Genomic DNA, 121896 nt, shown 5'->3' on the forward strand with positions numbered 1-121896 from the left:
CTGTATACCGTTGAGATCCGGGTCTGCGCCCAAGCAGGCGGGAAGGCATGGCCCGTCTTGGTCTGAGGACCATAGACAGGCCCAGAGAGCCAGTGTCGCCTCTTGTGCTCCCCCTCCTGTCCGGAGCAGGACGCAGAAGAGACGCGACTCCCGCAGGAAGCAGGATCTGAGGGAGGTTATTCAGGAAAAGAGCACTCAGTGGCTCTAGGGGTAATCTCCCCGGAGCCTTCTCCTAACTTCCCCCAGGTGTCTCTTACATTAGGCCTGGGGCTGGGCCCATGATGAGAACCATGTCTTGGCCCTCCTCGTCTTGGTTAGTAGGTGCTCTTTGAGAAAGGATTCCTGACGTGTCTGAGGTGATAGGCCTCACCAGGCCTTCCTGGTTACGAGCTTCCACATACTGTGGTTTTCAGGTAAAAGGCTTCACCAGGCCTTCCTGAATATGAGCTCCCACGTACAGTGGTTATTAGGTCAGAGGCCTCACTAGGCCTTCTTGAGTATGAGCTCCCACATACAGTGGTTATCGGGTTATAGGCCTCACCAGGCCTTCCTGAATATGAGCTCCCACATACTGTGGTTTATCAGGTCAGAGGGCTCACTAGGCCTTCCTGAGTATGAGCTCCCACATTCAGTAGTTATCAGGTTATAGGCCTCACTAGGCCTTCCTGAATATGAGCTCCCACATACTGTGGTTATCAAGTATCAGGTTATAGGCCTCACCAGGCCTTCCGGAATATGAGGTCCCACATACTGTGGTTATCAGGTCAGAGACCTTAGGCCTTCCTGAATATGAGGTCCCACATACTGTGGTTATCAGGTCAGAGGCCTCACCAGGCCTTTCTGGATACAAGCTTCCATATACTGTGGTTTTTCAGGTAATAGGCCTCACCAGGTTTTTCCTGAATATGAGCTCCCACATACTGTGGTTATCAGGTTATAGGCCTCACCAGGCCTCCCTGATAGGGCTTGCCTACCGGATTAAGGACTATGCAATGAGTCTTACTCTCCGGTATTTTTGCTGTCTCTGAGATCCGGGCCAAGTGGTTCACTGCCAGCTTCGCAGTCCCTCGGGTTGGATGCCTTGCCTAAGGCAAGAGGCTCTGTCTTCGGACAGACAGGAAGTGGCCAGACTGTGTGTCTTATGTTTTGACACCAGATCAGGCCTGCCTGGCGACATTTCAGGTGGCGATTTCCCCTGAATAGTGACTGGCTGGGGTTCCCTCGGGTTCCCTAGCCACATTCCCTAGTACAGACCCCTTCTATTATTGAAATTGTGGTCCTAGGCCCTTGAGCTGGCCCAGGTAGACCTTCCTTTAAACTAAGATGTTTATGGAGGTTTTTCTGTGGTATCTTATAGCTTGGGTTATGACCGGTAGGGAGTGCGGTCACTGACAGCCCAGTGTGACCTGAGGGAGTTGATATTTGATTTCAGACACCTGTCACGCCTGAGGCGTTTCCCCAAAGCGTCGATGACGTAGTGTCTCGTTCCCTGTTCTCAGGGAACATAGGTTACAGTCGTAACCTGAGACGTTTTTTTTTTTTTAAGGTTACACATTGTTTCACTTTTAAAGAATAGCAATGTACAAATGGTGTTAAATCACAATTTTATTTAAATCTCAGATATATACTTTTAGCACAGAGGGATAATTGTGGAGGAAGCATTAAAGTAACTGAGAAAATACACAGTCATTTTTAATAGCAAAGTGTAAAACAACATAACCTTAAGATGTTTCTCTTTGTTTAAAATGTCAATATTTTTGTTTGTCAAATTGCACTGTACAATTGTACATCAAAACATTCCTTTCTCACTTGTAATAAAATTATACATTTCACCATGGCTAAATCTAACTCATCTAATTCACCATAATTCAGCAGCTGCTTAAAGAATATAATTTTTAAATTGGGATAGGAAATTATACACGTGTCGTCATCACCAAAGGCTTAATATGGCTTTGTTTTGTTTTTGTGATGTTTCCACATTGTATTCATCATCATGTAACGTCGCTGTCTGTTTCAGATTGGATGTGTGAGCTGAATCACTGGTCACTCTGGCAGTGTGTGATCTGGCTGTTCTCGTTGGGTGCCAAAGCCCTGTTTTAATAATTATTTCAAACACCAGACATTCACTTAATCTTGCATTGCTTGTGAGTCCATAAGCATAAAACTGTAAAAATAAAAGCAATCAAAATAAAACACTTACTAAAAAAGATGACATATTTTATTTGTTTTACCTGCACGTTACCACTAACCAACATCTGAGAACTGTGTACATGTGTTGTTTAGGTTGTTTTGTTCAACATATGGTCAAAGAACAGAAACAATGTGTGTGTGTATATATATATATATATATATGTGTGTGTGTGTGTGTGTGTGTGTGTGTGTGTGTGTGTGACCCTGGACCACAAAACCAGTCACAAGTCGCACAGGTATATTTGTGGCAATAGCCAACAATACATTGTATGGGTCAAAATTATAGATTTTTCCTTTATGCCAAAAATCATTGGGATATTAAGTAACGAAGATATTTAGTAAATTTCCTACCGTAAATATATATAAAAAAATCTTTTTGTGAGTGAATGCAGCAAAATCATGAACATAAATGGACAACTTTAAAAGTGATTTTCTCAATGTTTCAATTCTTTTGCACCGTCAGATTCCAGATTTTCAAATATTTTGTATCTCGGACAAATATTGTCCTATCCTAACAAACCATACATCAATGGTTTTGTGGTCCAGGGTCATACATATAAATACATGTATATATATATATATAAAACTAACATTAATATTTGCAATAAAATATATTGCCAATTTTTATATTAGAAGCCTTCCTGGTAGATCCTTCATCAAAGATGTGAGGCCTCCTGTTGTGTTTTATGTGTTGATGTTGTTTCCAAACTTTCTTCAGATGCTGAAAACAAAATTAATTTTAATTTTAATTACAGAGCAGAAGTGAGCATTTTATGAGATAAATAAAATAAAATAAAATAAAATAAAATTTAACACCAAATACTCACTAGAAGGAGTAGAATAATCACTTTTAGATGAAGCTATAACATCAAAGAATTACAACAACAAAAAAACCCAGCAGAATTATTAATGGCAATAAAGTATTGTATCATAAATTAATAAATATTTTGTTTTCTAATGCATCACATCTATACTAGACTAAATGGATCATTTTTACCTACCTGTTCTACCTGCTTGTCTCCTGTATTTATGGCTCCAGTCCCAAACACCAACAGCAGAGGCAAAACTATCAGCACTGAGGAAATCACTGATTTAAATGGTTCACCAGGATCAAATTCTAAAAACAAACAAGTTAAAAATGTCACAAACACATTAGAAACACAGTTCTGTAGTATTTATTTATTTATTCACACCTCATTACCTAAAGTGACGTGGAGTTTGTTGTCCAGACTGAGGTGTGTGGCAGAGCAGCTGTATTTGTGTTTGTCTGCACTGATCTCCAGACTCTTCCTCATCTGGTACGTCCCGTCACCATTGGGCAGCAGATCTCCTCCAGTGATCTCATGATGCATGATCAGATACAGGCTGTCCATCTCTGAACAGGGTCAGGTTGATGTGACGAGGGTAAAATCCTGTTGCCAAACAACTCACACGAGACCCTCCAGAATCTGAGTTTGCTTTTTGAATTAATTTTACTCTGGGTTTTACTATACAAGAAAGGGGTAGAAAAAAGGAGAGAAATGCATATCAGTGAATTTTACACCATTCAAAGATGACTGTCCAGAAGAAATCCCGTTTAATTTTTGCTTTGTTAAACTATATCATATTATAAGCTAATTCTGCATGATTTTAATACGTACCTATCTTTTTAACTTGATTCCGTCTTTTTTTTAAGTACTTTCTCAGAGTTTTTATACAAGCTGGGTAGTACAAATGCTCATGGCGCCACATGGACAGTTCCAGACGTGGTTTGAGCTCTTGCTGTGTGATATAAGAAGTTACACTGTAAAATTGCTATCAAGATAACTCATCTCATCTGTGGTGAATCCCTTGGAAGAACTCCTGGTGATCATTTGTCCTGGCTTGTCATTGTCCAGAAGTTCACACAGAATCATCTTTTGCTGAACCTTAAGACCTGCAGGGTGAGGCAAATGAGAACAGTATGGGATATTCCCAAAAAATGTGAGGTTACCGAGCTGCACTATAGTACTGATATGACAGGAGTGTTCAACACAGTGTTTATGGTTTTGTATTTCAAACAATATTTGAGATCATCTTTACTTACTGTCTGTAAGGTTACCACCATCCAGTACAATCCATCTGTCCACAAAATCATCATACATATATTATGATGCGAATATGTTGTGGGTCAATCACATCATCTTCATTTGTAGTATTTCCTCTTGGAACATATGTCCATGTCTCTGAGTTAAGTTGTCCTACGACAATGTCATCCAACATCAATGTGGAACTAAATTCAGGAAATAGTGTTTTTCCTTTAATGTATGTTGAATGCAAACACAAAGAATGAGAACCTGTGGAAAAATAACAGTGTTTAATGGATTTTTCCAACTATTGAAATCAGTATGCTCCAATAATTCAAATACTGTGTAAATACCAGATTTAAAGCAAAAATAAGAAATATAGATAGAATGGAAAGAAATATTTAATGCCCTGTAATCCACTTAAGAAATTTGATTTAGAAACATGTTTACGTGTATTTCAAAAGTTGGGTACTGAGCCACAGGACAGGACATGCGCGGGGGACAGATTTTTTCACTGCTGACTTGCATATAAATGATAAACTATTTAAAGAAATAAAAACCGAATTTTCGCCTACATTCATGGCGAAATAGGCTACAAGTAGTGAGGGAAATCATCAGCATCGTTTAGTTCTTGTTTTTTTATGTAATTTTTTTACATAAGCCTACGTGTGAATTCAGGCACATTACAAGCTGACAAACTAACCTTTATGTAGCTCTTGATTGAAATCTTACCTTTGGAAGTAACTGCTGGAGCTGAATTATAGCCATGTCTTGGATATTTAATGCATATATTTTGATCCTCAAATCAGTAAGTGAAACTTCTGTATCTGTCTCGACTGGCTGTTTATTTGCAGGCAGACCTGCAATAGAGATCCTCCCTAATCGGGAACGCACAAGAGAAGGTGATAATTCAGTGAGACATCCTGATCGTCAGACCAGTAGTGGCAGCAAGTCTGGCAACAAGTGAACGTGTCTCTGTGTTTTATAGCCTGAATTAATCCATCATTACAGTTTTTCTCAATTGCTAAAACACAATTTCTGAAACCTTGCTCCATTTTCTGAAAACATTAAACACAAAACCTCATCTTCAAGCACTATTCACAAAACCTCTGACTCCTCTTGCAAAATTAAACTTTCGCCTCAAAACAGTTTTACCTGTGTTCAAAATCATAAACAAAGTGATCAAAATGATCAAGCAGTCAGTAAACAATACACCAAAAAATAGAAAACACATGGTTCAAAACATATAGTTCTCAGGGAGAAGTACATTTTTTATCTCAAAACAAAATTCATATTTTTCCGTCATTGTCTTTTGATGAACGAAAACATGTTCTACCATAGTAGCTCAAAATTGATCAGAAATTACTACTCTGCTTTGCTCTTTGCAATTTTATTTTTGTTCTTCCTCCTCCTTATTCCCATATTTCAACAGTACTGTACCCTGCATCTCACAAACTCTTTGTCTCTGTGATACAGTAATTCTTGTTCTTTGCTGATATGAACCTGCAACCAGTCAAAATCTATTGAGCACTCAGTACTGTTAACAAATAGAAAGCACAATGTTCAGGACCATACAATTTGTTCATTGTACAATATACAGCCTACAATCCACTGTACTACAGTATACAATACTAAAAGGGACAAAAATCAAAGGAGTAAACATGTGATCAGTGTGCTTCTTCTTGTCTTTGGGCATCTTTTGAAACAGGTTAAATCAGTTTTGAGTGGTTGTGTTCAACCAATTATGTGTTCTCTATTTGTATTTGATTGTTGCCTCTTGCGTTTACTAGTATGGATGACGTGTGCATTAGAGTGCAGAATGTGTTTTGAGAATGAGAATGTGTTTAGAGTTTTGCTGAAAAGTCTAAGTGAGATCTATCTATCTATCTATCTATCTATCTATCTATCTATCTATCTATCTATCTATCTATCTCTATCAAGATATAGGCCTATCAATCCAATATATTTTAATGATTATTGTAAAACATTAAGTAAACATTAAACATTTGTATTGACCTATAAAAAACTTTAATTGATGTTTTTTTGTGGTTTTTGAGGTCATTTTGTGTAGCTGAAACATTTCTTTCATTTGAGCTGAATAAAAATCACATAAACTTCAAGAGATGCATGGACCCATTTTGACTTAAAATGCTGATCAATTATTTTATGATGTGAAAATAAAACAATAGATATATAAATATTTTAAATAATTTATATGTGAAATGAGCAAACAACTTTAATGAAGATTTAATTCTTTAGTAACATGGTCAAACGTCATAAGCAAAAGTAAAAAAAAAAATTAAAAATAAATACAATTTTATAAAATAAAATTTATATTATTAATAAAATACTCACTAGAAGCATAAGATTAATCATGGTTTGAAGCTATAAAATAAAAAGTAAAATATGTAATATTGCATCATTAATTAAAATACCTTTTGTATTTATGTGAATCATCAGATCTATTCTATATAGACTCACTGAATGATTTAACATTCATTTCAGTTTTCGCCTCCAGTCCCATTACCCAGTGACGTCTAGTTTGTTGTCCATTGATTTATTAATACCATCTCTGTGGAACTTTTTATATTCCAATAATAAAATGTATGACATTAAAGGATAATATGCACAGATAATACACCATAAAAACACCAACAATTAAATTACTAAAACTATTGGTGCACTAATGGTTATTTATATACATTTGTCTGAAACTATTCCACAACTTTGCATTTTAGCAGACATAGTCTTGACATCATAGGCTTCATGCAATCAGTGATTTATAGTGAGGACTGTGCAGGAGCACAGTTTGTGGGGAAAAAGGAGAATATGATTTCTTGAAAAAAAGAAACCTTATGACACTTTGCCAGAATATAATTTGTCGGCTGTTTAAAAGACGTTTCTCCACTCATCAGTGTTGTTTTGTCTCATGACACTGACAAGGTTGACGTCACACTTTCTTCAGATGCTGAAAATGAAATTGAATGTTTAATGAGTGTACAATGAATAAAAAAAAGCAAACTTACTATAATTAATTTCATTTTATTCAGTGCTGTATATTTAATAATAATAAAAAAACGTATTAAACTACGTACCAGAAGCAGTAGAATAGCCACTTTTAATGGAATCTAAAACCCAAAAAGACGATTGGTTGACTGACTGTTCAGTACCAAGCATATACAGTTCACATACGTGTGTGTGTGTGTGTGTGTGTGTGTGTGTGTGTGTTGTATATAGGCTTAGTACTGAACACACACACACATATCTTAGGGTAGGGTTAAGGGACAGAATATATAGTTTGTGGTGCAGTATAAAAATCATTATTCTTATATTCAAATTCTTATTTTGCTTAAATATATATATCAGTTCTTATCATACCTGCACATTGTCTTTTCCGTGCAATTACAGCAGCCGCCACTCCAAACACCATCATCAGAGCCAAAACCGTCAGAACTGAAGGAAACACTGATATAAATGGTTCCCCGTGATCATACTCTGAAACATGAACCACAGACTCTGAGATTAACTTTATTTTGGTTTTGATTGTTAAATTACGATTTCTGAAAAATCCTATTACCCAAAGTGACGTGGAGTTTGTTGTCCAGACTGAGGTGTGTGGCAGAGCAGCTGTATTTGTGTTTGTCTGCACTGATCTCCAGACTCTTCCTCATCTGGTACGTCCCGTCACCATTGGGCAGCAGATCTCCTCCAGTGATCTCATGATCAGATACAGGCTGTCCATCTCTGAACAGGGTCAGGTTGATGTGACGAGGGTAAAATCCTGTTGCCAAACAACTCACACGAGACCCAGAAGACAGTTCTTTCTGGAGGAGCCTGACTTTGGGTTTCACTGTGGAAAAAAGGTAACAGAAAAATATTATTATTTATATTGGCCTGAAATATATGGCCTGTTATTCAGTAATTTAGCTGTCATCGTACCTTTTCTATTGACTTGATTTCTCCTTTTTTCAAGATACCTCTTGAGTGTTTTGATGCAGAATGGTTGGTATAAATGTTCATGATTCCACTTGCTGATTTTAAGATGAATATTGAGCTCTTGGGTCGAGACGTTTAAATGACCCTGGTATGTGAAGTTCTTGTCAACATAAAGCAACTCATCTGTGGTGGAGCCACTGACAGCATCTCGTGTGATCATTTGTCCCGGTTCACCATCATCTCTCAGTTCACACAAAACCAGCCTCTGAAGGGCAACAACACCTTTAATAAAGAGATGAAGCTTTAAGGTAGAGTTTATTTAAAATCATAAAACAACAACAATCATAGTGATTCATAACAATGATAATACTTTATTATTATTATTGCCTAAAAGACTGCCTTTGTATAATTTATAAAATGTTTCTATTAATATGTCACACATTTTTGATTGTACTTACTGTAAGTTTTATTTAAATTTTGTGTTGCTACTACCAGTTTTTCCATAAAAGATGATTGTATGTTGTCACTTATTCTGACGAGAGCATTTAAATCAAACATGTCGTCTTCAGTTGTTGTATTTCCTCTTGGAATGAGAGTCTTCGTCTCTCCGTTATAGTACAGAGCTGTGACATCATCCACAATCCCTACATAGCTAAATTCAGGAAATGGTGTTTGTCCTCTAATGTATGTTGCAAGCATCCACAAAGAGTGAGAGCCTGTGAAAATAACATAAAATGGATTGAATGGATGATAGCATTTTCCAATTTATATATGAAATGTTATAATTAGTGCTGGGAAAAGATTAATCGCGATTAATCACATCCAAAATAAAAGTTTGTGTTTGCATAATATATGTGTGTGTACTGTGTATAATTATTTTGTATATAAATACACACATATGCATGTAAGAATTTTTATTTATTTATATATAAATTATTTATATTTATATATAATATAAATTATGTATAAATATATATATACAGTATATACATGCAAATATTTCTTAAATAAATACATGCATATGTGTGTATTTATATAGCCTATACAAAATAATTATACACAGTATATATTATGCAAACACAAACTTTTATTTTGGATGTGATTAATCGCGATTAATCTTTGCCCAGCACTAGTTATAATGTTTTTTTAATCAATCTAGTTGTTAGTTAATTAAAATGTTTCCCATGTGTTTAATATGTTAATTTAATTAAGTACGTTTTGTAACTATATTTTTAATTTATTGTCAATATGTATACACAAGACTGTAAAAATACATATGCCTTGATCTACCGCAACTGAAAAGATAGAAGTTTTGCTTCCTCACAGTTCTTTATGGAATGAACAGTTGCTATGCAACCAGGAAATTTTGAAGCCATTATGTACATTTACTCACGAGTTTCGTTTACTCAGTCTTTGACTGACAAATCTGTACAAACAAATCTGTATATATTAAGCAGGCAGCACTAGAGAAAAAAAAGGTTTAAGTCTCTTAACTCAGTCAATCACTTGCTTAAAAATAACATAAAATATTAAAACCTCAAATCTCTAGCTCACGTAGACTATTCATATGGTTTTGTTTTCATCCAAATTTCTTTATAGGTGCTTTTCAGACTTGCAATAGGCCACTGGAAGCACATTGTTGTTCTGTTTAGCTCTTGATCAACTATATTTTTCCATATTCCAACTGAAGTAAAATATTAAATAAGTATTTTGAAGTCTTACCTTTTGGAGCAGCCATTGGAAGTGAAAGCAGAAAAAGAAGAATGTTGTGCATATTGCTGACACACATACTGTATGCTGTCAGCCAGCGCTCACCTGTTAATGATCAACACTGAAATAATCGACACTTGTGGGTAGTTAGAGAGTGTGTTCTCTGAACTTTTCAGCTGTTAATGTTTTGCTAGTCATGAAAAAAATGAATGCTTCTGGAATAGACACTTTACACCATAAACAGGCCGTGACTTCCCCTTTCACATTTGTCTGAAACCAGACCAGACCACTGGTAGATTTTACTGACAGTTTAACAGTATAGGCCTATTTCTCCACTCATCTACTATTATGTTGCTTTGTGCCGAGACATTCAAATTTTATTGTGTTGTTTAAACATTTTCTTCAGATTTTACTTTAATGAATGTACAGTAAGAAAACTTACCTTTCTTCTTTGTTGAGATGGGTTAAAAAAAAAAAAAAAAAAAAAAAAAAAAAAAAACAAGGGCAGGTAAAGGCACAAGTAAATCCAATTGATTGCGCAAGATGGCGGTAGTTGTGTTTATATATGAAATCATGAAACCAGAGCGGTGTGATATATGAGAGGCATGAAAGTAGAGCTGGTTTTAGTTACCCGGATGAGTGTTACCACGACGACAGTGAATCCCTGACCGCTCACGAGTGCAAGTAACGTTACAAAAAAAAAAAAAAAAAACACTGTCTGAATTAACTCTGTTTCTTATTTTAAATAACCATTTAGTTTGAGTGAACAGTAAGAGAAACGGTTACACCTTGCGGAGAGATAAAGTTAATTTAAAACACAATTTACAAATCTTTCTCCAAAATGTTACAATCAGAAAATAATTGTCAGTTTTGATTTCATAAAGTGACTATTGTACATTTCAGGCAAACACAGAGAGTGAGAGCCTATGATATAACATAAAATGGAAAACAACAACACAATTAACAAAACTGTATATAAAAGTCGACGGCATGAAACAGAAGTTGCTTTAGTATTTTTTTTTGAGAGAAAAGGCTACTGAATAAGAAAAAAAATTAGGGAGGGACTTGATTTCATCCTCAGGAGTTGATTGGATCATAGGAAGTTAGGTGTTGGAGGCAGTTTGCAGTCAGTTGTGTAGGGAGATTAAGATTTGTTCTTAAGATTTGTTTGGACTTCACGCCATATCGTAATTACCGTAATTATGACATTACAACATGTAAAAAGCTTTCATGTCCTCATAGAACTCGTAATTAGAACTTGTAGACTGGGAATTTTCTGAGAGCTCCGACTTGTACGTGACCTCTGTATCAACTGACCAATGCAGATTCATATTGCCGTTGATAGTGTTGCAATAGAAACGCATAATTTCGAGTCGGAGGTGTAACGCATTACAAGTAACGCAAGTAATGTAATCAGATTACTTTTTTCCAAGTAACTAGTAAAGTAACTCATTACTTTTAAATATACAGCAACATATCTTAAGCCCTATTCGCACGGGATTAGTATTACCTGGCGACCTCTAGTAATTTGTAATAATTGCGGAGGTTGTCTGTGATCTTAATCCCGTGCGAATCGGCCATGTCTGTAATTTGTAAAGTAAAAATTCCCCCGCAAATGACCTACCATATTTCGGCGAACACCGAGGTCCTGTGATAATATTAGTCCCGTGCGAATCAGCATCTCTGTGATTTAACAGGGTGTATATAATTTTTTCAAGGTTTTTGTTTCCTGTGCGCTTTTTTATCCATCTTTCGTGAAGAATGGAGGCTGTGTTGGAGTGTTCTGATAGTATTTTGGGTGCTGGGTCATATCGCTATACACCATGATACGATACAACTACAATTATCAGAAAGAGAAAGCTGAAAACCATGATTAGATGGAGATGAATGACATAGGCGTAATTTGCGGGTGGGACATGTCCCCACCATTTTTGAAACATCTCGCGGCACGAATGTACCAATACAAATAAATAAAACATATCCAGTTAACTAGCAGAGCATTCATTTAGTTCGTTTGTAAGAGGCGATCTAGCGCTGAAATGTGTTGTTTTTGAAATCAAGTGATCAAAGTGCTCGTTGCCGCTGCGATCAGTGGCGCGGATACTGTATTCTCTTGTGGCTCGCGCACAGTCTCGGACGTGCGCTTCAATCCGTTGTGGAGACTCTCTATTCGTTCTGGTGAAATTACAAAACAAAATGCATACAAACGTATGCTTGCCTGATATACAACCACTGATAAACATAATCGGTTTTGATGAAAAAAAAAAAAAAAAAACCTAGCCTATACGAGTGTGGATTAGAACCCAGAACCTCTGAAACGCTTGGCAAAAGTTCTACCACTAGACCATTTTAATATACATTTTATTTAGTGGATTTATGTATTTATTCACGTGAAAATTCTCATTAAATGACAAATTAAACCAATGCACTATTTAAATCAATTGCTGGACATCGTAATGTTATTGTACATAGGCCTACATCGATTTATGATTTAGCATTCATAAATCCCCCCGTCCCCCGTCCCCCGTCCCACCCACTTTTTAAAGTTACGCCACTGAGCATGCGGTGAGGAACATTCTTCTGTTTATGATATCATACAGCTAGACCTATAATAACGACAAGTCATTTCCAAGCAATAGCCTATTGACATCATATCCGGGAGATAAGTCAGTAAATTCGAGTAAAATCACAGGCTTCGGTTATCCCGTGCGAATGCGCCACACGAAATTCAGACGTGGGGGGGTCATTTCTAAATCACACGAGGTCCCCAGATAATACTAATCCCGTGCGAATAGGGCTTTAGTTACTTTGCATTACTCAAATAAGTTTGCTTTCCCATTTATTGACTGACAGCTCTCCTGTCCCCATGTTGAGAGACATCGGAAGTAAGGTCCAGAGGCGTTGTGCGTAAACATGATGGTTACTGTAGTTCTAGAGTCCTGCAATAATTAAATATCTTATATTACACAAATATACTTTATGTGTTTAATCTCAATTTATAACCAATGTCTTTGCTGCTGACCTTCGATTAGGCTATCCAATTCAATACTAACAAGCAAAAATTACTTTATAAATACAAGGAATGCAAGAAGTGCTGCCTTCAAGCTTGTCACCTGTTTTTAAAATCTAAGCCATGAAAGAATAAAGGCTTTTTATATTTTTCTAAAAACTAATTACTCGAGTACCTTGGATTGTTTTTTCTTATAAGCAAAAATTACTTTAGATAAACATAACATTTGTGTTTCTTTCTTTCATTCTTTTTTTAAGAGTGTTGAACGCCCTGTACAAGTGTGAATTTGCATTTCCTTCAGCTTGAGATGTGCTTGCATTGGAGGATGAGATTGGGAAGTAAATGCAACATGTTCACATGGGAAAGCGGTACAAAAATCCCCTGCACTGTGACTTTTAAGCCACGTGCGAGATACTAACACTTCCACACAAATAAATGAACGTTTTGGTCATATCATAGTGTTTTGGTTCCCTAGTTAGTTTCCCTGTTTTTTTACACTGATTACACTCCTCATGTATGTTTAAGCCCTGTGTTGCCAGACAACAGATGCCAACATAGTCTTTTGTGACATTCTGTCAGAAACCATGAACAAAACAAGAGCCTACATTACAGGTTCTCGTGCAACGAGATAAAAATAGTTTGTGTCGACCACAGTGTTGTATGAGGACAAAAGACAAATTGAAAAGCCAGTGAAAAGACAAGCAGAACTTTAACAAATAACAAATAACTTAGTAACTAAAAGTACTTGGAGTAGAATAACCATTTTTTAAAGGAGTCGGACTTGTCACTTATTGGGGTCCCCTGGAAACATTTCCGTTGTGGTCTGTGTTATTTGCAACGCTTTTGTGTATTTGGTTGTGTTGTGAACGTTTGCAGCGAGTTTCTGTATTTGGTTGTGTTGTGAACGTTTGCAGCGCGTTTCTGTATTTGGTTGTGTTGTGAGTATTTGGAGCACAGTGTTGTAAAACTGATGAAAATGTTTTCTTAATTTGCGTGTTTTTTTTATTTGCATGTGTTTTCTTCAGTTGCAGCGCGCTGGCCACCGTACAAGTGTAGGCTACTGTTTCAACACTGCTTGGGACTAACTGGCCCACTTTTAGTATATAAAAGTAGCCTATACGTTTAAGTGTAACAGTAGTAAACTTTAAGTGCACAACTAGTTCACATAATGTGAATCCGGAGATCCTGTATGACTAATAGCCCCCTCTACCGTATAACAGTGAAAACACGGATAGCTGGAAATTCAGTCAGTGGCAGGGAAGTAGATTTGAAGTAAATTCCTACAGTTTGAACACTACCAGTGAACTAGGCTACACAAAAATTAAAATACTCAGAATTAGGAACAAATCTGTTTTCCTTATAAATCTTTCAAACAATGTAGGTTTACAAGACGGTGTAAAACTGTGAAAAAAGTATTAATAGTAGGCTACTCAATCAAACAATTGAATGGCCTACAACTACAGTACATGTCAAGTTAGAATACTTAATTATACTTTTAAGTAGAGAATATCTCAATCAAAATATTGAGTACATGTATAGTTCAAATAAACTTGGACATTTCTGTCAGTATAAGTCCAGTATACTTGTGTGCAATTTTTGTATATTTCTGAGAAGTAGGATAGCCTACATAAAAAGTAGAAAGTATACTTTCTTATTTTTAGTTTAAAAGAAAGTATACTAATAGCACACTTGAATAAAATAATTTTTCGTACGGATCCCTTCATATCAGTAACCCTAATAAAAGGTGATTTATTTTTCCATGAAGCGGATTGATGTTAGTTGATGATAGCTGAACGTTGGGTGATGCTGCATCCACACCACCAGGTGTCAGCATAAGTTATGTATAGCAGGGAGTGAAGACCATAGACATAAATAATAAATATGGTGAAGACCCTTTCTTATACTGTCTATGGTGAAGACGATCCACGGGGATATCTGGTTGTTAGGGCAAATTGTACTTATTTTGTATTCTGGGAAACATTTAAATATGGTATGTAGCTTGTATTAAACATGGTGCAAAGGACCCTAGGTTGATTTTACTCCAAACCATACCTTTAAACTTCGTGACCTCCCCGTCACCATCATATAATGATTAAAATCCATCCAGTGGTCTTCTTTTAATCTCCTTATATGTTTTCCCCCATCTCAAATCGAGCCGTCTGACGTCACACGGTCGGACGCCCCTCCCACGATTTTTTAATTGACAGCAGCGTTTCAACACAGACCCGCCCTGAGCGAGCTGTCATCATAGTCCTCATTGTTGATACGCTGGAGCAGAATGGCGTCTAAGCGATTGTGGTGTTCTGTTCTTGGGCGTAATAACGAACACAGCAGTCATTTTGATGTTCCTAAATCCGAACCGCTGAAGACGCAGTGGCTGAGTTTGTTTTCGAAGGGAATATTCCCCACGATCAATGTCCATGCTTTCATGTTTGCGCGAATAATTTCTCACCAGACTGCTTTACAAACGAGGTCAGTATAAAGCTGGTTTTGCTAAGAAGCTGCTCCTAAAAAAAAGGATCGGTACCAACTATTCGTGTTCCTGCTGCACCTCCAGATGAAGTGAGTGTAACGTTTTATTAACCTTTATATTAATCTTTATATTAATCTTTGCAAATCGCTAGCACGCTTCACGATGAATGCGGCTGTTTACACTCAGGGTACATTACGGCATGTTTTCTATGTACGATGTTCTCAATATAATTCATAATCCCACGTTTATAATGAACAACGCGTTATGGTTATTGTGTTATTACAAACGGTGTACGCACAGAACAGAGGGGCGGGGTGAGCAAAGCTCATTATCATTTAAAGACACATGCACTTATACGGCGTGCTGAAAACAGAGCTGTTTTTGACCAGGTAAAATTAGTGTTTTCTTACAATACTAATGAGAATTTTTAATTAAAGTGTATTACAAACTTTTAATTTAGACCCTAAAGAATCATAATAACTTGTACAAAAAATGGCATTATATGACCCCTTTAAGCCACTAAGAAAAGTACTGAGCTGAATTTTTGTGTCATCTAGTGGTTTAAAAGAGAATAAAGTCAAATGCACCTTTTACCCCGGTACGCCTTTAGGCCCGTTGTACCCAACATTTTATGTGGCATGAGAAAGTCACATAAACCATGCAAAAGCCAATTAGAGCGGTCAGACTGAAATGGATTTTCAGAAATGCAATTTGAATACAAATTCAAACCACATTCGAATGTAACTTGAAACAGATTTGTAAAAATTGCATTTCATGTGATTTTTTTGCCATTCACACTTGACATTGACAGTCTGAACGAGGCTTAAATGTCACTATACTTACAAATCAGATAAATAAACAACCAACAAATCTTTTCTAAATTGGAAACATGGTTTAAACTGATTAACATCAAGCATTTAGACAAGTACTAAATTGTTGTAATTTATGTTTTTGTGTAATGTGTCTAGAAGTCACTATGCATAACAGACTTTGTTTGAGGACAGTAAATATTGAAAATAAAAGTACATAAAAAACAAAACACCAAAGTCAAAAGCAAAAATTCAAATAAAGGAACAAAATATTTTACAAAAAGAAAATGTTATGACAGTCAAACATGAATACAGATTCTCAAATGTAATTTCCAATCCAAAGAAAACAAGATCAATATGTAAAATTACATAAATATGATTTAATATATACACAACTCCTGTGCATAGCAATATCCTGTGGTTCGTTCAATCATATTAAATGATTTCAAAATATTGGTTAATAGCACTGAAATGTGTTATCTCCAGAAAACTAAAGTGCAGACATAGTATACTTATGATAAAATAGACAAAGAATAGACTGCACAAAAAGTATTAAGTGAATCAATGTAAATTGTGCTACTTGTGAACTAGTGCTACTTCTTAAAAAAAAAAAAAAAAAATGTGCTACTCGTGTGAAAATGTGGCTCAGCGTACCTGAATTAATTTCACCCCTCCAGACAACAATTTTTACAGTTGCACTACATTTACAGTTGTAATCTCTAATAGCCTATGTAAATAAGACATAGGTGGTATAAAAATTGATTGTATCTTATTGTTTGATACTGTCTTTTGACATCTTCAATATGGTAGACAAGTGTACAAGTTTAAAATTAAATCAAATGAAATAAAAAATAAAATAAGACGATTTGAGAGACAGAAGATAGGCCTAAGCCAGAACAAGAAAATCCTCCTGACACATATTAGACATTTTGGTTTTCATTAAACCAACAACAACAATAAATGGCAAGAACATTGAAGCATTGCAGTATTTTGAATTTGACTAACAATGCTATGTATTGCATCAAGAAATGTGTGTATCGTTACACCTCTACAACAGATGCATGTGACACAAATATATTCCATTTAAAGTTATTTTGTAAAAATTCAAATAGATCATATTTTCATATTTTAACATTAAGTTAGGAGTAGGACTACATCTAGTCTCTGTCTTCCCGTCTGCCTTCTAATCCAAACAACTGCCAAAATCACAGATATCGCACATACCAATAGCAGGACAGCAACAACAACTCCTATGTGACTTCTGGAAGGTTCATCTTCTAAAAGAGGAATCATTTAGAATGAGATCAAAATGTAAACATTTTATCTGATATTTTCTATTTCTGTAAAATCGCATTACCTAACTCAATGATCAGTTTGTTGTCCAGACTGAGGTGTGTGGCAGAGCAGCTGTATTTGTGTTTGTCTGCACTGATCTCTAGACTCTTCCTCATCTGGTACGTCCCGTCACCATTGGGCAGCAGATCTCCTCCAGTGATCTCATGATCAGATACAGGCTGTCCATCTCTGAACAGGGTCAGGTTGATGTGACGAGGGTAAAATCCTGTTGCCAAACAACTCACACGAGACCCTCCAGAGTTTGCTTTTTGTTTGAGAGTGATATTGGGCGTTACTGTAGGAGAAGGAGGGGGAAAAAAACGATAGATGATTCAGAGAACGTTTTACATGTAAAAATAAATGCATGTAAGAAATTTAGATGTGCCCTTGAGTACATACTTTTTCTGTTAATTTGATCTCTTCTCTTTTTGAGGTAATTCTTGAGAGTTGTTATACAAACTGGGTAAAAGGTCTTTGTAAATATTAAACAAGAACTGATCAAACCTCACATGGAAGAATTTAAGCAGGAATTTGCAGTCACAGTATAATTAAATGTGTTGTTAATGTAATGCAGTTCATCTGTGGTGGAGCCTCTGGCAGCATCTGCAACAATCATCTTTCCAGGCTTGTCAGAGTCCAGCAGCTCACACACAACCAGTGTCTGATAAACATCAAGACCTGTGAGGGAAATATGAGGGAGAATTGTTATGGGAGATTATCATTGGTTTGGCCTCCTTCATCTTACACTCATTGTTTAGCAAACCATTTTAAAGAAAAATTCTATTTGACAACTCTAAAATTGTCATTGTAAATAACCACATGCTATTTTACAACCTAAACTAACATTGCCTTGTAAAAAAGTTATCAAAATCAAATGATCTGATTGTCACTGTTTCCCCTAAGTGTGTTGACTCTTATTTTGTAGTATTTCCCATTTTAGTTCCTGTTCCCCTAAGTTTCCTGTGCTAGTTTTGTAGTCCCTTTGCAGTTCCTTGATCATTGGTACCTCTTGATTGTCTCCGCATCTTGTTATCTTGTCATTACATTTTATTTTTCAGATAATGTTTTAAAAATATTAGAAGCATATTAATATATTTTTTTTTTAAATAAAGAAACAATAATGGAAGATTTTGCAGAATTATTAAAAGTTATTCTTTTAATTCTGATACCACAAATGATTTCACCTAAAAAACAATACATTTAAAATCAAACATTAAAAATGTGCTCATCAAAAAAATGTATTTAAGCAATTGAATATGTACAGTATGAATAGTTTGTGCATTTTTAAATAGATTAATAAATGTTATTGAGCCAGATACTTACTGTCATTTTGGCTGTCTTGCCTTAACAGTTCTGATCTTCTCAAAAAGGAGTTATACATGTAGCCACTTATACCCTTTATGTAAATTGCATCAATCACATCATCCTCATTCGTCATATTCCCTCTTGGAATATATGTCTTTGAATCATAGTATCCAACTGTGATGTCATCCAAAGTTGTTGTGCAACTAAATTTAGGAAATTGTGTTTTTCCACAAATGTAAGTTGAAATCAACCACAAAGAGTGAGAACCTGAAAAATAAATTGATTATTGGTGATTACAATGGATTATTGTTCATTATTGATTATTTGATTCTTGATTGATTGATTTTTAGTAGGCTATGAGACTGTATACAATAAAACTTTTAAGCTTCATCCTTTTTATTTTTTATTTAAAATATAAGCCTTGGAATCTTGACATTGACTTATACTTTCATTCAGAATGAAAATGATATAGGGGAGTAGGGGAGAGCGGGGGAAAACCTAACAATTTTTGACTTTCTCAGTTGGTTCAGTGTTTTGTTTTGTTTTTTACACATTAATTTCACACATTTTTAGTACAAATATGTGGTCTTGTTTCATTAATACAGACTAGTGTATATTTTTTTCTTTATTTTATGAAGGTAGAATGATGCCATAAAGAATCGCATGTGCAGGGTAAGATCTGTGAAAATGTACATAAGATAATATAAATTAAATTTGCATGCGCAAGAGAAGATTTGTGAAGGTGTAAATCGCCTTTCAAGCGTAAGAAAAAATATTTGCATCATTTTACTGTTATTCGTAAGTGTTACAATCTTATGTACACTTTACACTAATTACCCTGCGAAAGCGATTCTTTATGGCAAAATTTTACCTTCATAAAAAAAGAAAAAAGTATACACTTCACTGTATTAATGAAACAAGCTAATGAGTGAACAGTGATAACATGCCCATAGGGTACACTGTAACATGAGGCGCACATTGTAAGGACCATATGACAGCTTAAGATGTTGTCTGATCCAATCAAAAAAAATACACTAGACAAACAAAATTACTTTGTAAATAAAATACAATTATTAACTTTTTCAAATAAAATAATCCCATTTTTAATAATTAAAATAAACAACTCTTGGAGTTTGACAATGAACACACTGCAAATACATCTATTCAACATAGTTCAAAACAGTGTGAGCAAAAGCAAATAGATGAAGAAAAGCATTCAGACATTCAGAAAAACACAAAGCTGAACACGACACACCCCATCCACACACTGCTCTCATGGAACAAGAGACAAATAGACGGGCCAGAATGCTTTGCATTTCATGAAATAATAATTTCTGAATATTGAACTCAACTCGCAGTCTTTACTCGCAGTCGCCTCTTTCTCATGGATCGCCAATAAAAGTTATATGTTAGTAACATCGCCAACGTCATAGAATAGCGTATAGTTCTAATAGCGTGGCACATTGTAACAGAATTACGTTCCCCACCGCCACGGCGCCACCTCAACTGAGATTTATATCTGGTCAGTGTCTCCTGCTTGTTAGCGAAGCATTAAAGAACTATCTAAACTGCTAAATCACAGATTAGAGATCTAAAGCTGATCTTTCTTGTTTTAGAAAAACTGAGATGAAAAAATAACTTAAGTAAGAAATTTACTTGCTATTATTAAATATTTGTTCTGCCATATCTTTTTTATGCATATTTGCATATGCATATAGTATTGAAATAGCAACAAGTAAATGGGTCACACAACGTTTTGTCATGCTATCATAGAAACCTTAAACCACCACATGTGTTAACAGACTGAAAAAAAAAAGTTTGTGCCCGTATAAAACAATGTGACTCGCTCTACCACAACACTCGAGGACATGAAACGCGATAATCTTCATTAATCTTGCATTTATTCCTTGAAAAAGATTAGGTTTTAAAATTCTAATAATATTTTAAATCGTAAACAACTTACCATATGAAGCAGATGGAAGTGAAAGTACGAGTAAAAAAACGAGGACATACGATTGTGTCCATTTGCACTGCATGTTTTTAGTCCTCAAATATTTAGCAAAAATGCACAGTTACTAAGTTAGAATATGTTTAGTTTTTTCATTCGATTTTTCGATTGAACGGGTGATGAACGCCATTCATGAACGGATCGTCCATTGCGTCTGTCACATGACAAAGGAAATAAAGACTCGGAAGTTAAAGTCATTATTTTTGTGCCCTGTAAATGATCTTTGGCTGCATTATAATGATTTCTTAATTCAGTATATGATGACGATTGCCTAGGTGGATGTTTTCGGGGAATTTGGCTGTTAAAAAAAGTATAACATTTAAAGGCACTTAAATGAACGAAATGACTCGAATAAAGATTCGTTTATTTTGATGAACGAAATCGAACGGTAAAATGATCCGAACTTCCTATGCGAATCAGGAGAGTCAGTAGTAAATTTGCAGATCATGTGGGATGTGTATTGGTTCATCACTGCTTTATACTCACAATGTTAATTTATTGTATTACAGAAAAAAAAGAAAGAAAAGAAAAATATTTAACAATAAAAATGAATTGATAAACATGAAATGTATGAGTATTTTAAATGTAAAGAATTTGTTTGTGTAATGTAGAAGATGCTCCATTAAACAATAAGAGCAGGTTGACTGTCAGATGTTTTACAGGAAATATGAGCCATTAACTACAGCAGTTCTCAACTAAGGGGGCCGGGGGCCTCTGCAAACTTCTAAGGGGGCCTCAATATGACTCAAAATAATTTAGAACAAGCATAAAAATTTGCCAAACATATTTTCACATTCATATAGTCTAGAAAGATGATGATGAAGCAATAAATCTAAAAATATGCCATTAAAAAGAAAGAAATGAACTTCTGCACAATCTTACTTGATTTGATCGTAAATCGAAGTATAGACTAGGAGACAACATTCTAGATGCCGTGGAAGGAACAGCAGTGAGTGCAGACATTTACAATGATATTTTAAAAACAATATGTATACAATATAATGTATCTAAATGATTGATTAACATGGTGTCTGAGGATATGGCTCTGTGTGAAACACACATTAGATTAATCTGTGATAAAAGATTACTTAAAACAAGACCAAAATCTTTAATGTAGCCTATATTTGCTAACAATCACATCAGTATTTATTACAACACTAACATCAAACATCAAATGGATGGATATCTTCAGATATCTATATAACATTATGTTCATCTGTAAATGGATATAAATGTGATTTAATATATAAGACAATAATCTAGCTGTTATTCCATTCTGAGGATTTTACAGTAATAATAATTTGTATCAAAGTCAAAATGAGGTTTGTAGTCATTTTATCACGCTCCAGAAAATGGTGGTATTTTAGTATTTGTCACAAATATTCCATTATACATAAAGTGATCTTGTAAATATTCAAATAGATCACGTTTTATCTTGAAGGTAAACATACCAGAAAATTAAGTTGGCCTACTTCTTGACCTTCTAATCCTTATGACTGCCACAATCACACATATCACCAACATCAGGACAGCAACAGCAACAGCAACAGCAACAACAACTTCTATGTGAAGTCTGGAAGGTTCATCTTCTATAAGAGGAAGCATTTAGAATCAGATCAAAATGTAAAGATTTTATCTGATACTTTCTATTTCTGTAAAAGCTCATTACCTAATTCAATGATCAGTTTGTTGTCCAGACTGAGGTGTGTGGCAGAGCAGCTGTATTTGTGTTTGTCTGCACTGATCTCCAGACTCTTCCTCATCTGGTACGTCCCGTCACCATTGGGCAGCAGATCTCCTCCAGTGATCTCATGATCAGATACAGGCTGTCCATCTCTGAACAGGGTCAGGTTGATGTGACGAGGGTAAAATCCTGTTGCCAAACAAATCACACGAGACCCTCCAGAATCTGAGTTTGCTTTTTGTGTGAGTGTGATATTGGGCTTTTCTGTAGAAGGAGGAAAAAAATAAACAAGAGATGATTCAGAGAACGTTTTACATGTATAAATACATGGGTTAATTTTTAATCCTGAAGATTTACTCTAAACAGTTACATTTGTTTTCATAAAACAAATTTAGGGAATTTAGATGTGCCCTTGAGTACGTACTTTTTCTGTTAATTTGATCTCTTCTCTTTTTGAGGTAATTCTTGAGAGTTGTTATACAAACTGGGTAAAAGGTATTTTCAATTTCCTGCTTAAATTCTTCCAGGTGAGGTTTAATCAGTTCTTGTTTAATATTTACAGTCACAGTATAAGTGAATGTGTTGTTAATGTAACGCAGTTCATCTGTGGTGGAGCCTCTGGCAGCATCTGCAATAATCATCTTTCCAGGCTTGTCGGAGTCCAGCAGCTCACACACAACCAGTGTCTGATAAACATCAAGACCTGTGAGGGAAATATGAGGGAGAATGGGAGATGGTCAAGTATTGGCCTCCTTCATCTTACACTCTTTGTTTAGCATTTTGTTGTTGTTTTTTTATATATGATAACTCTAAAATTGTCTTTGTAAATAAAACATAATTCCTTTTTAAAATTAAAACATTTTTATAAATATAATTAATTCATCATTCATTTCACTTTTTTGGGGATGGGTTTAAAAAAAAACTAAAAAACAATCAATTTAAAATCAAACATTAAAAATACACTCATCATAAAGATGTATTTAAGCAATTGAATATGTACAGTATGAATAGCATTTTTAAATAGATTAATAGATGTCATTGAGCCAGATACTTACTGTCATTTTGGCTGTCTTGCCCTAACAGTGCGGCTCTTCTCAAAAAGGAGTTATACATGTAGTCACTTATACCCTTTATGTAATCTGAATTCATCACATCATCCTCATTCGTCATATTCCCTCTTGGAAAATATGTCTTTGAATCATAGTATCCAACTGTGATGTCATCCAAAGTTATTGTGCTACTAAATTTAGGAAATTGTGTTTCTCCCTTAATGTAAGTTGAAAGCAACCACAAAGAGTGAGAACCTGAAAAACAAATTGATTATTGGTGATTACAATGGATTATTGTTTTTATTATTGATTATTTGATTCTTGATTTCTATAGTATAGGCTATATGAGACTGTATACAATAAAAATGTTAAGCTACATCCTATATTTACTTTTACTTTTAAACATAAGCCTGGGAATCATGGCATTGACTTCCACTTACAATCAGCATGAAAATGATATGGGAGCGGGGCACAGCTTAACACTTTTTGACTTAACTCAGATTGTGTAAATTCACCTTTAGTTTCAGGGTTTTTTTTTTATTTTTTACACGTCTAGTACAAATGGTCTAGCCTAACTACGTCAGACTTCGTACTTCCGCTCAATTTCAGTTCGTTCTGTACTCAGTCTGAGATAGCGACCTATCTCCCAGTTTTCCTCCGGCCTCAAAACAGCCGGCCAATCAACGAACAGAGGGCGGGCTGAGAGCTGTGACGTAGATGCTGATTGTACCGTGGATGCATAGATTTACTTCACATAATCTGCAAAAGTCGTTCACAGCCATGTTCACTCCGGTATTTCGCTCAATGGTTTTGTTTTCGCATCATACATGTGTTTACAGTGGAAGTTAGATGCGGCTGAGCCTGCACATAACACACGTCATAACCAAACGTTATGATTGGTCTACGAAGCAAAGCGAAGTAGCAGAGTTTGGTATTACCAGGCTACAAATGGTCTTGTTCATTAAAAAAAGATTATGAAGACACTATGGTTCTTTCAGTGAGTATATGGCTGTACTACAGTGGCCCAGTAGTGCACAACACAACGAAATTTAAAAAGCAAACATAAGTTCACAACACAACGAAATTAAGCCACAACACAACGGAAATGAGCGACAACACAACGAAATTAAGCCACAACACAACGGAAATGAGCGACAACACAACGGAAATAAGCCACAACACAACGGAAAATGTACAACACAACAAAATAAAGCCGCAACACAACGGAAATGCTCACGACCACTAGAGGGTTCTCGGAGCGCAGTAAAGTTAGTTTTCCTTGCCATTGTTCTATAGAGTCGGCAGTCTTAATTTATCAATATCACGATTCGTTTTTTACCAAGCGTCGGTTTAGTAAACGCTGCTATGGCCACTACGTAAACCTTGAGCGTGGATGGGGTTCTGCCCTTATCCAGTAGCTCTTGCAGGAAGGATAGAACCTCCGTCACCCCGCAATTTGGGGGTGATATGCCACGGGCTGTGCACCAGCTAGAGAACACAGACCATTTCGAGGAATAGAGCTGTCTCGTAGATGGGGCCCTAGCCTGCATGATCGTGTTTAACACTCCCTCCTGGAGGTTAGCAGTTGATGGCCCACGCATGTAGGGACCAAAGCTCCGGGCGAGGATGCCAGATCGAGCCCTTGGCCTGAGAGAGGAGGTCCCTCCTCACTGGTATCGGCCATGGGGCAATGCTTGTCAGCTGCATCAGAACCGGGAACCAAGCCTGGTTCTTCCAGAATGGAGCCACTAGTAGCACTGAGCATCCGTTTTCCCTGATCTGCTCTAATACCTGAGGTAGGAGCGTGACGGGGGGAAAAGCATAGAGCGGGCAGCGGGGCCAGACGCGGGCCTGCGCATCCCTGCTCTTGGAGAAAAATTACGGACAGTGAGCGTTTTCCTGAAACGCAAACAGGTCTACCTTCGCTTTGCCGAATATGTCCCACAGCAGCTGGACTGTCTGCGGGTGGAGAGACCATTCTCCTGCTGGAACATTGTTCCTGAACAGTCTGTCTGGTCCGACATTCAGGTGGCCAGGCACGTGCGCTGCTCTCAGCAAGCGCAGATTGTGCTGAGCCCAGACCAAGAGGCGCTCCGTCAGCCTGTAAAGGTTTCAGGACCTGATGATTTATATAGGCCACCACTGACATGGTGTCCTTTTACAGCGGGGGAAATAAGTATTGAACACGTCATCATTTTTCTCAGTAAATATATTTCCAAAGGTGCTATTGACATGAAATTTTCACCAGATGTTGGTAACAACCCAAGTAAGCCATACATACAAAGAAACAAACAAAAATAAGTTCAGAAATGAAGTTATGTGTAATAATGTGAAATGACACAGGGAAAAAGTATTGAACACATGAAGAAAGGGAGGTGCAAAAAGGCATGGAAAGCCAAGACAACTGCTGAAAACTTACAGTAATTAAAAAGCAATCCAGCCCCCTGTCAGTGGAAATTAATAACAGCTGGTTCAGTCCCAAATGATGGCCTACAAAAAGGTCTCATTGCCAAGGTGTCACACAAGACACATCTCATGATGGGTAAAAGCAAAGAGCTGTCTCAAGACCTTCGCAACCTAATTGTTGCAAAACATAATGATGGCATTGGTTATAGGCGCCATTCTAAGCTTCTGAATGGTCCAGTGAGCACTTTTGGGGCCATAATACGGAAGTGGAAAGACAATAATTTCACCATAAATTTGCCTCGACCAGTGCTCCTCGCAAGATTTCTGATAGAGGAGTAAAAAAAAAATAATCAGAAGAGTTTCGATTCGCACCGCGCAATCGTCGAGCGAACTGTAGCGAATAGCCTCTTTCTATAATGTTCAGCACCCATTCTGATACCCCGGGAAGCTTTGCCCACGCATCTGCATGAATAGCTAGGGTTGAATGAAATCTGGGCTCTGGACGTGACATAGCGGCGGCCGGAGAGCTTCTGTATGCTGTAACATAGATGCCGTGCTTGCAGCGTTCGAGGCGGGAGGCGCGCTGATCACAGCGGGCAGCCTGCCCGCGCTCGACTCTCTTATGGCGGTTTGCTGAGAGAGAGCGAGCGGGGGGGACCCCGTGGGGTTTGTCATGTCTGTGAGTGAATGTGGGCGCGGGACAGCGGGCACATTTACTACACTGAAAACACCGTCGGCTTGAGCTGACTGTATGTGTTGGTTTCGCTTTTACAGAAACCGTGAGACATGCAGTGTGTAGTGTTTGTGGGCACTGGGACGCGGAGTGCAAGATCCGTGGCTCTCCTTAAATCTGGCAAGCTGACAGCTCCCGGTCCTTCCTCATCCATTTTGCGGAGAAGGTCGGCCTGGAAGATCTGCAGGGTGGCCATTGTGTGCAACGCCGATGCAGCCTGTCCAGCGGCGGTGTAAGCGCGACTGTGCATGGCTGAAGTCGTGCGGCAAGCTTTAGATGGTAGCGCCGTCTTAGCGCGCCGTCCAGCAGAGTGCGGGCAAAGATGGGCCGCTACAGCTTCTTCCACCAGAGGAAGAGAATGGTATCCTCTAGCTTTAGCACCATCCACCACGGAGAATGCTGCCGAGGCAGAGGTACGCATCCTGGCTGAGAAGGGGGCGTTCCAAGACATTGCGAGTTCTTCATGAAGCTCAAGAAGAAACGGCGCGGGTCTTGAAGGCATTGAAACGCGGTCCCCTTGCAGGAAAAAAACATCCAGCCGGTTGTGCGCAGGCTCGGCAGGCGCCGACCACTCGAGGCCGAGGCTCTCTACAGCCTGTGAGAGCAGACGCGTCAGCTCTGCTTCGATGCTAGCCCTTTTCCCGGAAGACTCGCGAGCAGAGGGGGCGAGGTCCACAGAGCTCGACCAATCCTCACTGCCTGACGCCAGGATAGAGCAGCTGTCCTCCTCTACAGATGCCGCTTCCTCGTCATTATCTAAGACGGAAGCAGCGGCAGACTGCAGCCGCTGTCCGGGAGTGAGAGACTCAGGTGAAGCAGGCGGTGAAGCTGGCGGGCGAACCGGTGAGCTTCTATCGGTTGGAGGAGGTTCCGGGACCCGCTGAGCACGGCGCGGCACCGCAGTGGGTGCAAGTGCAGTCTTGGCAAAAGATGCCAGGCGAGTCCTCAGAGTCACCATGGGCAATAGCTCGCAGTGAGGGCATCCACCGTCAGCGAGCGCGAGAGCTGCATGATCCTCACCCAGGCAGGAAACGCAGATGACATGGCGGTCCCCGTCGCTGAGTGGGGCTCGGCACGAGCCACAAGGGTTACGAGACATCTTGAGAAAGACGCTCGGCTCTTTTAGAGAGAGAATGTGAGTCGCAGCGGCGAACACACACTAGCAGTGAAAAGGATATAGTGCGCCGGATAGCGCAGCAGGAACGCCGACTGAAGGTGCAAGGTGCAAGGTGCAAGGCTCGTCCCGCTGAAAGGCTTTCTCTGACGGCACGGCTTCTTTCTCTCAGTATCCAGCGATGCGTGAGCTCCGCTGAAGAGATGAAAATCAGTGGAATCAGCCTGTCAAGCTATATTTATAAGGCCCACGCCACGTGAGTTTCGGCGGGACGTGACGTAGTGGGCGCGAAGCGCCCCCATTGGATCTGACGTCACGGGGGCCTCTCTCGATAGGCTGCTGCAGTTGCCGCAGGGCAGCCAATAGGCGCGACCTGTCTCGCCTATGTCTGCATGCTGCCGCAACGCGTTTTACATTATTCCAAAATTAAAGGGGGGGTGAAATGCTATTTCATGCATACTGAGTTTTTTACACTGGTAAAGAGTTGGATTCCCATGCTAAACATGGACAAAGTTTCAAAAACTAAGTTGTACGTTTGAAGGAGTATTTTTGTTCCAAAAATACTCCTTCCGGTTTGTCACAAGTTTCGGAAAGTTTTTTTCGAGTATGGCTCTGTCTTACGTAAGATAGGGCGGAATTTCCTTATATGGGTCCTAAGGGCACTTCTCCGGTAAGATCGCGGCCGCGCGCGCACTCGTAGACCAGAGCAAGAGAGTGAAAGCAGTTCGCCATCAAAGCGCCCTGCCCGGCTTTTGGGAAGTCAATGTCACCAAAGAAGTGTGTTTTTGGTTGCCAGGGCAAGACAACCCTGCACAGATTCCCAAAGAACCCAGCGTTAAGGAACCCGTGGATGGAGTTTGTTTTCCTGAGCATAAACGGAGTTGTGTAAAGACTGTTGTTCCCTGCATTTCGACGATGATTGTTTTATAAACAAAGCCCAGATCTACGGATTTGCAGATCGTCTAATGCTTAAGGATCGAGCAGTCACAATGATAAAAATCCGCGGTCGTGCGTTGGAACCGGACGGTGAGTAAAACTGTTTGTTGAACAAATGTCTCTGTGTGTTGTCACTAGCTTGGCGCGTTAGCACAGCTAAGCTTCGCCCACACGGCCCGCCCCCAGCCGCTCGGTTTTTTCCGGAAAGACTCGGTACAGCCTATCTTTATGTTAAAAATTTAATAAAACAAAATACTTTTTGGAGATATGAAGGATGCAATATTACTCTATAGGTACTCAAGATTAACAGGAGATTGAGTGAAAATGAGCATTTCACCCCCCCTTTAAGGACAATTTTTTGGCTTCAGTATCTCGCGGAAAAGAGATTTCCCCATAGCGTAAGATATTATGCAGTACGAGAGAACCTCTCGTAAGAGAACTAACTTTATCGTGCTCCGAGAGCCCTCGGGAGCATTTCCGTTGTGTTGCGGCTTTATTTCGTTGTGTTGTGGCTCATTTCCGTTGTGTTGCGGCTTTATTTCGTTGTGTTGTACATTTTCCGTTGTGTTGTGGCTCAAGTCATTTCCGTTGTGTTGTGGATTCATTTCGTTGTGTTGTACATTTTCCGTTGTGTTGTGGCTCATTTCCATTGTGTTGTGGATTCATTTCGTTGTGTTGTGAACTTATGTTTGCTTTTTAAATTTCGTTGTGTTGTGCACTACTGGGCCAAATGGCAGGAAAAAAAATAAACCAAACTTTTTTTAATTTGGCCTAACCAAACTTTTTTTTCAAGGTAGTGTGTCTATTCAATTGAAAATATACATATTTTAAAATATTACATAATTCATTGATGCCTGTTTGTCATGTTTAACACAGACCAATCATCCTCTGGCACAACAAGTTCAATTTGCATTGGACAATGTGAAGTGGAGCGGTAATCTTTCCGGTCATTCATAAATCGTCTGGAAATTACATGGACAGACAAATTTACATTTATGAAGCGATCTGAATCTGCGTCGTTGAAGTAATGATGTTAATTGATTACAAAGCACTGCACAAAACCAGCACCAAAAGTAGCATTAATGGTAAGTAGTATTCAAGTCACTTGTACGCACCGTTTACCATTTGATCAAACTATCATAGTTGGTTAAATGAAGCCCAGGCGCCACCTACAGGCTTATTATGTGAAGTGTAGGCTGACAACAACACGCGAAATGGTGATGTGAAAGGACTTTATTATTTACTTTTTTTTATTATTATGCAGCAATAGTATATATATATATACAATATGTAACGGTCAAAAATTTGGACACATTAATATTTTTTTATGTTTTTTAAAGAAGTCTCTTATTGCACATCAAGCCTGCATTTATTTGATCAAAAATGCAGAAAAAAGTATTACAATTTAAAATAATGGTTTTCTATTTTAATATACTTTAAAATTGTATTTATTTCTGTGATGCAAATCTGAATATTCAGTATAATTACTCCAGTCTTCATCCTTCAGAAATCATTCTAATATGCTGATTTATTATCAATGTTTGAAAGAGTTGTGGTGCTTAATGTTTTTTTCGGAACCTGTGATGCTTTTTTCAGGATTCAGAAAGAAAGAAGATTACTGACCCCAAACTTTTGAACGGTATGTATATTGGTACAAAAGTATTGATTTCTATTTTAAATAAATGCTGTACTTTTTTTAACTTTTTAAACTCAGAATCCTGAAAAAGTGTATTAAAATAGAAAACCATTATTTTAAATTGTAGTAATATTTCATAATATGACTGTTTTTTCTGTTTTTTTGATCAAATAAATGCAACCTTTCTGAGCATATGCCCCATTTTTTACATTTGAGCCCCTGCCCCTGAGGAACTCTCTGCACGTCCCTGCTAATAGCGTGGCACATTGTAACAGAATTACGTGCCCCACCACCACCTCAACTTTAAATCTGGCTAGTGTCTCCTGCTTGTTAGCGAAGCATTAAATAACTATCTAAACTGCTAAATCACAGATTAGAGATTAAAAAAAAATGCTGATCTTTCTCGGTTTAGAAATGAAAAAAAAAAACTTTAGTAAGGAATGTAGGCTACTTGCTATTATTAAATATTTGTTCTGCCATACCTTTTTTAATGCATATTTGAATATGCATATAGTGTTGAAATGGCAACAAGTAAATGGGTCAAACTTTTTGTCATGCTAGCATAGAAACCTTAAACCATGTGTTATAACTAACCCCAGGTGTGTCCGTATAAAACAAGGTTGTGCCTCGCTCTACCACAACGCTCTATTCAGGTCAGGGAGATTATACGCGATAATCTTCATTAATCTTAAATTCATTCCTTGAAATAGATTAGGTTTTAAAATTCTAATAATATTTAAAAAGGCTAAACAACTTACCATCTGAAGATGGAAGTGAAAGTGCAAGTAAAAAAACAAGGACATAAGATTGTGCCCTGCACTGCATGCTTTTAGTCTTCAAATATTCTGCACAATGTGCCTGCACAATGTGCCTGCACATGTACCGAGTTAGAATATGGCTGCATCTCACTTTTTTTTTTTTTTTTTTTTTACAGTCTATGGTCTCAGCATGTTTTGTTTTGTCAGTCCATTTTTTATTTATTTTTTGCTCGACAGGGGGCACGTTCAACTTTTAGATTTCCTTGGCGATCCTGCAGAGGGAATGAGAAGGGGGAGTCCACAGACCTGGAGCCGGTAGATATACGCCCCAGGCAGTTTTACGCCCCTGTTATGCTTTCTAATTGTATCAACGTCTTTACATAGAATGCCAAGGAAATAAAGGATAAAAAGAAGATAAAAACAAGGAACTCTTTTTGTGTGTGTGTGTGTGTGTGTGTGTGTGTGTGTGTGTGTGTGTGTGTGTGTGTGTGTGTGTGTGTGTTTTGTGTTCAGAAAGAATTAAAAGGAGGAAAATATCAGCGAAAGTGGAGGAACATTTGCATCTACTTGAAAAAGAGTCTATGATTGATGATTTGTTGGCATATGATTCTGAAAAGGAATACCCACTGGATGTATGTTAAAGCTACACTGTGTGATTTTTACCCCCATCTAGCGGTGAAATTGTATATGACTACCCAATGAATTTTAGTTTCTGTTCCTCTCAATTCCGAGGGCGTTTTTACTCCTACGGTAGCCGTATTATTCCAAGATTAACATGGCTTCCAGTTATCACTTCGTCCATGACAATAATAAACAATACGTCTAAAATGAATAAAACTACAGGACAGATGTCAGGAGGTAAACGTCACCCTTGGAATCGGCTATCCCAGCATAATCAGATTAGGCTAACGTTACAATGTGTACAAAGTAAAAGCAATTAAAAATAACTAAAACGTTCAGTGTCCTTTTTTATATATAGCTTAAAAAATTGCGCCTTTAAAACTATTCATCACCTGTGATCTGTCGCAGCACAGATTTATGTTACAAGGTAAACAATACTTTTTCACCATTGACCCGAGGATGAAGTTATACTAGAGGTCGTTCTGGCGTTATGCACAACCATGCTATGGTTAGACAATCAACTATAAAACTTCGAATTTACACAAATGAATTACAACAGGCTGAATTACCTGTCGAGAAGAAAGCAGGCAACCTCGGCGTCCGTTTTAAAATCTTTTCTCCTCATGAGCTCTTTCCATCTGGGAAAAGTTACTCCAATATTGACTATGGTCTTGCTGATTTGTCTGTCGCGTTGACGTTTTAATTCTCTCTTTCAAATGTGAGTACGCACGCACACACACACACACACACACACACACACACACAGCTCGCGAGTAATCTCCCCCTCGCATTCGTCACGGTGTCACTGAGTGAAAAACGCAAAAGGCGAAGCTTGAATTTACAGGTATGTCCCTCTTTGGCTAATGTAGTTTCAAGATGGAGGGGCAACATGGCGACCGGCATTCGAACCCCTCACCCGTATGTATTTTCAATGGCAGATTATAAACTTAAGAGAATACTTTATTACTTGAAAGAAGTAAATATACATTAATGAGCACATATATTTTTGAAAGAACTAAGTGTTTTTTGCTAAGAATCAACTAAAAAAGTTACACAGTGTAGCTTTAAAGCATACTGAAAGCGAAGATTCCACGGACACTTTCTATGATGCTTGTGATCAGAACTGTTTTGAGAATTCATCAAATGATTTAGAAGATGAAAATTCCTCAGATTTTTTTAATGATTTTAATATTTCCTCATTTGATGATTTGGATTCTGAAAACTGGGTGCCAGGTGATATGCCTGGTTGTGATAGTGACTGTTATTTGCATGGAGATGTATGTTTTGACTTGGAAGATAATGACAATGATTTATGTGGGCTTGCAGAATTCAACATACCACAAACAGCGCTGTCTGCACTTCTTAAAATCCTAAGGAGGAAGGGCCTTGATATCCCAATGGATGGCAGAACTCTTATGTCCACTGACAGATCTTGCAATGTGGCGAATATGGCTGGGGGGTCCTACTACCACTTTGGAATCGAAAATGCTCTCATAGCTGAACTAACATCTTTAGGACATTTAGCAAATGTGACTGATACTCTCACACTTTAAATTAACATCAATGGATTGCCCTTATTCCGTAGCTCCAGTATGAGTCTGTGGCCTATTCTGGGTATGATTAAGGAAATTCCAGGGTGTAGTGTGTTTGTAATTGGAGTGTACTCAGCCATTTCTCAGAGTGGTATTGTGTACAATGGTGTACATTTCAGGGTACTATTACCCAATGCTTTTATTTGTGATGCACCTGCTCGTGCCTTTCTTAAATACTCCAAAGGCCATACAGGCTATTGGGTGTGAGAGGTGCACTCAAAAAGGCCAGTACATTAATGGGAAGGTATCCTGAAATATCAGCAGAGCTCAGGACAGATGAGCAATTTGGTAGGCAAGGCTATCAACAGCACCAACTGTCAGCCTCCTCCTAAATGATCTGGGTATAGGTTTAGTTACCAGTTTTGTGTTAGATTATATGCACCTTGTGTGCTTGGGGACAATGCGTAAGTTAATATTTCTTTGGTTGAAGGGGCCGCTGAAATGCAGGCAGTCTATGAAGTTTTTTGTTGTAATTTCAGCATATATGGTTTCTATCAGGCAATATTTACCTAGCAATTTTGCAAGGAAACCACGATCCTTGTTTGAACTCAGCACATGGAAAGCTACAGAGCTTCGGCTATTCTCCTCAATAATATACCCAGTAGAATGAACAGAAGCTTTTTACTTCTATCAGTATCTATGAGAATTCTTCTGAGTCCTGCCTTATGTTCTCCTGACAATTGTGACTATGCTGAGGAGATTTTGAAACTCTTTGTAACAGATTTTGCTGCAATTTATGGCACTGAATTTGTCAGCTATAACATTCATTGATCCACCTAGCTCTAGATGCACGAAAATTCAGCCCGTTGGATAGTGTTTCAGCTTTTCCTTTTGAGACATTTTTTGGTAAACTGAAAAAACTTCGGCCTCAAAACCGTCCAACAACTCGTCAGGAGGATCCATGAGAAGCAGAAAGTGGCAAGCCAAAAGACAACATCAGTTTTCAGCCCACTTAAACAGCTCCACTTTTCTGGACCAATGATTAATTCAATTGCTACATGGGAACAATACAGGCGTTACAATGATGGACAGACACTGATCTCCTCCTCTCGTGGCGATGACTGTTTTTCTGTAGGGGGAAGGATTCTTATTGTGGACAACAGATATATGATTAACCAATACATAATATTAAATGTAATCAATTAGCCTAATAAAAGTAACAATCACATGTTAAGGGGGGAAAAGAAATGTATACAAATGGATTTGTGCATGCCTGAAGGGGGCATGGGGTGTTGGAACAGATGTTAAGGATCCATGTGAGGGTCTCTCTGGTATCCAGAGTGTAGTCATACTGTATATAAATCAGTCATGGAAATTCTCTGGTGGAAATGTGTACGAACCCTGTGTATAGTGGTATCACCTCTTTTCCAAAATGTATACTTTTTTAACCAACTGTTTTTAAAATGCTTTAACTCATTGATTGTGCTTGTATATTATAAATTTCTAGGCGAGTGATTTTGTCCAGTGAGGATGAGGATGATGACAATTGGTCTGGCAGCCCCATCATGCCTACACTTCCATCCACCCTCAGGGCATCACCTCCACACTGTAAAAAAATGTAAGGCTGTATAACAAAAAAAAATCTTAGTACTAATTTCCCCAAGCTTTTTCCTGTTGACTCAACTTTTGTAAATAACAGTTATACAAACTGAAAATAAGTTGTCTGTGATACAAAAAAAAAAAACTTTAGTTTTCTTAGTGCTGCATTTGACACTATCGACCACAACATTCTTTTAAATAGACTCGAAAATTATGTTGTTGGCATTAGTGGAATTGCGTTAGCATGGTTTAAATCATACTTATTTGACCGTTATCAGTTTGTAGCAGTAAATGAAGAGATGTCTTATCGATCACAAGTTCAGTATGGCGTACCACAAGGCTCAGTACTAGGACCGCTGCTGTTCACTCTGTACATGCTACCCTTGGGAGAAATCATTAGGAAGCATGGCATTAGTTTTCATTGTTATGCTAATGATACGCAGCTCTATATTTCTTCACACCCTGATGAAACTTACCAATTCACAAAACTAACGGAATGCATAGCTGATATAAAAAATGGATGACTAGCAACTTCCTACTACTTAATTCTGAAAAAAAAACAGAGATTCTAATCTTTGGACCAAAAACTTCCTCACGTAATAACCTAGAATACTGTCTAACACTTGATGGCTGCTCTGTCCTGTCTTCGTCGTCGGTTAGGAACCAGTTTGTGCTCTTTGATACCAATCTTTCATTTGAAAGTCAAGTGTCTAGTATCTGTAAAACCGCATTTTTTCATCTTAAAAATAAATCTAAATTACGTCATATGCTCTCAATGAAAAATGCAGAACAATTAGTTCATGCGTTCATGACAGGGTGGTTGCCCTGCACGCTTAGTAAACAAACTACAGCTGGTCCAAAATGCAGCAGTGTGAGTTCTTACCAGAACCAGGAAGTATGACCATATTAGCCCCGTTCTGTCAACACGGCATTGGCTCCCTATTAAACATTGTATAAATTTTAAAATATTGCTGATCACTTACAAAGCACTAAATGGTTAAGCTCCCCAGTACTTGAGCGAACTCTTAACGCATTATCCTTCATGTCTATTGCGATCTCAAAATTCCAGCCAGTTGATAATACCTAGAATGTCAAAATCGACTGCTGGCGGTAGATCCTTTTCCTATTTAGCACCAAATTGTATACATTTTTTTATAAAAATTAATGTTATAAATTATATATTTCTTTAAAAAATTATATTATTTATAAAAATTATACATTTTTAAGGCCAGACAAATAGTTTATTGAGGGTTGATTTGTAAAGAAGGACTACATGCCTGCGCACATATATATTCAAACGCGCAGACCTTTGGACTGAACACGTACTGCGCATGTGCACAACGTCTGTGTTTTTGCGGGTTTGCGTTTTTGAGATTTGCGCAGAGATAATGGATAATCTTTTGCACCTTCGAACCTATTTCAGGGAGTGCATTCTCAAGACACCAAGCACTGTTTTGTGCGGATGGGCGGCCGGAGCACTTTAAGGGTTTTCCTGTTAGAACGGTGTTGTGTTAGCGGCCCCTAAGTTTATAACTAATGATCTTCGCAACGGAAGTGAATCAATCAAACAAAACTAACTTTAGCTAAACAATAACTTTATCCTAGAGCTGTTGTAAGGCCTAAACAATCTGTTACGGTAATTTCCTATGATCTCTGTAAAGCTGCTTTGAAACAATCCATATTGTTAAAAGCGCTATATAAATGATGGTGAATTGACCTGACTTGAAATGTTTTGAATTGAAATATTCACGTCTTAAATAATATATACTGAATATACAACCATGTTGAATTTCAGCCCATAAAAATGCAAGCCCTAAAGAGACAATGCATTAAATGCAAGCACGGTAATGCAATGCATATTTTTTTCAAGTAGGCCTAGTGCAATTCAACAAGCTTTTTTGTTTCAAAAACATTTGTCATTATTTTACTTCCATACTATAAACGTGCACATATACACACAATCACTTTATTTAGTTTTCATGTAAACACTATGTTCGGATTCATCATTCGGAATGAATTCAGTCCGACTGAAACAAAAGGTGTGCATGTAAACATAGGCAATGTGCCGGTGAGTGTAGCCTGTGAACATGAACAGCACACAGACGTGAATAGCACACGAGTTTTAATAAGTGACGATCCTGCTTTCTGCCCAAAAACACCTGTCAGATAAAAAAAAATTCTTTTATTGTGAATATTTTTTTCTTTTTTTTACATTGAGAAAATACAAAAGTTCCGGGTTGTTACGCATTAATTGAAAGAGTAATCGCAAATATGGTTAATTAACTGTAAACAGTTTGTTTGTGAATTTAGGTTTTTTTTATTTGTGAATTCAAATGTATTTAATTTCACATTGAGAAAATAAAAGTTCCAGGTTTCAAATAGTTTTAACATGCAGTTTATTTACAAATGTAGAAAAAAAAAACAGAATAGAAAAAAAGTAGGCTATATATAGAAAAAGAGTGTTTTGAGTTAAAAGTTTGACTGTTGGGGCCCCATACCTGGAATTGATAAGGGCCGCCAAACAACTAAGTCCGTCCCTGCTAGAAATAAATAAGATAAAAAGGCACAAACAGGCAATATTTGATGTAAATGTTTTATTTACAAACAATCTGAACAACTATACCATCATTTTTTTATATAATATCTGTTAGCTAAACAAGTGAACACAGCAAAGACAACTGTATTCAGACCAAAGTCAATAGGGACTTTAAGCAACATCTGCTGATGGACAGGCAACGGCATTCTATTGCGCATGGGCGACTTTAACTTCTACTTCGTGACGTCCCCCTGTCACAGTCTATAACGGGAGAACAGCTGTTTTGCTGTGTCGTTAATACGTGACAGATTGGATAAGTAAATTTTATATTTTAAAAGCCAATCAGAGCGGTCAGACTGCATGGATTTCCATTTCCATTCCATTTGTTTTTTTTTGCCGTTCACACTTGACACTGACAGTCTGAACGAGGCTTAAATGTCACTATACTTCTAAATCAGATAAATAAAAAACCAACAAATATTTTCTGAATTGGATACATGGTTTAAACTGAAACTGAACATCAAGTATGAAATGTAGACAGACAGATTCTCAAATGTAATTTCCAATCCAAAGAAAACCAGAAGAATATGTAAAATTACATAAATATAATTTAATATATACACAACTCCTATGCATATAATATCCAGTGGTTCGTTCAATCATATTAAAATATTTAAAAATATTGGTTAATAACACTTAAATTATTTAGATCAGTGGTTTATTGACATTGTATCAATGGAGAAAAATTTAAGTGTGTTATCTCCAGAAAACTAAAGTGCATAGTATACTTTTGATAAAATAGACAAAGAATTAGACTGCACAAAAAGTATAAAGTGAAACAAGGTAAATTGTGCTACTTGTGTGAAAATGTAGCTCAGCGTACCTGAATTCATTTCACCCCACTAGTATACTACAGTACAATGCAGTTGTACAACATTTTTAGTTGTAATCTGTAATAGCCTATGTAAATAAGACATAGGTGGTATAAAAAAAAAAGATTGTATCGTATTGTTTGATACTGCTGATAGTTTAATACTGTCTTTTGACATCTTCAATATGGTACACAAGTGTACGGTATACTTTAAAATGAAATAAAATGGAATGATAAAATAAATAATAAAATAAGACAAATATATTCCATTTAAATTTATTTTGTAAAAATTCAAATAGATCATATTTTCATATTTTAAGAAAAACATACTACATCATTAAGTTGGGACTACCTCTATAGTCTCTGTCTTCCCGTCTGCCTTTTCTCTAGCAAACAACTGCCAAAATCACAGACATCGCACATACCAATAGCAGGACAGCAACAACAACTCCTATGTGACCTCTGGAAGGTTCATCTTCTAAAAGAGGAAGCATTTAGAATAAGATCAACATGTAAATATTTTATCTGATACTTTCTATTTCTGTAAAAGCTCATTACCTAACTCAATGTCCAGTTTGTTGTCCAGACTGAGGTGTGTGGCAGAGCAGCTGTATTTGTGTTTGTCTGCACTGATCTCCAGACTCTTCCTCATCTGGTACGTCCCGTCACCATTGGGCAGCAGATCTCCTCCAGTGATCTCATGATCAGATACAGGCTGTCCATCTCTGAACAGGGTCAGGTTGATGTGACGAGGGTAAAATCCTGTTGCCAAACAACTCACACGAAACCCTCCAGAGTTTGCTTTTTGTGTGAGTGTGATATCGGGCTTTTCTGTAGAAGGAGGAAAAAAAGAAACAAGAGAACGCAAGAGAACGTTTTACATGTATAAATACATGGGTTAATTTTTAATCCTGAAGATTTACTCTAAACAGTTACATTTGTTTTCATAAGACAAATTTAGGGAATTTAGATGTGCCCTTGAGTACGTACTTTTTCTGTTAATTTGATCTCTTCTCTTTTTGAGGTAATTCTTGAGAGTTGTTATACAAAGTGGGTAAAAGGTATTTGCAAAATCATGCTTAAATTCTTCCAGGTCAGGTTTGATCAGTTCTTGTTTAATATTTACAGTCACAGTATAAGTAAATGTGTTGTTAATGTAATGCAGTTCATCTGTGGTGGAGCCTCTGGCAGCATCTGCAACAGTCATCTTTCCAGGCTTGTCGGAGTCCAGCAGCTCACACACAACCAGTGTCTGAAGACCTGTGAGGGAAATGAGGGAGAATTGTTATGGGAGATTGTCATACATTGGCCTCCTTCATCTTACACTCATTGTTTACCAAACCATTTATAATAAAAATTAAATCTGATAACTCTACTCCTAAACAGATTTTCAAGGTCTGCGGCTAAATCGGTGCTGGTTGTAGTCGCGATGCTTGTTAAGTTTGAGCAGGTCGCCGTCTCAAGCATTCACAGATGCTGCAAAATTTTCAGACCTGTTTGATATTAGTGACATGTGATATTGTAGCAGGGTTGCCAGGCCAACTTAACAAAATGGCCAACCAAAAATAACCCAAAAGGAGCCCAATGACCATATCCCAAATATCTAAATATTCCAATCACATTATAACTCACCCATTCATACTTTACGGTCACAGTCTAAATGCAAAATGAAACCCACTAAATCAAAGCGATCATAAACACAGCTCAAAGGCTATACTACATTACATTTTATTTTTCAGACAATGTTTTAAAAATATTAGAAGCATATTAATATTTTTTTTATATTTTTAATAAAGAAACAATAATAGAAGATTTTGCAGAAATTATTATAAAATGATTCTTTTAATTCTGATTCCACAAATGATTTCACCTAAAAAAATAAAAATTTAAAATCAAACATTAAAAATATGCTCATCGAAAAGATGTATTTAAGCAATTGAATATGTATTGTACAGTATGAATAGTTTGTGCATTTTTAAATAGATTAATAGATTTGAGCCAGATACTTACTGTCATTTTGGCTATCTTGCTTTAACAGTTTGGCTCTTCTAAAAAAGGAGTTATACATGTAGTCACTTATAACCTTTATGTTAACTGAATCAATCACATCATCCTCGTTTGTTGTATTCCCTCTTGGAATATATGCCTTTGAATCATAGTATCCAACTGTGATGTCATCCAAAGTTGTTGTGCTACTAAATTCAGGAAATTGTTTTCCACAAATGTAAGTTGAAAGGAACCAAAAAGAGTGAGAACCTGAAAAACAAATTGATTATTGGTGATTACAATGGATTATTGTTCATTATTGATTATTTGATTCTTGATTGATTGATTTCTACAATAGTAGGCTATGAGACTGTATACAATAAAACTTTTAAGCTTCATCCTTTTTATTTTTAATTTAAAACATAAACCTTGGAATCTTGGCAATGACTTATACTTTCATTCAGAATGAAAATGATATGAGTAGGGGAGAGCGGGGCAAAACCTAACAATTTTTGACTTTCTCAGTTTGTACTCACTGGGGTTCAGGTATTTTTTTATTTATTTTTTATTTTTACAGTACAAATGTGTGGTCTTGTTTCATTAATACAGACTAGTGTATACCTTTTTCTTTATTTTATGAAGGTAGAATGATGCCATAAAGAATTGCATGTGCAGGGTAAGATCTGTGAAAGTGTACATAAGACAATATAAATTAAATTTGAATGTGCAAGAAGATTTGTGAAGGTGTAAATCGCCTTTGAAGGGTAATAAAAAATATTTGCATCATTTTACTGTTATTCGTAAGTGTAATTCATGTATTGGGAAACTGCAGCTTCATGCTAATGCAATTTAATTTACGCTTACAATCTTATGTACACTTTCATAAATCTTACCCTGTGCATGCGATTCTTTATGGCAAAATGTTACCTTCATAAAATAAAGAAAAAAAAAGTATACACTGTAGGCTATTAATGAAACAACCTAATGAGTGAACAGTAACAACATGCCCATAGGGTACACTGTAACATGAGGGGCACATTGTAACGACTATATGACAGCTTAAGATGTTGTCTGATCTAATCAAAAATATATATATACTAGACAAACAAAATTATTTTGTAAGTAAAATCAATTATTAACGTTTTCAAATAAAATAATGCCGTTTTTAATAATTAAAATAAACAACTTTTGGAGTTTGACAATGAACACACTGCAAATACAGCTATACAACATAGTTCAAAACAATGTGAGCAAAAGCAAAATAGATGAAGAAAAGCATTCAGACATTCAGAAAAACACAAAGCTGAACACGACACACCCCATCCACACACTGCTCTCATGGAACAAGAGACAAATAGAGGGGCCAGAATGCTTTGCATTTCCTGAAATAATAATTTCTGAATATTGAACTCAACTCGCAGTCTTTACTCGCAGTCGCCTCTTTCTCATGGTTTGCCAATAGAATTCATAAAAGTTATATGTTAATAACATCACAAACATCAAAGAATTGCATAGTTCTAATAGCGTGGCACATTGTAACAGGATGCCCCTGCCCCACCACCTCAACTGGGATTTATATCTGGCTATAGTGATCTTTCTTGTATCCATTCTTGTAAATTAATTAACCCTGTTTACGTTGTGACTCGCTCTACCCCAACACTCTATAAAGGTAAGGGAGGACATGTACGCGATAACCTTCATTAATCTTGAATTAATTCGTTGAAAAAGATTAGGTTTTAAACTTCTAATAATATTTTAAAACGTAAACAACTTACCATATGAAGCAGATGGAAGTGAAAGTGTGAGTAAAAAAACGACATACGATTGTGTCCAGTTGCACTGCATGCTTTTAGTCTTAAAATATTTTGCAAAAATGTAGGCTACTACACATACCAAGTTAGAATATGGCTGGGGCGGTACGAAAATTGCGGGTTGGGCATTCGTGTTTTCTGAAGCTCGTTATAGTTGTCCCCAAAAGTTTGCTTGAAGTGAGTTACTCCAACTGACTTGTCACGCGATGACTTCACAAACATTGATTAAACCTGCCAAACTAAAACTAGACCCCAAAGGGAAAGATCTGTCGCCTAATATTGAAAAGAAAATTGAGGCCAGAGAAATGGAGCACGACTACGCAATGGAGGTCTCTGTAAACAGTAAAAGAGAACGCAGAGGGATCTCTTCCTGCAACTCCAAGTAAAAATCCTGCGGGAAAAGCCTGGGAGAAAGAAGGAGGAAACCTCCAAAAACGAAACCAATTTGGAGGGCAGGAAAGCTCGCTTTCTTTCGCGGTCCATGGCTTCATTGAAGGACGACGGATCGACGTTGACGGGTGAATTGATACATTTCTAAGTGTCAATCAAGCAGTTGGAAACTTTTCAATGGGACACTACAGCTCTATCTGAAAGTCGCGGTTCATATGTGACTGAGTGAGCTTACAACTTACAAGTGGTGGTTCGATTTGTGGTTTTATAGTTCTCTTTTTCTGTTTTTTTTTTTTTTTTTTTTTTTTTTTTTTTTTCTGTTTTAGCGGAATGATTAAGGACAAAATAATTTTTGGTTCTATGAAGGTTAGGGGCTTAAAGGACATTGTTAAAAGGAAAGCAGTTTTTCTATTTTGTAAAGGGCAGAAAGCTCATTGTATGTGTCTACAAGAGATTCGGATGCATCTTTCTGGACTAATCAATGGGAGGAGAAGATTTTTTTCAGCCGTGGTTCTAACCGTTCAGGAGGAGTGGTAATATGCTTCAACAAATGTCTGGGGATGTCGTCGTTCATAAAGCTGATGGAAGTGGTCACTGGTTGTAGCCTACTGAAAATTGATGGTAGTTTTTTTCATTCTAATTACTATTTATGGCTTTAACAATGCAGCTGAAAAACAGAAATTGTTAGAAGATATTTCTAATATGATCTCAGAAACTAAAGTGCGGTACCCATCTGATAATGTTTTAGAGGGGACTGGAATATGGTTCCTGACGAGTGGAAAGATAGATGGCCTCCTTCGGACTACATTTTTAAACCTAAACAAATGTGTAATGTTAACATTGCATAAGTTTCCTTTGCAGTCATTATATAATATACAAATTAAAAGGGAAGTTAAATATTTGGGGATTATTATTTCTAAAGATAAAGATGTTATGGAGAAAAAAAAATGTGTTGAATAGATAAATGTAAGTCCATACTAAATAGATGGCTGTAGTGGGATCTTACAATTTTTGGAAGGGTTCTTTTATCTAAAATGGATAGTTTGTCCAGACTCATCTATCCAGCTTTCTCCTTGCCCATATCGACACGAATGATTAGATTAATAAATAAGGTGAATTTGATGACTCTTGTGCATTTTTTATCACAGAAATCATAACCTTCTAAGGAGAGCTGTCTCAGTTCTGGGGAGATTTTGGAGTACAGTTAATCTTAAAGGTATGGCTCTGATCATTCTATTAAAAAAAATTAACGGTACACAGTAATTGGAATTTCTCTCTATCCAGTAACAAATTTCCATTATCATCCAAGAAATGGGCAACAGCCCAAATCCCTTTAGATTTCCATTCCTCTACAGATTTTCTGCCAAACTTTATATATCTACTAGCCTGGTTAAAACCAGACCCTTCTCAGGTGAAACTGAGTGTAGGGTCTGGCGAAGCTATGTAGACAAATCATTTCCAAAGGGGCGTCACCAACCGACGTAGCTCAAATTCCTCTGGGCGCAATTGGATAGTCCTAAATCCAATCAGATCGATGAAGGAGATGACGTATGCTTCGAGTGTTGTTCTTTGCTCCGGTTTTAACGAAAACGGTAAGTTTTTAATCGCTCAAAACAGACGCGATAACTGATTCGTTTATATACTGTCTATGATTCGAACGAGTGATGTTCCACGGCGGCATCCATCTTTGTAATGAAAACTCCTTCAGCGTCGCTGCGCTGTCGTCATCATGTAAATCCCTCCCCAAACGTTTCTGATTGGTGCCGCGATTTCGGCGGCACAGAAATGAGTTTGAATGGGCTCTTCTCCAGACTATCCTGGAGAGAGAATTAAAATTCGCCGGAAGAAGTCTGGGTTTTCCCAGGCTATATATCTACTATTCCAAAATCTTTAATGTAGCCTATATTTGCTAACAAGCACATCAGTATTTATTACATGCACACTAGTATTTTTAAAGCGTATAAGCTACACATTGTAATTATTAATACTGACTAATATTAATTCATAGACTATATGTCACATTTCAGATGGATGAAAGTGCAAACAGGTTTTGTTTTGGGACATTTGTCATGTTCTCAGTTTGCTCACTTTTAATTGATAAATTAATTGAATTGGTCTGTTGATTATCACCTCAAACCTTACAATAATTAATCAAAAGAGTAAACCAAATAATCTTTAATGTATTTGCTCTCTCAGTACCTCCCGTCATCCAATGGCCTTGTTTCTCATACAAGCAATCAATAAAAATACAAAAAAAAATATTAAATAGGCACATATACTGAATATATAGCCAGACAGATTCTCAAATGAAAACTCCTATGCAAAACAGCAAGCACAATCTAGTATGAATGCACACAAATAGGAATGTGCAGTATAGCTTAGGGCTGTCACTTTTTATTCGATATTCGAATATGCATTCGAACATGACGTGAAATATTCGAAATCGAACTATAAATAAACTATCCGGTTTTTAAAGTGCCATGTTTTGCTAATTTTTTACAGTCTATGATTAGACCGTTTGCTTTTTATTTTATTGTTTGCCATCTCATCCAGTAGCGGCCGCTCTAAACGTATTGTAGCGTATAGGCCCATGACCAAATCAAGCGAATAATAGCCAATAGCCAGCTTGTTTTGTAAATGGAAAATAACGACAAGACTAGACCGCGCTGTAATTCCTGCCTATTACGCACACACACACACGACCCACAGAAAAGACGCGTGTCAGTATCAAGTTCTCTTTCGGGCTTGAACAAACCACAACACACAAATTATGCCAAATGTCCGTTTTGTCGAGTGTCCTCATAAGAGCAGTCTTAAATTATTTAAATAAAGTCTTAAATGAACGTAGAGATTTGTGAGAAAATGCGACGCGTGTCAGATCGCGTCTCTCTGTCCGCACCGGCTGGTCTTAAAGTGTCATTAATGTTAATCAAAGAACAAAGGTAAGAGAGTAAATTACTCACTCAGACCCGGCGCCAGGAGGATTATTATACCGATAGCCTAATAATCATGAATGCACTCCGCTATCTTTTAACACATCTCCGGCGAACGGCTTCTTCACGCAAAAGAAAAACTCTTCATGAAGCGCAGTGAAATTCAGCGACCATGTGGCGTTTCCTGATGGATCGAGGTTGTTCGTTAACTTCATTTTTCATTTTACATTTTACTCGTAGATATTCGAATATATTCGAATACAATGCTTGATATTCGATATCCGTTCGAATTTGATTTTTCTCAAAAGTGACAGCCCTAGTATACACTGTAAATGATTTCTGTTGTTTTCACAGCATTATACTGTTTTTCTCAACAGTTTATTGCTGTATAACCTATGTACAGTATGTTACTGTAGATTTAGTTGCTTTCACAGTATTATTTTGTATTTTCAACAGTTATGTACTGTGCACTCAGTTGACAGTATGTTACTGTAGATTTTCAATGCATTCTGGGAAATTATTAGTTACTGTAAATCTAAATACAGCAGTGCAAATTGACCGCGAAAAACACCACACACAATTCCACAGGACTACTAACATTATCCTTACAAAAAACATTTCCAGGACTGGGTCCTACAGTCTAACAGTCTTAATTTCTGTCAGTGGGGGTGCAGGAGAGCGCGTTTACTTTGAAAGAGTTTTTCTGTTGTGACTCAGTGCATCGTCACGTCTTTTCTGCCGACCTGGAACTTCGTCATATGGTAAGTAATAAATCTTAATATGTGTATGTGTTCGAACTTCTAGCTAATAACTTTAAAGTTTTTTAGAGAATAGCTGACCACGATTTCGATGTTTAATTTATTCTCAACATTTTACTATAAGCTGTCTACAGTATGATAGGCTACTCTATGTTTCAATGTAGTTTGGGACATGTTAACCTACTGTAAATTTAAATAGAGTAGTACGAAATGACCGCGAAAAATAACCACAAGCTGCCATTTTATGAAGAAATCTTTAGTTCCCTGAGTAGCCTAACTTTGAGAGCGCAGGCCTTTGCATCGCGTCGCTGTGTCTGTCGGCGAAGTTTTCGCCATAAATATCTGGTTAGTGATGAATCTTTATTATTATTTTTTCATGCAAACTAAATAGTAGCAGGTTAACGTTTAGTTTAGAAGAAGAACTGCCCGCGGCTTATGTTCTACGCCTCGTTTAAGTCAGAAGCGTATTTCCTTCTTGTTGATAGCTAGCCTACTTGATTAATAAATGTGATTTTATTAACATAAATTGCATATGTAGCCTCTTATAAGGTCAGAATGATCTAATAATTTTGTTATTTACCATTTTAAGTCGGTGGAAGTGCCCGCGCGTTCATTATTTTATATCATACGGTTTATATCAAATCGATCAATATATCCTGAAATCGGATACCCAAGGTTAGGATTCGGATTCTTGTTATAAAATTAAATTTTCGATTCCTCTTATTGATTTATTCGCGCTTATTTTCGTCTAAATCAGAATTTTCTTTTACACGCCTGTGAGGACCTGACCTGGCGATCTGCCAGGACCTTGTGCAGTTGACTCAGTCAGTGTTCATTCATACACTTTTGTTACAAATTGATTTCTATTAGTAACACTAACACCAATGGGTTTTTATTTTGCACAAGTGATGGTTTTAGAGCTTATCCCCTATTGTGATGTGACTTATTACAGATTATGCTATATTGTGATCACTCTTGATTCAGTAAAATATTTTTTATTTTTTTGTAGGTTTCTTGTCAGGATAAATCCTGAAAATTCGAAATGCACATCACAGTTCCAGGTGAGCAGAAAGAGTGGGAAGGTTGTTCGGAGGAAGACCATGGCCTTGAATCCACACGTTGCATCTTACATCAGGGACTTTGCAGAATATGATTGGCACAATCATTAAGGTAAGAGTAATATTAGGGATGTGCAGTGGAGTCCATATCTGTAGAAATTATTTGTGTCTGAATCTGTATTTAGAAAAAATCCAAAAAGGGTGGAAATGACTTAAACCATACATTTTTCAATTGATAGTCTGTTTTAAAATGTAATTATGTTCCCTTTACAGTTTCCATTTAACAAATATGCCTTGTATAAGTCAAAGAATTCATATTTTTATATTATAATTGTAACATCTCTTTAAATAAGTTTTAATTAAAATATGAAATGGTAAAAATAGGGTTGAGTGATATGGTAAAAAATCATCTTGATAAAATGTTTCATATCAGTCAGTGTTGATAATTATCACAATCAATGTCAAATATTTATTTCTTTTAAGTTTTAAATGTTCTCAAACATACATTAAATAATGAAGACAACAGGTAAAGTTGTCCTGAAATGTATATGTATATTCATATAATGAAATGTAATAGGGGTGGGAATCTTTTTGATTCTACGATTCGATTCAAATCTATTCTTGGGGTCACGATTTGATTCAAAAGAGGCAGTACTTTTGAAATTGGGAATTCTCTTTTGAATCAAATTTCAATTTGATATACTGTATGCATAGAATAGAATTAAAATATATGATCAAATCTAAAATCAAATCTATGCATATCTTAATGAAATTTGATTCAAAATCGAGAATCGAACAGCAGAGAAATGAACAGCAGCTACTGTTAGTCCTAATCAAGTGGGAGTTATTTAGTTTAAACACACCTGAGACACACCTCATATCTGCGTTAATTTAATCTAACCCGCTGCCGCTCAGCGTTCACATTAGCCTCTCACGGCGTGAGCTCACGCACGTCTTTTTCATCATTAAAATGAGTAAGAATCAAATCGACAGACATGACTATGAAAGGAACTGACTATAGTAAGCATCGTAAGCCTAAATTGATCGTAGAGACCATTGGTGGTAATTGTTCTATAATCAATTTAAGGTTACAATACTTTGGGGAAACGCAGCCCTGATCAGTGACCGATTGTTTGGAGTCAGAGATATAGAATATGGGCCATTGCCTTCTCAATATTTATTACTTTAGCTTCTGATACAGGACATGTTCATTCTCTTTTACAGAGTATTTGTTCGTTACCACAGAAAACCGCTTGCGTATCCATGTTGAACGTGTTTCTTGTATGTAAAAACTAAAGTAGCCTACCTAAGCTATTTTCTGTGAATGTGCGAGACTTCCGGTTCATTACCCACTATATGGAAATAACGAGATGAATAACAAAGTGCTGTAAATGATAAAAATATTTGTGCTATAAACTGTTGACAATTATGACAAATTCAATACATCAAAATATCAAGAAGCATAACAAGCTTTTTTGTACTGCTAGAAATAACTGTAAGCAGATGACACCGGTAGCCAGACACATTTCATTTACAAATGGCCATGCCCACTGTAAAAATAAGGTGGATACCATAGGCAAAAAAAAAATCTCCTAAAAAGGTGTTGATAATGTGAGTTAGGTTTTTTTGATTATTAATTGTATGTTTTGCCTCTGATTGATTTGTGCTTATCATTCCTTGCAGGATTATCAGAAGTGTTGTCGCTCTTCTTCCACTTGACACCATCACTACCCTCCTCACCTGGCCTTCATCCTCACCTGTCTTGCTTTCTTTCTAAGTTTCTTTTTTACCTGTTCAGGATCATTTTTGCATGAATTGAAATACATGAATTGTTCACTGATTTTAATTATTAATTATATATTGTTCATTAGTCTTATTTTAAAGCAGATTTTTATTGTTGTGTTATATTACATTATTATTACTAATGTATTGTTTAAAAATACACAATAAACCTTGTTGTGCAGTTAAAGCTTCAATTGTTCTTTTTTCTATTTCCCATTAACAGTTAAAATAATATTCCTATATTAAAATAATATTCCTATAATAAAATATTAAAATAATAATAGCACTATAAAAGTCATAAAATAACATTTCATAACTGTATAATACTATACAGTATTATTACAAATCAACGGTGTAATACTGTGTTTTAACATGGTAAAAAAATACAGTAAAATAATGTATTTAATTTTACAGAATGCTTAACAGTACTGTATTTAGTGTTACAGTAATATTACTGTTGAATGAAATACAGCAACTACTGGATAATTGTTGCCAGTAAGTTACTGTTGATTTGACAATAAATTTTTTACAGTGTAGCTTATATGATAATCTCTTTGTGGTTCTGCAATAAAGTTTTACTCACAGTATTTATTTTATTACAGAGCAAATTTTTATTTAACAAACCATTCAAATTAACTGGATAAACATTGAAGTACTTTAAAAGTTTTTTTTTTTCTCAGTATACACAGTCCACCTGGTTATGCTTTTTGGTTGACCAAAAATGTTTTATGTTATTTATATATCATCACACATAGAGATACACAGGAGACTGACATCATTTGTACAGTGTCATATATTGTTAAGCAGATTCAGCCACCAGCCAGTCTGTGATTTCTCGTTGGTTTTCAGACACCCATTTTATATTTGCTTTAGTCTTCTCAATGGCCTGTTCCAGAGCCGCTGTCCCTGATCCAAAGCCGATCGCTGAATTGTCACTCTTAAACTACAGAAGCTTTTCACATGTAGAGATATAAAAAAAAAAAAAAAAAACAGAAATGTATAAATAGAGTTTAATAGTTTAGTCAGTTGTTTGAATTAAATTCTAACAATGTTACTGATTTGTGTAGCAATACAAAAAACACACCTGCTCAAGTTCTGATTCAGTTGAAAATGATTTGGTTGTACCACTTATAAGGCTGGCAAAGTTAAAGGACCCAACACCATACCTAGGGACACAAACTCATTTTGGTCATCAGATTAAAACTGCATTTCAGATTAATTAAAATTACCATGGACATTTCTGTATCAGTATTGTGTGTTGTTCATAAAGCTCACTCTGTGAACATATACGCCCAGTTCTTCCTCACAAAGTCCCAAGCCAATGTCTGACCATCTGGGTTGCCAGCAATATTCACACTGATAGAGGTAGCGTCCTGTTTACGGGTCATTGATGCATCAAGCGTGTACTCAAGGTACCTATATTTATGACAATAAAATAAGTTATTCCTTTTAAAATTTTCTGTATGTTCCCAAAAATACTATCTTGCAAACCTTTCTAAAAGCACGTGATCTTTTGCACAAGCCAGGGATGACATTAGTTTGTCAGCTTCTATCGCGATGGTGGCGTTCTTAAACATCTGCCAGCCAAAGTCCCACTCTTCAGCGCCCCCTGTGGCAATAGCGCTGCAGTACACTGTAGACCTCAAATTGGGGTGAATCCTTTCAAATAGAGAACTGAATTAGATCTATGAAATAAATGTGGATGGCCAAACTGAGAAGACTTCTGCTTGTCTTACATATCTCCTGCAGTTTAATATTGGATTGCTTGACTGCAAGATCAAAATACTTAGTGCCCTCCCTGTAGAGCGGGTAAACTTGCGGGTTGTGGTTTGGTTGGTCCATCCACTGTCTGTACCAGCCTTTAGTGAGATTTTGACATTCCTTTACACCAGTGCCGCAGGCAAATCTAATGGCATTAACTTGATTGTACCTACACAGTGGGAAAAGAATAACAAATGTGCCAGTAGTTTATGATTTCTCTTAATAAAGATAATTTCAGCAAAAAAAAAAAAAATTGACATGAAATGAAAATGTCATCATTGATTACATTAAAAAAAGTTTTGGATTCTTACTGGTCTGTGTGGCTAGGGGGCACACGTGACCAATCTTCAGTAATTCAGTAATTTAATACATACATTAAAAATAAATAATTTATCAAATACAATTTCTATTATTAATAAAATACTCACTAGATGTCAGAATACAGGCACGGAGACGGAGGTAAGTGAATCCAAACAGTTTTATTCAAAGTGACAAAAGTGCAAGGTGAGTATTATGTGAATTCAGGTACAGATTCTGTGAAGATCACTCGGTGCGGGGCAGACAGCAGGTAAGCACGTTAACTTCAGGTTTGTTGATACAAAGCAGTCACAGTTCATTAATACTTGTCCTTTCTCTTCAGATGCAGTCGATAGCACGCAAGCTCAGAGGAAACACTGGAAGCTCGGGAGAACACAGGATCACAGGTAACATGGAATCAAACAGGATTTCTGGAGACAGCAGAACAATGACAGCGGTTAGTGTTTCACAGGTGAGGACTCTTGGACTCTTGGTAAGGATGGCTGACGCGAAACAGTCGTTCCGAAGCTTTGCGAGATCCCGAAGCGCAGATGTGTCGAAACACTGATCCGAAGCGTGATTCGAAACACCCATGTCACGTGACTATGACCAAACGAAGCCTCGAAGTGTTTCACTTAGTGTTTCATCAGGTGTGGTCCGCCGAATCAGCGTTTGATTGACACGGTCGGGAACAGACCACACAATCGCACATCTGTATAAAAGTGAAATCAACGAATCTTGACCTCGTGGGTTTTTGTTTGGGAGTTTGATTTCGAGATGGCGGATTTTAGATTATATAGTGACATAGTGAGATTTGATTAGTTAGGCTATTTAGGCTTACATTTAAATTTACACTACACATTGACTGATAGGCTAGAGACTGACAGAGTATATAGTGACACATTAATACATAGCCTAAATATAAATATAGACAGCTAGATTAATAGATAGATACAGATAGATTATAGATAGGCTACATATATAAATATCTAGATAGATTATAGGTAGATACATATAGATACATAGATTATATCTAGGTACATATCTAGATACATAGATAGATTATAGATACATATCTAGATACATAGATAGATTCATATAGATAGATACAGATAGATAGATTTGGATAGATAGATCAAATGGAGGCTCCCCAGAAGAGATGCCGTATCTGTGGTGTGGGAGCATTTCCGTTTAGAAACCCCAAATAAAGTGAGATGTGTGTATTGTGATCGGCAGCTAGCCTACTGCAACAATACATCATCCATGATGCGCCATTTGAGGAGCACTCATCCTGCCATTGTGCAGGGTGCAGAGGATGGTATCATTACCCAAGGCCTGCAACTGACACTGCTGGGCCATCTAAGCAATGCACTGTTTGAAATATAATTATAATTGAAATATAATTACAAATTTTTGGGACACTGTTTAAAAAGTCCATAGCCCTATGCCCTACTAATGTCCCAATCACAACTGCCAATCATGTTAAAAATAGCTTCAATGTGAATATAATATAATATAATATAATATAATATAATATAATATAATATAATATAATATTGTGTGAATATACATTTTATAGGTCTACATATGAGACACACAATGCTACAGCTAATGCCACAGTGGAAGTGAAAAAATACATCAACGATGCGTATTTGCCCAGAACTCATGATCCACTAACTTACTGGAAAGAGAGAGCAGTAATCTTTCCTCATTTGTATGTCCTAGCTAAAAAATATCTTTGTATGCCAGCAACAAGTGTCCCTTGTGAGAGGATTTTTTCAAAGGCTGGAGAAATTATCTGTAAAAAAAGAAGTAGGCTAAGTCCTTCCACAGCAGAGAAATTAATATTTTTGAATTAATATCTCTAAAAAAGTGAGACATTGTGGCTTGATTTCTTTTATTAATATTCATTTTGAAGGACCAAAATAACATTATGCACAGTGAGGAGCCTATAGGTTACAAGCTTCACATATTAGAAAAATAAAATAATAAAAAAACAACACATTTTTTTAATGGCTTGTCAAGGTTGTTTCAGATCAACACCTGCAAGTGACCACTAGGTGTCACCGTTGAGACGGGTGTCGGATTGATTCGAAGCCTCGAAACAATATGGCACATTTGGTTCAACTGTTTCATTGCTTCACGAGGCCTCGATCTGGCCATCACTAACTCTTGGAGCATCAGAAGCTCAGGAGACAACGGATCATAGTCTGTTTCTGTTGGAGGCTTGACCATGAACTGGGGCTATGGTGAGTGTTTTATAGTGTTTGATGAGGTTACTGATGATGAACAGGTGCAGGTGATTATACTCAGAGGAGAGTAATTGCAGGTGCGCCAAAGAGGATCCTGGGTAATGTAGTGCAAAGACACAGAGAACGTGACACTAGAAGCATAAGATTAATCATGGTTTGAAGCTATAAAATAAAAGTAAAATATGTAATATTGCATCATGAATTAAAATACCTTTTGTATTTATGTGAATCATCAGATCTATTCTATATAGACTCACTGAATGATTTAACATTCATTTCAGTTTTCGCCTCCAGTCCCATTACCCAGTGACGTCTAGTTTGTTGTCCATGGATTTATTAATACCATCTCTGTGGAACTTGTATGACATTAAAGGATAATATGCACAGATAATACACCATAAAAACACCAACAATTAAATTACTAAAACTATTGGTGCACTAATGGTTATTTATATACATTAGTCAGAAACTTTTACACAACTTTGCATTTTAGCAGACATAGTCTTGACATCATAGGCTTCATGCAATCAGTGATTTATAGTGAGGACTGTGCAGGAGCACAGTTTGTGGGGAAAAAGGAGAATATGATTTCTTGAAAAAAAGAAACCTTATGACACTTTGCCAGAATATATTTTGTCGGCTGTTTAAAAGACGTTTCTCCACTCAGTGTTGTTTTGTCTCATGACACTGACAAGGTTGACGTCACACTTTCTTCAGATGCTGAAAATGAAATTGAATGTTTAATGAGTGTACAATGAATGAAAAAAAAGCAATCTTACTATAATTAATTTCATTTTATTCAGTGCTGTATATTTAATAATAAAAAAAACGTATTAAACTACGTACCAGAAGCAGTAGAATAGCCACTTTTAATGGAATCTAAAACCCAAAAAGACGATTGGTTGATTGACTGTTCAGTACCAAGCATATACAGTACATATATATACACATACATACACATACACATACACACATATATACATATCAGTTCTTGTCATACCTGTACATTGTCTTTTCCATGCAATTACAGCAGCCACTCCAAACACCATCATCAGAGCCAAAACCGTCAGAACTGAAGGAAACACTGATTTAAATGGTTCCCCGTGATCCTACTCTGAAACATGAACCACAGACTCTGAGATTAACTTTAATTATTTTGGTTTTGATTGTTAAATTACGATTTCTGAAAAATCCTATTACCCAAAGTGACGTGGAGTTTGTTGTCCAGACTGAGGTGTGTGGCAGAGCAGCTGTATTTGTGTTTGTCTGCACTGATCTCCAGACTCTTCCTCATCTGGTACGTCCCGTCACCATTGGGCAGCAGATCTCCTCCAGTGATCTCATGATCAGATACAGGCTGTCCATCTCTGAACAGGGTCAGGTTGATGTGACGAGGGTAAAATCCTGTTGCCAAACAACTCACACGAGACCCAGAAGACAGTTCTTTCTGGAGGAGCCTGACTTTGGGTTTCACTGTGGGGAAAAAAGGTAACAGAAAAATATTATTATTTATATTGGCCTGAAAATACTAAATGTAAAAGAGAACACTTGTTATTCAGTAATTTAGCTGGTCATCGTACCTTTTCTATTGACTTGATTTCTCCTTTTTTCAAGATACCTCTTGAGTGTTTTGATGCAGAATGGTTGGTATAAATGTTCATGATTCCACTTGCTGATTTTAAGATGAATATTGAGCTCTTGGGTCGAGACGTTTAAATGACCCTGGTATGTGAAGTTATTGTCAACATAAAGCAACTTATCTGTGGTGGAGCCACTGACAGCATCTCGTGTGATCATTTGTCCCGGTTCACCATCATCTCTCAGTTCACACCAGCCTCTGAAGGGCAACAACACCTTTAATGAAGAGATAAAGCTTTAAGGTAGTGTTTATTTAAAATCATAAAACAACAACAACAATCATAGTGATTCATAACAATGATAATACTTTATTATTATTATTATTATTGCCTAAAAGACTGCTTTTGTATAATTTATCAAATGTTTCTATTAATATGTCACACATTTTTGATTGTACTTACTGTAAGTTTTATTCAAATTTTGTGTTGCTACTACCAGTTTTTCCATAAAAGATGATTGTATGTTGTCACTTATTCTGACGAGAGCATTTAAATCAAACATGTCGTCTTCAGTTGTTGTATTTCCTCTTGGAATGAGAGTCTTCGTCTCTCCGTTATAGTACAGAGCTGTGACATCATCCACAATCCCTACATAGCTAAATTCAGGAAATGGTGTTTGTCCTCTAATGTATGTTGCAAGCATCCACAAAGAGTGAGAGCCTGTGGAAAATAACATAAAATGGATTGAATGGATGGAAACATTTTCCAATTTATATATGAAATGTTATAATTAGTGCTGGGGAAAGATTAATAGCGATTAATCACATCCAAAATAAAAGTTTGTGTTTGCATAATATATGTGTGTGTACTGTGTATAATTATTTTGTATATATAAATACACACATATGCATGTAAGAATTTTTATTTATTTATATATAAATTATTTATATTTATATATAATATAAATTATGTATAAATATATATACAGTATATACATGCAAATATTTCTTAAATAAATACATGCATATGTGTGTATTTATATATACAAAATAATTATACACAGTAGGGGTGTGACGATAACCGCATCACCGCAATATCGCGTTGATGAGATGCCTACCGCGGTGTGAGGTCATCACCGCACGTTTTTTTTTTTTTTTTTTTGCTGAAAGTTACAGGAGTGCATTTCCCCTACCATTATATAAGGGGGGTGCCCCCCCCCAACGGCTCGCACCCCCCCCCCCCCCCCCCCCCAGTAAATTTGATTTGATTTTCTTTATAGCGCCAGATAACCATTTGTTATTTTATTAAACAAACTAAATAGCCCTTAAGTAATATGTTATTTATCTTATTTCCATGATGGCATGTCTTTTCTGTCTGTGTTTGCGCGTTTACAATTATCCCAATGAGTGCGCTGAAACACTGAAAGAAGAAAGGTACGTTTTCTTACTGTACATTCATTAAAGTAAAATCTGAAGAAAATGTTTAAACAACACAATAAAATGTTAATGTCTCGACACAAAGCAACATATTAGTAGATGAGTGGAGAAATAGGCCTATACTGTTAAACTGTCAGTAAAATCTACCAGTGGTCTGGTCTGGTTTCAGACAAATGTGAAAGGGGAAGTCACGGCCTGTTTATGGTGTAAAGTGTCTATTCCAGAAGCATTCATTTTTTTATGATTAGCAAAACATTAACAACTGAAGAGTTCAGAGAACACACTCTCTAACTACACACAAGTGTCGATTATTTCAGTGTTGATCATTTCCAGGTGAGCGCTGACTGAAAGCATTATGTGTGTCAGCAATATGGACAACATTCTTCTTTTTCTGCTTTCACTTCCAATGGCTGCTCCAAAAGGTAAGACTTCAAAATACTTATTTAATATTTTACACTCTCAGAAAAAAAGGTACAAAAGCTGTCACTGTGGCGGTACCTTTTCAAAAGGTACACCTTTGTACCTAAAGAGTGCATATTAGTCCCTCAAAGGTACATATTAGTTCCAAAAGTGTACATATTAGAACCCCTTTGAAAGGTACTGTCCCAGTGACAGCTTTTGTACCTTTTTTTCTGAGAGTGTACTTAGGAATATGGAAAAGTATAGTTGATAAAGAGCTAAACAGAACAACAATGTGCTTCCAGTGGCCTATTGCAAGTCTGAAAAGCGCATATAAAGAAATTTGGATGAAAACAAAACCATATGAATAGTCTACGTGAGCTAGACATTTGAGGTTTTAATATTTGATGTTTTTTTTAAGCAAGTGATTGACTGAGTTAAGAGACTTAAAACTTTTTTCTAGTGCTGCCTGCTTCATATATACAGATTTGTTTGTACAGATTTGTCATTCAAAGACTGAGTAAACGAAACTCGTGAGTAAATGTACATAATGGCCTTTAAAATTTCCTGGTTGCATAGCAACTGTTCATTCCATAAAGAACTGTGTGAGGAAGCAGAACTTCTATCTTTTCAGTTGCGGTAGATCAAGGCATATGTATTTTTACAGTCTTGTGTATACATATTGACAATAAATAAAAAATATAGTTACAAAACGTACTTAATTAAATTAACATATTAAACACATGGGAAACATTTTAATTAACTAACAACTGGATTGATAAAAAAAACATTATAACTAGTGCTGGGCAAAGATTAATCACGATTAATCACATCCAAAATAAAAGTTTGTGTTTGCATAATATATGTGTGTGTACTGTGTATTAGGGCTGTGACGGTATGGGATTTTTTCTTACCGCGGTGAAGAAGCAACAAATATCGCGGTTTGGCGGTTAACCGACCCCCCCCCCCCCCCCCCCCAAAAAAAAATCACCCGCGGCCGCATCACACACTGCAGACGCGATCAAGACCGCATGTAGCTTGTAAATGACAATGGAAATGAATGATCATAAAGCAGTATTCTTTATTAAAAAATAAACAAATTAACATTTATATTAAATTGTAAATATTAATAATTAACTATTAATTAGGTAGTCTTAAGGCCGGCGACACACTGGCTGCGTGGTGTGAGTGTGGCGTTTCTGTTGCGTGTCAGCTGCGTGTCTTTTTCTATGTCTTTACACAACAGCGCTGCTGCTGCTAGGTGACATATAAGCCTCATTGGTGATATATTCGACATATGAAGAGAGAGTTGTGGAAGGCCTATAGGCTATGTTAAACATAAATATATAGCAGCAAAGACAGCGTCGGCAGTATTGACGGCAAAATAGGCTACAGAACATTTCGTTCTACTGACAGGTGCAATATTTGAAAATCGATAATGAAAATCGAGATTTTTTAAATTACATTTATGTCAAAACCTTAACTTTCAAACATCAAAATGTCATTTATTAATATGTATTCATGTCAAAATGACATACAAACATCTTTTCCTATTCTATTTTGCCAGGAAACGCTTCCAACAGTCTTGTGTCGCGTGAAAAATAGGTGTTGGTTCTATCTAGCATGCACGCGTTTTCCGCGCGGCTCGTGCCACAACTGAGAAGCGCGTCTCACGCAAGCTCTCACCTGTTAACATGGGAGCCGAAATAAAAACGGACACGCCACGCAGCCAGTGTGTCGCCGACCTAAGATAGGTGTGCTGCACTTTAGTCCGGCAAACGCCACAGGATGGTTAATTTTTCTAAGATGTGGTCTAGTTATTGGTTAGTGGTATTTCCTCACGAGACGGATACTTCTGTGTGCCTTGTCCAAATTCACCGGCTTCCCCTTAATTGTCGCCTGCCTCAAAGGCGACACAGTATTTGGCTTAGACACTAGATTCGTGGCTATTTTTTTAATCATTCGGCTAGCGCCGTCAACTGTTATTGCCTATAGTATACCATATAATAAGAGAGATCGCTACTTGCAATTAAAATCTAACTCCAACTGTTTACGTTATGCTTGTCTTTTATTCCTGTGTTTGTTTGTATTTAATTGAACATTATCTGTAAACATCACAAAACCTAGCAGTTAATTAATAATAATCGGACACACACAAAAAAATAAATCCCCCATAACGGACTGTCCCTCGACTCCCTCCCTTGCGCAGGAAGCATTTTTTTCTCCAGAAGCCCTTGAACATGGGACTCGCAGAATACAGTAAATTATAAGCAAAATGTTAATGTTTATAGTTCATATCACACACCATATTGTTGAGATGGGTCAAGAAAAAAAAAACAAGGGCAGTTAAAGGCACAAGTAAATCCAATTGATTGCGCAAGATGGCGGTAGTTGTGTTTATATATGAAATCATGAAACCGGAGCAGTGTGATATATGAGAGGCATGAAAGTAGAGCTGGTTTTAGTTACCCGGATGAGTGTTACCACGACGACAGTGAATCCCTGACTGGAGAGGGGGTTCAGCGAAAAATCGGCAGCTGGCAGCAGGAAGTAGCTGCCACTGGCAGCAGGAACCCAGACAGCAGGTGACTGCGAGCCGGATCCGTCTTCAAACCGGCAAATCCGCGTCACAGTCACCTCCGTTTCACTGCTCTAAAACGGATCCAGCCCGTGCCCGGTTTCAGTGGGCGGGAACAACAGTCGCAAAACAGATTCGGGCCGTATCCGTGGAAACGAGCGCGCGAAACATTTTTTTCTGGAGTTTAGAAGAGGAGGCTGCCACAGTCGGTACTCGGTATCCTACCTCAAACACTTCACCAAGGTAAGTCACACATGGTCAAACTGTTTTATTAATTCATTAATTTCTTATTGATTATATTGTGTACTCGTTAGCTTAAATTTTAAACGTAAGTTTTGGAGTTTTCATTGCTCCTTAGATCGCCATTGAATCGTAATGTTAGCTAGCCTAACTCTTATTTATGTTTTCAGAGGGCATATGCTAACACGAAGACGACCCAGAGGATTGTAATTATATGTAATTGACGAATTTTAACTGCTTTAATTTATTTTCACTGTTGTTAAAGTTTTAACTGCGGAAATGTTAGTGATAGCTAGCGTTAACGTTAGCTTAAACTAGCTATAAGGCCTCCCGCAGACCATCACTTTATAATAATGTTTCATTTGTTAACATTAGTTAATATTAATTACAATTAACTAACCATGAACAATACATTTGTTACTGTATTTGTTAATGTTAGTTAATATAAATACAGTTGTTCGTTGTTTGGTCATTACTTCACAGTGCATTAACTAAGGTTAACAAACAGCCTACAACATTTTATTTAAATAATACATTAGTATATGTAGAAATTAACATTAAAAAATATTAATAAATGATGTAGAAGTGCAGTTAATTTTTAGTTTGTCAACTAATGATGCTATTCTCTTCTGCTTACCAAGACTGTGGTTATTTAATCAAAAATACAGTAATATTGTGAAATATTATTACGTTCTATAGTAAAATATAGGCTAATTTATTCCTGTGATCAAAGCTGAATTTTCAGCATCATTACTCCTGGCTTCGGTGTCGCATGATCCTTCAGAAATCACTCTATTATGATGATTTGATGTTCAAGAAACATTTATGATTATTATCAATGTTGAAAACAGTTGTACTGCTTCATACTTTTGTGGAAACAACTATACCATTCAAACATCTGTTGTAAGATTAATACTTTTATTAACCAAGGATGTCTTAAATCGATCGAAATTAACAGTCAATGACATTTAAAATGTTACAAAAGAATTTATATTTAGTAAATGCTTTAATAATCTTAATTTAATAAATGCAAATACATGCTGTTCAACTTGATTTACACAAAAATGTTAAGCTGCACAACCGTTTTCAACATTGCTAATAATAATAAGAAATGTTACCTGAGTTCCAAATCAGCATATTAGAATGATTTCTGAAGGATCATGTGATATCTGATTCTGATCAATTTAAATTAATATTTAAGTAATTGATATAGGCCTACCAGTTTATCCCTTAACTGATCTACATTATAGAAAAACTATAAATCAGGACTCAGAAGCTTATTAGTTGGAGGTTGATGTTTTTTGCACATATTTTTTTTTTCTCAACAGGAGCTGTAAGGAAAAACTTCTACCAGTGGTCTTCTACCAGTGCAGCAGATAGTGGAATAGGTTCTTGCGGCATCCGTTGATTTAACCTTTGACCCGTGATGGTGGCTGGAAGGAACGTTCAAGGGCCAAAGAGGCCTTAACTGAGGTAAATTTCAGATATAAGAAGCACAGCACAGTACAGAACAGCCGTCAGATTCTTTATTTAGTGTGACAATTACATGAATATCTAAAATCTTTCTTCTTGGTCTTTTTTTTTCTTTTTCAGATGCCTCATGGGAATTAAACGGCACACATGAAGTGGTTTGTAATACCATGGCTTTCCGACCTGTCCTGATTGTTTTTTGATGTGTTTACATTCTATAAAATTATTTTGCTAACACTTTACAATAAGGTTCATTGGTTAACATTAGTTAACTACCTTAGTTAACATGAACTAAGAATGAACTGCTCTTCTTCAGCATGTATTAATCTTAGTTAATATTAATTTCAACATTTACAAATGCATTCAAATCAAAGGTGATTTGTTATCATTAGTTAATGTGCTGTGAACTAACATGAACAAACAATGAACAGCTGGATTTTAATTAACTAACATTAACAAACATGAATAAATACTGTAACAAATGTTTGGCTCATTGTTAGTTCATGTTAGTTAATACATTAACTAATGAAACTTATTGCAAAGTGTTACCATTATTTTTTGTATGTTTTTTCTTTGCAACTTTTCACTGCCTCTTTGATCAATGCCACATTTTTGGGATAAATAATACATTCATGAGGCTTATGTCACTACACAACATGAATACCCATTCAAAACATTCTTTCAAATATACATTGAGAAAAGTTCTGAGATTGTGTCACTGTTTTAAAGGGAAAGTTCACTGAAAAATGAAAATTTGCTCTTAATTTATTCACCCTCAAGCCATCCAAGATATAGGTGACTGTTTTTCAGTTAAACAGTAAAGAAGATTTTTAGCTGAAACTGTGGTCTTTGGTGATTCATATAATGCAATTCAATACTGTCACTTTGAGAGTAAAAAAAGAAACACATTACATGCAAAACAAGACTGCCGTGACACAGGACTGTTTGCAGAGGCTGTGGATTACAGGTAATAATGTTGTAAATAATGTTCAGTTTCTTTGACAGACCAAATGTTTTGCTTCATACGACCTCAATGAATCGTCAGGAGCCACAGGTATTAATTTTGTTTTGCCTGTAATGTTTTTTTGACTCTCAAACTGACTGTAGCTATTGACTTGCATTGTACGAATCATCAAGGACCACATTTTCAGCTAAAAATCTTCTTTACTGTTCAACTTGTAGTTGCGTAGCTGTCAATGGAGGGAAAGAAATCTCAGATTTCATTAAAAAGATCTCAATTTGTGTTCAGAAGATGAATGAAAGTCTTACGGGTTTGGAACGACATGAAAGTGAGTAATTAATGACAGAATTTACATTTTTGTGTGAACTATCCCGTTAACGGCAAGTAGAGACTTAAGTGTTTTATGTAAACTTTGAGTACTTGTGCAAAAATTATATATAAAAAAAAAAAAGATACACAGTGGCACTGTTTTGCATTGTTTTGTGAATTTGTTTTAATATGCTTAATAAATAAAAAATGTATCAAAAGATAAAGCCCTTGAATATGTCAAATTTACTGTCCAAATAATTTTTCTTTGAATGCATGTTTACTGTGAAGTAGTGGCTGTGAGTTAGTGCTGACACTAGATTATCAGGTGGTATTTTAGTGTAAAAAAGTACAGTAATTCAACTTTTTATTGCCTAAGCATTTTGTATTAAAAACAGAAAAAAAATAGAAAAAAATATCAGTGGCATAAGACCATAAGATATTAGATCATGTAAATGAGAAGATTCATGAAATTCTAGATATGTATACTAATTAGATAGAGCGAGCGAGTGTGTTTGTGTACTGTCAACAAAATGAGCTGGCCCTGATCCGGCATGATTCTGGAACAGATCCAGAACAGATCTGGCCCACACGTGGGCCAAATCGCCATAAAGGAATCCGGAGCTGGCCCAGTTCTGGTCCAGATGAGGAAAAAGCGAATCCGTGCCGGTATTGGCCCGTTGTGCCAAAAGACACCGGCCCGAGTCCGTTGTGCGGATCTGGCCCAGAACTTACGAAGTGTCTGGGCCAGATCTGGGCCAGATGATTTTTGCTATCTGGGAAGTAGCTGCCGTTGACAGCCGGAAGCCCTGCCATATTAGGAGGGACCTGCCATTTCGTGGCAGCCAATCAGTATCGTCCAACGTAGTAGCAACCAATCACATTTACCTGGAAGTCAAGCGACAGCAGCCAATGGTGGCGCCGGTGAATCTTCAGTAATGGCTGTGGTATTTGGCTCGGTAAGTTCGTATATTATCAGATTAATAAATTAATTGTTGCTCTGTACGTTGGAGTTTAACTTTTATGTTAGAGACAGTGTATCTGTGACTACTTAAGTTGAATTGGTTAATTTAATCATTTGTAGAAACGCAGCTTGTGCACCGTGTGCTCCTGGTTTGTGAGGGGCTATCATTAATTTCAAATACTAACTTACGTTACCATTATCATTAAATATTAGCGTTTGTTAACATGTTAACTTAATCTATTGATTAGAATAAAGCTCATGCTGATTTATTGGAATTGACAAGCTCAGCCTTTATACACGTGCAACGCTAACAAAACATATCCCAAATGATCTAACTTATGTTTTAATACAAAACACCATTTTAATCAACATTACTTCACCATATTCTAAACTTCTGTTTTTTAGTTTCACCAAGTTCACCACAGCCTGTCACAGATTGCTGGGGATGGACAAACATATGTGCCATGAAGGAAACCCCAGATTTCCAGTTGCAAAACCAACCAAACTCACTGGTATGTTTTCACACATTTCACGTATTATATCCTGTCTTGATCAAAGCAGGCAAAAGGCATTCTGTTTTTTATCTTTTTATTTTTTTTTATACAAATTCTAGATTGTATCGAAAATTTGACATTTCAGTGTCTGTTTATTTTCTTAGTTTGATCATGTTTTGGATGGGACCCAATCACCAGATGAGACCAGAATATATATATATAAAAAATAATATATATAAAATAATATATATATATATATATATATATATATATATATATATATATATATATATATATATATATATATATATATATATATATATATATATAAAATAATATATATATATATATATATATATATATATAAAATATTATTTTATATATATCTATTCAAAATATACTGGAACTGTTCACTTTTTCCATATAACTTTCACCCCCAGTTTCACAGACGAGGCTCAAACTAGTCCCAGACTAAAATGCATGTTTAACTGAAAGCAAATTACACTTGTGTATCTTAAAATATCAGTGCCATTGTTTCTTTTAAGATTCACAACAGTAATGTTTTTTCTAAGGCATATTTATAAAAGTCCTAATTGCACTAAGGCCTAATCCTGGCATAATCTAAACCCTATCTGTGAAACCGGGCTTCAAAGTTTTACATATTAGTCCAGTGGTTCAGTTCAACACTTTGTTCTCTGGCTTTAGATAGGCATAGACAATGGCATTTAAAAAATAAATTACACCTGCTCCCTAGTTCAGGTATGGTACTGTCTACTGCTGCAACATGGCTAAGTGGTTCAACACGGAGTTCATCTCTCTCTTTCTCTCGTGTGTATAAAATAACTAACTTTCCCCCCCTTCTATTTAAGCTCAATTGCAATAAAGATGGATCCGGGATCTTGGAAGCTTGTTAAAAACAAGGTATTGATTTCATGTTACAACAATTTTGATTTCTTTGCTATCTTTAGTGTATAAATAAAATGTTAGTTTTTCCATTTAGATTTTTTTTTTCCAGGATGTTCCAGCTCAGTTGGGATCTGTGGACTGCAGTGTATTCATGCTAATGGTAAGTTATTACGGTGATTTTGTTTCCCCATAACATATCTATCTTATCTACTTATACCTAACTTGTCTATCTTTTTCTAACATCTGTCTTTCTTACTAATCTTAAGGTTACAGGGGTTAAACACTATGTGATCTGATTCACAGAATTGTACTTTTATGTGTATTTCTTTAAAGTGAACATTATCTGTACTACTTTTGGAGGAACTGCGATTCCATTGTGTGTGTGTGTGTGTTGAATGTTCTGTGCAGGTCTTGTGATATGCAGCAGCTGACCCCAAGTCGCCTTTCTACGACCTCCGAGGTCATCACCGGACCATCTTGGACTCGAATGACAATGTCGACTTACCCTCCTATCTATCCATAAGTGTAGAATTGTTTTAACTTTGTTCTTTTGCCAATGAGAAGTAGCCAACCTGTATTTACTGATGTCAATCATGCCCTTGGAAATGGTATAACTGGTGTGAGATTTTGTGTACAGAGTCTCTGGCTTGCGACCCCGTGAGATTTTGACGCCTGGCTCTACCGATGAAACTATTCTTCAGTAAATTTTTACTTATTTGATTGAACCTCACGACTCCTGGTCGTCTTTCATCATATCTGGTCCTGGGTCTTTAAGCTGTTATTCCCTAACACTCGAAACATTGTAAATCATGTTAAACCATGCTAGAACATTGTAAAACGTTTTCAAACTTTCTTTTTCAAGCCAACTTAGTTTTTTATGAACTTTAACATCTAGTTCAGAATTGTTGTTCATTCCGATTTCAGAACAACAAATATCAAGCCTGTTTTCAAAGTTACAGCTGTTTTATAAAACAAAGACAATATGTCCTATTGAAATACTACAAATGTAAAACTGAACTTAAATGATAGAAAAATGTTTTTTAAATAAAGGTCATTGAGAAAATGTTTTTTTTTCTTCTTTTAGACATGACTTTCATTATTTGTTTAATGAATGTTTATGTACGTTTAATAAATATACAATATTATTATATAGGCATTAATATATGTATATATTTCATTTTTTGACAAACATGTACACAAATTATATTTATACACGTACAAATTCATAATTTCAAGTGTAGTTTAATGTTTGTTTTTTGTACTATGTCTATGATCTTCGTTACTTAATTTATATTTGATAAACCTTTTTAAACCAATTACAAAATAATTACAAATTTAAGTAATTTATTTAAATAAGTACTAAAATTATATATATACATTGATATAATAATTTATTTGCCTTGCTAAAAGCGGCATCCACCTCCGACTTCCGGTTATTAGCGGCAGCTGACGTCACCTGCCAGTGGCAGCTACTTCCTGCTGCCAGCTGCCGATTTTTCGCTGAACCCCTACTGGGCTCACAAGTGCAAGTAACGTTACAAAAAAAAAACCACTGTCTGAATTAACTCTGTTTCTTGTTTTAAATAACCATTTAGTTTGAGTGAACAGTAAGAGAAACGGTTACACCTTGCGGAGAGATCAAGTTAATTTAAAAAACAATTACATTTACAAATCTTTCTCCAGTCAAGTCAAGTCAAGTTTATTTATACGCTTTTCACAACATAGGTTGTATCAAAGCAGCTTCACAGTAATAAATTAAAACAATACATCAATGTTTGTTTCTAGTGGAACGTCCACGTTTGGTAATGCTGATCAATAGTATCGTTGATTGATTAATTTAATTAAATATCCCCAAATATCCCCAACTGAGCAAGCCAAAGGCAACAGAATGTTACAATCAGAAAATAATTGTCAGTTTTGATTTCATAAAGTGACTATTGTACATTTCAGGCAAACACAGAGAGTGAGAGCCTATAACATCAAATGAAAAACAACACCACTATTAACAAAACTGTATATAAAAGTCGGCATGAAACAGAAGTTACTTTAGTATTTTTTTGAGTAAAAAGGCTACTTGAATAAGAAAAAGAAATGTAGGGAGGGACTTGATTTCATCCTCAGGAGTTGATTGGATCATAGGAAGTTAGGCGTTGGAGGCAGTTTGCAGTCAGTTGTGTAGGGAGTTTAAGATTTGTTCACGGCTTCACGCCATATCGCAATTACCGTAATTATGACATTACAACTTTAAATTACATTACAACAAAAGCATTCATGTCCTCATAGAACTCGTAATTAGAACTTGTAGACAGGGAATTTTCTGAGAGCTCCGACTTGTACGTGACCTCTGTATCAACTGACCAATGCAGATTCATATTGCCGTTGATAGTGTTGCAATAATAAAATAAACGCATAATTTCGAGTCGGAGGTGTAATGCATTACAAGTAACGCAAGTAATCAGATTACTTTTTTCAAGTAACTAGTAAAGTAACTCATTACTTTTAAATATACAACAAAATATATATACTTATACTTAAGTAACTTGCATTACTCAAATAAGTTTGCTTTCCCATTTATTGACTGACAGCTCTCCTGTCCCCATGTTGAGAGACATCGGAAGTAAGGTCCAGAGGCGTTGTGCGTAAACATGATGGTTACTGTAGTTCTAGAGTAAATGTGAGCATGCATCTCACTTGAACAAAAACAGATTCAGTATTCCTCAAAATAAAAACAGTGAAATGAAAACTCAGAATATTACCAAAACCTGCAATAATTAAATATCTTAAATTACACAAATATACTTTGTGTTTAATCAAACTTTATTAACCAATGTCTTTGCTGCTGACCTTCGATGATCCAATTCAATACTAACAAGCAAAAATTACTTTAGATAAACATAACATTTGTGTTTCTTTCTTTTTTTAAGAGTATTGAGCGCCCTCTACTGTACAGGTGTGAATTTGTATTTCCTTCAGCTTGAGGCTTTTTCATTTCACTTTCGGTGTGAAGATTTGGCAAAAATAAAACTCACTGGCAGATGATCAGCTTTGAAATAAACCCTCGTTCCACCCTTGTGTAGTTATATTAATTGTTCACTGAGCTTCACAGCTTTTAATATTTAGCCAGTCATTAAAAAAAAATGTTTCTGATTGACAAACTTTGAACCACAAAAAGGACTTAACTTTCACATTTGTCAGAAACTTTCATAGCATAATGATAAAACATTAAAGAAAAAAGAAAAAGTTGAAATGGAACTGAACCTGAGATATTGGATCACTAAAGATGTGCTTGCATTGGAGGATGAGATTGGGAAGTAAATGCCACATGTTCACATGGGAAAGCGGTACAAATATCCCCTGCACTGTGACTTTTAAGCCACATGCGAGATACTAACACTTCCACACAAATAAGTGAACAATGTTTTGGTCATATCATAGTGTTTGGTTCCCCTGTTTGTCTGCATGCCTGTGTTCCCTATTTAGTTTTCCTGTTTTTTACACTGATTACGCTCCTCATGTGTATACATATTTAAGCCCTGTGTTTACTTAGTTCCTCTGTCCTGTATTGTCAGTATTAACCTGGTTGTGTTTGATTTCTACTGAGTTATCCCTGTGGAGATATTAAAGACAGTTTCTGTTTCTCAATTCCTTTCATCGTGTGCATTCATTGCAGCTTTTCGTAACAGAAACTCGGTGCAGGCTATTTTATTACAAACATCTGTAAAAAAAAAAAAAAAAAAAAAAAAAGATGCCAAAATAGTCTTTTGTGACATTCTGTCAGAAACCATGATCAAAACAAGAGCCTTCATTAAAGGGTTAGTTCACCCAAAAATGAAAATTATGTCATTAATGACTCACCCTCATGTCGTTCCAAGCCCGTAAGACCTCCGTTCATCTTCGGAACACAGTTTAAGATATTTTAGATTTAGTCCGAGAGCTTTCTGTTCCTCCATTGAAAGTCAATGGACGGCATATGTTCACGTCCAGAAAGGCAATACAGACATCATCAAAGTAGTCCATGTGACATCAGTGGCCCGATCTTAAGTTTATCAAGCGACAAGAATACTTTTTGTGCGCAAAAAGTAAACAAAAATAACGACTTTATTCCACTATTCATTTCCTTCTCTCTGGGTCTCGAGCTATTTCACGTAGTGTAACTGCATAGCGCGTCTGTGTTGTACGTCACACGTAGGCTCATTATTGGCCGACGCTGGTCATGTGTGATGCGTGTGACGTACAACACAGACGTACACCGCTGGACCACGCCCAGGAGGCACAACCTTATATAACAAGTCAACAGACTTGTAAGCCAGTGCAATCGTGTCCACAATCTATCTGGAAAGTCTTTGCTTTGAGACTGGCAGACCATTAATGCGGCCTCCGAAGCTGACAAACAGCTGTTCGCCGAGCAGTCATCTTGCTTGCAGAGCACCTTAATCCGCTGTCATACAGTCATACAGTCATACAGAGTGCCTGCAGAGTGTGACAACGAGTGGGGGGCATCCTTCATTCTTTATAGTCGTTCCTCCCCCAAGGTTGTTTTCCCAAGGCTAAATGAAGATATCTCTCAGCCATAACCAATACATTGTTTAGATTTGTCTATCATATTACACCCTTGAATGGAGCCTCTGTCTCGGTCATACACTTAGTCACACATTAACTTTTGTCAGGTCATATACAAGGAGATACACATACATACATTCATAAGGGTATGTATCTACACTACATTAATCTAATTACCATCATATTTCTAAGGTTCTATCAATATAATTAAATTCAAACATATAGAACATATTCAATTTCTTCCACATTTACTAAAAGAATAAGAAAATACATACAGACGCCTATCACCGTATACATATAAGCTCCTTCAGTATTATCAGCAGCTATCGCGTTTCTCAGGAGCTATTTGTCACCGGGTGACATAGAAGGAACTATGGGAGTGGAACGAGTTGCCCTGGGGGGAGACTTCCGGTGCGACACTAGGCCGGTTCCGGCGGCCTGTCATGGCCGACCGCGTTGACAAGCGGCAGAGCGGTCGCGATCAAAGTGTGAGTCACGAGAGCAAGAGAGGCAGAGCGGTTGCGATCAAAGTGTGAGTCACGAGAGCAAGAGAGGCAGAGCGGTCGCGATCAAAGTGTGAGTCCCGAGAGCAAGAGAGGCAAAAGCGGTGGGGCAGCCACAGAAGCGGAGACGGGAAGGATAAAGTGCGGCTGAGCCGCTATCAGCACTCTGAAATCTTTGTCGGGGATCGTTTAGCCCGGTGGGTTCGTCAGGAAATAATTGGAACTGCTGTGGGTAAAGCTTTGTACAGGTGTCCCAGTTTATGCCGCTGTGGTAAAGAAAGGAGAAGTTCAGCTCGGTGTCGTTGTCGTTGTGAAGATCTGCATTCTGCCATTGCTGTCCTGTGGTAAGAGAAGACTCAGTTATTAACTGCTGGATTCTGTACTCACTATTGCTGTTCTGTGAACAGAGAGATCCCGTTATCTGCCGCTGCATTCTGGCATTGTTGTCCTGTGGTAAGAGAAGACTCAGTTATTAACTGCTGGATTCTGTACTCACCATTGCTGTTCTGTGAACAGAGAGATCCCGTTATCCGCCGCTGCATTCTGCCATTGCTGTCCTGTGGTAAGAGAAGACTCAGTTCTCTTACGAGAGGTCTCTCGTACTGCGTAAGATATCTTACGCTAGGGGAAAATCCTTTTTCCGCGAGATATTGAAGCCAAAAATTATCCTTAATTTTTCAATAATGCAAAACGGCAACTGCAGCAGCCTATCGAGCGAGGCCTGGCGTGACGCCAGACCCAATGAGGGTGCTTCGCCCGCTACGTCACATCCCGCCGAAACGGGCGTGGTCTAGGCCTATAAATACAGCTCGCAGGCAGCTAATATCTGATTTTTCATCCTTCAAGCGAAGCACACGCATCGCTGGAGCTGGAGAGAAGCCGCACCGCTGAGAGAGAGCACCTTCAGCGGGACGAGTCACTGAGTGCTCGCACAGGCCGCGGTGAGCCTCAGCCTCGAGTGGTCTTCGCCCGAGCAGCCCGCTCACAACCGGCTGGATGGCTTTTTCCTGCCTGGGGAGCGCGCTTCGCCTGCGTCCAAACCACTCCCTTTCTTCCTGAGTTACACGAAGAAGTCGCTAAATCCTGGAACGCCCCCTATTCAGCTAGAATGCGTCCATCTGTTTCTCTGGCATTCTCTGCAGTCGACGATGCCAAAAACAGGGGATACCATTCGCTGCCGCCGGTCGAAGAGGCGATAGCGGCCCACTTATGCCCACCCTCCGCTGGACGGCGCGCTAAGCTGGCCCTACCCTCCAAAGCTTGCCGCACGACGTCAAGCCTGCTCCGCCGCGCTTTCTCTGCCGCCGGGCAAGCTGCGTCAGCACTGCACACCATGGCCACACTTCAGATCTTCCAGGCCGATCTCCTCCGAAAGCTGGATGAGAAGGGACCTGAAGCGATCTGCGTGCCGGACTTGAGGAGCGCCACGGACCTCGCTCTCCGTGCCACTAAGTCCGCGGCACAGGCCATTGGGCGAACTATGGCCTCTCTCACCGTGAGAGGCACCTTTGGCTGACACTCTCGGAGATGGCCGAGTCCGAGCGCACCGCGTTCCTCGACGCCCCGCTTTCTCCCACCGGCCTCTTCAGATCCTCCGTGAAGGACTTTGCGGAGAGATTCGCCGAGGTACAGAAAGCGTCACAGGCTATGAAGCACTTCCTCCCGAAGCGCTCCAGCTCTGCAGCAGGCCGTGCGAAACCGTCTGCACAGAGCTCACAGCCCCAGCCACTGCCCACTGCCGCCACTTCGCAGCGCCGCCAGGCCCGAGGCGCGAGACCGCGTTCCCGCTCATCCGGCCGCCGCCCCACCATGCGCGGCCCGCGGCCCAGGATTGTGGTAAAGCCCGAGGCCCCGAAGCCGTCCTAGCACGCCTAGGAAAACGACGGTGTTCGAGTCCCGCTGCGGCCAGACTTCCACCAAAGCTATTCGCTCGTCCAGTTCCAGCAAATGCGACTGGTCCAGTGTTTTCTGCAGCCAACAAGCTGGTTCTGTTGCCCGCTTGCCTGCACACAAAAGCTGTTTTTACGGCTACCCAGATAAATCCCCAAGAGAGTGTATTTTCTGGTGTCCCGGCCACGGCCGATGGTGTTTTATGTGTAGAAAGAATGCCCACTGCCCAGTGCCCATCACTACACACAAGCACAGCCTGTCACACAAGGCTCGCGCACATAAAATCGACTCAGATCGATTGCGCATCAAACGTGGTAAATGTGCCCACTACCCAGTGCCCACACACACTACGTTATGCATGTCTCACGGTTTCTGTAAAAACGAAACCAACAGGCATTCGCTTCACTCAAGCGAAAAATGCTTTCGGTGTGATAAATGTGCCCGCTATCCCGCGCCCACATCCACACACAGACATGACAGTTCCTACAGGACTCGCCCAGCCCTCCCCCTCTCGGTTGACCGCCGCAGAGGAGTCGAGCGCGGGCAATCTGCCCGCTGTTATCAGCGCGCCTCCTGCCTCAAATGTCACGAGCGCGACGCTTGTGTTACAGCACACCGAAGCCTCTCCATCGCTGAGCGAACTGAGCGCGCTTCGTATTCAACCCCTAGCTATTCATGCAGATGCATGGGGTGCCCGGGGTTTCGAAGTGGGTGCTAGACATTATAAAAAGAGGCTATTCGCTGGAGTTTCGCCGGCGCCCTCGCCGCTATACGGCGCGCGTCGAGACCTCGGTAAAAACAGAAGTAGCACATTTACTTCGAGCCGAAGTGGCGAAACTGGAGGAGACTGGTTCGTATCGATAGATCTGAAGGACGCGTATTTTCAAATACAAATAGCGTCACGTCACAGGCGATTTTTGAGATTCGCCTTCGAGGGCCAGGCATATCAGTACACAGTCCTGCCGTTCGGTTTGTCCCTGGCACCCCGTACATTTACGAAGTGCATGGACGCGGCGCTCGCACCCTTCAGAATGAAGGGCTTGCGAGTTCTGAACTATTTGGACGATTGGCTGATTCTAGCGCAATCTCGCTCAGTGCTCATAGAGCACACGACCATTTTACTCAATCACCTCGAGAATTTGGGTCTCAGAGTCAATTGGGCGAAGAGCTCTCTGTCCCCCAGTCAGACGATATCTTTCCTGGGCACAGAGCTGAACTCGCTGTCTATGATAGCACGACTATCACCACAGCGCGCGGCGGACATTCAGCACGCAGCGAACTCTTTCCGCTGCGGCGCATCTGTCCCACTCAAGAAATTTCAGAAGATGCTGGGTCTCATGGCCTCAGCATCCTCAGTGCTCCAGCTGGGCTTGCTCCGCATGCGCCCACTGCAGTTCTGGCTGAAAGCGCGAGTCCCATGCCGAGTGTGGACATCCGGTTTGCTTCGTCTCAAGGTCAATCAGACGTGCGTGCTCTGAAAGCTCTGAAACCTTGGAAAGCGGACGACTGGTACCGATCAGGTGTAAGCCTGGGGACTTCCTCGAGGGTGAAGGTGGTGTCTACGGACGCATCCACCTCGGGATGGGGAGCGCTGCTCGAGGGCAGACCGTTCTTCGGCCAGTGGTCAGAACGGGAGAAGCTCCTGCACATAAACTGCCTCGAAATGCTGGCAGTAGACAACGCGCTGACGCGTTTTTGTCCCCAAATAAAAGGACGCCACGTCCTGGTCCGCTCGGACAACATGTCTGTGGTGTCCTACATAAATCGCCAGGGCGGCCTCAGGTCCAAGAACCTGCACAGGCTAGCAGAACGCCTCCTGTTGTGGGCTCAGTGCAACCTGCGATCGCTGAGAGCAGCGCACGTGCCAGGACTCCTAAACATAGGACCAGACAGACTGTCCAGGAACAATGTTCCGGCAGGCGAATGGTCTCTACACCCACAGACAGTCCAACTGCTGTGGAGGAAATTTGGCAGAGCGGAAGTAGACCTGTTCGCGTCTCAAGAAAACGCTCACTGCCCGGAGTTTTTCTCCAAGAGCAGGGACGCGCTGGCTCATGTATGGCCCCGCCGCCCGCTCTATGCTTTTCCCCCCGTCTCTCTCCTGCCTCAGGTGATAGAGTGGATCAGGGAAGAAGGATGCTCAGTGCTGCTCGTAGCGCCGCTCTGGAAGAACCAGCCCTGGTTCCCAGCTGTGATGCAGCTAGCGAGCACTGCCCCGTGGCCAGTGCCAGTGAGGAGAGACCTCCTCTCTCAGGCTTACGGCTCGATCTGGCATCCTCACCCGGAATTGTGGTCCCTTCATGTCTGGGCCATGCTCAACGGGTACATGCTGAGCTCCTTAAGGGAGTGATAAACACGATCACGCAGGCTAGAGCTCCGTCTACGAGACGTCTCTACTCCTCGAAATGGTCAGTGTTTTCGGGCTGGTGCACAGCCCGTGGCGTGTCACCCACAGACTGTGGAGTGACGGAGGTGCTTTCTTTCCTACAAGAGCTGTTGGATAAGGGTAGAACCCCTTCCACGCTCAAAGTTTATGTGGCAGCTATAGCAGCGTTCTCAAGAACAACGCTTGGTCAGTCGATAGGAAGGAACGATTTAGTCATCCGCTTCCTTAGAGGGGCTAAGAGACTGAATCCTCCCAGACCTCCCTCAGTCCCTGTATGGGACCTTTCTACGGTACTGGAAGCCATGAAAGGTGGCCCATTCGAGCCTTTGCAGACAATTGATCTGAAACATCTGTCTTTCAAGACCGTGTTTCTGCTGGCTCTCGCTTCAGTGAAGCGCATAGGGGACTTACACGCGCTCTCAGTAAGCACGACGTGCATGGAATTTGGGCCGAATGACTCTAGGGTTATACTCAAACCTAAGCACGGTTATGTTCCAAAATCCCTCAACACACCGTTTAGGGCGCAGGTCATTTCCCTGTCAGCCCTACCGGTCCCTGATGAGGAAAGAGACGCGAGCCTCCTTTGCCCAGTCAGGGCATTGCGAGCTTATGTGTCTCGCTCGTCTGCTTTCAGGCAGACAGAGCAGCTCTTTGTTTCGTTCAGTGGGCGCTCTAAAGGACTAGCCGCGTCGAAACAGAGCCTATCCAGATGGATAGTTGATGCTATTGCGCTAGCATACGCTTCTAAGGGCATGCAGTGCCCGTTGGGTGTCAGAGCGCACTCCACAAGAGGCATGGCCTCTTCGTGGGCCTGGTCGAGTGGGATTGCCTTGCAAGATATTTGTACGGCGGCGGGCTGGGCCTCCCCGTCTACATTTATAAGGTTTTACAACCTAGAGGTTCCCGCCCTGCAGGCCAGGCTGCTGTCGGTCTAGTTAACCAGTATTGTCTGTCCTGATGCTATCAGCTCAGAATGCTGTGTCTGCTGAGCGCAGCTCAATGATTGACAGTGTGAAATAATAGCACAAGATGTGTTTGGGCAAATTGTGTAAGACCCACATTTCCCCATCAGTTCAGGCCGTACCCCGCCCTGTCTGTATGATGTAACAAGCGTCTATGCAACGCTGCTATGTGTGGAAGAGTGCGGTTTCGCCCCTCCCTCTTCCCGGACTCCCTGTGAGTTCCTTGGGTGATTGTGCACTATATGAACCCCGGGCTTTTGCCCTTGGGTCTATGGTGTCAGATCCCTGCACGCACGGCGTCTTGCATTGGGTCCCCTAGCGTAAGATATCTTACGCAGTACGAGAGACCTCTCGTAAGAGAACGTACTCGGTTACTAACGTAACCTCGGTTCTCTCTAGAAGAGGGAACGAGTACTGCGTATCTTGCCATGCATGCACATGCTCTGGTTGCTTCGATGATGAAAAACCCGATATTAGCTGCCTGCGAGCTGTATTTATAGGCCTAGACCACGGCCATTTCTGCGGGATGTGACGCAGCGGGCTCGAAGCACCCTCATTGGGTCTGGCGTCACGCCAGGCCTCGCTCGATAGGCTGCTGCAGTTGCCGCAGAACAGCCAATAGGCGCGCGAGCTGCCTTGCCTATGTCTGTATGCTGCCGCAACGCGTTTTGCATTATTGAAAAATTAAGGATAATTTTTGGCTTCAATATCTCGCGGAAAAAGGATTTTCCCCTAGCGTAAGATATCTTACGCAGTACTCGTTCCCTCTTCTAGAGAGAACCGAGGTTACGTTAGTAACCGAGTACGTTATTAACTGCTGGATTCTGTACTCACCATTGCTGTTCTGTGTAGCGTCTGGACCAATCGGACACACACAATTCATTTATTTAATGAATAATCCAGCAAACTCACTGTGAAACTTTCACCAAAACTTAATATCCCCAAATGAAGCTAACACAATGGCAGGAACGGTGTCTTGTTACAGGAAACACAAAGGGTTTTACGACCCAAAAGAATGTGACCGCATGTGGAAGAGAGAGACAATGGGAAGACAGAAACACTCTGCAAAACAGACTCTCCTGCATTCATTTAGTGATGAATTGACTAACATGAAATTAACATGCATTCCAGAACATTTTGAGAATGATTTACTGTTGTGTCTTGTGTCTTGTAATAATTATGTTGATACTATGATCTCTTTGATACTATGTAGTTATTACAGGACCAACAATCAGTGTACCCCACTTATACCATGTTTGGTCTCGATAAATTGGTACTTTGAAGATCGAAATGATTGTGTACATACATGATATGCCAATAGCTGTGAAACACATTAGTATTACTAAGAATCTTCCTTAGTAGTGTCATTAAACACCAATCCAGCATGCCAGTCCGAGTGAGCACGCTTAAGACAAAGGCTTGTAAATCCTGGTGACAGAGGAAACTCCCGCCAGAAATTCTACCCTTCTCATTGGGTGAACCAGCCCGCATAGGGCTGTCCTTTGTCAAGCTTTAAAAGTCACTGACCACAAGATCCTGCCCTCTTAGCTCTTGTCCTCGGACCTAAACTGCAGCTCCAAAGTGAAACCTGTGGGGGGGGGGGGAACCCCTTTCCTCCCCCACTGGGCCCTGCAGGCCTCTGCAGGCCGAGTCAGACTGCCTTTCTGAAATCCAACCAAGAAGGAAACAGACAACTCTTGTCTTAAGGATGCCGTGTGGTCCAGCGTGGCCTCAACAGGCCCAGGGCAGGAGGCTTCGAAGCATCCAGGACATGTGCTCACTCCAGCATCAAGGACAACCTCAGGAGTTCAGTGACGTCATTCAAAACGGACGAAGTCCCTCGCAACTTTCACCATGTGCTCTTTGTGTCCTGCCGGCCCAGAACGTGTAGGCCACAATCTGCACTCCAGCCATGAGAACAGCGACAATACCAGTTCATCCTATCTTCTTCATCCAACGGAGAAGAAACGATTGCAACTTGCACCATGACTTTTGACACTCAAGGGCCCAACGACGAATTCAATCTTCAACCACTTCAAGAATTGACCATGCAAGTACAGTATATCAATTTAATGAGGTGTTCTGAAAATGATTAGCTGATGGTTCTTTTCATACTGAAATAGATCTTGTTCCATAGTTCTAATTCCTGTTTCCGGGTTCCACATCACTCACCCCTTTACCTATGCATGTATGTATGTATGAATGTATGTATGTTTGTTTAGTGTTAGTTATGTTTGTGATTTGGTTAATAAAACTTGTGCACAATTATGAATTTGATTTCTGATCCTCTGTTTGCATACAAAGTCACTTTTACGATCTTGATCTTGTTACAGTATGCTCTAATTGCTGTACATGCTAAGGAATAATTATATTTCAGTGACCATGAAATATACCCTTTTCTTAGAATAAATGAATAATCAAAGCGTTCGTTTGAACTGATTAATTGATTGTAATATTAATTGGCTTACCTCAAAGTTAATTGAATTAACTGACCCAAATATTAATAATTAATCATAATTAGTAATTATGGATTATTATTAATATTTCCCCTTTGAGCTAATGTCTTTACATCTGTGAACAGAGAGATCCCGTTATCCGCCGCTGCATTCTGCCATTGCTGTCCTGTTGTAAGAGAAGACTCAGTTATTAACTGCTGGATTCTGTACTCACCATTGCTGTTGTGTGAACAGAGAGACTCCGCTATCTGCCGCTGCCCTGTGAAAGAAAGGTGACACTCAGTTGTCTGATGCTGGCCTGTGAAAAGAGAAAGCCCACTGTCTGCCGCTACCCACCTGTAGTCCCTTGTGTCCTGCCCACCACCTACTGTTGTCTGCTGCGCCTTATCTGACGGTCATTGTGCTCTGCCCACCACATATTGTTGTCTGCTGCTCTTCATTAGAAGGTCCTGGTCCTCTGTCCAATCCCCCCACTGTGGTCCTACAAGCTGAGATATCCAGTCCTCCACTGCTATTTACCTGAAAGCTAACGCCACGTGTTGTCTAACTCCAATAGAGTTCAGGATGTCTTTAAATGCCAATCCCAATGCATCTTTTTCATTATCTACATTAAAATCACCAACAATTAGTACTTTATCTGCAGCCAGTACGAACTCTGATCAGCAAATTCTTTGATAAAGTCTGTATGGTGCCCTGGTGGCCTGTATACAGTAGCCAGCACAAATGTTAAACGTGATTTATCATTTACACTAGATAGTGTTACATTTAGCAACAACACTTCAAAATAATTAGATTTAAAACAAGACTTATCAGTAATTCTGAAGATATTACTATAAATTACAGCAACACCTCCCCCTTTGCCTTTCAGACGAGGCTCATGTTTATAACAGTAATCTTGCGGGGTGGACTCATTTAAAATAATATAACTGTCTGGTTTTAGCCTGGTTTCTGTCAAACACAGCACATCTAGATTATTATCTGAAATCATATCATTAACAATAAGTGCTTTTGAAGTAAGGGATCCAATATTCAGCAACCCGAACTTTATCATTTGTTCATCCGTATTATATCTGTTTTTTATTTGTTGAACATCAATTAAATTTTTACCCTTGAATGGGTTTAGGAGTTTTTTGTATGTCCTAATTCGGGGAACAGACACAGTCTCTATATGATGATATCTAGGTGAAAGAGGCTCTATGTGATGGGATTTATGTGACCTTGGTGACGTGAGACAGCTAGCAGACGGTCGGTTTAGCCAGTCTGTCTGCTTCCTGACCTGAGCCCCAGATTGTCATGTTTGAGCTCTAAGACTATGTGCCATATTACTAGAGAAGAGCAGCACCATCCCAGGAGGAATGAATACCATCTCTTTTCAACAGGTCAGGTCTGCCCCAAAAACTTTTCCAATTGTCTATGAATTATATGTTATTACGCGGACACCAATTAGACAGCCAGCCATTAAGTGAATACAATCTACTAACTATCTCGTCATTAAGTGAATACTAACTACTAACTATCTCTTGTCAAATCCTGTTTAAAATTATATTTATTTGAACCACTCTTTGAACTTCTTTCTTTGCATGAAAGGTATTGGAAAAATAACTTTTAACTATTATTACAGCATAACTAAATTCTAAATTATCCAACAAAATGAGCCTAGAGAGAGCATGTTTTAGCAAACTTATTATTTAAAATTGTAACTGTAAGAACTGACACCCTTCACTCTAGTTGTTTGAACGACTGTAAAACCTTCAAATAAAAAAAGGTAATTAAGCAGAGTGTATATTGAAAATGACAGATTTTCTTTTTTTACTGGTCAAACCAAATTATTGTAGCTAGCACTCAAAACGACTGGTACAATCCGATTGTAAAATACCTATTACCACTAGACTAGTGATGTCAAAACGATCACTGGTTTGCTCATTAATGGTTAACAATGGATCCAGTGTTTTCCACATGATTTTGTGAGACCATGACGGGGGACTTCAGTTCCTCTAGGGAGATCCGGGGGCAAGAAAAGGTTCTACATTTTTAAAGTTTAATGCATCAATCTAGTGCACTTTGAGAGTTCAGAAATATAAGAGGTCAAACCCAAGTTCAGTGTGCAAATGGAACGGTAAAAAGTCTTGAACCTGGATTTTAGTGGACTCAAACCTTTTTTTTTTTTTTTTTCTAATATAGTGTCTCCATTACATCTACACTAGTTTTAGGAATCAAACAATTAGAATAGGCTACAATAATAAACACTATTATCATTATTATTATCCCTGAGACAGTAATATATATTTTAAAACAAATGTACTGTCAAATAAATGTAAGTTAACATTTCATACATATTTATCACAAATAGGGAAATTAGAACACATTTTCCTTAATTTCTTCACTTACATAAAGATAAACCATTGAGCATTTATTTTGGTGGAAAGCTGCAGTTGAAAACAGGTTTACAAATATGCCCAGTGGTGGAAAGAGTACTAAAAAAATTGTACTTAAGTAAAAGTATTACTACTTGAGTACAAGTAGAAGTAGGCTACTGAAAAATAATATGACTCAAGTAAGAGTAAATAAGTAGTTGGCTTAAAAACTACTCAAGTATACGTTACAAAGTACTTCAGTATTATTTAGTATTTAGCTTTATAATGGGAGTGAATGGCTGGAGAAAATTTGAAGCCCAAAAAAGTGCATCCATCCATGATAAAAGTGCTCCACTTTTACTCCAGGGGGTTAATAAATGCCTTCTGAATCCATGTGAATCCATGTGTTTGTGTAAGGAAAATACCCATATTTAAAACTTTATAAAGATATAATCATTAGCTTCCACCAGACGGCCATACCCATCGATTTGCGGTGGAAGACTAACCCCTGACCCTACTCACAATGTAATGACGAACATGGAAGCTCAGAGGAAAGAGCTAAACAAAACCCTGGTTGCAAATTGGAAATTTTGTAAAGAAATGTCAGAGGATTTCTATATAATAGAAGAGGAGCTTCAGTTTGTTGCACAGCCCTATTTGTTTAAACCGTGAGAGTTCTAAGCTTACGATACTCCTACATCTTAATTCATACATGTGTCATGGGTTACTCTTGTGGAGCAAGTCAATTTGCGTAGTATGTGTACGGTCGTCTGGCGGAAGCTAGTTATTTTAGATTATAAAGTTAAAAATGGGTATTTTTCTTAAAAAAACCCATGGCTTCGCTTCCGAAGGACTTTATTAGCCCTCTGGAGCCGTGTGGAGTAATTTTCATCATGAATGGATGCACTTTTTTTAGGTTTAAATTTTTTTTGTCTGAAAGAAGAATGTCATGTACACCCATGGAGAACTTGAGGGTAAGTAAATCATGGGCTAATTTTAATTTTTGGGTGAACTAACCCTTAAATTCAATGCTAATCAACATACCCTGTATAATAGAATTTAATAAAGTAATATATTCTCACTCTGTGTTAAGAAGCACCATGAAACCACAGAAGTAATTTCAAACATGATTGACATGTATTGTGATTTTGGAGTAAAACCTGACATTAAACTCAAATTGTAGTGTTTGATAGCATGCTAAGCAAACATAGCTTTCCCTGCTGTCAAAAGCAATTGTTTTATTACTAATTTTGAAAAGTAAGTCCAGGTAAGATCATTTTAATGTTGAATCATTTTTGAATCATTTCATAATTGAAAGCGAAGGTTAAGTGAGAGCTCCGATAAAAAAAAAAGAGAGAGATGTAGGCCTACAACAGTATGAATAAAAAAAGTGACAATAAAAAATAAGTGGGGTATGGTTAACTTGTGAAATTAAAAGCTTTTTTTTTTTCTTCGTTCGACCGAAAATGTGCTGGGAGCCCAATGTGTCGATAGTAACGAACTACACTTTAACATGCATCTGATTGACAGATAAATCATGCAATCTTATATCACTGTTGTTGAGGTTTTTTCAGCTTTCTACAAAGTTCATACATTTAGTTTAACTGTATTGGTATAGCTCGCCCTCTTTAACATTCAACTGAACTGTGTCCATGTTTTTATTACACTTGCTCCGTCTATGCAATAACGTACTCGGTTACTAATGTAACCTCGGTTCTCTCTAGAAGAGGGAACGAGTATTGCGTAAGGTTAGCTTACGCATCGGGAAAGTCTTCTTTCTTCGAGATCTGAAGCCAAAAAATTATCCTTAATTTTGTATACATTGTCAACGCAGTGCAGCAGCCGACAGACCTAGGCAGGCTGTATAAGCGTGCTCATTGGCTGCTCGGCGGCAACTGCTTAAGCCTATCGGTGAGCGCTCTGAACGCGGCAACCAATGAGGGCGCTTCGCGCCCTCCACACCCTTCTAACCGTCAGAATGGGTGTGGCCAGCGTGTATAAATTCAGCGCTCACAGGCTAAAATTCTGGTTTTCGCAGTCTGAAGCGCAAAAGCTCGTGGCGCGACACGGCAGGTTACGCAATACTCGTTCCCTCTTCTAGAGAGAACCGAGGTTACATTAGTAACCGAGTACGTTCTCTTACGAGAGGTCTCTCGTATTGCGTAAGGTTAGCTTACGCATCGGGAACCCTTTGTCAACGCCGTGTGCGCCGAGCATCCAGCCCATGAATCCCAGGGAAACCGGGGAAAACACTCTGCTGGGAAAAGTGGCCGGTCGGAGAGACGGGCCAGCGCAGTACAGGCACTTCATGCAGCATATGAAATAGAGCGGCGCGGCCGGTCTATAAACATATAACAGTACAAACAGTAGGGCCGGCAGAGCGAGCCCATACAGTACATAAGCACTCATAAGGGTAGGAGAAAAACGACATAGTCGGTCTCACATGAAGGGAAAAAATTCCCGCGCGACAGAGAATAATACGGGCGGCCAGCAACGCGGGCCAGCACCGACAACAGCGCGTAACGGGAAATAGGAAACAGAGCGGATCAGCCGGTCTGAGTCAAACACTTCACCCTGAGTATAGTACCAGAATAGCGCCAGCATATGAACGTAGTCTGCACACGAGAAATGGGCAGAGCATACACGTCACTTATACTGACAGTATTTTTGCCTGTAGGGCAGGAACTTCCAGGTTATAAAACCTCACGAATGTTGACGGGGAGGCCCAGCCCGCCGCCATACAAATATCGTGAATAGAAATTCCGCTGGACCAGGCCCACGACGAGGCCATGCCTCTAGTGGAGTGGGCTCTGATGCCCAGAGGGCACTGCAGGTGTCTGGAGGCATAAGCTGCTGCTATCGCGTCCACTATCCACCTGGACAAGCTCTGCTTCGAGGCGGCGAGACCCTTGGTGCGTCCGCCGAAGGAAACAAAGAGCTGCTCTGAACGCCTGAAAGCGGCGGAGCGCGTGATGTAAACTCTCAGCGCCCGGACAGGGCAAAGGAGGTTATCACTGTCCCCACTATCGGATGCTGGCAGAGCCGAGAGGGAAATAACTTGTGCCCTAAACGGGGTTCCAATCGCTTTGGGGATGTAACCGTGTCTCGGTCTGAGAATGACTTTCGAGTCATTCGGCCCGAACTCAAGACATGCAGGGCTAACAGATAGCGCGTGCAAATCACCCACTCGTTTGACTGAAGACAGAGCTATCAGAAAAACGGTTTTAAGCGACAGATATTTTAGATCCGCGGATTCAAGCGGTTCAAAGGGAAAAGCCTTTAGGGCCGCTAGGACCAAGGACAGATCCCACGAGGGAACCGAGGGGGGCCGCGGGGGGTTCATCCGTCTAGCTCCTCTGAGGAAGCGGATAATGAGCTCATTCCTTCCCATTGCCCGGCCGCGCGTCGTCTCAGCGAACGCTGCAATAGCGGCCACATACACTTTGAGCGTGGAAGGGGATCTGCCCTTTTCCAACAGCTCTTGCAAGAAGGAGAGCACCCGCGGGACCCCGCATGCGCGCGGATCCAAGTTTTTAGTAGCGCACCATTTAGAAAACACCGACCATTTAGACGCGTAGAGCCGTCTCGTAGAGGGGGCTCTCGACTGTGTGATCGTGTTCACGACCCCGTCTGACAGGTCAACGGGTATCCGTTGATCACCCATGCATGCAGCGACCAGCGCTCTGGATGGGGATGCCAGATCGACCCACCGGCTTGGGAGAGGAGATCCTGTCTCACCGGGATCGGCCATGGGGGTGAGTGCGACAGCCTCACTAGCTCTGGGTACCAGGTTTGGTTTTCCCATCGCGGGGCTATAAGCAGCACTGAGTGGTGCGTTTCTCTGATCCTCGAAATGACCTGTGGCAACAGGGAGATCGGAGGAAAAGCGTACAGCGGGAGGCTGGGCCATGTCTGGGACAGCGCGTCCTCGCTCTTCGAATAAAACTTCTGGCATTGAGCATTGTCTTTCGACGCAAAGAGGTCGATTTCCGCTCTGCCGAATAGGCGCCAGAGAAACTGGACTGTCTGGGGGTGCAGAGACCATTCTCCCGGGGGAATGTTGTCCCTGGACAGTCTGTCTGGACCGACATTCAGGTGGCCCGGCACGTGCGCGGCTCTCAGCGAGCGCAGCGAGCGGTAAGCCCACACGAGAAGGCGTTCTGTCAGCCTGCACAGATTCCTGAATCTGACACCGCCCTGTCGGTTCACATAGGATACCACGGCCGTGTTGTCCGAGCGGACTAGCACATGGTGATCCCGTATGAATGGGAGGAAGCGCCTGAGCGCGTTCTCGACCGCCATCATCTCCAAACAGTTTATGTGGAGGCATTTTTCCCGGTCTGACCATAGGCCAAAAGCCGGTTTGCCCTCGAACAGAGCGCCCCAGCCGGAGGTGGAAGCGTCCGTCGAGATAACTTTGCGGTGTGAGATAGCTCCCATTGTCACTCCCCGCTGGTACCAGTCGGCCGCTAACCAGGGCTTCAGAGCTGAAACGCAGCTCTGAGTCACTCTGATGCGAATACCGCCGGAAGCCCATGCTCTGTGAGGCACTCGGGCATTCAGCCAGCGTTGTAGCGGGCGCATTCGTAAAAGACCCAGCCGAAGCGCTGCTGCGGCTGAGGCCATACAACCCAGTAACCTCTGAAATGTTTTGAGAGGTACGGTGCTGCCCGGCCGGAGGGACGCGGCCAGGCGTCGAATGCAGCGCGCGCGCTGTGTCGACAGGCGGGCCGTCATCGCTACAGTGTCCAGATCCAAACCCAGAAAAGAGGTTGATTGACTGGGCACGAGCGAGCTCTTGGTCCAGTTGACCGTAAGCCCCAGGCTGTCCAAATGGCTTAAAAGCACTGTTCTGTGGGCGATGAGTTCGGCCTCTGACTGTGCTAGGATCAGCCAATCGTCCAAGTAGTTCAAAATTCGCATTCCCCGACCCCTCAGGGGAGCGAGAGCCGTGTCCATGCACTTCGTGAATGTGCGAGGTGCCAAAGACAGGCCGAACGGCAGGACGGTGTACTGATATACCTGACCGTCGAAGGCGAATCTCAAGAATGGCCTGTGACGGGGTATTATCTGGATCTGAAAGTACGCGTCTTTTAGATCGAGAGATATAAACCAGTCCCTCGGGCGAATTTGCGCGAGGATTTGTCTGGTTGTGAGCATTTTGAACGGTCTTTTCATAAGAGCCTTGTTCAAACGTCTCAGATCCAGAATCGGTCTGAGAGCTCCGTCCTTCTTGGGAACGAGGAAATAACGGCTGTAAAAGCCCGACTCGCTCATGGAAGGGGAAACCGGTTCTATTGCCCTTTTGCACAGCAGTGTGGCTATTTCTGCTCGAAGTAGATGTGCTACTTCCCCATTCACTCTGGTCTCGATACGCGCTTGAAAGCGCGGAGGGCGGCGAGCGAACTGCAGAGTATAGCCTCGTTTTACTGTGCTCAGCACCCATTCTGACGCGCCTGGAATAGCTTCCCACGCTCTCGCGTGTGCAGCCAGGGGCAGAATGGTCTCTGGGCTCTGATCGCCGCTGATCGCGGGCTCGAGAGCTCGAGACGGAGGGGCGGGCGTGACGCGCGCGCTCTTGGTGCTTAGATACGGCGGGTCGCACACAGCGGTGACTGGCCGTTTTACACACAGCGTCCCGGTGGCTTTTGACGGGGAACATACAGTGTGAAGCACGACGCTCGAAGGCGGCGTGGGGGGCGAAGTAAGAGAGCGGATGTGTGAGCGCGTGGAAGCGGGCACAGCATCCGTGCTTATAACTTGCTGAAGAGGAGGCGGTAGACCATTCCTCGCTGTCAGAAGCCAGGAGAGAACAGGTATCCGCGGCGCGTTCACCAGGCTCATCCGCCTCATCCCCTGAAGCGGCGGCGGCCGGCGGCTGCGCGGCCGTGAGGGGGGGCGGGGAAGGCGAAGGAGAAGCTCGAGGGAAAGGCTCCGGCGAGCTTCTGTACGCCTGGTTGGTCTCCGGTGGTCGCTGTGAGCGGCGCTTTTTCTTGCGCGGCCCAGCAGGGACGGGCGGGGAGACATGTAGGTCGAAAACTCCAAGCCGAGCCCGCAGGGTCGACATTGGAAGTTCCTCGCACTCGGGGCAGCCGCCCGTGGAGAGTGCGGTGGCGGCGTGATCGCGGCCCAGGCAGAGAGCGCAGATGAGATGGCGGTCTCCGTCGCTGAGCGGGGCGTGGCACGAGCCGCATGGAAAACGGGGCATTTTTAGAAAAACGCCCCGCGCTCTTTTAGAAGGAGAGGGTGTGATGCAGTAGGCAAACACACAGCAGTGAAAAGGATATGACGCCGGATAGCGTAGCAGGCACGGAAGGCTGAAGGCGGCGAAGGCGGCCGGCTTCTTCAGGCGCTGTCCTAGGCTTGCTGGTCGCTGGTTTCAACGGCGGCGGCTTCTCCAGATCCAGCGATGCGAAGTGCTTCGCTGAAGACAAGAAAATCAGAATTTTAGCCTGTGAGCGCTGAATTTATACACGCTGGCCACACCCATTCTGACGGTTAGAAGGGTGTGGAGGGCGCGAAGCGCCCTCATTGGTTGCCGCGTTCAGAGCGCTCACCGATAGGCTTAAGCAGTTGCCGCCGAGCAGCCAATGAGCACGCTTATACAGCCTGCCTAGGTCTGTCGGCTGCTGCACTGCGTTGACAATGTATACAAAATTAAGGATAATTTTTTGGCTTCAGATCTCGAAGAAAGAAGACTTTCCCGATGCGTAAGCTAACCTTACGCAATACGAGAGACCTCTCGTAAGAGAACTGTTAGAGCAGAGTTTTTTATTTAGCCTACTTCAACTGCTCACTGCTCTTGTATTATCAATGGGATGACCCATTTCACGAGTTGCCATAATTAAATTAGATTTTAAATAAGAATATGAGCATAGCTCAGCTCACTTACATTCCCAAAAAATATTGAAACGTTAGCAATACTGATTCAAAACACGAGCGCCAGCGATTGAATGCCAAAGCGCGGTTTGAAGACCCTGCCCCCTCCCCCCCCAGCCGAACTGGACGTATAATAATATTTTTAATGATATGAGAACAAATATAATATGTAATATAGGGCATGTTTAGCAAAATACTCTAGTTAATTTTTCTAGCTATGCTGTGATCATTTTGGCTTGAGGTAAATGTTACATTACGTGACATTGTTCTTAAGCTGTTTTATTGACCTAATTCCGTGGTTAAAACACAGCGATTAAATGAGACATGATACATTTCATCAAGTTCTACTGTATCTTTCAACATATAGTTCATTTGTGTTTATTTACTATTAACTAAAGGAGAGTTTTATCTGGCACATATGGCCTAGATGTGGCATGGCTGAACAGATATGGGCCAAATTGTAGCCATATTTGGTTTGCCATAACTTTAAAATCTGCGGGAAATGCTCTCTTGGTTCACAACTGATTTTGAGGTATATGGCCCAGATAACAACGAACACATGAGGACCATATGTGGTTGAGCTATGGCACACAGTGAGAAACACCGACTTGTGGTAAACATTTGGCTTATACGTGGAAAAACACAGGAATCCTGAAATCAAGTGTGGCAAACATCCGCCGTTCCACACCTCAGGTTGCTCTGCATCTTCCCTCCTATTGGTGGAGAGACTACGGCGCGAGTTTGATTGCGACGCTGGCCAGCTGACGCCATTTACTCTGCTTTCCTCACGACTGTGTATTCAGGTAAGTGATGTTTTGGCATTTTATAAATGAAATATGCAGCATTATGTGTCAATATTGCATGTTATTATGCGTTTAGTTATTCGTTTCATCGAGGAAGGGGTTGAACTAGCTAATATTTTCCTCAGTTTACTGCTATAACTTACAATACAGTTTAATGTAACTTAACTGTTAACTTAGGCTATAGCAGTTCGCTGGTTTGCCGTTTTAAATTAAGATGTTTTTGTTTATAAATCAACAGCTCACTGTCGTACATATAAAATAGTATAGTTTGTCATTGTGTAGTAGCCTATTTGTGAATTAAGGCAACGCCGTCCAATGTCAGTGTTAGTACTGTTTGTCAAAAAACCTAGGCTAAATCCTAATTTGTGTTCACAATCATTCAACTAATCATAATAATATAAAAATGCCAAGAATAAACACATTAATACGTGTGCATTATTGTATGTAGCCTATCTTTTTATGTATCTAACTCTGAAATGATATTATTCAACCAAGACTTTTTCTCATGACTTTTCCCTCTTTAAAATTAAAGTTGTAACGTCTTTCGATACAATACCTGATTAAAATAACTTGTTAACATGAACTAATAATGAACTGCACTTTTACAGCATATATTAATGTGTTAATGTTAATTTCAACATTTACTAACACATTCAAATAAAAAATTGTACTTGTTAACTTTAGTAGGCCTATGCACTGTGAACTTACATGAACAAACAATGAATTGCTGTATTTCTGTTAACTATCAATTAATTGAACGGCCATTCACTGCCATTATAAAGCTTGGAAGAGGCAGGAAATTTTTATAATTACTCTGATTTCTAACGATAAGAGATTATACCATGCTATGGTATACTGTCATACCAACCAGCCCTAATGTGCGTTATGGGTGGGGCTGGGGCAATGACAATAATTTCCATATTAAAAACCTAGAAAATATGGTTTCAGATGGAGTAAGTAATAGTTTATAGGGTGGTCTATTTAAATGCACATTTCAACCACTTACCCAATTTTTTTTCCCTATCAGATTACCTATCTTGGTCTGGTTGGTGTCTTTGACCTGGATAACACCGTGTGGAGAGTGCTGAAAAGATTGGTGTCCAACGCCTGGTCGTAAAGGAAGTTGCCATTGGTGAGACCTTTTTTAGAAGTCACTTTTATTTGTATTGCACTTTGCACAATACACAACTTTTCAAAACCGCTTTACAGAACATTGTATTTTTATTTTTGTTATCTCAGTAATAGTAATAGTCACAAATTCATGCCGTATGACTTAGTGCAGGCGCTAACGGCTCCAGGTTTATCTCGTAAATTACTCCACTAATAATGCCCAGAATGGTACCAAACTTCTACAGTAGTACAAATAGGTTCTGTGCTCAAAAAACGAGGCATTAGAAAGTTTGTAAGTACATCAGTAGTTTATTTAAATAACACTTGCCTGACGGTGAATGCTACTGCTTACTCGGACGTTGAGGTCACTTCAGTGATTTGGGAAAAGCATGTAAAAGTCCTCACAGAAAGCGATGTGTAAGGATGAAGTGTATTATTGTTTATCAGAAGCAATCGAAATATTATTGTAATGTTGTTATTATGAATGCATTATAAATAAATAAAAATTATTTACAGTATTATTATTTAATAATAATTACAGGGGATGGGGTTAGCTATTCTGGTTTTCCCTCTTTTTTTGTCATTACCTGATCACATCCGTGGCTCACTTAAGTGACTATTATTATTATTGAAATTATTATTGAAACTTGCCAGCCCAGAAAGTTAGTAAAGACATTGTTAAAATAGTCCAATAATACAGTGGCTCAGTCTTAAGTTTATCAAGTGTCGAGAATACTTTTTGTGCGCAAAACAAGCAAAAATAACGACTTTATTCAACTCTTCATTTTTTCTCTAAGTGAGTTCACGTAGTGTAACAGCACAGCGCTTCTGTGTTGTACGTCAGAACGTAGGCCAGCATCCCACACATGACCAGCGTCGGCCAATAGTGAGTCTACGCTCTGAAGTACAACACAGAAGTTGTAAAAACTTGAGGGTAATTACAGACATTTTTGGGTGAACTAACCATTTATGTTCCTCCTTGCATTCAGTACTTGGCCCATTATTGTTTGTGTGTTTCTGCTTCCAAATTGTCTCGCATCATTGCGGATTATCTTGAGTTTATTTTGTGTTAGTTAAAAACACTTCTTTTTGTAGACTCTTTGGACTAAAACATGACATTAATGCTATCTGTGTTGGTGTGTTTTTACATTAGAGTGTGTATGTCTTTAAAAAAAAAAGCAGAATACATGCAGTGCTGTAAATTTTAACCGGTTATTGGTGCAAAAGTATTCTAAAAATCGTAATAATTTGTCATAAGGAATTATGGTATAATTCTGGCCCACATATTGAAAAATACAATTTGCAATTCCTTTTGAAAATTTACTGGAAAAAAACTTTCATACAGTGGTAGTTCAGAGGTGTTTAATTTGTTAATAATTGCAATTAAAATATTAAAGAATTTACATGAATGATTTTTTTTTTCATTATCCTGCAGCTCTAGCTTCCAGGTTGTATTGCTGCTAACATTATTTAAATTCTTCTTTATTGCAGGTGCAGTCAGGCAGAATCCCCTTGCTGGAAAAGGTCAACACATTGCCGACCCTCATTGGAGACTTCTCTGCACATCAACACACTTCTCAACTCTTTACCTTTCAAGTTTGCTTTAACTTTCTCAATTTCTCTTTAAAGATCTCTTTACCAAGTTACTGTGATTTATTTGTATTACTCTCATTAGACTAATTAAACATAACATTAATACACGCTTTGATCGAGTGTTTTGAACTTTGGTGTAAAAAATTTGCTTTGAATGCTATTTATATTATTAATTTGTATTCTTCAATGTTTTCAACTGAATTCTACTTAAAATAAGTACAACTGAGTAGCTGTAATTCTATGTATTCTTAAATGTTTTCAACTGAAAACTACTGTAATTATTAAATTCAACTCTGTTGCTGTAATTATATTTATTTTTATGAAATGTTTTCAACTGAATACTACTGTAATTATTATTCAACCCTTGCTGTAATTATATTTATTTTTATGAAATGTTTTCAACTGAATACTACTGTAATTAAGTACAACACTTTAGCTGTAATTATTTAAATGCTTGTCAAAATAAATAGTTTTGAGTGCATTTGTTGTTGAGTGTTTAATTTACCTGTGAGTTAATAAGACTTTAAATACTGTCAGCTGCATGTGGGCCACATAAGATTTATTATAGATTTTAACAGAACTCAACCATACTAAAGTTGCATACCAGGCCCACATATGGGCCACATGAATTTGTAGTATTTGGCTCATGCTTGGTGGAGTTATGGCAGTCCTTTGGTTCAGTTCTGGCAAAGGAGATGTGGGCCATATCTGGGCCGGCAAACACAAACTAATCTGGGCCACAGCTCAGCTGTTTATCTGGCCCACATCTTTGCCAAAGGTAATTTGCTGCCTGGGGAGGTGCTATACAGCGATCTGTCAAGTCACATTAAAGAGCGCCAAAACGGTATTTATTGTTTGAATTACATAATAAAATTGACAGAATTTGAAAGCTGAGACTTTATATCAAAAGTAACCTGCTCTGTCAGTGTCCTCTGTGTTTCGCGATTTTTCATTGCGTGAAAAAAACTGAGAACAGTGTAAACGCGCGATGCGTGAGAGTTGGTAGCCCTGTCTTAAATAACTGTGCATATAGTCTATTTATTTAATTAAAAACCGGAAAAAAAATAAAGAAATAAAAAGAAATAAAAAATATTGTAAATTATCTCCCTTTGAAGATAATTGGCCCCAGGGGTTTTGCAAGTCATAATCCGTCCCTGCCTACACACCTGACTTAACTTTACCTGGGGCATCTCCAGTCGACACCCAAGCGTAATAATATTTATATAATAATAATATGCATACACACATAATAATATTTATACTGGTGTGTCATTTGTGTTTTAACAACGTTTAGCTCACGAGTTTATTGATCCGGGAAGTTCGAATCTGTGAATATATTGGCAGCTATTCTGAACTCCTAAGCACTCACTGACCGCTTTTCTTTATATTTGAGTCCAAGTTCAAACACTATGAAACGCTCCATTGTTAATGTAGGAGCTGTCTGAAACATTGCCAGCGGGACATTAAACAGGAAGTGTCTGTCCGAGCTCACAACAGCAAGAGAACGAAAATATCTTTGCGAGGAAACGCAAGAGTTTTGCGAGGGAAGAGTTTTTTTTCCACCACCACGTCCCTTAGGGGCTTCGTACATTTCCCCTTTTCTGCCAGAATATACTTTGTCTGCGGTTTATAAGACGTTTCTCCTCTCATTAGTGTTGATTTGTCTCATGACATTGACGAAGTTTGATGTGTCACTCTTTCTTCAGATGCTGAAAATTAAATTGAATGTTTAATGAGTGTACAATGAATAAAAAACATAAACTTACTGTAATTAATTTCATTTTATTCAGTGTTGTATATTAAAATAATTACTTATTAGCTAAACTACGTACCAGAAGCAGTAGAATAGCCACTTTTAATGGAATCTGAAACCCAAAAAGAAGATTGGTTGATTGACTGTTCAGTGGTAAGCATATATATAATTTTATTTATTTATATATTTATATTTGCTTTCTTTCTTGTCATACCTGCACATTGTCTTTTCCATGCAATTACAGCAGCTGCAGCTCCAAACACCATCATCAGAGCCAAAGCAGTCAGAACTGAAGGAAACACTGATATAAATGGTTCCCCGTGATCATACTCTGAAACATGAATCACAGACTCTGAGATTAACTTTAATTATTTTGATTTTGATTGTTAAATTATGTTTTCTGAAAAATCCTATTACCCAAAGTGACGTGGAGTTTGTTGTCCAGACTGAGGTGTGTGGCAGAGCAGCTGTAGTTGTGTTTGTCTGCACTGATCTCCAGACTCTTCCTCATCTGGTACGTCCCGTCACCATTGGGCAGCAGATCTCCTCCAGTGATCTCATGATCAGATACAGGCTGTCCATCTCTGAACAGGGTCAGGTTGATGTGACGAGGGTAAAATCCTGTTGCCAAACAACTCACACGAAACCCTCCAGAATCTGAGTTTGCTTTCTGAATCAGTCTGACTCGCGGTTTCACTGAAGAAAAAAAACAACCACAATAAAAAAAACAAGCGGTTCAGAGAACGTTTAAATACATGCACTGATAAAAAATATTTTGTGGTGAAGTAAATACTACAGGAAAAAAAACAATGTAATTTACATGAAAAAGTTAGTTCAGTAAATTCTATATTAGTACTCAATTCAAGCATGTAGAAATGAAAGCGTAAATATCAACGTTATAAAATTAAGCAAAATTACTCAACTTTTCTGATATTGGTGTTCCCATCATGCACTGGGCCTTGAGTAATTAATGATTTTTTCACTGTTTTCCAGCTGTATTTATTTACACAGTTTTATCATTACTTTTGTTGTTAGGATTAGTAAATTGTAATTTTGTGACATTTGGTGTTCATTTTCTACTCAAAATGACACATTCAAACACAAAAACAATCCATCAAATGTTACCATCATTGTGTATTGTCTACCAAGTATTGAGGTCTTCTGATATGTAGATATGGTGTCTCACACAATATCTATTGTGTTAATTACTTAAATGTTTCTAAGAAAAGCATACACTTTAAACGTGTGGTTTAATTCAATGTTATATTGTTTGAGTGAAATGTATTGCAAAGGAAACTTCAACTAAATAGATATTGCTCCACCTTTTATAAGTTAAAATTACTTATTTTCTTTGTTAATTTCACTTAATTTAGTTAAGTAAAGTTTACTTTATTCCATATGTAAAATTTAATTAAAAAATATGCGTGTGAAATTTACTTTAAAAATATTCATGCAAAAACTTGGCAAAGAAATATTAAGTAAATTTTGCTTTTAGTTTTTTTCAGTGTGGGTCACATTGTGGTTTATTTTTAATCCTGAGGAATTACTGTAAACATCTGGAATTATTTTCATAAAACAAATTTATGGAATTAAGAGGTGCCCTTGAGTACGTACTTTTTCTATTTATTTGATCTTCTCTCTTTTTGAGGTAATTCTTGAGAGTATTTGTACACAATGGTTGATAGATAGTCTCATATTTCAGTTTGAAATCTTCCAGGTGAGGTTTGATCAGTTCTTGTTTAATATTTACAGTCACAGTATAAGTAAACTTCTTGTTAAAGTAACACTGCTCATCTGTGCTGGAGCCTCTGGCAGCATCTTTGATAATCATCTTTCCTGGCTTGTCGGAGTCCAGCAGCTCACAGACAATCAGTGTCTGATAAACATCAAGACCTGTGAGGGAAATGAGGGAGAAGACAGTCACAGATTAGCCTCCATCTTACACGCTTTGTTTTGCCAACCATTTTTAAGAAAAGTTTAAAATTTGAAAACTCTAAAATTTGTCATTTTAATAAAACCTACCAACATAATTCCTTTAACCTTTGAGTGTATGTGTGTACATTCGAATTATCATCTAAAAGTGATTATTCTGCTGCTTCTAGTGAGTAGTTTTCTTTGATACTTTGATGTTATTTGTACTTTTGCTAATGTCTTATGACCACAAGTTGTTCAGTATTATCGTTTACAGTAACATATTTTATATTTTCTCATACATTAAATTAATCTTTTATATAATTTACAACACTTCATATACATATTAGTTAATAGAAAGAAATTAAAACTAAATTATTAAATAATTTCTTTTTCAGCAACTGAAGAAAGTATGGAACAAGCATCCTGACAGTTAGCCTATTGTTTTGAATATCACAGTATTTGAGGCCTGGAATGGTTTACAATAAATCATTAAAATAAGTTTTGCATGTTAAATTGGTTTTAAAAAAAATAAAGACAAGTGTTTTTGTTCTAAAATAAGTCAAAGATTCCAGTGACACACAGTGGTTCATATTTCCATTTGTCTTTCAATTCAGCTTTATTGCTGACCACGTCACCACATATACACACACATATATATATACACACATTACTGGTCAAAAGTTTTAGATCGGTAAGATTTTTTATGTTTTTAAAAGAAGTCTCTTCTGCTCACCAAGGCTGCATTTATTTGATAAAAAACAATTTCAAAAAAAAAAAACAGTAATATTGTGAAATATTATGACAATTTAAAATGACTGTTTTCTATTTTAATATATTTTAAAATGTAATTTGTTCCTCAGACGAAAGCTGAATTTTCAGCATCATTACTCCAGCCTTCAGTGTCACATGATCCTTCAGAAATCATTCTAATATGCTGATTTTATGCTCAAAAAACATTCATTATTATTTTCAATGTTGAAAACAGTTGTGTAAATTTTTTTTTCAAATTCTTTGATGAATAGAAAGTTCAAAATAACAGCATTTATTTAAAACAGAATATTTTCTAACATTATAAATGTCTTTACTGTAACTTTTGATCATTTTAACTCATCCTTGATGAATAAAGGTATTGATTTATTTTATTTCTTTCCCCCAAAAATAAAATAAAATTTCTTACTGACCCCAAACTTTTGAAGGGTAGTGTTTAATGTTACAAAAGCTTTAGATTTCAGATAAATTCTGTTGTTTTGAACTTTCTATACATCATAGCATCATTAAATAAAAATGTAAAAAACTGTTTTCAACATTGATAATATTCATAAATGTTTTTTGAGCATCAAATCATCATATTAGAATGATTTCTGAAGGATCATGTGACACTGAAGACTGGAGTAATGATGCTGAAAATTCAGCTTTGATCACAGGAATAAATTACACTTTACTGTATATTCACAAAGAAAACAGCTGTTTTAAATTGTAATAATATTTCACAATATGACTGTTTAAATGCAGCCTTGGTGAGCAGAAGATACTTCTTTTAAAAACATAAAAAAATGTACAGATCTAAAACTTTTGACCGGTAGCGAGTGAGTGTGTGTGTGTGTGTGTGTATGTGTGTATATATATATATATATACACATACACACACACACATGGCATATCTCTGCCTCTTGATCTTAGGGAAGCCCAGAGCTAGACATTTTTAAAGGTAGACTTAAGATTTATTTTTTTAAATTAGCATTTGATTGTTGATGTTACATTTACATTTACATTTATTCATTTAGCTGACGCTTTTATCCAAAGCGACTTACAATTGCTAATTATGTCAGAGGTCGCACGCCTCTGGAGCAACTAGGGGTTAAGTGTCTTGCTCAGGGACACATTGGTGTCTCACAGTGGATTCGAACCCTGGTCTCTCACACCAAAGGCATGTGTCTTATCCACTGCGCCACACCACCCCTTCATGTTACCTTTATTGCTTGAGCTTTGTATTGCTTAATTTGTGTACAGCGCTTTGAGAAGTTGCTTTTAATGGCGCTTTATAAAATAAAGTTTATTATTATTATTATATCAAGATGATGATTAAACAGCATGATTATTGCACAGGTGTGCCTTAGGCTGGCCACAATAAAAGGTCACTCTAAAATGTGCAGTTTTACTGTATTGAGGGAGTCCGAAAACCAGTCAGTATCTGGTATGACCACCGTTTGCCTCACGCATGCAACATCTCTTTCGCATAAAGTTGATCAGGTTGTTGATTGTGGCCTGTGGAGTGTTGGTCCACTCCTCTTCAATGGCTGTGTGAAGTTGCTGGATATTGGCAGGACCTGAACACGCTGTCGTATACGCCAATCCAGAGCATCCCAAACATGCTCAATGGGTGACATGACCAGTGAGTATGCTGGCCATGTAAGAACTGGGATGTTTTCAGCTTCCAGGAATTGTGTACAGATACTTGCAACATGGGGCCGTGCATTAACATGCTGCAACATGAGGTGATGGTGGTGGATGAAAGGCACAACAATGGGCCTCAGGATCTCGTCACGGTTTCTCTGTGCATTCAAAATGCCATCAATAAAATGCACCTGTGTTCGTTGTCCATAACATACGCCTGCCCATACCATAATCCCACCGTCACCATGGGCCACTCGATCCACAACGTTGACATCAGCAAACCTCTCACCCACACGATGCCATACACGCTGTCTGCCATCTGCCCTGTACAGTGCAAACCGGGATTCAACCATGAAGAAAACACCTTTCCAAAGTGCCAGACACTATAGAATGTGAGCATTTGCCCACTCAAGTCGGTTTTGGCGACGAACTGCAGTCAGGTCGAGACCCCGATGAAGACGACGAGCATGCAGGTGAGCTTACCTGAGACTGTTTCTGACAGTTTCTGCAGAAATTCTTTGGTTATGCAAACCAGTTGTTGCACAGCTGTCCGGGTGGCTGGTCTCAGATGATCTTGGAGGTGAAGATGCTGGATGTGGAGGTTCAGGGCTGGTGTGGTTACATGTGGTCTGCGGTTGTGAGGCCGGTTGGATGTACAGCTAAATTCTCTGAAACGCCTTTGGAGACGGCTTATGGTAGAGAAATGAACATTCAATTAACGGGAAACAGCTCTGGTGGACATTCCTGCAGTCAGCATGCCAATTGTACGCTCTCTCAAAACTTGCAACATCTGTGGCATTGTGCTGTGTGATAAAACTGCACATTTTAGAGTGGCCTTTTATTGTGGCCAGCCTAAGGCAGACCTGTGCAATAATCATTCATACATACATACATACATACATAACAATAAAAAAAAAACAAGTATACTAACAGATACATATGGTTCGAATTTATTTTATTCGAAATGTGGCTATATTTCAGCTCCCCCTTAGTGCTCTGGTCTTTTTCTCCTTTTCCTTCTCAAAATCTATTCTGCTAACAGGTGATCGGAAGATAGTGTGTGCCCTCCCTTTGTTGCAATTTGATGTTTTTGTAAATATACCTTTTGTTTTTGCTTTTTTAACTTCAAGTGTTTTCAGTTTAATATGTTGCAGGCTCATTTATTGATAAATTATATTGATGATGATGATAAATAACATTGAAGCATTGTTTTTGAAGCTGTGGTTGCTTATTTGTCTTGCGAGAGGTGGCAAAATAAAATAAACCTTATTGTGTAGTGTAAGCACCACAGCAATACAGGTCTTACAGCCCTGTAATGTGAGCTTGTGTTGTAAGTGTTTCCCAGTTCTTTGATTAATTTCTTGTTTTGGATTGCTTGCGTTTAGATCATAGACTGTAAAAAAAAAAAAAAAAGGTTTAGATCCTCACCACTTCTACTCTCCTTCATCCCCCTGCTACAGTGACACTGATATTTGTAATTATAATTAGCTTAAGGGACTTATTGACATTGACACAGTCATAAGGGTTTATGTGTGTTATCTGCATGTTGATTATACCACATGACTTGATCTTTCAGACAAATATTTTTGATTTTTTTTTAGAAAGAAACAATTATAGAAGATTATGCCTAACTATTTAAAAAGGTATTCTTTTCATTCAGATCACAAAGGATTTCATATAAAAAATAAAAATTCAATAAGACATTAAAAATATGCTCGTCTTAAAGATGTATTTAAGCAATTGAATGTACAGTGTTAATTGCATTTCATGCATTTTTAAATATATTAATAGATGTCATTGAGCCAGAAACTTACTGTCACTTTGGCTGTCGTGCCTTAACAGTGCGGCTCTTCTCAAAAAGGAGTTATACATGTAGGCACTTATACCCTTTATGTAATCTGAATTCATCACATCATCCTCATTCGTCGTATTCCCTCTTGGAATATATGCCTTTGAATTATAGTATCCAACTGTGATGTCATCCAAAGTCGATGTGCAACTAAATTCAGGAAATTGGGTTTCTCCCTGAATGTAAGTACAAAGCAACCACAAAGAGTGGCCTGAACCTGAAAAACAAATTGATTCTTGATTCATTTTATTATGAATAAGTTCTATCATAGTATAAATGAAACCGTATAAAATAAAACTTAAGCTTTATCATGCATTTATTTTTAATTTAAAAAATAAACCTATATAATTAGGGGGAGCGGGGCACAACCTAACATTTTTTGACTTTCTCAGTTTGTGTAAATCCACTTGGGGTGGATTATTAGCAATTATTATTAGACAATTATTAGCCTAACTTTTTTAAATAAAATAATGGCTTTTTTAATAATCAAAATTAACCACTTTTGGAGTTTGACAATGAACACACTGCAAATACAGCATAGTACAAAACAATGTGAGCAAATAGATTAAGAAATAAATTCAGACTTTTAGAAAAACACAATGCTGAACCAGAGATTGTCTTATTATAGGGCGATGAGAGGGTCTGTATATCTTACAATTTGAGAAAGCATAATGGCTAACTTGAACCACGTGAGGCACCACAGCCTATCGTGTAATGGCAGTGACGTCAGTGCCCGCAGTTCAAAGTTTTATGACAGTTAAAGTTAAAGGAATAGTTCACTTAAAAATAAAAATTCTGTAATAATTTACTCACCCTCAAGTTGGTTACAGGTTTGAACCAACGTGAGGGTGAGTAAATGATTACAGAATTTACATTTTTAAGTGAACTAGTCCTTTAATCAGTTTCTTGTGGATTATGAGCGTGTTGGTGTTGTGAATAAATGTGCTATATTTGGTGTGCTATATATCGCTAGTAAAAGTACAGTAGGACTGCATTGTTTGTGGAATGTGCGTTACTGCAGAATAAAAGTGTAAATATCTCTAGCTGCAAAGTAGCCTACTAGTCACTGCAGGGCGCAAAAAAAAATACATTTAAAGGGACAATGTGTAGCTTTATAGGTATTTTATTATCTAAAATGAATATTTTTATTCATAAATATGTCCTCAATGGTGTACAAATACCTCTGCTAATTATCTGACTTATCCTCGTAAACGAAGAATTTATTATCTTTATATACATGGGACTATAGATATCTATATGATGTCTATGCATGGGACGGGTAGGTCCACGGAGGCTTCCATGTAGTTCCGCCATCTTGAAAAACTATAATAGCAGAGAGGGACAAAAAGTACTAGGCCAACGCGTTTCCACAGCGCGTTTTCGTTCAGAGCCAGCGTCACGTGACTGAAACCAGCAGAAACGGAGGAGCAGAGCAGTGAGAGGCGCTTGTCACTGCCCCGGCAAGTTTAAAAGGCTGCACTGTACGGTTATTTATAATGGAGGAGTCCACAGGATAAGGAGTCCTCGTCGTCGAAAAAGTCCAAAATAGACCGTAAAAGGAAACGTGACCAGAGATTACAAAAAACAAATATCGGGATAGCCTTTTCCAGGTGGAAAGAGCTAATGCAGGAGAAAGCTTTCAAAAGAGACGCTGAAGTTGCCTGCTTTCTTCTCGACAGGCAAGTCATTGTTACGTTCTTAATTACAAGCTTTTTTTCATTGCTGGGTTGTGTACTTTATTATATAATATACCAAAATATAACGAATAAAGGAGGCATTACTACCAATTACCATAGTTCATGTTTTTCACAGTCAGTAATTCATACTGTAGGCTAACATTCGTTTGTTCATTGTGTCAAGTTGCAGTTTGTTTGAAATAACAAACCTGTTCACCCGAAGGAAAACGTGATGAAGTGCTATTACCTGTCATAGCTTGTTGGTACATAAGGGCTACCGTAGATGCAACACGCATTTGAAAAAGCGAGGCGCTGGAGAGCACTATTTGTTTGAATGCAAAATACATTTTCACCACTAGATGGGAGAAATTCTTACACAATGTCCCTTTAAGATTACACAATTTAATACATATTTCATTCATTAAAATTGTATGTATTTTTTTTTTACCATCATTCATTCATTAAAAAGCGTTATATCATCATCATTAGGCACACATATATCATTAAAGTGCAATATTAACCTGGCAGCGAAAGAACACTTTATGTTTTATTTTAATTAAACAACACACAATGTTTATAATTAAATTATTCATTTTCTATTCATTAAACTGCATGATATCAGCGTAATATGCATACATGCAGATAAAGTCATTGCAATTCAAGTCTTATCATACCTGGTAAAACCTGAAAGCCAAAGAAAACATCAGTATTTTTTTTTACTTTCTTTAGACATTATACAATATCACTCAATATTACTATTAAATACTAGGTAATACCGTAGGCCTCGTTTACACTGTCAGTGAAATGTGACCCAATTCCGATTTTTTTGCTCATATGTGACAGATCGGATGTAAACAGGTGGAAAAAAACATGCATTCGGATATTTCGAGATCGGTTTCAGGCCTCATTCATATGTGGAAATAAATCAGAACAAATCAGATATGTGCCAATGCGACTGTCATGTAAACAGGCAGATCAAATTTTCTGAGGCAAACCCCGACGCGCAATTTGTTCCCACACCAGTCCGGAGAACTCTTTCGTACACAATAACTGAAGTATATTCGCAATAATGATGGCATTTCCTCCTCCGCCTCAAAATCATGGTGATGTTCGGCGAACTTAGCATAGGCTATTTCGCAAAGCTAGCATCAAGCATATTTTCACGTTTGTCCATCTGTGCAAGAACAGCTCGATGGTGTCTTATGGCCCCGATCCTTAGAGGCAGCTAACCCTACCCTCAACCTTAAACCTACCCATCCCCTCGCTGCCTGGAAGGCGCCGTTGGGGGCTTAAAACACCAAACACCACAAGAACCCCCTTTAAGCATGCACGATGTTTCAGATAGTATGGCAAGAGTAAACACATTAATTGGATATAGCCTAGCCCTAGGTCACAACAATTAAAAGAATGTGTAAACGGACGGTCGAAAAAAATATAGGCAACTAATCAGAATTGGGCATCAAGGCCTGCAATGTAAACGAGACCGTAGATGAGTCCTACCTGTCGCGACATTACCTTCTCTAAAATAACTTTATATCGTAGTAAAATCTAAATATTGTTCCCAACAAAAGCATTGTTTAGGGTAAATGTTGAAGATTATTGGACAGGCAGTCGATTCATTAAATGAGAAGCTATTTTTTTTCTCGCAAAAGCCTTTTCTTCATTGACGTTTAAAAACGGCCTCTGCGGTCTCCTTCCCTGCGTACCGACACTGCCGAGACCGAGAGTCTTAGCATTGCCATTAACGGGTCAGTTTTTTTTTTTTTTTTGGCTAAAGGTGGCAGGATTGTCTTCTAGTAGCTTTGGCTGAACACAACACAAACACTACCCTCCCATCCATCCACACACAGCTCTCAAGGAACAGAAAAAAATAGACGAGCCAGAATGCTTCACAGTTCATGAAATAATCATTTCTGAACATTGATTGTTTACTGCAGTACCCTATCAACTGAGGGTGCTCTTGCATGCGTTTTGCACCCCCAACTTAGCCCCGCGTTTTAGGGTGTGCCCCGCTAAGGCCAGGGAGGTAACGTTAGCTGCAAATAAGCCAGCACTGGCCCTTTACGGGCCCACTTAGGGCTAGCCTAAGGGCCCCCAGGGCCCATGATAATTTGCTCATTGGCAAAACGTTGGCCCCTTAGCGCTGGCCCTGCACGGGCAGCCCTCACTAAGCCCACACAGGGCCCGCACTATTAATCTACAACAATAAATCTGTTTCACTTTAAATACTTTTCAGCTACTATAACTTATTCTATACATCTGAAATGGATGCAGTCACCACATAACTAATGTCTGTATTGTCAAAAAATGTACAGTAGTCAAAGGGATTTCAAATCAATGTATTTATTAATTACAAAATATAAAACATTCAATTCAGGTTAATACAGGTTAATAAAGCTAGTAATTTAACACTCTGAAAGGGACTAAAAAAATCTCTATACAAATATAAAATAATTCAAACAAACAAAAAATACTGGTAACACTTTATAATAACGTTCAGTTGTAAGTCATGTATAAGTGGTTAGTTAATGATGAACTAATCATTTACAAAACATTCATAAATGATTAGCAAGTGATATACTAACATTTTATGTATGTTTTGTAAATTCCATTACAAGTCATTTACAAGTGATTAGTAAAAGGTTGTCTAAGCGATCCCGGGAGACGTTTCTTCTTGTTGACATTCGAATTGTTGTCAAACAAAACGGAGGCTGGCTAGACCCTCCCTCCTCCTCATCCCGTCTCCTCCCTCCTCCCCTCCCTTCCGGCATAAAGGAAAGTCAAAATAGTCACTACAAAGTTAAGTTTTACTGATACTTCATTCAATGTGTAATGTCGCCAAGTTAGATAAATGCTTTTATATATTGCAGAACAGAATGCAGAAAAAGAGAAAAATTATCTTAAAATCGTTTTGCCACCTGAGGTTATAAATAGCTCCCATACAAGGACGCAATGATAGCAAGATAACGTTAGCTTCGCGTTTCCCAGTGAGCATAAACAACGGCGGCGTTGTAAACCAATTTAGTCAAAGTTGTCAATAGCCTATAAATGAACATTCAAATTCACGACAAACCGTGGATGAAAACAACCCTTAACTTACACAAATTGTCGCCCTACTGTGAATTTGCTTGATCATTTACAATAGAGATTGATCGCTGCTAGAAACATACATGTTGTATTCACCAAAGTTAACGCTGACAGCATAAATCTAGCTAATTACATCCTTGTGTTGGTTTGGCGAACATGACCGTCAGTTTAGAAAGAAAAGTGGATTTACCTGTTCTGCAAAAACAGAGCAACTGAATGTCGGATAGTAGCTAATCCCTTCTGCCGGCGGAGGTCTCGCCACATTTCAAAGGTTTTTCCGATGTAAATTCGGGACTTCGCACGTTCCTTATCCTTGTCCCTCTTGCAAGTTGTTCTGTTCATCGGAACGTCGTCTCTTTGGTCGTGTGTCGGCCATAATTCAAACTTCCCTCTTCATCTCTCTCCTCCACACACCCACCTCATGTGCACGCGCACTAACCCCGCAAACGCGCAAACCCCACCCTCCAACACTTCTTGTCGGTGATTGGCTGGAGCTCTGTTTGTTATGTTTCGTGGTGCGGGTGAGCACAGTTTGTTTTTGTTGCCGTTTGTGGAGCCTGTGGTTTCTACAGAGACCGCGTTTTTTTACAGTGTGTTCAGGGGACAGGCAGCTAGCGGATAGTGAGGAGATGTTTGCTGTATGTGACAAAAAATGTTTTGGCCTCACATCGCTTAGACAACCTTAAATGATTAACTAATTATTTACAAGTCATTTACAAGTGATTAGTAAATGATTAACTAATTATTTACGAAACATGACTATGCGTTCATAAATGATTAAAAAGTGATATGTTAAGTATGTTTTGTAGATTCAGTTATAAGTCATTTACATTTGATTCGTTAAAGGGGGGGTGAAATGCTCATTTTCACTCAATCTCCTGTTAATCTTGAGTACCTATAGAGTAGTATTGCATCCTTCATATCTCCAAAAAGTCTTTAGTTTTATTATATTTATAAAAGAAAGATAGGCTGTACCGAGTCTTTCCGGAAAAAAAGCTAAAGCTGTGGGCGGAGCTAAAGCTGTGCTAATGCGCCGAGCTAACAACACCACACAGAGACATTTGTTCAACAGTTTTACTCACCGCCCGGTTCCAACGCACGACCGCGAACCTTTATCATTGTGACTGCTCGATCTTTAAGCATTAGACAATCTGCAAATCCGTCGATCTGGGCTTTGTTTATAAAACAATCATCGTCGAAATGCAGGGAACAAACAGTCTTGCACAACCTCCGTTGATGCTCTGGAAAAACAAACTCCATCCACTGGTCCCTTAGCGCTGGGGTCTTTGGGAATCTGAGCAGGGTTGTCTTGCCCTGGCAACCAAAAACCCACTTCTTTGGTGACGCTGACTTCCCTAAAGCCGAGCACAGCGCTTTGATGGGCGTACTGCTTTCGCTCTCTTCTCTCTCTGGTCTACGAGTGTGCGCGCGCCCGCGCAGAAGTGCCCTTAGGACCCGTATAAGGAAATTCCGTTACATCTGACGTCACACATAACCATACTCGAAAAAAACTTTCCGAAACTTGTGACAAACCGGAAGGAGCATTTTTGGAACAGAAATACTCCTTCAAACGTACAATTTCATTTTTGAAATTTTGTCCATGTTTAGCATGGGAATCCAACTCTTTAACAGTGTAAAAAACTCAGTATGCATGAAATAGCATTTCACCCCCCCCCTTTAATGATTAACTAATCATTTACAAAACATGAATATGCGTTTCATAAATGTTTAATAAATTATGGGGTTTTTTTGTATGTAGCAATTAGAGGGTGCAGAAAGTGTTGTAAATGCCTTGTATACACGTACAGATCATTTGTAACAGGTAAGTAAGTGTTCAACACAATGTGTAAATGCATGAATAAATCATTTACAAACACTTTCTGCATCCCCTATTCTAAAGTGTAAACTATTCATCACTTGTAAATGTGTTACACATCATTCATAGATTACCACTTCAAGACTCAATAAGGCATAAGATCAACGAATCTTATCTACGAATGATGTGTAACACATTTTCCAAGTGATGAATAGTGTACACTTTAGATTAGGGGATGCAGAGAGTGTTGTAAATGATTTATTCATGCGTTTACACATCATCTATAACAGGTGTTGAACACTGTAGTGTGTACTGCAGTGTAAGTGCTGACTGGTGAGGGTATAGACAGCTGTCTTCTGTAGTGTGTAGTGTAGTGTGCACTGCAGTATATTCTCTGACACACATGGAGTCTTTAACCACTGTGCACCTGATGTGAGTAAAACATACAAAAAAAGTAACAATTTATTAATGGAGGGTTGCTCGCTGGTGGAGGGTGGCTCGCTGGAGGAGGGTGGCTCGCTGGTGGAGGGTGGCTCGCTGGTGGAGGGTGGCTCCGCTGGTGGAGGGTGGCTCGCTGGTGGAGGGTGGCTCGCTGGAGGAGGGTGGCTTGCTGGTGGAGGGTGGCTCGCTGGTGCAAGGTGGCTCGCTGGAGGAGGGTGAAATCAAATTAAATCAACAGTGCTTTATTTTTTTCAGCTAACTTAGGTGTATTTAACAGTAGCATTCAAGTACAAAATTAAATTAACAAATATAACAAATAGGGGTGTAACGGTACGTGTATTCGTACCGAACCGTTTCGGTACAGGGCTTTCGGTTCGGTGCACGTGTGTACCGAATGACTGAATGCAATATTTTGTGTGCGGAACATAGGTACATTTCCGTGTTTCCACACGAACATATTAAGTGGCGGAAGTCTGTGTGTGTGTGTGTGTGTGTGTGTGTGTCGGCCCGCTGCGCTCTCTGCTCAATGTTCGAGTCCGTGTTTGCGCTGCGCGTTCTGCTCTGTCGTTAACGGCCCAAACACTCCAATCATGTACCGATCACGCACTGGAAAAGCAAAGTCCGCTCAAATAAGGTGAAATTTCTCAGTAGTAACTTAGATTTCTGTTTGCTGAGCTGGTATAGTTATGCTGGCAACAATGGTAAAATGACCTGCTCTGATCACATGCTCTGGTAATAATAGCTTTGTACTATAGCTTTGGACTACATTTTATTTTGATAATTATTAAAAAAGTGGAAAAAAAATCGTAAATTGATTGTTGATTGATTATTGAAAAATAATAATACATTAATATATTTGTTTAATATTATTTTAATATAGGGCTATTTTCTGTTCCTGCACTGTAATCATAGTTATTTATTTATATTTTTCATTATATTTTATTATGTGATATTGGTTTGAGACTGAGAGTATTTTATTTAGTGGAGAACTTTGCAGCAGTATTTTATTTCTTATTCTTTTTTTATTTTATATCTATTTTATTATATTTTATTAAAAAGTGTTTAAAAAAGTGTAAACAACTTGTTAAAAAAAGTTTATAGTAATAAACAACCTGCAGTTTAATGTTTGCATTTCTTTCCCTTACTGTACCGAAAATGAACCGAACCGTGACTTTAAAACCGAGGTACGTACCGAACCGTGATTTTTGTGTACCGTTACACCCCTAATAACAAAACACTAGACTTCACTGTATAAATTATACATAGATTCTTAATAAAGCTACTGTGTTAAAGTTCTTATAGTTTGGTTATATTAGGGATAGTTAATGGTTACCCCAAAAAATCTGTTATCATTTACTCTCAAATTGTTTTAAACCCTAATGATTTTCTTCTGTTGAAAAAAGTTATTTTGAAGAATGTGGGTAACCAGACAGTTGCTGGTCCACAGTGACTAGTATATGTTTTTTCTACATTGGAAGTCAATGGGGACCAGCAACTGTTTGGTTACCCACATTCTTCAAAATATCTTATTTTGTGTTCTGCACAATAAAGAAATTAATACAGGTTTGAAACAACATCACAGTGAGTAAATAATGACATTTGACATTTTTGGGTGAACTATCCCTTTAAGGACAAGCGGCAGTATGTTTAATATTAGGATGCTGTCATTTTAAGACCTGTATGCTGCTCTATACAGCCACGCATCCAGTTTTCTCTCAAATGTTTTCTGCTAAAATGTCGTTTTTCGGGGACTAATATAGGCCAAGGCCGCGCCTCCTTGGCGGATAGCAGGCCATCGGGGTCAAAAGTCTTTAAACGAAACGCGTGATTTTTGACCGCGTCAAAAACACCTTTTGTCCGTGTTAACGCGACAACACGCACAGCAGCCAATGAAATTGCTGTATTTGAGACTATATTTGCATATGTGACGCGAAGGTACGTTGGTATATGTATACAAACATCAGATGTCATGTTTATTCATGAAGGATGTCGTAATGGTATACGTATGCAAACATCAGACGTTATATTTGTTCATGTGGGATGATGCATTGGTACGTTGTGAGTGATGTCAGTCTTACGTCATGATTTGTCATGCCCTTTTAAGTTGTTCGTTTAACGTTCTTTCTCAAGGTAGAAAAGTCAACAGCTTAAACGATGGCTCTTAGAATGGCTCTTTTATTTTAGCAAACTGTCAAAAAAACTTTTCAGACTGTGTGCAGCTGAACTAAGAAAAGCTTAAGATTGCACAGCGCTGATAAGCATGAATGGCAGAAGAAAAGGACTGCAATTAAAAAACAAAACAAGAGAAAATTATTTGAATGTAAGCAATAAAAAACTGCACACATCAGCTGTGGAATAAAAGAAAAGAAATGCACGTTTAACTAGATTAAGGCATACCCGTCTTAATTTAAACCCCGTCCACCACCCCCAAATGTTTCACAAAGTTATTCTTGCCACTGTAACTTATGGCTTCCTAAAGACAGGTTTATGGGTAAATAAATGAATAATAATAAAAATATATATACCAGGGCTCAACATTAAGCCTTTTCATTTGTCCTTCGGTCGGTCATTCACTTGTCCGAGTAAAAAACATTTGTTTGAACAGGAAAAAAAAAAAAAAAATGTTTTGTGTGTTGTAAATATAATTACGTAATATAATATTAAAAATCAGTATTCTCATCACTGTTCAGTCAGCTTTAACATATAAATTGGCATATTTATGATATTTTAATCTTTATAAAGGGCATTTTCCCTAATCGTTTTAAATATAGGCCTATGCTTCATCTTTCATTAGAATAATAAGATGCTAAAGGGCTGTTACCAATCAAATTAAACTGCATTAAATAATGTAGTCTAATGAGATTATTTAAAATATTTTTTGAATATACAAATAAGAAATATTATTTGTACATAGAAAGAAATAATATTTATAAACCGCCAGTAGGAGGCGGCAGCCGATCGTCTTAGTGAGTGAGTCATTTATTCAAACGATTCATTCAAACGGCTGATTCATTCAGGGATGAGGCAGTTGTAAATTAATAGGAATTCATTGAATCTTTGACTCAACTGATTCGTTCAAAACACTGAATCATTAGGTAATGAAACACGGTTGAGTTTTCCTTTGAGATATGCTGTGGAACTATTTTCACTGCTGAAATAGAACAAATATTGTGTCTAACATTCAACTGACTTAATATTAATTACTTGTTTATTGAACTGTAACTTTATCATATGTTATAAATATAAAAACACATTTTGAATGTTTCATTTGTTTCCAAATTAGGCGCGCAGAAACTTGTTATAGTCAGAAGCCTATAGGCTATATTAGGCTATTGTATTCACTATCAGTCGCCACTTACACTAAATGAATGCAGAATAGTAATTTTTTGTCAGGCTATTTGTCCGGTCGGGCAAGTAAAATTCTCTTTCACTTGCCCCTTCAAAAAAATCCACTTGGCCCGGACACGCGTAAATGTCGAGCATATTTTACATATTACATATTTTAAATATATATTAAATATAATGTACTAATTTCATTATAGCACTCATCAGCCTGCAGCATCCAAGACGATGTTTACTGTAAAACACACAGAGACAGAACAGCACAAACAAACAAACTCATAGTCATAGCAGAACATGTCTCCATTCATATTTTGTTTCCATTTATGTTGATTAGGGATGGGATGATTACCGGTTTCACGATAAACCACGTTAAAATGTACTGACGGTTAGTAATATCGTTTAAAAATTAATTATCATTAAAACCGTGTTTGATTATCGCGATTTTAGATCCTGTTCAGCGAGCAACAGTCTGACGCAGGCGCAGGCGCAATGTTATTTTTTTTATTCAAGAAGGAATTGCGGAAGGCAGTGACCGTGCTCGGGAGATTTTTCAGCCTTTTAAAATAACCAATTCTGAGGTGTGGTCATATTTTGGCTTTAACAAGAGTCCTGAGGGAAACTTAATCGAGGATGGTCAGCCTGTCAGCAGAACATGCACAAGAAAAAGTCGCTGCAATAACTTCAGATCTGCCGAGTCGTCTTGTGTGACCATCACCGACTGTTGTAGCGAACGCAAGGCAAGTTAACTTTGACCTCAATACCAAAACTACGTCTGGGAAATAATTGGGCATGAAATGTTGTTTTAAGTTGAACTATTTTATATCAATAAACGTGAGGCTTCCGCAAAGAAAAGTTGGCAGCAAGTGGCTTAGCCAAAGACGAACGAACAAGTTCAAACTAGACTATTAAGAGTGACATTTAAGGGATAATAATTTATATTCATTATACACTTATTACACCGATTTTTTTTTTTTTTTTTACCACATAATTACGGGGACATTGAATTGAGATTAAGGTTTTCTTACCTTTTTATAAATCATGTACGGCGTACAAAACAATCGTTCAGACAAGATGATCACAACAATATTATCAAACTCTGTAAACAATAAATCAACTCTGATTTATTAATTTTCAATACAATTAAAAACGGAGACGCAAGACGGCAAGTTGTATTTGAATGAAACGAGAGAGCGCGTCCATTGTGAGATTGCATGCATGTTGTAACGTCTGCCCAGATGAAGAATACATGACAGTGCAAATGAACTGGTAGTTCCACGAGACTTTTATAGATGTTTTCTCTCAGTTAAGCACACTCTTCACATACATGTTGAAGATCGAATGTTAAAAGGGAAAAGAAAACACTCTTAAAACACGCTACAAATCAAAGTGGAAGTAAACACATTATAATAAAACAGCGGTCAGCAGTAGAGCAGTCATCTTCCTCTTTGCGTGATCAATCTCACTCTCACTGTGCGTGCGCGCACACATAACAACAGCATGCATACAATAACGTACGCCATAGAAGAAGTTATCTTAAAGGCACATCCACATTCATGTCATGAACACTACTTAACACTAGGTGGCTGTTACAATGGATGTGCGCGGTGTTATAATGCGTTGCTATTGACGACCGTCATTATAAGGAAGGAAATACCACATAATAGAATCTTGCTTTAAAAAGTGCATAGAGCTGCTTGTTTTATTTGTTGTTTGTTGATTTTCAAATATAAAACTTGTTGAAATGTCTAAAGGTCCTTTCACACTGGACGCGATTTTGACGCACGAATAATTCGCGCGATGGTTTTATTTTTTGATCAGCTGTTTGTGTAATGAGCGCTTCCACACCGAACGCGAATGTGCTGCGGCGAAAAAACGACTTTTATTTTTTCCGCTTCGATGTCGATTTTTTTTTTACTTTTGCGGCGACAGAAAAGCCTTCAGCCAATCGCATACTACAAGGACAATGATTGTGTGGCGTAGCATTGCCAACCAACTCGGTTATCGCGACTGTGAGTATGTTGTGTGATAGTTTTCGTCGTTGTGCTGTGTTGGCTAGAAGGCTAAACTACATTTGAGATAGAAAGCTAATCGTCAAAGATACAGATGACCGTGTTTACGCAGCTCATGTGATGGGTTTTGACGCGAACTATTCGCACACGAACTATTCGCTTTTTCGTTACGCATCTGGTGTGAAAGGGCCTTAAAGTGTGAGCATCAACTCTTTTTGAACACTTTCATCTTGTTTTAACAAAACCGTGATAATATTGATAATCGCGATAATTTTGGTCACTATTATCGTGATATTAAATTTTCATACCGTCCCATCCCTAATGTTGATTTATGAAAAGTGAACAGCATGAGTAAGATAGGATGCACAATATATCGAGAGACATGGAGTGGTTGATTGAAAGTCTTTCTTTAAAGTGAATTTCGTTTTGTATAAACTGTATCTTAATTTTAATCAATTTATCATCAACCAATTGCCTGGATTTAAGGAAGCAAATATTATATAACAGACAATATAGGCTAATCATGGAGGCACCCGCGCGGTCACTTGCATTGCACGTGAACTGGAGCGCATCTCATCCTAACTTAACGAAACTCAGTGTATGCCTCACACAGACATGAGAAATACATCAAATACACAAAGCTTGAAATGTCTTTAAACGAAATAATTCAAAACAAACAGAAAAAGGCTAGGCTACTCTCTGATTATGTAATCCATTATGTGCATTTCTCTCTAGGCGCGTTCACTACGAATATGGCGATCGTCAACTTCATCTTTGCAGTCGACACTGACAGAAAACACTAGTTTATTAATAAAAATCAATACACGCGTCACCGGATTTACAAATGCACATCTTGCTTGTTGCACCACGCACACATATGTCGAAATAACGAGATAGGCTATTATGTTGAAATAACATTATTATTAATACATCTTTTAGAATATTTGATTGAATGCTGAATGTTGCGCTTGTTCAATTTAATAAAATTAAAACTTTAATTGTGATCATTAAAATAATTGAATATTAAATATTTAGTGGCCAAGTTTTTCTCATTTATTAATAGTAGGCTATATATATATATATATATATATATATATATATATATATATAGCTCCCCTGTCAATGATCTCAGCACATGCGTTAAAAATTCTCTGGCGTCGCCCCTGTCTCAATTTGTGTTTAAAATACAGTTTATAGACTTTAAAAACATTTATCACCACTTGTGATTCACAAAGTGAAAATTAATTTTAAGAAGTTTGTTTCTATCCAGTTGGTTATTGGCTGTTATCGATAAAAACAGACACTCTAGGGCAGGGGTTCCCAAACTTTTTCATTCGAGGACCCACCTAGACAAGTATAATCAATCTCAAGACCCACTTGCACTGGTGCTACCAACTTTCTCAGTTGGTCGCACCATGATTTGGTTGCACATTTTTTTAAAAAAATAGTTTTTGCTACATGCCATGGGATTAATCAATGCATGCTGATGGTCTTAATCTTTATACCCTAGTTTTGCACTGATGTAAAAAGACTGACAGTGACAAGACCTCATGTTAGCAAAATATTTTAAACTTTTAACTCTTAAAAAAACATTAAAAAAAATAAATAAAAAAAAACATGAATGTTCTTTAATGTTTGATTATAATTTTACCGTCTTCACATAAGGATGGGAAATGATAAGATTTTATCAATAATAATAATGCCACTGACGATTCTGATTATCGATCCTATTCTTTAACGATTCTCTTATCGATTCTTGATAGCACTGTGTGGAAAAATGTAGTCATATGCTTTTAAAAAAAACAAAAAAAAACAAGTGGTTTTATTTATTTTAAAGCCTAAGCTTGAGTAAGCAAACTGTACTTTTTATATAATTTATGTAATAAATAGAACCTTATTGTAAAGTGTTACTGATTATACACCGATTCAGACGTCTCCTGAGTTCACTGTTGGAAAGATCAGTTGTTTAAAACCATTCATTAAAATGAATCGTTCAAATGAGTCATTAGTTCGCGAATTGGACGTGTGCGCGTTTGTGTGATTATCCCAGCAGTTAGGACATGGACATCCAAGATTTGTGTCAACACAGAAAACATTTCATCACTGGATAGTTTTTTTCGTTTAATTAAAGTGTTGTTTTATGTCAGCTGAATGTCCGGAACGCTTTTCAGAGAAGATAAGGCAACTTATTTAGCACAATTCACACCCAGCGGTAATTAAGGAAAAAAAATCTCCGAATGCTCCACATGAAACTTTGGTCTTCCGACCTTTTACCACCGTGTCGATTTATTTTGATTAATATGTGCGAGGGAGAGAGAGCAAGACAGCGCTTAGTTTGGAGACGGTGAAGTCTTGTTTACACTTTCGCCTGGCTCCGAAGTGAGAAAGAGAGCGCGCGCGCGACCGAGTCTCTCTCTCTCTGCTCGACGTTCTTTCAGTTAAACATGCACTGTGACTCTGTCACAAGCGCAGCAGTTCATCTACATTACTCACCGATCAAATAAGACTTTGGCGGGACAAAAATTCACTTTGGCGGGCGCTAAAACTCACTTAAGAGTCGTTTGGTCATTAATCGGACTGGTTTTGTTTCACTCATCGTAACGTAAATTTAGCTGCAGCTAAGTGCCTTTGTGCGACCCACCTTTTCTCACTATGTGACCCACAAGTGGGTCGCGACCCACAGTTTGAAAACCACTGCTCTAGGGTACTCTTGTTCTGAGGACATAGTTTAACCTACTGTCTTATTTGATTTTTATTTTAATTTGTTTACACAACAGCTCTGAAAAAAATATGATAAAAGGTTTTGCCAAATTACAAAAACATTATTATGTTAAAGTGAATAAAGTTTTCTCTCTCTCTCTCTGTGTGTGTGTGTGTGTGTGTGTGTGTGTTCAGTTATAAATAAAGCCTATGCTGTGTAAGTTATAGGCTATATTTTTTAAAATGATAAGCCAATAACTTAAACATTTAATAAGCCATATAAATAAATGATATTGTATAATATGGAATATATAGCATTTACTTAATTTACAATGTAACATTAATTAATTTACTCTAGCAGTTAAGATATCAGTAAAAAAAAAAGGCCACAATAAAATAAATGATTAAAATGTGGGTAAATCTAAAAGTAAGTCTGCTTTAAAAACATATTACAAGTTCGAACATGGCTATAATGTGCGAGTTGAGAAACACGTTCAAACTGGTCGTCTTAACATGGTATAACTGTCGCCGCCTTAAAGGAGAACTCCGGTCAATTTTAACATTGAGCTCATTTTATTGTACATTTGGAGTGCTGTCAATACAGAGAACAACTACAAAAATCGGTGTTGCCTACACCGAGTTATTCTATTTTTAAAATTTGCACCCTGTTGACTTCAATAGGGCAAGTACTAAACCTGCTTTTAGGCTCTTAACATCCTTGATGTGTCATTACAAGTGCACAGAAAATGTGAGTGATTCCTTCTGAGTGAACACGAGTGGATCTGACTGCAGTAGATGTGAAAGATATGTATAAAAATGATGTTATTTAAGCCAGCGCAAATACCTGTTTACATCCTGTTTTTCGGTTGAAGTCCAAAGTAGTCGATTGCCGAGTTCACGCGCATAGGTTTAGTTACATATGATCACGCGCGTGAACTCGGCAATCGACTACTTTGGACTTCAACCGAAAAACAGGATGTAAACAGGTATTTGCGCTGGCTTAAATAATATCATTTTTATACATATCTTTTACATCTACCGCAGTCAGATTCACTCGTGTTCACTCAGAAGGAATCACTCACATTTTCTGTGCACTTGTAATGACACATCAAGGATGTTAAGAGCCTAAAAGCAGGTTTAGTACTTGCCCCATTGAAGTCAACAGGGTGCAAATTTTAAAAATAGAATAACTCGGTGTAGGCAACACCGATTTTTGTAGTTGTTCTCTGTATTGACAGCACTCCAAATGTACAATAAAATGAGCTCAATGTTAAAATTGACCGGAGTTCTCCTTTAACACGACCAGAATGGGCGTGTCTACACGTACAAAAGAAACACGTAAAAAATTGCCGCGATAACGCGGACAAACAGTGCGTGTTGACGCGGTCAAAAATCACGCGTTTCGTTTAAAGACTTTTGGCCAGTGTTGCCAGATTGGGCGGGTTCCCGCCCAATTGGGCGGTTTTGAATTTGATTGTGCGGGTAAAAAAGGGTTTGGGCGGGTGGACAAAATTTGGGCTGGTTTGGGGTCAGTTCGGCGGTTTTCAAACATCTACATTTTAAAGTCTAATTGGTTAAAAAACTAAACTAAAGTGTGCATGTAGTCCATAAAATCAGTCATCATGACATTACTGTAGCCTACACACACGCCCATGCAGAGTCAGCTGGCGTTGGTGTTGACATCACCGACGAGCACGCAGTTTTAGCCAATCAGCGATCAGCAGGCAGATGCGATTGAGCGCGATAAGTTGTAGCTGTATTCAGTGATCGCTAATGCCAAAGTGATTTAGCCTACTAAACAGTAAGTTGTATCTACACAGTAAAGAGTGAGATAGTGAGCAACTCTAAAAACGTACACATGGTGGGAGATTTCGATGGTGACTATAACTCTGAGAGGAGAGCACAGTTGAATGACTTGAAATGAAATCAAATATGGCACGTGAAATATGTCCATGGTCATGTGCACACTACCTTACCAGACATCGGCAACTTTTACACCGTCCAGACTGCACTATACTCGACCCTGACAGCTGCTGAAAAAGGTTTGAATCAACGATGAATCCGTTTTGACTGCTATTCTGCGTTATGTTCAGCAATGTGTACTTCCGAGGGTTAAAGTCATCGGTTCATTTCTTGATTGCCGTTTTGACAGTGTCCATCTGGACATTTTAGTCATATTGGCTAATTCTCCTTTATTATTGCTCTGTTTTGATCTGTTTTCCTGGGGAATTTTTTTTAATTTTATTTTATCATTGTTATTTTGTTTTAAGGAAATACAAATTGTGCTTATCAACCTTGAATGACATGGTAATGAAATTATATCATATTATTTTGGCAGTCAAATTTTGGGCGGTTTTTTCTTGTAGTAGGCGGGTTTTGGTGAGCTTTTGGGCTGGAAATCACCGTCCCAATCTGGCAACACTGCTTTTGGCCCCGTTCGCCTTCCATAGTGGCGCCCGCCGCGCCATTGTGCCGCAGCAAAAATGCGTTTTACATTATAGGCTACAGTAAATCAAGGAAAATGAGTTTCCCCACTGTGTATGGGGAACTGAGGTTACGATAGTAACCGAGTAGTTTTCTCTCAAATGTTTCACTATAGACATATCCCATAACCAACTGAATGCACTGTAGCACGATACTACCATCTTCAAAAGCAGATCGTGGAGCCATTTTAATCGTCCACGTTCAAAATTCGTGTACTCAGAGCACAGCCGTTAGACGAACGTAGTTATAACTTAAGAACTTTTTTTCCTTAGACTTTAGCAGTTTACTGTGACAATCTGACGTGGTAACATACAGAATATGGTAAACGGGGTGAAAGGACAATATTTAGCCTATATAAGCTAACTAACGTTAGTTTATTGACAACCTAGCTGCTAACGTTACTTCGTTGTCGTTCGACAAAAACATATGGTCTGGATTAACAAAAAAACCAATACTGAAAATACAATAACACTAATAGCAGATCACACACACTATGGCAAACATTTACTGTTAAAGATAATACTCAATTTACAATTAAAACTCACCTCAGACTACTGTCAGGAGAATTCCACTGTCAAGGCAGAAACAACCGTTAGGAAGGCGGAAAGTGACGACTGCAGCCTGTAGCGCGATGACGTTGATTAATCAAATACGTAGTTGATGTTACATACGTAGCATGCGCGGAATTGGATACTTTTAACAGGCATGTATTAATCTTTTATTTAATGTAATTTAAACTGTAATGCCGAGTTAAGGATAGAAAAATAGATACTTAAATAGATATTTCATTAGATAAATTATATTAATTATTAAATGCAGGAAGGTTTCTTCAAGCATCTCGGAGACGTTCCCAGTTTTTTCGGTTTCTTCTTCTTCATGTTATCAGACTTGATGATGGTGAGATCAGATCATACTGGCTGTTGTCAGATTCCTTGTGCATACACAAATCTCACTGGATTATTACAATTAATGGCAAAAAGAATGTTTGGAAATTAAACTGATAAACTGATATTTCCTACTGACACACTACAGCAAAAGAAATAATCGACTTAAAACCTTTTTTTTTTAGTTAATGTAAACAAATGTATATATTCAATGCTATATATATATATATATAAAGCATTGAATGCTCTACAAATAATTCTTATAAGTTAATAACAAAATTACATGAAAAATAGCACTCCAAAGAGCGCTCAATCTCTATCTCGGCAGACATTTTCCTTCTAAATATTTTAAAATTGAGTGTATACCCTAAAGTTAAACTTATGATCTCCAATGTTGTTTTGAGTGTTGTAGACAATGGTGTGAAAAGCAACTATAATGAATAAACATTTATTTGACTTGACTGAGGTGTTATTAGTCATGTGAACTTGTCTTTTCTTTCAATTTAATGTAATTTTTATTGTTAAAAATGTTTAGCTATATTAGAATGATATAAATGGCATTAGGCCTATACATCTATGGGAAATTGTATAAAAACAGACAAAAAGAAGAGAAAAGTTTAATTTAAACTTTAAAATTTAATTTAAACTCAAACTCTGCCAGAGTGATGGATATCATAATAACTTCTTCATATCTCTGTAGCCTACCATCAACAACTTTTGACCTTCTCAAATAAATTAAAAGCCTATTGTTTTATTCTTGATATGCAGGATTCAAAATTAACTAGGTTGGTAGATTTTTTTTTTTAAATTACGTGGCAGCCAGATTTGTACCACCAATTGCATGGTACACTGTTCATTTTGGATTACATTACAAACATAATATACAGTAAAAATAATAGGCTTTTTAAAGTAAGATTTGTTCTTAGAGTTTTTAAGGGATCATGTGTTGTCTTGTAGACACAATCCAATGCAAATAATGGATTTTTTCTTTTTCTTCCTGCTGAGCAGAGTTATAAATGGAAGGTCTTATTGAATTTCACATTCAATTTTAAAAAGCAGCCAAAACGTAATGAAAGTGGGCTACCTAAACAAAACCTGCATGGGCCCAAAGGTACAAAAGCTGCTCTGGGCCCAAACGGGCTGGCCCACAATGGGCCACCATGGGCTTAATGTGGGTAGCCCGCTAGTGTGGGCTGCTCACAGTTAGCCCGCGGTGAGCCCAAAGCTGTGGGCCTCGCCTGGGCAAGCCCACACTGGGCCTGTTTAGGTTTGGTATGGGCTGGCCCTAGCCCACTGTGCCCGCAAAAAGCCAGCATGGGCCCCGCAGGGGCATGTTTGCAGGGGCATGGTACGCGATAATCTTCATTAATCTTTAATGTATTGCTTGAAAGAGATCATGCTAATATTTAAACATGTAAACAACTTACCGTCTGACGCAGATAGAAATGCAAGTAAAAAAACGAGGACATACGATTCTGTCCCTTTGCACTGCATGATTTTAGTCTTCAAATATGATGAAAAGATGTACCTGCACAAGTACCAAGTTATAGTGATGGATTTTATGAATCTTTTGTTTCGAATCAGTGGATCGGAGCGTGTATAAGGCTCATTTATGCGCTTCGCCTGAACTGTACAACCGTCTTATGTCTTCTTCTTCTTTTAGTTTCTTGGCAGATTGGATCGTTCAGTTGTTGCATACCGCCACCTAGGCCTACTCCACAGGAGTGTGTAGAGTGTTGCAGTTTGGCTAAGGGCCAAACTAAATCTATAGGCTAATAAACATTTTTTTAATTCATTATTATTCTCATTAAATCACTGTCTTTAAGGAAAACAGTGTCTAATTCTGTCGCTTTGCATTCCTTGTTCCCCAAGAATATCCTCAATGTTATTGTCCATTTCTTGCCATCTTTGTCTCTGCTCACTGAACAAAATTGTCCAAGTTTCTTTCATGGCTTCTTTCATTACCTTCCTTGCTATAGCTTTTTTTATTTTGATAATCTACCAGATTATCCATTGTTAATGTTTTGCGTAATTTCTTAAGTGCTTTATTTCCTTTGGAGTTTCCTTTGCAGCTCTATGTACGCAGCAGTTCGCCGCGAGTCTTCAAACTACACGAGCAGCAGATAACGTTAAGCTAATATGGAAAAGTTACATTTATCCTACCATGCTACTGTAAAAGTTGCGGCAGCATTCGAGTTATGCTTAACTAAAATAAAAGTATAACTCGATTTCAGCCGCATTCTGAGTCTGACAATGTCATTCGTTTTTATCCAAGGCAAATACATTGAAATGAAATCTTAAGTCCATGTCCAACTCTAAAGTGTAAGGAATTTATATATTTGATTTCATAGTAACACTTTACAATAAGGTTCATTTGTTTATTATTCATGTATGAACTAACCATGAGCAACACATTTGTTACTGTATTTGTTAATAATAATAGGCCTAACCTGTTAATTGTTTGTTCATGTTATGTCAGTCAGTGCATTAACTAATGTTAACAAATTCAACTTTTGATTTTAATAATGTTTTAGTAAATTAAATGAATATTAATGAGATTAATAAATGCTGTAGAAGTGCAGTTCATTATTAGTTCATGGTAATAAATTTAACTAATGAAACATTTTTGTAAAGTGTTACTGATTTCATGATAGCTAACACTTTAATGCATATAATGCATAGGCTACATAAAATGTACAACATCAACAAAACTAAACATGAATTCCTCATAATTACCTTCTTGATTCTCACTGTTTTGTTTGGTAAAGTAAAATATATTTAGTAATATTATCATAATTTCCCTATTTTCGTTTGATGTGTTATGCATTCGTTTGCATTCGATGTGTTATAATTGTATCAACTTCTTTTCATAGAATGCCAAGGAAATAAAGGATAAAAAAAACAAAAAAACAAGGAACTCTTTTTTGTGTGTGTGTGTGTGTGTGTGTGTGTGTGTTCAGAAAGAACTAAAAGGAGGAAAATATCAGCGAAAGTGGAGGAACATTTGCATCTCCTTGAAAAAGAGCCTATGATTTGTTGGCATATGATTCTGAAAAGGAATACCCACTGGATGTATGTTAAAGCATACTGAAAGCGAAGATTCCACGGACAATTTCTACGATGCTTAAGATCAGAACTGTTTTGAGAATTCATCAAATGATTTAGAAGATGAAAATTCCTCAGATTTTTTTATGATTTTAACATTTCCTCATTTGATGATTTGGATTCTGAAAACTGGGTGCCAGGTGGTATGCCTGGTTGTGATAGTGACTGTGATTTGCATGGAGATGAATGTTCTGACTTGGAAGATAATGATGATGATTTACGTGGGCTTGCAGAATTCAACATACCACAAACAGCGCTGTCTGCACTTCTTAAAATCCTAAGGAGGAAGGGACTTGATATCCCAATGGATGGCACAACTTTTATGTCCACTGACAGATCTTGCAATGTGGCGAATATGGCTGGGGGGTCCTACTACCACTTTGGAATCGAAAATGCTCTCATAGCTAAACTAACATCTTTAGGACATTTAGCAAATGTGACTGATACTCTCACACTTCGAATTAACATCGATGGATTGCCCTTATTCCGTAGCTCCAGTATGAGTCTGTGGCCTATTCTGGGTATGATTAAGGAAATTCCAGGGTGTAGTGTGTTTGTAATTGGAGTGTACACAGGTGCGTCCAAACCGGCAAATGTGCAAGAGTATTTACAAGAATTCATTGTAGATATGAAAGCCATTTCTCAGAGTGGTATTGTGTACAATGGTATACATTTCAGGGTACTATTACCCGATGCATTTATTTGTGATGCACCTGCTCGTGCCTTTCTTAAATGCTCCAAAGGCCATACAGGCTATTGGGTGTGAGAGGTGCATTCAAAAAGGCCAGTACATTAATGGGAAGGTATCCTGAAATATCAGCAGAGCTCAGGACAGATGAGCAATTTGCAAGGCTATCAACAGCACCAACTGTCAGCCTCCCCCTAAATGATCTGGGTATAGGTTTAGTTACCCGTTTTGTGTTAGAATATATGCACCTTGTGTGCTTGGGGACAATGCGTAAGTTAATATTTCTTTGGTTGAAGGGGCTGCTGAAATGCAGGCAGTCTATGAAGTTTTTTGTTGTAATTTCAGCATATATGGTTTCTATCAGGCAATATTTACCTAGCAATTTTGCAAGGAAACCACGATCCTTGTTTGAACTCAGCACATGGAAAGCTACAGAGCTTCGGCTATTCTCCTCAATAATATACCCAGTAGAATGAACAGAAGCTTTTTACTTCTATCGGTATCTATGAGAATTCTTCTGAGTCCTGCCTTATGTTCTCCTGACAATTGTGACTATGCTGAGGAGATTTTGAAACTCTTTGTAACAGATTTTGCTGCATTTTATGGCACTGAATTTGTCAGCTATAACATTCATTGATCCACCTAGCTCTAGATGCACGAAAATTCAGCCCGTTGGATAGTGTTTCAGCTTTTCCTTTTGAGACATTTTTTGGTAAACTGAAAAAACCGTCCAACAACTCGTCAGGAGGATCCATGAGAAGCAGAAAGTGAGAAGCAGAAAGTGGCAAGCCAAAAGACAAACATCAGTTTTCAGCCCACTTAAACAGCTCCACTTTTCTGGACCAATGATTAATTCAATTGCAACATGGGAACAATACAGGCGTTACTATGATGGACAGACACTGATCTCCTTCTCTCGTGGCGATGACTGTTTTTCTGTAGGGGGAAGGATTCTTATTGTGGACAACAGATATATGATTAACCAATACATAATATTAAATGTAATCAATTAGCCTAATAAAAGTAATAATCACATGTTAAGGGGGGGGGAAGAGATGTATACAAATTGATGTGTGCATGCCTGAAGGGGGCATGGGGTGTTGGAACAGATGTTAAGGATCCATGTGAGGGTCTCTCTGGTATCCAGAGTGTAGTCATACTGTATATAAATCAGTCAAGGAAATGTGTACGAACCCTGTGTATAGTGGTATCACCTCTTTTCCAAAATGTATAACAGTTGTTTTTAACCAACTGTTTTTAAAATGCTTTAACTCATTGATTGTGCTTGTATATTATAAATTTCTAGGCGAGTGATTTTGTCCAGTGAGGATGAGGATGATGACAATTGGTCCGGCAGCCCCATCATGCCTACACTTCCATCCACCCTCAGGGCATCACCTCCAGACTGTAAAAAAATGTAAGGCTGTATAACAAAAAAAAATCTTAGTACTAATTTCCCCAAGCTTTTTCCTGTTGACTCAACTTTTGTAAATAACAGTTATACAAACTGAAAATAAGTTGTCTGTGATACAAAAAAAAACACTTGACATTATTTGTTTTCTGGAGATATGCAGCTATTCTGTAACAAATCTTTTGTAGTTGA

At 38.4% G+C, this 121896-nt stretch overlaps 4 protein-coding genes and 2 long non-coding RNA genes across 11 annotated transcripts; 1 reads left to right on the forward strand and 5 right to left on the reverse strand.

Moving 5' to 3' along the window:
- Positions 1–6755: 6755 nt before the first annotated feature.
- On the reverse strand, positions 6756–10118 carry LOC307151011 (hereditary hemochromatosis protein homolog). Its single transcript, XM_079858744.1, has 7 exons — positions 9894–10118; positions 8630–8887; positions 8175–8453; positions 7813–8085; positions 7614–7730; positions 7331–7363; positions 6756–7203 (listed from the first exon to the last, which is right to left on the reverse strand). The coding sequence occupies exons 1-7, from the start codon at positions 9958–9960 to the stop codon at positions 7163–7165; spliced, it is 1068 nt and encodes a 355-aa protein (XP_079714870.1). The 5' UTR covers positions 9961–10118; the 3' UTR covers positions 6756–7162.
- A 7412-nt stretch (positions 10119–17530) lies between these two features.
- Positions 17531–20977, reverse strand: LOC307151991. Its single transcript, XR_013819957.1, has 4 exons — positions 20777–20977; positions 18832–19080; positions 18018–18186; positions 17531–17803 (listed from the first exon to the last, which is right to left on the reverse strand). It is a non-coding gene; the product is annotated as an uncharacterized lncRNA (long non-coding RNA).
- Positions 20978–21907: 930 nt separating this feature from the next.
- On the reverse strand, positions 21908–42679 carry LOC307151992 (class I histocompatibility antigen, F10 alpha chain-like). Of its 3 annotated transcripts, none has more exons than XM_079860294.1 (5): positions 31138–31248; positions 23561–23809; positions 22930–23208; positions 22491–22769; positions 21908–22410 (listed from the first exon to the last, which is right to left on the reverse strand). In XM_079860294.1, exons 1-5 carry the CDS (start codon positions 31202–31204, stop codon positions 22280–22282), a joined length of 1005 nt encoding a protein of 334 aa, XP_079716420.1. In that variant the 5' UTR covers positions 31205–31248; the 3' UTR covers positions 21908–22279. The 3 variants fall into 3 exon arrangements, with proteins under 3 accessions (XP_079716420.1, XP_079716422.1, XP_079716421.1); XM_079860296.1 differs by lacking the exons at positions 21908–22410; positions 22491–22769; positions 22930–23208; positions 23561–23809; positions 31138–31248 and adding exons at positions 37472–38771; positions 38855–39127; positions 39287–39556; positions 40307–40552; positions 42058–42679; XM_079860295.1 differs by lacking the exons at positions 21908–22410; positions 22491–22769; positions 22930–23208; positions 23561–23809; positions 31138–31248 and adding exons at positions 37472–38774; positions 38855–39127; positions 39287–39556; positions 40307–40552; positions 42058–42679.
- Positions 42680–49669: 6990 nt separating this feature from the next.
- LOC307151014 (aminopeptidase N-like) lies at positions 49670–51119 on the reverse strand. The gene is made up of 6 exons (XM_079858750.1): positions 51087–51119; positions 50834–50944; positions 50506–50673; positions 50290–50430; positions 50099–50180; positions 49670–49966 (listed from the first exon to the last, which is right to left on the reverse strand). The coding sequence occupies exons 2-6, from the start codon at positions 50854–50856 to the stop codon at positions 49958–49960; spliced, it is 423 nt and encodes a 140-aa protein (XP_079714876.1). The 5' UTR covers positions 50857–50944; positions 51087–51119; the 3' UTR covers positions 49670–49957.
- Positions 51120–53992: 2873 nt separating this feature from the next.
- Positions 53993–118167, reverse strand: LOC307151010 (major histocompatibility complex class I-related gene protein-like). 3 transcript variants are annotated; one of them, XM_079858742.1, is made up of 7 exons: positions 117928–118167; positions 98027–98278; positions 93519–93797; positions 92322–92600; positions 92119–92235; positions 91984–92016; positions 53993–54044 (listed from the first exon to the last, which is right to left on the reverse strand). In XM_079858742.1, the coding sequence occupies exons 1-7, from the start codon at positions 117992–117994 to the stop codon at positions 54004–54006; spliced, it is 1068 nt and encodes a 355-aa protein (XP_079714868.1). In that variant the 5' UTR covers positions 117995–118167; the 3' UTR covers positions 53993–54003. The 3 variants fall into 3 exon arrangements, with proteins under 3 accessions (XP_079714868.1, XP_079714869.1, XP_079714867.1); XM_079858743.1 differs by lacking the exon at positions 53993–54044 and adding an exon at positions 88698–91860 and having other exon boundaries at positions 118029–118167; XM_079858741.1 differs by lacking the exon at positions 53993–54044 and adding an exon at positions 88698–91860.
- LOC307151016 lies at positions 59126–62533 on the forward strand. Of its 2 annotated transcripts, XR_013819802.1 has the most exons (4): positions 59316–59557; positions 59725–59770; positions 60883–61027; positions 61148–62508. It is a non-coding gene; the product is annotated as an uncharacterized lncRNA (long non-coding RNA). The 2 variants fall into 2 exon arrangements; XR_013819801.1 differs by lacking the exon at positions 59725–59770 and having other exon boundaries at positions 59126–59557; positions 61148–62533.
- Positions 118168–121896: the final 3729 nt, after the last annotated feature.

This window comes from Squalius cephalus (genome assembly GCF_949319135.1).
Source record: "Squalius cephalus genome assembly, chromosome: 23".
In the NCBI taxonomy this organism is placed as follows: Eukaryota; Metazoa; Chordata; class Actinopteri; order Cypriniformes; family Leuciscidae; genus Squalius; species Squalius cephalus.

Bases quoted from the DNA above. Each gene is read 5' to 3' on its own strand.
- LOC307151010 (XM_079858741.1), bottom strand. From the start codon at position 117,994: ATGCAGTGCAAAGGGACAGAATCGTATGTCCTCGTTTTTTTACTTGCA. The intron at 92,017-92,118 runs GTATGACAAGAA...TTTGGGTTTCAG, and splicing joins ATGGAAAAGACAATGTGCAG to ATTCCATTAAAAGTGGCTAT. The intron at 91,861-91,983 runs GTACGTAGTTTA...TTTAATTTTCAG, and splicing joins TGGCTATTCTACTGCTTCTG to CATCTGAAGAAAGAGTGACA.
- LOC307151014 (XM_079858750.1), bottom strand. From the start codon at position 50,856: ATGGACCAACCAAACCACAACCC. The intron at 50,431-50,505 runs GTTTGCAAGATA...TCATAAATATAG, and splicing joins GATCACGTGCTTTTAGAAAG to GTACCTTGAGTACACGCTTG. The intron at 50,181-50,289 runs GTGAGCTTTATG...TTGTGTCCCTAG, and splicing joins TGGGCGTATATGTTCACAGA to GTATGGTGTTGGGTCCTTTA.
- LOC307151992 (XM_079860294.1), bottom strand. From the start codon at position 31,204: ATGCAGTGCAGGGCACAATCTTATGTCCTTGTTTTTTTACTTGCACTT. The intron at 23,810-31,137 runs GTAAGTTGTTTA...TTTGTTTTTCAG, and splicing joins TTCACTTCCATCTTCAGATG to GTTCTCACTCTTTGTGGTTG. The intron at 23,209-23,560 runs GTAAGTATCTGG...TTTCCCTCACAG, and splicing joins GCAAGACAGCCAAAATGACA to GTCTTGATGTTTATCAGACA.
- LOC307151011 (XM_079858744.1), bottom strand. From the start codon at position 9,960: ATGTGTGTCAGCAATATGCACAACATTCTTCTTTTTCTGCTTTCACTT. The intron at 8,888-9,893 runs GTAAGACTTCAA...TTATTTTCACAG, and splicing joins TCCAATGGCTGCTCCAAAAG to GCTCTCACTCTTTGTGGATG. The intron at 7,731-7,812 runs GTAATAGGATTT...TTCATGTTTCAG, and splicing joins CAAACTCCACGTCACTTTGG to AGTATGATCACGGGGAACCA.